Source organism: Haliotis asinina, chromosome 11, assembly GCF_037392515.1.
Source record: "Haliotis asinina isolate JCU_RB_2024 chromosome 11, JCU_Hal_asi_v2, whole genome shotgun sequence".
Classification (NCBI taxonomy): Eukaryota; Metazoa; Mollusca; class Gastropoda; order Lepetellida; family Haliotidae; genus Haliotis; species Haliotis asinina.
In genome coordinates this window covers 24,740,084-24,884,262 of record NC_090290.1, presented here as the reverse complement: position 1 = coordinate 24,884,262, position 144,179 = coordinate 24,740,084, and the positions used below count along the sequence as shown (strand labels likewise).

The window sequence follows — 144,179 nt, the reverse complement described above, 5'->3', positions numbered from 1 at the left end:
ATCTGAAGATCTATGGTGATTTATAAGCCTTTTGGTGCCAACCAGGGCGATGTATCAATGTCCGCTGGCGGGTCCCCCACAGGTATAGGAGTCTCTAGACTTGTAATAAGTGCTGCATAAATGGGGATCGGATGGTCACAATATTTGTCACTTGGCTGTTGACACCTGCGTCACAGTTCTTATTTCTAACTCTCAAAACACTTTACAAACCGCCACGATATGAAGAAGATTAATGCTGAATGTGGCATAAACAACGTTATTCTTATATATAAGTCATAGCAGATGATTGTTCTCTCATCTTCATATACATCTGGAGCTGATGGTTAAATACTAGTATATATATCCATAACACTGTTAAAGCCTGCAGAAGTTCTGTGATTGAAGGTGAACCTACATTACAAATATAATGAAGGACATTTTGCATCCTATCCCAAATGCATATAACAATGCCCCTGAACTGTCTGGTCCAATTACAGACCGCCGCCATAGAGATGGAATATTCTGAGTGCGGCGCAAAACCAAACTCACTCGCTAGGTGCGGTGGGAGCAATTAATTGAACAGTATGTTAAGCCCACGGCGGAATGTTTGCAGAAAAAGCGGCTCTAAACCAGAAACCATTTCCTATACTTTCTTGGTATAACATTCATCGTTTTATCATCGGTATAGTGAAATGCTGTGTGATTATAACGCTGTTTCAACATCATATTCAATAAAAGGCGACTGTGCTAGTCGTAAGAGACGACTAACGGGATCGGGTGGTCAGACTAGCTGACTTGGCTGACACATGTCATTGGTTCCCAGTTGCACAGATGGATGTTCATGTTGTTGATCACTGGTCCAGATTCGGGTATCTACAGACCATCGCCATATAGCTGGAATATTGCTATATAAACTCACTCACTCACTCAACATCATCTTTACGTCTTACTGAACAGCGTCTTAGTTGCACTACTCCGCGTATCGCACCTATTTCGTGAAACAGACAAAATACAGGAGATATGATCATAAACATGGAAGCATGAGCTTCGGACCCACGATCATCTGATCCAGATATACGCGGAGGCACCACCCACTCTGCCTCGCTAATTGAACCGTCCCAATTTCATAAAGTCTGTCAACCCCTGGCGCCAGCAAAAGAAGACGAAGCAATTTATCCGTTTCTGAAAAGGTTTGCAGATGATTTATTGTGTACGTGGAAATGATGTATTTCACGACATTACTTTTAACTATACATTTCAAAACTTAACTCTCCCAATTCGTTGCCATGCCAACTGACAACTGACTATAAAAAACACTGACAAGCTTTGCTTGAGTTTGTTTACGAGTCTAAAGTCTTGAATCCACCAGCAGCAGAGTAAAAGCCTTCTGTACTGCACTCGATGAAAATACTTCATATGTCGAGAATAATGACATCTTTAAGTTCAGGACTAACTAAAAGCTAACCCACGACAACGGTGTCTAACTTGAGCGAACGTTTTGCCGAAGGAATACATGGTGACAAAAACGAGAAAGTGAGCATTGAGGTTCTTCTGCTCCTTGCTGAATTATTCATAGGAAATAGCTTGTGGTGCCATTCGATGTCGCGGACCAATCAATTTCAAATCGTATCATTAAAACAGTTTTTCGTTCCTCCAGAAAACATGTCCTTTTTCAGGCTTGAAGTGAGTGAGTTTGGTTTTACGCCGCTTTTAGCAATATTCTAGGAATATCACAACGGGGAACACCAGAAATGGGCTTCACACACTGTACCCATGAGGAAAATCGGGTGTTCGGCGAACCCTTCACCTACTTATTCATCTGTGAAGTAAATTGTACGTTTATTAGGAATTTATGCACGTGTTAAATGAACTTTTCCTGGAACTTCGATGACCACCCGAATGACAAAATTCATCGTAATTTAGCCAAGATGACAGGCTATGAAAGGTTTACTTATCTCTTTACTGACATTAAGAATATCATCCACGTGATGATATAGCATGATAAATAGAATCTCAGCCTCGTGTCCTTTGAGATCAAATGGTGTAGCCCGGTCTACAACAATCAAATATATCACCTCTCGTTGATGAACGTGAGATAACTCCTACGAGATGTATTTGGCACCAATGACTCCCGGTGATATTCTGTTTATCTTCCACTATCATACGTAATTTGTCGTTCAAAAGAAATCGAAAACGAAACGTCACCTCAGCAAGTTAACTTGAAGACTTGCACATGAATTTATCCAAGTCAACAAGAGTTGTGATGGAAGAGTGACACCTTTCCCTCATAAATATGCTGTGCCAACATTTGTTGCTTTAAATTATGTAAGGCAGAAGTTTCACCGTTTCCTTCGTACTGTTTTAAAGTAAACTTTTATATGATCAAAACAAATCATGAACAAATGTAACTCACTTGCAGTGCCCATCTTTGTTTACAGGAAAGACATTTGCTCTTCTACAATCGATATCTCCTCTGGAAACCAACATTAGCTGAAAACTTACAAACGTCTTGAATATATCAGGTGATCTTCTACAAGTAATACCTCCTCTGGAAACCGCACTGGATGGTAAAACTGAATTTGTTTAGTAACGACTGTATGTTGCATCATATATGTTTGACTATCGACGCACGTCTATGGCGAGCGTGAGACATGTTTGACTCCGAATTAGCATAACAGAAACATATAAATGAAGTAAATGAAGAGGACAGCCTGAAATGATGGCAGTCGGAAACGTAATGGACACACACACACGCACGCACGCACGCACCCGCACGCACGCACGCACGCACGCACGCACACACACTCACTTTTAACTACGTCTATCAATCAATAATTAAATGTATATGTACACAACAATCCCCTGCGATCTCGTTTGACCCGTGGCATCACTGACGGGATCTAAACACTGTATGCGTTTTTATTCAAGCAGTGTTGAGAACCTGTCAGCCACAATTATATACTTTGATGCCGGTTTATTTTTTGGGTTTTTTTGCCTTAAACGCCTTTGTGGATATTGTTTCAGCTCTATCTCTAATTGTTATCTGAAGTTTACCTAGACAATGTGAAGTACACGACTTTCTCATTAACATTATCTATGTGGAATTTAAGGATAAGGCATTTAAACAAGAGGTCTGCATCCCCGAAGGCAGAATTTCTGCTTGGATGACAAAGCGAGGGACTTGAACCAGGAAGCTGAACAGGCGCTTCAGGGACATCTGTAATGGGATATTGTTCAGTAAAGTTACAAAATCCCGTTTCCACCGGCCAATCCACCCTCCACCTGGAACTCGTCTATTTAAACCACCCTGTCTGTATATTTAATCTAGATTCTTGAAAAGAGACTGGTGACAAAAACACCCACGGCACTCTATGAGGGAAGAGACAACTTCAATCTTCCGTTTATGTCGAGCAATTTGTGAACAACTCAAGCCTTATGTGTGTGCGTTTTTATGTACAGTTAAAATGCCCTTTTCACGAAAATTTAAAAAGAGTCATATATTATTCAAGGACTTGATCCTAGAAGGCTTTTAACAGTATTTTTTTATAAACATGTAGACGATACTCCTAAACGTGACGCACTAGATTCACAGCTGATGTCATATGTGATTGGTACGATTGAAGGTGGCTAAAGCGTTCGCTCGTCACGTTGAAGACCCGAGTTCTGTTCCCCACATGGATAAAGTGTGTGAACCCCATTTCTGGTGTCTACAAGCTTGAATATTGCTACAAGCGGTCTAAGACCCAACCCTCTCACTCAAGTGAACAGCGGACCTGCCTTGGCATGGATTTGTGACGGATGCCATTGGTGGTCTTTGGGGGTTGTTGTAATAGATTGACATCAGCAGGTCATGTCATCACAGGAGGGGGTTGTAACGTAATCCATGGACATCAACAGGCCGTGTCACTTGAAGGAGTTGTTCTAACTACTTAATCAATGGACTTCAACAGACCGTGTGACAATGAAGGGTTGTTGTCACGTAATCTATGGACACCAGCAGGCCGTGTCACAGGAAGGGGTTGTTATATCGTAGTCCATGGACATCAAGAGGCCATGTCACAGGAATGGTTGTTGTTACGTAATCTTTGGATAACTACAGGTCGTTTCACATTAAGGGGTTATTAGGATACAGTCTATGGTTTGGATTGCCATTCCTCTCAATTCGCAACGTCACGCCTTCAGAGGATCCAGAATAAATGATTTAGATCTGACATTCGATGTGATAAAAATATTAAGATATTGTCGTTTTGTTTACACATTATCCCACGTCATATGTGTTTACTCTTCTTTGTTTTGATTATCACGGGACTATTCCTGAATTGGCCTCTCCAGAATCAATACTCCTTTTTGTACTCATCGCACCACAGAACGCACACAGAGCAATAAAAACACCTTTGACAAGCACGAGTGGGTGTATCACCTTGAATCGATGATCAATTCTTTACCCGTGCGCCGATTGCAAGGAGAGCGCCCATATTGTGATTACAATAACTGCATGTGTTCTCAGCTGCGGAATATAGAAGCGTTTGGAGCAGGAATAAAAATAAACATTCTCTGCAGGCGAACACGGCAATTTGATGTGGGAATCTGGCGCTTGGGAGCACACTTCATGATTTATTTGGCGTGATTGACATTCCATACAGGGAATGACTTGGGTATAGTTACGTGATGTTAAACTGGTTATCCGATTAGTACCCTGCCATGCGGATACTGATCCTTCACGAGTGAGTGACTTTGTAAAGGATTCTAAGCTGTCTAAATCCAACAGCTCATGTGCCTACATGTCACACAGTTCAGCCACATTCCACCCATTTAGTCTGGGATCTTCGGTAAAGGATCACACCTCCGAAAGCCTGCCTGCCAGACAATTAGGATGGAAGGACTGAATTAACTGTACTGACAGTTGCACCGGAAGCGTCAGCCGACGCCGTCAGCAACGTGTACAATATGGACAGATGAGCCTGAACTTCTCATTTATACATGTTAGGTGAAAGGTACAGGCTAACAATTACCCTTTTTCTGATTTGGAGATAAGTCTGCGCCACCGGTGACAAGGGTCTCGTCATGGATATGGCCTGCACTCAATTCATGTTTCATATTGTAATCAGTTCATGATTGGTTCTAAGGAGCTTCCACGCAAGTCAAGGACACTTTGTTGAACTGGCATTCGGTTCGTGACATTTTTTGGTTTGGGTTTGCCAATCTCTTAGAGATTTTCTGCCGTTAGTGTGTAGGTTTATGAACCTTACCTTACGTCTCCGATACGTTAGAATGTAATCCAATTAAAAGACCGACACTCCCGATAGGTGGAGCAACATATTCGTGGAATCCATAGGATACTTGAGCATCGGCAAAATGTGCTAGGATATATGTTGTTACCATTTTCCCCCTAGTCAGTCATCTCATGCCTTGTCAGTCTGCCTGGGTGTACATGGTACAGTTTCATGCCAAGGAGAGGCGTGGTGTAGTAGCCAAATGGTTGAAGCATTCGCTCGTCACGACATAGATTCGATAACCGAAGTATGTAAAGTGTTTGAAGTTTATGTACTGGTTTCTGGTGATATCGTTGGAATGTTGTCAAAAGCTTCGTAAGACTGGCTGAAGGAGCTCGGTGACGCGTATGAACGGGATACATTGAAGAATGAGATACTTGAAGCATGAAATACATTGAAGAATGAGACGCTTGAAGCGTGAAATACATTGAAGAATGAGACACTTGAAGCATGAAATACATCGAAGAATGAGATACTTGAAACATGAAATACATTGAAGAATGAGACACTTGAAGCATGAAATACATTGAAGAATGAGACACTTGAAGCATGAAATACATTGAAGAATGAGATACTTGAAGCATGAAATACATTGAAGAATGAGATACTTGAAGCATGAAATACATTGAAGAATGAGATACTTGAAGCATGAAATACATCGAAGAATGAGATACTTGAAGCATGAAATACATTGAAGAATGAGATACTTGCAATACATCGAAGAATGAGATACTTGAAGTATGAAATACATTGAAGAATGAGATACTTGAAGCATGAAATACATCGAAGAATGAGATACTTGAAGCATGAAATACATTGAAGAATGAGATACTTGAAGCATGAAATACATCGAAGAATGAGATACTTGAAGCATGAAATACATTGAAGAATGAGATACTTGCAATACATCGAAGAATGAGATACTTGAAGCATGAAATACATTGAAGAATGAGACACTTGAAGCATGAAATACATTGAAGAATGAGATACTTGAAGCATGAAATACATTGAAGAATGAGATACTTGAAGCATGAAATACATTGAAGAATGAGATACTTGAAATACATCGAAGAATGAGATACTTGAAGCATGAAATACATCGAAGAATGAGATACTTGAAGCATGAAATACATTGAAGAATGAGATACTTGCAATACATTGAAGAATGAGATACTTGAAGCATGAAATACATCGAAGAATGAGATACTTGAAGCATGAAATACATTGAAGAATGAGATACTTGCAATACATCGAAGAATGAGATACTTGAAGCATGAAATACATTGAAGAATGAGACACTTGAAGCATGAAATACATCGAAGAATGAGATACTTGAAGCATGAAATACATTGAAGAATGAGATACTTGAAATACATTGAAGAATGAGATACTTGAAGCATGAAATACATCGAAGAATGAGATACTTGAAGCATGAAATACATTGAAGAATGAGATACTTGCAATACATCGAAGAATGAGATACTTGAAGCATGAAATACATCGAAGAATGAGACACAGTGGAATGACATATATGGAAGAATGCTATACATCGTTTAATGGCATACATCGTGGTATGAGATAAATCGAAGAATGAGACACAGTGGAATGACATATATGGAAGAATGCTATACATCGTTTAATGGCATACATCGTGGTATGAGATAAATCGAAGAATGAGACACAGTGGAATGACATATATGGAAGAATGCTATACATCGTTTAATGGCATACATCGTGGTATGAGATAAATCGAAGAATAAGAAGCATCGTAGCATGGTATACATCGTTGTACGAGATATGTCGAAGAAAGAGATACTCGAAGTATCAGTTACATCGAAGTTTAAGAATAAAATGATGTCAGCACACACACACACACACACACACACTCTCTCTCTCTTTCTCTCTCTCTCCACACAGACACACACATACACATGCACGCACACACAACTCCCTTTACAACTTTACAACTCCCCATCTCCACCCCCCTCTGAGCCTCCAAGTTATTAAATAGATGTTCCTCAGACGAGACAATACAGTATCGTCTAAAACTCCAAATTACGCCTCTGAAAATGAAGGAAATAATGGTGACGTACAGTGGCATAAGCTTGAGCGAAACATGTCCATGACGGCAGAACCAGCTGTAATCACGATAAAGTCATTTCTGAGGATGTTTAGAGCTCAGACTTGTTATTTCCAAATGTATTAAAGAAGTGTTCGCACAGGTTTCATTAGCACCGGGGACAGTGGATATTTATTGATGAATGTGTTGAAAGCGTCAGGGGCGGATGTGTTAATCACAACTTTCAAGTCAGCGTCTCAACGAGACATACACCTACGTAGATACCAATCGATAGCACTATTTGTTTGCACGGAGTCGACAGATAATGCAAAGCCCCCTTCTCATTCAGCCCACTTAAGGGTGTATAATCATTGACACTAACGCCGAAATCGGGAATTGGTCACGGACGCGCGTTTACAAAACAAAGGGAGACAACTGAAAATGTCGTCAATAATTCGGGCATCTTCGTAGAGGTGAGTGTTCGAGTTTCCCCCAAATCCTCTGTTTTGTTTCAGCGCTTAAGAATGGTTATACCGTCTAAGCAAAGTGGTTTTGATTGGTCCCCATAGCCGACCGTTCACTGTATGGATTCCAGAGGAACTGCAGGGCCAGGACTGACGGCCAAAGCGAGGTAACTGGAGCGCACTCGCTGTCCATTACGTCGAGACACCATCATTTCAAATAGCTGCTCATCGTCCCATGCCTGCTGCTATAAGCAATAAAGCAATCGCATTTCAAACTGTTTAAGGTTAGTTAGTTGTCTGGTTGTTGTTTAACGCCATACTCAGCGATATTCCAGCTAAATGTAAATGATCTGTAAATAATCGAGTCTGGACCAGAAAATGCAGTGATCAACATCACGAACATCGATTTACACGTGTCAGCGAGCCTGACCACCTGCTGTCGTTAGTCGCCTTCTACGACAAGCAAGGGTGACAGTTCTAACCCGGATCTTCACGTGGCAAGTGTGCTGTGATTTTTTTCTTCTGTGGTCAGTGTTTCGATGTGATGTGTGTTTCATACACTGATGACAAATCGTGTAAAAAAAGTCCAACTTTTGTGTATAACAGCTGAACGGCACACGATCCTTGAGCATCCAATACTATACGGTTTCATGTTGTCTTCTTTACCACGGTATGAATGTGGTTAGGTGGAAATGCGAATCTGATATCTGCATAGAACGATATCTGGGAGCAAATCCAGATCAAATTCAAAACGTATATTTTGATTACAAAATGATCCACCATATTTCGAGTTAGGTTTGTGAACAGATGGGTTTGCCTGAAGCATCGTAGTGGCGCTTTACACACCGAAACATGTCTCATTAACCTATTCAGACAATGACCTACTTTTCAGTCGATCCGAATTTTCTCACACAAACAACTCTGGTTAAACTGAATTCCAATTCCTTGTTTTATATGAAAATGACATGTTCAAATGAATTTTAAGTTTAAACGTTAACAACACCGTCTTCCTATATTTTATATCGAGGGACAGGCAGCATACCTTAACTATGGAATCACGGACTGCCCCTGTTAGATGAGGTCGGAAAATGATTCACAATGCATCTGGCTCACTGGTTACACCTGTTATGTGGAGTGTTTGCGCCTATTCAGCGTAGTTCTGTAACGCACAACGAGGTCGATGTAATATCAGTTCCGTACCAGACCGCCAAACGTTTGTAGCGGGGAAACCTCGTTTAGAGATTTCAACGACTTACAGGTTTCCTTTTGTCAAAGCTGGCTGTAAACAGAGCACGCTGTACGACGTGTTTGCTAGGATTAGAAGAAGAGTAGTGTTGTAATATACAAATGCTTAGACATACTGTTTAATATTTATGCATCCAGGTGAATGACACTGTCTAAAAGTTTTGGAATGGTTATCGCACTAAGTTGCGCAAGAGACGGTACCCAGAAATGTTGAAACGAGACTGGTCAGTGATCAATTCTTTGACACGAAACCTGCGAACCTCCGTCATGTCAGGGAGCGATGACCGCATGCTTGAATCTCTCCTTGATCATGACCGTTGATTTGACTGCGCCATGTCAGGTTTCACGAAATGTTTACAACCCAAACCAGTCTTGGTTGAATGAAGAAGTCCTCTAGTGCACAAGAATAGTGTGAAGATGTGTCACGTAAAACCCGCACGCACGCACTCGCACGTACACACACGTACGTACACTCACGCAAGAGCACGTACACACACGTACGTACACTCACGCAAGAGCACGTACACACACGTACGTACACTCACGCAAGAGCACGCACGCAGGCACACAAGCTAATACACTTAGAGAGGATCTGATCTTATTCCCTTCTACACAACATACCGATGAAACGGTCAGTACCAATAATAATTTATGAGAGTTGCGAGTGTCTGAGCACCTAGATCCCACAGTGCCTGATCTGCAACCTACGTCCGAGACATTACAGACATTACCCAGTGCACATTTACATTAGAAGGAAGAAGACTGTGCGTCACTCCAATACCAATCAGTGTGTCTGGGAAGAACTTATCGCCCACTGCGCCTAAAAAAGCGTAAAAGTTTTCTTGATTGGGCTAAAGAGGAAATCGTTTCCCTCAGCTGACCGCAGTAATGTTTAGGAGACCACACTGTCCGCGAGTATTGCTCTCTGCGACACTTGTAAATAAAAACTCTTGCCGACTCATTTCATTCTTCAATAAACCATGTCTCCTTTAATATCACGATAAAGAGAAATTAACGATTCGGTTATTTTTCTCCCCCTTGAAATACCTCGAGTGGAAAAACCCTGCAATGTCATTATGCAGCATCACTCCCTTAAACCGCAGCATCTCAGGTCCGCCCCGTGCTAACCAGTAATATACATTGTGACCGGGAAATAATCGCCCCCAGGGCACCGCATGGCCTTCTATGATATGACGTGGTTAAGTAAGAGAGTGTAAAAAGCTCTTGGTTAATTTGCTGCCGATCTCGGGCTCCCGCGAGACGTGCCACGTGACCTTGTATGTCCGGGACTGTCCTGTAGATGACATGAGACGTGTTTGTTTCACGGCCTACTATCATACTACTGTTGAAGTAAGACACAAACACCGAGGAGATAATAAACAGTTTTATATGGCAAGCACGGGATAAGTAAGGCGGCGTGATGAATGTCTTGGTGACTCGGGGATGGCGTCAATTAACGGTTGAGAGACAGTGAGAATAGATAGTTCTGGTTAACCTGTCTGTATAGTGGGGCGACGACTCAACTCAGCAGTTCTCTGACAGCCCAAGAGTACGTTAAGTTTTCGGGATGTAATAGATTCAGAGATCCATTCGTTTTCTAAAACACCACTGGAAGATAACAATCGAATGACAACGATATCTGACCTGGCTCTACAAATGGTACCTCGATCCTGCGGGGTTTTGCTCATGCTATCAGCCATTGGTTTGTATGTACATTCTTGGTGATTTAAAAGCAGCATCACATGGACGTTCGCCGGGAACGTTTTGTGTCCTTATCTCCAATTTCAACCCGTGCGTTTAATACGTGTTTCGCCTACAACCATTACTCCGGGCTTTCCTCCCCTGTAACACTGGCATTCAATTAATCCCAACGTCTGGAAGAATATACAAAATCGAAACTACGCATCTGATGCCTACCGGTATATTTCATCGTCTTGATCTGCCCAAGAATTTATGAAGACGCCGTCAACTGGAACATCCCAAACAGTAGAATATGCAGGCTTCCATCAGCCCATGCTTGCGGCAAGAAGCGACTAAGATGACCAGATGGCCAGATGACCAGGCCAGCTGACGTGGTTGAATCCCAATATCGATGTTCATGATGTCAGTCACTTAAATGTTTGACCCACATTGCAACATGTCTGAAAAACATTTCTCGTTTTTTTGTTTTAGCTAGGATTGTAACGACTAATCGCACTATCGGTACATCGTAGTTTCCAACGACTTGATGTATTGGCTAACAGCGATGCCGATTATGAACTACCTCACACCTGTTTGAAGAGACATGATGGTTTCCTTTCGGAAAACACGCATATTTGCAGATCACTGGATATTCCGGTGCAGACTTGCTACAGACGTTAACTAACGCCGCATGTCGCTCGAATAATGCTGAGCAAAATAACAACAAACGAAACATAATTGCAATCTGAAATCTGTACTGACGAACGCTGTTGGTGCTGATCAAGCTTAACCTCTTCCAAACGTTTCGTAAGTAGTTTTTGTAACCTATCGCAATAGAACATCCACGGGACTACCACAGAATATCCCCAGCAACAGAACCAGAATGCGGGAAACCATAGAACCTCTTAGAACAACGGATTTGCCGATACTTAAATACCCAAGTCTAATGTTGTAGACGCTGGACTTACAAATCAGATCTTTACCATAAAAGGGCCTGGCAATGATCCTCAGTTTCTGACAGGCAGGTGACAATAAAATTGCCATGTGTAACTATTCGGCTTTTCAGAAGGAAACACGGCATGAACAGCTGTCATATTCGTTTGTACAGGACGGATGGACGCGTCAAACTCACGGATGCTCAGTCATAGCTGGTCATAGCAGGTCCTTCACTAAGCGATAAACAACTCTCTTACTCAATGTGTGCTGCCAACCAGCTCTTGTAATTAACCTCCTAATTACTGGAACCAGAATCCTGTCATCACATGTGTCCTTCTGCCACAAGCCACCACGTGGTACAGTCACACTGCTCTGGATGACCGCCATTCACGCGAGTGGCACGTGCACGTACACATGGCCATTACCGTCGGTATTTGAAGCCGTCGTCTTGCGCAGGTGACCACTACAGCTTCGTATAGATGGTACCTCGTTAAGCACACGGATCAAATGAACAAGAAGCCATTTTCTTGCTTATTGTTTGCCATTTTGTTACCCTATGTCATTAAGCATCCGGTCAGGCCACGATCGAAATGTTCCTCAAGAAGATGTTTTGAAAATAACTACATCTTCAAGCCGTTTAAAATCTGTTTTCATCACACTCCATTCCGAACTACTTCGTACATAAGTCCTGTGAACGTTGGCCCTGCCTGTCTTTGGAAATTCCATCAGTCTCGACATTCACAGACGTTATATCTAAAGAGATTTTACTGGAAAAAACAACATTATTGATCGCCTGAAAACGAAGATTGCCCACGTGGGATGATTAAGCCACGATGGAAAACATTCCTTAAACCTTGTTGGATTATACCTGAAGAACATGTGAGAGTACATGTGCATGTTTAAGTATGATGATTAACAGCTGGCGTAGCGATGCTGTGCCCTGTATTGGACAGGTCCTACAGACTAGATCGTCAGTTCGGGACAGGATCACGCACAACTTTTCACAAGGTCTTTCTTATCATTTGACTCGTACAACATACCCACTGCATCGTATAGAGTCATGGTTCCTAGAAAAAAAGTCTATCTGGTATTTCATGTTCTGATTCGTATATGCCTTGTGAACCCACCGATAAAAATATTCATGATATATATACACTGTATTTGTAACCTCTATTTATTTCTTGTACTACTAACAGTAAGTGTTTCGAAAACCAGGTTATCAGTTCTTCCAGGTACATAACTTGGATACTAGGTTTAGATTCCTTTCAATATTACATCAGTATTCGTTGTCAAGGAAAGAGGTGTTGGAGGGATGCTTTAACACCGACAAGATTGTGTCTCGTTGACGATCAATCCGCCTCACAAACCAGAAAGAGACCGGCAGTAGATGAAGTCTTTGATAACCATACCGCGGTCGACATCAGCGACAATGCCTTTACTCACAGAAACTACTTTGTCAAACATCGTCAATATCCCGTCTGTGATGTTAACCCAAGGAATATATTTATCAGCCTACACAAATGTGATTTTGACTACCTACTGCTGCCAACCGTCCATGCTCACTATTGTCACATCAACTGTCTACTATTCTTCCAGATCACCATTACCATTTCAACAGCCTACTATTCTTCCAGATCACTATTACCACTTCAACTGCCTACTATTCTTCCAGATCACTATTACCACTTCAACAGCCTACTATTCTTCCAAATCACTATTACCACTTCAACAGCCTACTATTCTTCCAGATCACTATTTCTATTTTAACAGGCTACTATTCTTCCAGATCACTATTTCCATTTCAACAGCCTACTATTCTTCCAGATCACTATTTCCACTTCAACAGCCTACTATTCTTCCAGATCACTATTTCCATTTCAACAGCCTACTATTCTTCCAGATCACTATTTCCACTTCAACTGCCTACTATTCTTCCAGATCACTATTACCACTTCAACTGCCTACTATTCTTCCAGATCACTATTTCCACTTCAACAGCCTACTATTCTTCCAGATCACTATTTCTATTTTAACAGGCTACTATTCTTCCAGATCACTATTTCCATTTCAACAGCCTACTATTCTTCCTGATCACTATTTCCACTTCAACTGCCTACTATTCTTCCAGATCACCATTACCATTTCAACAGCCTACTATTCTTCCAGATCACTATTACCACTTCAACTGCCTACTATTCTTCCAGATCACTATTTCCACTTCAACAGCCTACTATTCTTCCAGATCACTATTTCTATTTTAACAGGCTACTATTCTTCCAGATCACTATTTCCATTTCAACAGCCTACTATTCTTCCAGATCACTATTACCATTTCAACAGCCTACTATTCTTCCAGATCACTATTTCCATTTCAACAGCCTACTATTCTTCCAGATCATTATTTCCACTTCAACAGCCTACTATTCTTCCAGATCACTATTACCACTTCAACTGCCTACTATTCTTCCAGATCGCTATTTCCACTTCAACTGTCTACTATTCCTGGTACTCGCCGGCACAACTTCATCTGCCTTCTACATTATATGCATGCAGAGCAGAAAATAGATTACACAGTTATGCGGAATATCAGGAAATGTGATCATAATAATATTTGTGGCGTTCCGTGTGACTTGCATATCCTTGCACATACTTGACATTCGTCTTCCGCATTCGTCGTTAATACTGTTGTACATGTAGCATTCATTCCCCTACCCCCTCTAAACGAAACGTTTATAGTTAATATGAATACAAGTAAATGATAGTACGCGTTGAGGTAGCATCATTCAGGGTGTCTGCTTCACCATGACACCACTCCTTGTTACCTAATCCACGGTACATCATTGTCCACACAACCCCGACATCAGAAAACACCCGCCACCCACCCCTGTATCGTCACGTGCATGTGACCTCGACATAATGCGACCTCGAATTCACTTCAGTGTCACTGTTTGTGTGTTTCGTGCTGTCTTTCTTAACACAAGCAAGGTCAATCTACGCTCAATGTGGTGTCTGTCAATTTTGCATAGCAGGGTCGATATAGAATATTTGAAAATGAGATGAAGGAACACGAAAATATATTATCGAAATTAAAAGGACACGTGCGTCTTTTTCTGCAGTAATGAAGATAGAATGATGTTTTAGATACAGACTGAATATCCCTGATATTGGTGTATGACATTGAGTGTTTTAAAGATCGGAAAGTTATCTCCAACAAACAAATGCTGTCACTTCTATTAAAGCCTCCGGATATGCGACTGCTGCCATAATAGTTAATTATCCCAAAAGCCATTTCTATGGACACTCCTCTATCACAAATTCTGGTTAGAGCGCCGTCATGTTCACAGCTGTCTCACCACGAAGGTCTTCAACGGCGTTGCTTGAGACAGACAAATGTTTGCTTTCTCTCTTCTCGATGGAGCTCGTGTCATGGGCATATGACAAGTATTCCCGAATGTGGGCAGAAAATCTCCACACCTCTCGCACAAATATGTCTACGACAAAATGCCTAAGGGTCCAGTCTCTTACGTCAAAAACAACCCTTCGAGATCCATCTATTCCGATCTTTGCGACAGAACATCGACCCAAATACTTCTCACTGTATGTCGATCATATTGAAAGGAGCTAAGGGGGGTAAATGCTTCGAGACGAATCTGTTACCATTATTGTTAAAGTGCGCAAAGTAGCCTGTATAAGTATGTCAGTAGAGCCGGCGATGGTACTGCGTATATCAAAGGGGGACAATCAGTGTTACATTGTAAATGTTGTCGGAATCACCAGAGGGATCCTGTCTTTCTGTTACTAAGACTGGTCTTTTAGCAACCGATGCGACTAAATCTCGTCGCTTGTCAATAATTAGAGAAAGAGGTTTTAAGATGAATGCTGGCCCGACATTAAAGGCTGACTGGCAGCTGTTATGGTCCAGGGTACATGTTTCATAGTGGACACGCCACTGTACCCTGAACACATGTACGAGTATATACTTACCTTCACTTATCAATCATTACGGTCGAGATTACTACACCATTTTTATAGACCAACATACAGTATTAGTACAGTACAGTCGAAATTCACATATTGTCTAAGTCAGTCTCACTTCAGAGTAAATTTATAGTTTCTTTTTTCTTTTGTTGTTTTGTTTTGTTTTAAACTGAAATGTGCAGTTTTACTCCTAAGTTATCACTAGTCACACAAATCCGAGCGATATAGCTTGATTAATGTTTACCGCCGCTTGAAGCAATAGTCCATACACATATCGGGAGTGGACACCAAAACTGTAAACTTATAGAAACAGCCTCAGATCTTACTGTCCAACGTTCAAACCTTTAGGCTATCCCACAGACGCATGGAGCATGGAACGGCTGACCACCAACATTCAGCTTGAGATTTGTTGATAAGTATACACACAGAAACAAGTATCGCAACACTCCATATTTTCCATAGTATCAATTTGTTACCATAAACTGTAGTCAAGGAACTTAAACCTAAATTTAACCAACAATCAGTGTAATATGACCATAAATGACAAACTTTAAAAGAACAAAAAAATGTAGTTCCCTAGAAGCAAACATGGCATTTCATGGTGGTGAACCTAGTCGTCCGACGCTAACAAGCTATCGTCAAGATTCTGACTTACAACCTTCATGAAATCAAACAAGTATCAATAACGGAAGAAAATGTCGATACCGTGTGCAGACCTTGGCCAATAGTCTGTCTCACAGTCCCGTCGGCCCATCCATGTCTGAATGCAAAAGTTGAAGAAGTCTAGACGCGGCTCAGGGCCTGCTATCCACACCTTATGGGTGGGTGTTCCAAACATGCTCTGTAGGGCTGACATCTGCCACCGCTTCTTGACATAAGATGTCTACAAAAGCACGATATGTAATCCATAACAACTGGTCTTGTGTTCAGAGGATGGTCATCAAATGTGGTACAACAATCCGGTCAAAGATTTCCCCGATGTACCGTTATTCATTCACACTTTCGACTGATCGTCACAAGGACAAGTTCACAGGCGTGTGAGAGGCACCCCTACACCACCAATGAACTCCCACCAAACGGTTCTTGCTCCAAAACATTTCGTTATTCATATGCAGAGTTTCTGCAGCTCTTAACACGAACCCGGCCACAAATCAACAAAACACATCGACTTTCCGCTGACCAGTTGAACCATCTCTGTAACCGCAAATGCCAGTGACGCTGAACCTGACAATAATAATGTCTTCCTCCTCAGCGTTCTTGGGATGACACAACACGGGAGTCTGATACACTGTCTGGCTCCACACCCAGCTGATTTTAGGTGAATTCGGATCGTTCTGTTGGACAAAACGACGATGACGCTACTTGGATGAATAGTTGTGATTCTGAGAATGTCTCTGTCCTCCCTAGGAGTTGCCACTCGTGGTTGACATTAACCCGGGTGGACATTAGTAAGCTGGGAATTCGGCTGAAAGTCAATGGATGACAACCACAAAAATTTTGCAATAGCCTTCCATGTCCCACCAGCATTCCGCACGCCAATAACTTGCCATCTTTGAGCAATTATCTGTTGAGGAGGTCCCATATTTGCTTATCAATTGATTTATTAATTTTCCAAGTTAACGAGCGGTGAGAGCAGTTACCTAAAACGGCATTATTTGCTTAACGGGCACACGTACATCAAGTGATGCTCTCCTCACGCAAACCTAACCTCCATGTGTGATGCACCCGAGTGGTCATAATTATCAGGCAAACATAATTATCATATGTGATAATCATATGGATATAAACGGCTAGGTGGGTATTATTAATCATTACTACAATGATATAAAACAAAAATCATAGATGTTGCGATATTTTTTTCATGAGCATATGTTGGAAAAATAAGTGTTTTCGTCAATCTCAGTCCGGTTCATCAAATAGACTGAAATAAATAAACCGTTGAGCGTCATAGTCGTGACTTGAGCGGTGGCTTAGATTAGTTAAACCGTTCGTTCGTCAAGCTGAAGCCAGGGTTCGATTCCCTACAAGGTTCCAATGTTTGAAACCCATACCTGGCGTCCTTAGTCGTGATATGTCTTGAATGTTGCTACAAGCTGCGTAAAATTCACACACTCACCTAGTCGAGACTGAATGAGGTGATGGCCTGGGGTTTGAATCCCAGACTCGACCTGAGTATGGATGCTGTTTTTTCTGCACCACATCCGGTTTCACTGAAGTAATAAAATCTGTCCCCCGCATAAAAACAGTTCTTTATCAAACTCAAATATGTTTTATTACTGAAATACTATTCCAAAGCGGCCTTAACCTCAACCATCCTGCAATTTGAAAGTAACGAGAACGCCCTTATTGGTTCGCCCCTCGGGAAACAAGTTACGGATTATATTGCAAAACTACTTTAACTTGTGACGTGCAGATTAATTACCTAATCCCGGTTTACAGGAACGTCCTGGTGATTTAGAATTGATCTATTACATGCGATTGGGCTGCTCTGGACGAAGCTTCTTCAATCCTCTCTTCAAGCCCCGCCTAAAGATTACCGGGACTTCAGCAGTAATGGTGTAACCGTCTGGGCCCTTCACAGTGGGATGTGCATCTGATAATCTGTCAAACGACCTGCAGATACAAACATGGATCATGGATGTTTTAAGGGGTCTCAGATGTACATCTATTCGTAACTTGGGACGAACTCCAACATCCTGAGCAATGTCCGCAATCATTTTAGCTGCTCAATTCGCCCATAAAACTGCACTAACGTCATCTCGAAGGGCTCTGGTAAATGTGATGTGATGTTCAGACTGCGACCGGTCAATGAAAAGTTCAGTTTAGTTTATCACTCTGAAAACCCCTAGAGGTAGCACACAAGAGTTTAATGTACAACATGCAGTATGTATCAAAGATCACGGTGACAGCATAGTTCACAGATTTAGGCACCTTAACGTCATAATGTATTCGCGTGTGCAGTGAATGTGGACAGATGTCAATATCCGAGCTTGAGAGACACCCAAAGCAGCAGTTGGATGTATCAGGGATATAGAATATACCTCGGCCGTTCGCATTCGACAGATGCTGATTGACGGAAGTCAGAGGTCGTCGCATTGTACTGTTCCTCCTGGGGTGAAAGGGCTGTACAGACAAGCTATGCTCTTCATATCAAACAATAAAAACAAATTCACAACCGCAGTGACATGCCCAGTGGAGCTAGAACATTAGCCTCTTTTCTGTCTTTAATGTTGTCCACCAGTAAGGATTACTAGCCTCCCATCCGTCCGTCCTCTCTTCTCTCAGTACCTGTTTTGACGCTCTGCTATCATCACTCGTCCATACCTCCTTGACAAGGCCTGAATTCTGTCCGTTGCCACTTGATCCTATGACCACTCAAGCTTGCCCCTTATACTAAACATGACTTTCACGACTTGCACATACATACTGGCTTTACTACCTTCCTGGGGGAAGTGGGGTAGCCTAATGGTTAAGGTGTTCGCTCGTTACGCCGAAACACGGGTTCGATTTTCCACATGGGCACAATGTGTGAAGCCCATTTCTGGTGTCCCCCGCCGTGATATTGCTGGTAAATTGCTGATGGGGGCGTAAAACCACACTCACTCATTCACTTGCTTTCTGAGGCATTTACGTCCATTCTTATAAAAAATTATAAACTTGACATGATAATAACACCTTTTAAAAAAAAGCATCCCATTTGTTTGGCATGTTTAATGGCTGAACATAACAATCATTCTCATTATCTCTTTCTTATTTTCTAAAGAGTGTATGACCAAAGGAGGCGTACTTCCGTTTCATTCTCACTGGTAGCAGGAGAATATACATGTACAGGGTATAAAGTATAGCTACCTGTAACCTCACCAACCGCCCTGAACCAGTAGTTCCCCCATGAATATGCAATCACTTGTTAACATAGTTACACCCAGCAAGTGCTTAGTTTACTTTATCTCTATTCAGGTGAGCACCAAACAGCCATATTTTCCTTCCTTCGGGCAGTACTACTAATATTTTTTACCATACTGGGGGGCTCAATCTAGATGAACAGATTCATTTTACATTATGCTTGTAACCATTTTGACTCTGGTCAGCAATATTCAGCTGCTCGTTTCTCTCTGCATACGATACAGAATCGGATATACAGGGAGTCGCTTCCGGTTTCTATGGAGTATTACCCGCCATGGACCAAGACAGATGTTGTTACCGCTAGATCGTATTTCTCGTCGGCTTCTACAGTATTTGCGATATGGTAAAACACAGCTGTCAAAGATTTGTTACAAATACGGTATAATTTGTAAAAGTGGTAGACTTATGGTGCAACTGGTACAAATACAGGTCTTTTTGTATCAGATTTTTTTCAACTATTCAAGTTCAACAAACAAACTTTTATCAAATATGGGCAAACATGGAGAACTGTATTTTCATTCCACAAATGGACAAATCTTCAGAGTGGGCTTGCCGATAAAAGCGTGAAGTCGCTCCCTGATGTATCATTCAATAAAATACATTACGTCTATTTCCTTATTCCACGACAAAGCACCCTTAAAATGTATAAATTTAAAATAGACATTAAAACTATGGAATTATAAAAAAAGCACCTCAACACATTTATGTCCCGCTTGGATCTATAATGAATAACCCACGCTATCAACTGATTTAATTCTGACATCGTCGCTTTATGTGGATATATCTAATGTATACGCCTGAATGTGTGTACAACATGGTATTTAGCCGCGGGAATTCCCCTTCATCAGTGCGGTAAGAGTTAAGTCCCTGGAAACACGATATCTGACGTCGGGTAACGAGTTCGTTTCAAGTACTCCTTTGAAGAACATTTTGAGAAAGAAGCAATTTTCTCTACTCCTCTCCTGATGAAGACCACCTGTGCTAGCATTGTGTGTCTTGTTATTTTATTACACGCACCAAGAGGATCTTCGGCGAGCCTTCTCATCTACTGCAGATCACAAAGACCTGATCAACAATAAATCCATTTTCGCCGACATATTAGATTTTCTCGTAGTTGCCAGGCAACGATATAAACTGTCTATAGGGTTAGGAAAATAAGGACTGACAGGATGAATAAAGCCGTGTGACTTCCATTCGTTTTCTTTCACCGACGATGGCTGATTTCTGCGCAGATATCGACTCCTGAAAAGCTGGCGGCGATCTCTTCATGTTCTATTTGGGGCGCTAAAATTTGCTAATAGAGTGAAAATCAGTCGTTGAGTTCGATAACTGCGCCTAAGCTGGATAATATATATATATATAGCCCTACATAACTAGGAGGTGTTATAATCCTGATTCACAATAGCAACAGTAGATTTGTTTATCTTATGTCCGTCTTTTATTAATGCTCAGTTGTTGGTTTTTTTTATTGTTTAAATGCTAAAATTCAAAATGTTAAAAAGGACTTTTGTACTTACTGTGTGATATTTTGGCATACATCGGTAAGTTATATTGATGAAAAAATGAATAATACGTTCTGAAGTTCATTGTTCAAAGTGCAGCAGCAGAAGTACTAGTAGTGGTATTAGCAGTAGCAAAGGTAGTAGTAGTAGTAGTAGTAGTAGTAGCAGCAGCAGCAGCAGCAGCAGCAATAGTAGCAGTAGCCTGTGAGTAGTATCTGTAGCAGTAAACAGGTTTATCATAGCACCATGAACCACACGTCCAAGTGTCCATAGTAACATGTCACCACATGCAATACCCCATTGAAAACCGTAATTTTTCAGATCTTTCCCGAATGATATGTTCTAAATGGTAGATGTTTACATTCAATCTAATTATGTTACATGTTCTTATCATGTCAGTATTTTTAGGATTCGTATTTTAAAAATGTTCGCTACATAAAACATGCATCAGCTGAAATCAATATCTACTAATGGAATTTGATACATTTAGATTTGCCCGAGATGTCACGACGGGGCAGAGGAAGGTGTATTTAGCGAGTGTATATCCTCGTCATCCGGTGTATAAAATCTTCATCAACGAGGGTAAATACACTTGTATTCGCAAAGATCACGTATTCATTAATGACGTCAAAATGACACTTTCGTCTTTATCTCGCTCATGGATGTAATCTTATAGGGTCACTAGTTTTCGCATAGCTTTGTTAACATGGTGAAAACCACCAACGTCTCAGAAATATTTGTCATGCTATATGCGATCGGAAACAGGAAATATTACAGACTAAGCGACCAAATTCCACAATGCTCTGTTGTGTGATTACATATAAAACACTCTGTAGTGACTTATAAATTCATCTTGTCTTTACTCGGTGCTTGTGTTGTTGTGTAGGTTTGGTTAACGTTGTGCACATTGGTACCTGTGACTTGAGCTGGCTCGATATTGCAGCTATATTGATATCAGGACTGAGTGCAGCTATATTGATATAAGGAGGAGTGATTACTGCAGCTATTTTCAAGAAGAGTGAGTGAAAAACCGAAGCTATTTTGATATCATGAGTAAATGAAATATTGCAACTGTTATGATATCAGGAATAAATCAGCTATAAGATATCAGGAATGAATGCAGCTATAAGATATCAGGAGTGAATGCAGCTATAAGATATCAGGAGTGAATGCAGCTATATGATATCAGGAGTGAATGCAGCTATAAGAGTTCAGGAGTGAATGCAGCTATAAGATATCAGGAGTGAACGCAGCTATAGGATATCAGGAGTGAATCATCTATAAGATATCAGGAGTGAATGCAGCTATAAGATATCATGAGTGAAGGCAGCTATAGGATATCAGGAGTGAATCAGCTATAAGACATCAGGTGTGAATGCAGCTATATGATATCAGGAGTGAATGCAGCTATAAGATATCAGGAGCGAATCAGCTATAAGATATCAGGAGCGAATCAGCTATAAGATATCAGGAGCGAATCAGCTATATGATATCAAGAGTGAATGCAGCTATAAGACATCAAGAGTGATTGCAGCTATCAGATATCAGGAGCGAATCAGCTGTAAGATATCAGGAGCGAATCAGCTATAAGATGCCAGGAGTGAATGATGAATGAGGGCAACAGTTCAGGATACTTTCAGATTGTGCGTGGATTTAGAGACGACTTTATGTGCTTTATAACTAAGAAAGTGTCGTCCGAAATGCAACATGTGGTGATTTATAACACCGTGCTGTTTACTTGATGCACGTGCAACATGCACGTGCTTTGCGAATTAAAACTGTTCACTTTCACGTCAAAGCTATACGCAGCTGTTGGTCTAACTGACGATCGAAGGGTTGTTACCAATTAAATTTGTCAAGTAGGACGAACGTCATCATTACAGGAGTCACTATATTCTGTACAACATAACTTTGCTTATGCTGACAACACAGCCAGGAAGAGGTCTGAGTTAATGGACTGTTGTTGAATATTAATAATAATCAAGGTTGCAATACCATTTCGTGTATGTCCCTTATTAAAAGCTATAAATATAACAATATTGATGCTATTACTACAAATTAAAACTCTAATTTAGTGAATTCAGTGAAGTAAAGAATGATTGCCGCGTCTAACACTATCGCGTGAATTATATACTGACAGCAAAAGAAACGCAACTCTGTATTAAATTGAAGACTTAAACATGAGCGCTTACATTTATGATGGATCATTTTTTCTACAACTTGGGTTTCTTTTGCTGTTGAGTATATTTAAAACGCCCCAAACAGTTGTGCGGAATGCAGTGTGAGAATTCGACGGGGTTTTACTGCCTAACTTATAACGTGAAAACAATCTCATGACTCTGTGCCGAAATTATTCTGTTTTCAATTTGTCATGCCATGACTGTGCACGTCTGCAGGTCAGTTTTCAAAAGATGGTCAATGCAAGACCATCTCCGAGGCAAGCAGGCCTGTGGATGCGGCCCCACCAGGAGTATATTAACGCGCTGTTTATATGGATGTCTGAATGAGGGTTTATGGGAGATTTGTCATTGTATCCGGGCAGATTTAAGCTGTCTGGAAGCAAGGAAATGTCGTAATTACGGATTTACACCACGTAAGAATTCTCATGCATTTATTCTCCGTTCTCACACTCGTCAATAATGATTACAGAGAATGCAGATGATTTAAGCAGATAGAAAGCAAATTTGGGAGCTTTTTCCTCTCTTTTGTCAAGAGTTGGTCGATGTGGAGAGAAGAAAAACATATTAGGAAAGTATAGGTGATGTGTATTTTCGGCGGGGGAAGTCTGATATCGATGCGGTGACCACTGAACCACTACTTGATATCGACTTGGTGAATGTGTGGTAAGTCAAATAGCACGTACGATTCATCACATTGACCGAGCTAGTTATTATATTACATAAACATAGCTCTATAACTACTGGTTAACTCTAACTCGTTAAATCGAACGTCTGAGTTCGATTCCCACCTGGGCGCTAAGTACAAAGCCTACTTTTCAGGTACCTTAAAAACAAATACAATACCTCACAATACTGTAAGATTTTAATCGGTTTTAAGCAATGTTCGAACTTTTTGTAGTGTACATGTACTTCTACGAAACAGGTATTTTGCGGGTTTTGGATAGTCCTGGTGTTGGCTTCAATAGCATATTTTCCATTGACTTGAAACTTTAAAGCTGTGAATAACCTGTTTTTCGTCGGTAAACCTACACTAACCTCTCGATCCAGTCCCTTCATTTTGATTACATTGTAGCGACCAGTTAAACATTGAGATAATTCAGTACATATGGATGAAGGAGTAACTGTTATTGCCTAGAAACAAACAAATTTCGCCAGTTTTAATGGACATGAAGACATATGTTTCACTGAAAAGATGTGATATTTTTAGGAACCCTACCTACAGTAGAGCATTCATAACCCATAACACTCAACACTTGCTCAGTCGGAGATGGGTGATGTTACGGGTGACGTATTCGGTTGGCGCCTGTACCTAATCGGCACCAACTTCCATAGTAACAGCTAAGACGGTGATTTGTTTCAGTGGCATTCTAGAAGCTGGTGGTAAAGAGATGACAAAACTCCTTTACCTAAGACAATTCCTGCCCATTCAAAGCGGCAGAACCATATTCACTCTTTTGAGAGCAATACTAAACTGTCTTTAGCGATATCTCTTACATTGCTTGTTGGACATTGATACCACTTGCTTTGTGTACACTGCATCAGAGGTTCGCAAGACTGGCACAGTATACTATCCTCGTGCGTATCTGAAATCTATCTGGACAGCTCTGATGATCACGCCGGGTTCTTCAGAAATCTAGACAGCTCTGATGATCACGCCGGGTTCTTCAGAAATCTAGACAGCTCTGATGATCACGCCGGGTTCTAGAGAAATCTAGACAGCTCTGATGATCACGCCGGGTTCTAGAGAAATCTAGACAGCTCTAATGAACATGCCGGGTTGTAGAGAAATCTAGACAACTCTGATGATTACACCGGGTTCTACAGAAATCTAGACAGCTCTGATGATCAGATTAAATGCACTGTGTTCTACCACGATTCACAACTACTTGGCTCTGACCATATCAAATCAGAAGTTTCACCTTAATTAACAGCTCAAGTTGAAGTTAGTGTAAGATACATGCTTGTCTTGCCGCTGAAGTATGGAGTAGACGGATGGATAAATCTTTATCACTTGTGATTGGTGACCAGAGGCGGGTTTACCCTTCAAGTAGACGATCGCCAGTGTGGTGATAATATTGCTAGCATTCTAAATTCCATCCGCAATGAATGTGGAACTGACAAGAATGAACTACTAATAATGTCAGCAATATGTCACTAGCTTTAGATTCAGATTGGAATCATCACGCGGGTTACTTGGCTTCCACAACCTCCAGCTCCAATTCTAGTGTGTTGTGTAAGTTAAATGTAGTATAGCCGTGGCCGTGTAACCGTTGTTTCTCGATACAAAACTCGGTATGCACCATACCAAGTAGAATCCTTCAGGTACTGTCTACTATCTTTCTGCTAATGTCATAATATTCAGCATGGGACATATTCAAGAGGGTTTCACAACACAGATAGTCGGGGCCCCAAAATATGGACAAACACGCATGCACGCCAACACGCACAAGACGGATGTCAAAGCCGGCATCTCTCCAATCCGGCAAGTTGTCAACACTGACATATAATCTCAGTCAAATCCATGGCTTGTACATATATCATCAGCTCCATAATCCGGCACATTGACTAAACTGGATTACTTCTTCAGACCCAGTGAGTGCCGGTTTAGACAGCTTCCATTGTACTCTTAAGTTGATAAGAATTAGATATTGCCCGACATTCAAAGCCGATTTGTAGGTAGCATATGAAGACAGTATAGAGACGGGCGAACACTGTAACCACTAGGCTACACCACCGCTCCTCAGAATGACAGTATCAGTGCTCGTGGCCATGGGTTTGATCAAATGTCTGAAACCTGCACCAAAACTGACACGCCATGATCTTACGAGCACTGTTTTATTCGGGGTCTGGGCCTACCAATTACTCACAATCAAGTCATTCTGTATCATCATTTATTGGCGTTGGATGACATAAACGTTGGACTCAAACTGTGATATTTCTGAAAATATATACTTTCTTCATGTTACATTATGTTTAAGCTCATTTCGTACTCAGAAATAACGTGTCACGACGTGGGTGAACCGTGCATGTGGCAGCAAATAACAACCTCAAGATGACATTGTATGTATTGGGCAATTCTTTCTATCACTAGCTGGTTTCCACTTCTCAGACAGTTCATGGTTGAAACAATAAGTCCAAATTGTACCGCGTTTTATAATTATAATTTTCGTGTTCGGTTTCTAATTTCTGCTGTCAATTATTAAAGTGAAACCGGCAAGTTCAGTCTTATACGGCGTAAGTATTCGTCATCCCACCAACAATGTTTTGGTCACACAGCCATATTTTACCTCGATATCTCGAGTCTGAACCAGACAGTCGATTGATTCACACGAGTATCTACTAAATTGAGCTACAACAGCCAAGTCAACCTTAGTCGCCTCTTCCGACAAGCCTTATGTTGTTGAAGATCAGTTCTAATTCGGATCTTCGTGTGAGTCCAAATTATGACCTCGGTGAACTGTCGGTGTTTGTTTTCCTTGTTTCTTCTCACGGCAGTCAAGGTTCTTGCTATGTCACGACTAAGCGTAAAAACGGGAGTGCGCCGACCTGGGTGCCTTTGCACAAGGCGCTGAGACTAACTTCAGGCTGTCTCGAGGAATGGGAGGTACGGCCACCTTAGCGCTAAATCGCTTGGTACAACGGCACCCTGATCTCAAATTTCTGAAGTCGGCACTTAGGATATGAGCGACTGAATATGCTATAGTTATATTTCAGCACTGGTGAGGGGAGACACCACAAATGAGATCCATTAGACTATCGATATGCGGGGATTCGAACCCGGGTCTTTGGCGTGACAAGAGAATGCATTCACCATTAGGCTACCCTGCCGCCCCTCACACGTTAGGAGGGTTCGTCAAGACTTGCATGACAGTAACACGTCCATTTTATTTGATCAGGAAACCGTTTATGGCCTGTGTGTGTGTTCTTTGCTTTAGAACGATCATAGGGGTTCATTTTATCGCAGCGTTGACCAGTGAAGCTCGCTCTAGGGCTTGGCCGAGCCCAGACAGTGTAATGACAGTCTTGTGTGTATTCAGACATCGTTCCTCTAACGAAGGTAATCCTTAACTCATGGATTGATGAAGATAATAAAACCTGATTTAGCAGACGGTAAACTATTGTTCGATCGACCCGAATCAAACTTTCTAAATTAGTGTCGGAAATAGACGTGGCCATGATAAAGCTTGAACGCCCCCTGGCGGCGCCGTTAAACAACATTCGATCACTCACCAACTATATCAATATCCCATCCCCTGGGAACATGGCGGTGAGTCGAATACCACTTAACACAACTAGGAGTAAAACACAACTTGTAACATGTTTGATGTATATTTATAAGACATAATAGCCCTCAGGTGTCGGATTTGTCGACCCTCCAAAAACAGGAATGCGGTTTTCAAAAAATTCCGGCTCAAACATTTTCAATAACACCAGACCCGCAAACAGTCTAAGTAAACGCAATCACAGTACTCTTTGATCGACCTATGACCGTCCAATCAAACGCGAGACGGCCCGACAGATTTAACCAATCAGACAACGGCCTATTTCTCGGGGTTTGGCGGGACTTACAAAATCCCCCAGTCACTGACACTGATCCCTCAACAAATGAAAATCTGCATACAGCATGGATATTGGACCTGCAGTATACATGTTCCTGTTGACATGGTTACCATTAGCCAGTAATTCGGCAAGCTGACATCCTTGAAAATTGACAAAATCACTATTTTCAGCGACTGTTTATGCTCACTGTTGACAGTGTTGTAACGTGCTCCATGTACGTCACCCGAAAACGATCGTAGATAAAATAGCATTCGGCATTGTTCGGTTACAAAGCCTTTTCGAGGTAAAAGTTCAAACGGTACGTGTGAATGTCCGTTTTCGCGATTTGGTAAGCTGTGTTCTGATTGGTCAATCTTAAAGGTTACCTGACGTGACTTCCTACTAGGGTTTGTTAGACTCAGTAGAGGAGAGTAATGAATAACACTGAGACTAAGTTTACTTAGACTGGACCTGCTAATGGTCACGCTTATGACTCAACAATCACGATCTATCTCCACGTCTGACAAATGGTATCAATTCAGTTACCCCTAAAGTCTCTGCTCACTGTTCCTGGCAGCCTATTTGGCACAGATATCGTCGTGTCTCAGTCGATAGCTTGATGCTCATGCTGTTGTTCACTGACTAGTCCTGCGCTGATTCCATTGTTTACCACCTCAATATAGCTCGAATGCACGACTGTGACCCGGGAGATTGAAATCTGGATCAAACCTCCTCAATTTAGGTGTCGCTTTCACTGGAGCGTTTAAGCTGCAGTGAATGCTGAATTTGGCGTTCCCGGGACTCTAAATACACACACACAAAAAAAAAACCCCAAAGAAATCTGAATCCTCGTCTGATGCCGTTGTCATGGTAGAAATTTAATAAATAAAAAACAATTAATGTACGAGTCACACACTGCTCACCGATAAGTTACCACAATTCACCATGTGCTGTTGTCTTCATATAAGTTAATCTCTGTTAGGCTTCAAAACTAAAATATTTCATCTTTCATTACCTTAATTGTTTGATCTTTGTTAGACATGCAAAAGACCCCGACGCATTCATTTATTGTATTTAAAAACAGGAAGGCCTATATAGAGGGGGAGAAGAAACTCCTTGAAAAGCCGCTGAACGTATGTCTCAGGTCGTTACTTAACCAGTGTAGCCAATATGGTGGCAGCGTAGTATTTAAGTTTGAGCCCGGTTTATTTTCAACAGCTGATTAAGTTCGTTGAGTGTTGTAACAACTGAAATCCTACATGTAGAAGATAGGTTAACTAATTTGTCACTTCAGTTTAAGTCAAATAATTGGTATTAGTGCCCGTATTAGGACAGTAGATTTGTAGTAAATTTTCAGGTCGGTAAGTTATAGCAGGGAGCCTATAAAGAGGTTATGTATTATATATGTTGTAGATATCCCTGGTTATAGCTCACTGGCTTGTATTCTCGATTCAGCGCGACTAAATTGTGCCCATAAAACTTCTTTCACACATTCGTTTAATTTTTAGAAGGAAAACATACCTTTAGTTAAAAGGTATTTGCAAGTTTTGACTTAAAAAACTGTTAGGGTGTAACTGAGGTGTGTGAAAAATATGACATTTCGCCGATCTGTTCTGATCCCCCATTGTTTGAATATTCCTAGTTACTTCCTCAAAAACATCTTTCACATACACCTTTAATTCATATGAGGGGAATATACTATCAAGTGAAATGTGTTTGCAAGTAATAGTGATAGTTTCATAATCTAAAAAAAATGTTAGGGTGTATTTGAGATGTGTGAAAATGTGACATATCGCCGATCTGCTCTGATCCGCCATTGATATACTACACGCTTTGTTTGAGTGTTTCTCGTTCTTACTTCAAAAACATCTTTCACGTACACCTTTAATAATTCTTATATGGGGAATATACTATCAGGTGAAATGTGATTGCAAGTAATAGTGATATTTTCATAATCTAAAACAAAATGTGAGGGTGTATTTGAGGTGTGTGAAAAATATGACATATTGCCGATCTGATCTGATCCGCCATTGATGCTTGAGAGTTATAGTTCCAAAACTTCTTTCTTTCTCGTTGATCTTATTATTTTACAAAACTGGAAATGTGTTTTAGAACGCTTTGTGACAGTTTTACACTTTATTTTTAAGGGCAGTGTGACAGTGTCAGTTAACATTTTGTTAATGTCCATTCCGTTCCCCGCACGCAATAAAATAATGTTGTAGAGTATCCCTGTTATAACAAACAACGGCCATTCAGTTTGGCCTCAACTGAGCTTACTTAAGTAGCGGGAAACTTCATCTCATTTAGAGGCGTGGAGAACGAGTGTAGGGGTCGCGCGTTCAAATGAAGTTCGGCAATCCGATATTTCATAGCACTTCTCTACAACATTTCTTTTCGTTTTACCGGGAAAAAGGAATATTGAAAATTCGCTTTCCCGGGCCGACACCGAACACACCACCATGCAGAAGCTGAAGCGCACCTAAAATATCAAGTCATTCGCTACTGTTGTGTTCAATGACCATGTCAAGGGAAATAACTGTACTTCACTTCTTGGAAATGCAGTTGGCACCACCACACGCAAACACCCACGACACATGTACTTTCTCTATTTGTCCTTTTTTCAACCATTGAAATAATTAGCTTTCGTTGTTTTAAACAATGAGAGAAGGTCGAAAAAATAGAATGGTACAGCATTTTTGTGAAATGTGACAGAAATACTTGTTTACATACAAAGCTATTTATCATGGCTATTTCTTGTATTTTTTTCAAACAAAATTATAGGAATGCATTTTATTTGCTTCAAGTCCCTATCACAAAGTAACAAAATGCTAAATTGTTTACCAGTCGTTGAGGTGTAATATCCATTACAAAATACATTTGTTGACTTTATAACTATTTCTCCTTAATGCATTGATTGACTTTTCATGATCTGAATATAACATTATTTTCAAGTTCAAAATGGTATTCAAACCAACAACTGGTGATGATCAAGTCATAATGAAACACTGTCAAATATATTTGCAAATTTTTATTCTTTTCTGTTTTTCTTTCATTTTACAGCAATATAAAGATGAAGCTGGTAACCTATCAACAAATGTTTTTATTATGCCATGATCCCTGATAAACAAATACATGTATTTCATGACACAAATACGGGCAAATATATAAATAAATACATCATTAATACAACTATTTTGTAAAAAGTCATATTTCAGAATAATATATATTATAGTTATTTACATCAAGCTGTAAAGGCAGAAGAAGTTACTTGTTTATTAATCCTAACTCTTTACCCTAAAATAGTTCAGTTGTCATAACAGACAAGTAGACTTTAATCCTAATCCCTAAATAATGAAACAAAATAACTTATACACAGTGAAGTGCAAACTCTTGCCAACAGTAACAATTTTCTGTTCTCTGAATGGCATTTAGATGTGATCCATAATATATGGGAGAGAATTTACGAATGTCAGCTTCTTTAGTATGACCAGCACGACTGTTAAATTCTGAGTATGTGCTTCATGAGGTTGTAATTGACATTGTGTATGTCAAAATAGAGAACTCGACAACCTTAAGTTCTCTCCCTTACAATTTTATTGTTGCCATAAATAAACAAAATGAAATATAATTTTTGCATTTATCCTGATCAGAGAGTACCAGTAATCTATGATTCAGCTTAAATAGTGTGTTTCCTTGACAAGCAAACCACATGGTATCTGATACCAAGTCCAGTAATATACATGGTAAATACAATAACATCACACACATTGAATGCATGGCATTGGAAATGATTGTCTTATGTAGGGATTGCTTTCATTATTTCTGACACAAACTTTTTGGGATGTATTCTCTTAGAATTTGCAGTGATGCGACAATCATGGAAGGCTGCCAGCACTTTGTTTACCAGTTTCAGACCTGCGATCCTGATATTCTTTGGACCCATTATTAGAACTAATCAGTTGTATGTATGTAGGGACAAGCTTAAGCAATTTCACACAAAACGTACGGCAAATTTTTGAGCATTTTCATGACATTCTCAAGACAATGGTCATAGTGATGAAGACTGAGTTTAACTGGACCCATCTGTGACTTCAATGTGTAAATGATGACAGTTTTACAACACATCAAAACATGGATTAATCTTTTGTTACATGATGTCATCGGAAACAAAATCATTGTTATTATTTCCAAGTCAATTTCACAATTCAAAGCCTTCTAGTATTGACCAAAACTTATCTCATGTGACAGAATTATGTACGTTGAAAGACTTTTCCATGTTTTCCATGTTTGGATTAGGCTATTTCATGCAATCAGAATTTTAAGAAAGAAAATGCTAAAGACTTTACTGATGTCCACCCAGTGTCCAGCTGGTTCAGTGTTGTCAGTGTGATGACGTCAATGGATGACGTCACTGAGTTAACTTGCTATTCCTGACAATGAAGCATCTCCTGCAGTGGGCTTGTGAATATTGCTTTGTTCATCAGCAGCAATTTTCCAGTTTTCACACACACACTCTGACCAAAATACTTCCACATTCTCAAAATATTTACAATATTTCTTAATCAACAAATATGTATACATGCCAGAAACAAAAATATGTTCTATAGGGTACTTATGTAAGATGGTCATTGTATTCTTGACAAGCTTCATGATTTCTGAATACTAAAGGAGCACTGTATCATGTTCCACATCATCTGGTCATTGACAAACCAGTATCAGCTGTGTGATGTCATACACAGTGTAGGTCAAACCTTTTCAGTGTTGTTAATTTAAAGTATAGCCTTTCCTGTAAGCTTGGTATAGGAGATGTTATTGATTGTCTGTGACTGTCACTGAAAGAAGTATAACCAATTATGATTTGATTTACCTCCCTTGTGTGTATGATAAAACATTTGGCCCATATGTAAACACAGGAAACAAAAGACTCTTTTTCATACATACAAATGCAGATATGATTTGGCATCCCAAATGATTTAAGTATGTCCATGAACTGTATTAGTTTTGCCTGAATATACTCCACCCTTGGCAAAATATACCTTATCTTGGTTATATATACCGCATATTGGTTAAATATATACCATACTGGCTCAGTATACCCTACACTGACTGAATATACTCCACCCTTGGCAAAATATACCTTATCTTGGTTATATATACCGCATATTGGTTAAATATATACCATACTGGCTCAGTATACCCTACACTGACTGAATATACTCCATCTTGGTTGAATATATTCTACCCTGGTTGAATATGCCCTACCCTGGGTTAAATATACCCAACTCTGGTTTGCCAGGGTTATAACAAGATATTGCCCAAGGCTGACCACATCACAGCACTGTACTCTATATCTACACTGGCCATTTCCCTCTTATTGCACAAAGATATATATTCAACTTTCACATATGTACATTATGTGGAAATGTCAGGTTTCAACGTCCATCTTCAATCACACTCATAAATGAAACTATGGCAAAATAAACAAAGCCATGGAGTTGTTTACAAAACATTCATGACTTTAACAAAGGATCAACACTTATCCAATGAGTTTGTGCTTATTCATCATTTTGTCAGCACCTATTCTGATACATACTGACTGCCAATGATGAAATGGGTTATCATCATAAATAACACATTGATGAAAGTAATGATTAAAAAATGGCAACGTTATATGGAGTTCATTCAGACTTTATAAACTGAAGTGATTGTCATGTTTATTTATCATGTATATAAACTAAGCAATTAAAATAGAAATGCTCTGAGACCTAAATCCTCAATCTGCTCCTCCAAAACTATTCAAAAATAACAAAATACTTTTAGAAAAACTAATACTGAGATCTTGTACTGTTAGTTTCATGAGAATCATGACACTATATAGTCACTTCTATGTTGGACATCAGCTATTTCTGATTGCTTTCATTCTATGTTGGACAAACAGTTGCAGATTCAGCAATATTCCCTGTCCTGTGATGGGATTTGAACACACAGCTTGATATCATGTACCCCCTTGTCCACATGGTGCAAAGAGGTTAAGTAATGTGAGGACAAGATGTTATCTGTAGGACTACTCCACACAGCTGTCCACAGTTGTTTAGGAATTATAACTGTTCACTTTGTCCAAAAGATCCACGTCATCCATCCATTCTTTGCTTCCATTCACTCGATATGCACAGTATATGTACAGCAGGCTTTATAGACCAAGTATGTCATCCAGCTTTGCTCCTCCATTTCAACTTATATGAGACATCCCACATTTGTGCGTCACTATTCCGATGACACTCAGATAAAACTAAATACTCATTATCCTCGGCTGTCAGACAGAGGTCGGTGCCTCGCAGACTCAGGTGGTGACTCTGAAACAGATGCACACAGTAACGTTCAGACACATATTCTGTAACATTCACTCGAAGTGTCCCTGACTCACAAATGAAACATAAATAACTATGAAATAATTATTGTTCAGAGTTGTTCTATTGCTTAAGACAAGAATGATGGATGTTTTCATGTGTTTGACCAGACCATCTTATTGCAAAAAATGTTATACCACAAGTGTTATACTGTAATCTAGTCTCTCAAGGCACTGAGAATTCGAATATTACAACATTAAAATATCGATGAATTTTTTTCATCGCACATCAAATATGTATGAAATTGAAACAAAAAACTTATACTTTCAGATAAAATATTACTTCATTCATGCCAAAATGAAAGCCTTTGTTTTGAAACCCAAGATAAAACATTATATATATTGACAAGTAAGGTGTACATGTACATACATTGGCCTCCCAGGTGTGGTGAGAACATGGTCCTAGACCAACAATCTTCTTGTCCCCGGCAACCACACACCTGTTGCCATGGTGCAAGTATCCATCTCCCGTCAAATAAAATAGCTGAAATTGATAAAATTAATATAATTATATTATTGTTGATTTTTTTTTTATGTTGTGGCTTAACATACTTGCTTGTACTTCATGTCACTTTATGATTAGTGCTCACTATGTGTGTGAAAAATATGTGTTACCTGAGCATCTGATTGTCCAAGACAACCAGTAAGATGCAGTTTCGTCTGGTTCATTCTGGTCTGGTCTGGTGATGCAGTGAGACAGGTGAGAGAAGCATGATTCCGGAACTGAAACAACATCAGGTCAGAATCACATTCCGTACAATGAATAGACAAAACTTGTTAGTGCATGGGTGAGTTGGGTTTTACACATTCAAGCAATATGCCAGCAACATCATGGCAAGGTGACAGCAGAAACGGGTGTCACACATTGTACCCATGTGGGGACTTGAACCATTTCTTGTGTGTGACGAGTGACACTTTAACTGTTGGACTACCCCACAGCCGTTCAAACCTGGTGACAACACACAAGTATACCCAGTATTTCTATAAACATAAACCTATTCTGTAGAGACCTGCATAAAGAGCAACAAGTCACTTGAAGTGTCTGACAAACACCCTGAAGTTGTCCACAGAACCTCCTTGTCCTCCTGTACATCTAACTTCTAAATGCCAATCAAAGACATTGTATACTGTGCAGACACAGCTATAGTTTCTCATAGACTATATAATTTGAATCCTGTAATGCGTAACATTAATTCAATAAATTAGCCTACAAATGCTGTGATAGTACAGGTATTGTTTAGAGACATGAGTGAGGTACTTGGAGCCCAAGTCAGCTATGCATTTGAAACTTCACCTGCTACAAGGCTCACAAGAATACATTGAGTGGATGATTACCAAGCATATTTACGCTGTATCATGGCGGGGTGTAATGGAACTGGTATTCACATATCAGGCAGTCAAACTGAGGTCTTCAACATGATGAGCAAACACTTAAGCCACAACACAAATCACACCCCCAGCAAAGATACAGATCTGTAGCTTAATACACTAATCAAATTTCCATACAGATCTTGATGCAGTTTTCAAGATATCATACATACAAAAAAACAGAACATGCAACTGACTCCAAAGATGTCATGCAGCTGAAATCTATGGCAGTTCGCTGGCATTTTGGTGCATCATTTCAATCTGACTCCAAGCTCAACTTTCAGAAGGCAGTCAATCAATACTAACACCCCTTTGAACATGAAGGCATTAACTGAAAAGTTGAAAGCTTGTGATCAATTTGTCCTCTTTCTCATTTCTTGAAGTCTGGTTTGTTTACCTCTCCATACTGTTGAGCTTCTTGGGGAGGTACCAGCATCTCCGGTATGACGTTATCCAGGTACCACTGGAAAGACTGACATTTCAACTTCTGTCGAAGACCATGCCTCTCAGAAACATCACCAAGGTCAAGGTCACGGGGAAAATCCTATAAAGAATCATATCGTGTGAAAATTTATATCAGATCTTGTTTTATACACATGGAGTCCTATTTAAACATTTTGGATGATATGTTTTTGTATGGATCACACGAGTCACCTCAATGACAAAGACCTGAAATGACAAATCAAAGTGAAAAATATCAAGAAATAGAGCCTTTATGTTTTCTCTGAGAAGAGGATGCATCTTGCAAAAACACATGAGTTTTAAGTACTGAATGCTTTAAATTTTACAGCATGACAAATTTCATTGATTTGGAACTGGATGCAATGCAAAGTCATTCATCTTCAGAGAAAGAAATTTTAGTTTAAAATACTGAATGTAAAATCAGAGAGTTGAATATGTGGTAAGTGATCTGGCACTATTCAAATTTGGCACAACAAAGGTTTTTTTATATTTCAAAAGTTTGGTTGTTCACTGAAGGGCTGAGAGGAAATTTACAAGGGAGACAAATCTCCCAGCCCTTTAGCAATTCACCACTGTTACTCGTGATGAAAGTAGTCGTGATTTTATTGGTGATTCTTTGCTGGAACAAATTATGATAAGTTTAAATACATACAAACAATCTTGGATGAATCAGCAACTTTCACAAATGGAAATCAGACAACTGGAAGTCTTGACTGCGGACTTTAATGTACTCCTCAGTGATAAAAGTTAATTGGCACAACTCCCAAGACTGTGGAAGTCAATGTGGCAGAGCAGGGTAGGTGGCTGACTTTGTGTGCTAGTGATTAGATGCCTGACTCTGAGTGTGAAGATTCAAATGCCGAATGTGACTCAACCCAACAAAGAAAGAGTAATCCCATCCATAAATGTATGGTACAATTGACCACTTTCTAATTAGAATTGTGTCATGACAGGGTAAATATTTGTGTGAAACTTACTGCAGCAGCATAAAAATACTCTTTGAAGTCATCCATCCAGACATCAGCAACCCGCCCCAGGTTACGGAGGATGGTGCGACGACTGTCTGCAGGGAACTTGTATGGTAGGATGTTCCTGAACACATGCCCCACTCGGGAACACGGAATGATCTCCATAGACCCGCCACACATCCACACCTACAACAGGAAAACATGGGTACAAAATACTGCGCAGCCTTTTACAGAAATTGGTTGAGTATCATCGAGTGGCTCTGTCATCCAGCAGTCTGTGGATTCAGTTGAATTACTGTAGAGACAGGGTCTATAATGAATCATCAAGGGAGCTGATGAATTGAAAACATAACACTCATGTTATATAATGTTACTTGGTAAGTGAAAACATATCACCTGGAACTAGCAATCTTCAGTAGCTGCATCAATTTCAGATCAAGAAATAATCTTTCTTACAGACTTATGTGAGAGGATCCTACTTGAGATAACTCAGATATGCTCAAGATCAAATTCCAGGGTCTTATTTCAGAAAGCTCCTGTGCCTTTACTACAGTGTTGACTGTCGTAAGTCTGTGTTACAGTATGCAAGATGCGACACTTGTAGTGCTACAATAACTTTGTGAAACGGGCCCAAGTCTATGATTGGCTACTCCAAAGCAATGATGTAATAGTTAAAATACTTCTGCCTCATCACATTCACCTACATATTGAGTTGACACTATACCATTTTAGAAAGATTTGTAATTGTCTTTTATGTTGTCCATTTATATCATCCAGTGACGTATTGTGTGTGTCACATTGTGTTTGAGAAGTCAGCAGTAAGACAGTTAAACTGGACCCTCTGTTATGTATTAACACTACCACAATCATAAGTATCAACAAAACAGGCTAAAGGTATAAGAAAGAGATTACTGTTCTCATGCCAGTCTCACAACTCATTTTGAAAATATTTCATTTTACCTTTGCCGATAATACAAATTTGAAAAGAACTCATCAGATAGTAGCAGTAATAAATAATAATAGTCCGCTTGTATGGCGCTCATATCCAGATACACTGCCTGCTCATGGCGCTATGTACATTACTATCCCAGTCATAAGACGCCATCATACTATCTGATACTTTTTCCACTCCCTGGGGTTCATACAGCCTTGTTGTCTCTTTAACGCAATGAACTTGACAGTCATATTACCAGAACACATGTCACGGGTCACAGGTACCCATTTGTGTAAACAGCAGATCAGGGCATCTTGTACTGTGTAAACTAAAACATGTTTTCCATTCACAAATGTTTGAACTGCCTGATGTAGTACCATATCTTTACTGTCAGTAAAGACTGATCAGTAAAGACTGGGCTGATTTAGAGACAAACTTTGTTACTGTTTCAAATCAGTACAACATTTTAGTAGTGAAGGTAGCACTTCTATGAAACAAGTAGTTGTGTTGCAATGCTCACTTCACAAAGGCTGAAGATGCAAGTCAACTGTTTTTCCATTAAGTGGGTGAAACATTATAGTTGAAACTGTCACGTTGCTGTTTGGGTGAAAACATCACTCATTTAGACTCCTTGAACAGGGAATGCCGTTCAAATACACTAATGATGGCAGCTGCGATGAGTTTGTATTTTTCCACGAATTTATTTAATCTATTCTAAAAAAGATTTTCCAGTGGACAAGTTGAAGCAATTAGAAACAATCTAAAAACCTTAAGTTTAATGTAAGTATTACTTGCACAGTTGAACTTCTCTTGATTTTCTTCACAAAGTGATCAACCCAATGAACCAAACAGTTCCACTTTGAAAAGCACCACATTTTTGTAACTACCATACAATGACAAAAACCTAGATTCACAGTTTACTACACATTAAAGGGAGTTTATGAAATTGAGAAATTTATCAAAATAGAAACATGATAACATGAAGCTTTTTGAAAGGAAATGGACTGTTCCACACCATCACAGTAGTCCTGTAATTTAGTCTTTCACATTCTTTAATCCGTGTTCCTAATACTACAAACATTATACTGTCTGCTTTTTTATATGTAATTTCTACTATAATACTCCATGTATCATGTTCAACTGTAATCTAGTAAAGTGAATATTTATTTTTTAATACTCCCATTTCTCATGACCTTTTACATAACTAACTTGCATGGGTAAGAGGTTCATATATTTTTAACAGTTTTCTTTGATAGGTTTTAAATTTGAAAAGCAGACTTCATATTTTTCTAGTCAGTGTTATCTATTTTGCTCACACCAGAGAGGCTTGAGGTTGTCAGACACTGCCTCTCATGTCAACTCTATTTATCTTACCTTCTTTGAATGGATTGGTGTGTGTAAAAGAATATGAAAAGGTCTTTTCGTGGGAGATCTTCAATATATTAAAACTGAAGCTGGAGCAGTTTTAGTGCCAGGCAGGTCATGAGATGAAATAAATATTAAAAATTCTAAAGTAAAGAAATCCTATGGGAGCAACTAAATGGAGGTTTAATATGCAGCAAGGTTGATGTATTGTTAAACATTGTTGCTTTACTTTCTGGGTCTCTAACCAACAAGTTGAAAACAAGACCAAACATATTTGAATGAAAGTTTTCATTTATTTGTTGAAGAAAAACTGTCAAATTTTAGTTTAACAAACTTAAAGCATATCATAGTGACATACAGTCATGAATTATATTTAACATGTTTGGTTCAGTAGTCTAAAAAAACATGTTTTATTTGTGTAGGATGTGATGGATGTTTGTACTGATTATCACGCTTGAACAAACTTGAAACTACTTATACACAGTTTACTCCATAAAATCTTCATGCTCTCCTGCTTTCTGAGAAAAAGATGTTGTAATATTTCTTCTATTAAAAATATCTGAAACGGTTTCAAATTTAAAATTTTCACTAAAGCATGATGTTCATTTTAAAGTGCAGCCTCCACATGGTGAACAAATTATTTGAGAAGTGTAACACATGAGTGAAGGGCTGGGGGAACAGGGCTAGAGATTTAAGTGATGGACCTGCAAGGACACTTGATAAAAAAACAACTGATCTAACAGTAGCACTTTCTGTAATTGACTGATCCAACACTAGCACTATCTATAGCAGAGTGATGCAATGCCAGCACTATCTATGTGACTGATCTCACAGTAGCATTATCTATGTGACTGATCCACCACTAGCATTTCCTGTGTGACTGAACTAACACTAGCACTATCTGTGTGACTGATCCAACACTAGCACTATCTATGTGACTGATCCAACACTAGCACTATCTATGTGACTGATCCAACACTAGCACCATCTGTGTGACTGATCCAACACTAGCACTATCTATATGATTTATCAAACACTAGCACTATCTATGTGACTTATCAAACACTAGCACTATCCATGTTACTGATCCAACACTAGCACTCTCTATGTGATGGATCCAACACTAGCACTATCTATGTGGCTAATCAAACATTAGAGCTATCTGGCAACTATGAATGAAGGAGTTTGATTTGACCTATAGAAAGTCACCAGAATAACATTCTGTGGTTCCACTTATCCAATCAATATATAGTGCTTGACATAATGAAATATTTTTCTGGTGAAAATGTCATGGACAAGGGTCACCTTTATCATTATTAGATTTCTGTAATAACAGGGGATGCCAAATATGGTCCCCACTGTGTAGCAAGGAACTAACCAAGGACTTCTGGTATACTAGCCCACATAGCACTGGACTGACTGGTGAAACACTCTGTAAGATAAGACATGATACTCAAGAATATAATTCATAGCAAAACCATAAATCTTTCCTATCAATGTCTAAACTCAACTGCTCAAAAACTGCTTTATTGGTCCATTTTCTGGCTCAGTGCATTCTGTGGAATAAGTTAGAATTACAAATGAGGTTATTCCACTGTAAAGATCTGATACATGAAAAGACTGTGACATGCTGGTTGATGTTTGAATATTGCTTCTAAGTTTAATCATGTGAAAACAACTAGATTGAGTTGGCTTAAACTTTATGACATCAAGTCAAACTGAAGATCATACTCAGAATATATTCAACTAAAGCCTGGATGTAGGTCAGTATTGTGATTAAATTTAGGTTTCTATCAGGCATTGGCATGCAGTCTAAATCCATCAGACTGGTTACTGATATCACAAATAAAACAATTTTTACATTTATCCATCTTATATGCAGCAAAATATTTCTAATGTATGTTTGACCAGTTGTAATTTCTAAATGGGAAATATAATGAGGTACACTGTCATTACTTAAAATTTCAGTGTACAACTATCATGTTCTGCATTTCAGAGAAAACTGTGCTTGAGAAACATTTATGTTGTAAACTCTTACAGAATGAGATACATTTATTTTACACAACCATACAGAATGAAATATATTTATTTTGTGCACTCTTACAGAATGAAAAACATATATTTAATACACCTTTGCAGAATGAGAAACATCTACTTTATGCACCCTTACAGGAATGTGAAAACTAATAAAAGGACAGCTCTTCTCAAATCTAACGTGAATAATCAACAGTAGTTCTGAGGATAACAGCTTTTCTGCACAGCAGTAAGATGTTTATCTGCCATGTTTGTTTGCTGCTACTTGACAGCATGACAAAAAACAGACCAAAACGACATAATAAGTGAAAAAGGCAACTTTCCTTTCGTAGTTAATGTTGATATGATTAAACTTCAGATCTGAGTATCCTAGAAATTTCTTATAAAAAATACAACACATCAACATTGAAAATGCCCAGAAAGTGGAAGATTCACAATGCCCCAGTGGCTTCATTACAAACATCAGTGGCAGATACATTTAAAATGTGAAACACGAACTTTGGTAACTAAAACTGACATTTACTTTGCAAAACATTTATTACAAGCCATTACCCTTCAGCTCCCTGTTATTATACTGATCTGGCTTTTAAACTTAAAAAAACTTTTCGTACTCTGGAGCTTGTGTACATCTCGTACAAAAAGGTTGGAAGGTGACAGGCAAGCATATTCTAATGAGTTACATCCTCAGTGTGAAGAACGCCTGATAAAAATAATGTAAGGAAAATGTTGCAGACAGCAAAGGCATGTACACACATACTCATAGATGATTTCCAGACTTGACCAGTGTATGTTTCAGTGTGTTCAAACAAGTTTGGTGTCATGTTAGTTTCCCTGATCATGTGTTTGTAGCAGGGCATGGAGTCATCACATAGATGATTTCCAGACTTGACCAGTGTATGTTTCAGTGTGTTCAAACAAGTTTGGTGTCATGTTAGTTTCCCTGATCATGTGTTTGTAGCAGGGCATGGAGTCATCACATAGATGATTTCCAGACTTGACCAGTGTATGTTTCAGTGTGTTCAAACAAGTTTGGTGTCATGTTAGTTTCCCTGATCATGTGTTTGTAGCAGGGCATGGAGTCATCACATAGATGACAGCTTTATCTTCTCTGCTTGCTGACAGGATTAGTCACTTTGGTCATGTGGGTAAGGCATCTGATCAGAAGCTCTGTGGTTCAAATCCAAGCATGGAACACAGACATTATATGGCCGTTACATGTTGCTATAAATAAACATAGAATTTCTCCAAATGCAAACTTCAGTATTATATAATATTCTAATAATATTCTAATTCTTATTTTCGGTAAAGACATCAACTGTTTAGTATGACAAGTGAATGCTACCGTGATATCATTTTTCAGTAATGTACTATCTTCAGCAAGAGGAATTTTTAGTCTATGGTACCTTGGAAACTGATTAATTATGAGTATAATGTTTCTCTTACTGACGTAAAGCATGTGATTCTGTTGATCTGACTATATAAGTTGTTCTGACTTCAAATGCGATGGAAGTTGATGCAAAGTTGGGTGTAGGTAATGTACAATGGAGCCTTATGTTGCTTGATATCCAAATCAAAGCTGTTCAACGGCGCATCGCAGAGTCTTACCCCAGATAACCCAAGTATCCAGTTAGGAACTACTACGTTCTGTCACATGAGTTTATCCTACCTGTTCCCAATTTCTACTGAGTGAACAGAGTCAATTTTGAACAAACTCACTTGTCTAAGGTGAGACCACATGTATCACATGTGCTTCGCTGTGGGCCAGGACTGACATCCTAGAAACTCTCTGGAGTCTCAGGAGCCAAGGGACTCTCCATGCCAAATGTTGCTCAACTTAACTGATTTGTGACCAGAACTATTCCACTGCTTGCATGACAATAGTTGCAATGATCTGCAGTCTGAAGGTCAAGGACAGATGAGAAAGGGATTAGAAGTGGGGAACAGGACACTGAAGCAGTGAAGAAACATCATGGTAAACATGGTTTGGGAATGTCCCGATTTAGTTACAAAATGCTAAACCCATCAATGTCATTCATTTCTTGTCCACTTTCCCAGAACCAAGTCACTAATGCATAGAACATGTTTTGTGACATTTCTACAAGAAAGACAGGAGTATGAATGTAGAAGAATGTCTTTTGTGTTCTTTCTGATTTTCACATGAAAACCGAGGAAGCCAATTATACGGCACACGTAAGTCAATCAGTATCAGTAAAAGGCAAGATGCATTCCACTCCAGTGAAACAAACCACGGCTAGGCAGGAACAAGAAGATGCGATCACTGACATGGTTTTTGCTCTGTTTTTAATCTTCGTGATCGATGAGGAAGTTTGTGGTTCAATCAAAAGATCTCTAGAGATTGGGAAAAACTGTACAGTTTGAAAAACATTTCACAATTGACTGACCCTAATCCCTAACAAAAAGGCTTACTAACATGGAAATGCAATCAATTATAGGCAGGATGGAGAAGAAAATTCTGGTGGAGTGCAAGGTTACCTTGATTCTAATAACACAAACATCTATCAATTAGGTTTTTTACATAAAACACACTGACTCTGTTGTTCCAGCAAGTCTCTGAATGGGAATTTGGAGGGCTGAATCGTTTTGAGCTATGACAAGATTTGTATGTCTTCATAAGTGTTTATGATTCATTTCCTTGGATTGATTTGGTAGAAGACGTTGCTGGGCCTTGGTTGTTTTTAGACACGAGGCTGGTCATCTGGGATGGACCTAAAGCTGGACCACATTGCCAGATGAAGACGGTCGATGAAAACATCAGAGTCAGATGAATATAAAGCCACTTGTGCTGGGTGCAGGGGTAAGCAGTGGCTCTCACAGAGGGTGTCCTTGTATCAGAGACTGTCACAGAATGTGCCCTTGTACCACATACTATGTCCCTGTACCAGAGACTATGTCCTTGTACTACAGACTCTGTCCTTGTATCAGAGACTGTCGCAGACGGTTTCCTTGTATCACATACTATGTCCCTGTACCAGAGACTATGTCCTTGTACTACAGACTCTGTCCTTGTATCAGAGACTCTATCCTTGTACCAGGGACTGTCACAGATTGTGTTGTCGTACCAGAGACTATCCTGATATTACAGACTATGTCCTTATACCAGAGACTGTCACAGACTGTGTCCTTGTACCATAGACTATGTCCTCATACTAGAGACTATGTCACTGTATTAGTGACTGTCAAGCAGGATGTCCTTGTACAGGTGTATTTAAAGCTGTTGACTTAATCTAATGGATAGATTTGCATCATTAAGTGGCATTTAAAGGTTTGTCCACCTTTTTCATCAAGATTACAGTCTAGACATAAAAGTACTTCATCTCTGAAACAGTATATGTTCATGTGTGTCAAATTACATATGTCTCTGGTCTTATATCGTCGTGAAGACCAAGGATTAAGGCAGGTGCCCTAATGACATGCCCTCTCCATGTCAGTATCAACAGAACACGGCAATGTCTGGTGTACAGCTCAAGGGATTTCCCTACTGTCGATCACCAGTGTAGGTACAACTTATAATTGGAAACAGTATTTGTGAGGATCACCTAGTTCAAATTTAACTCTTCCTCTACGACTGACCTAAATGTATGTGGAGAGGTGTGCAGGTGTTGCTGAGTCTGTTGGTGGTATTAGACAGAGGGCTTGTATGTCAAGACACATCAGAGACCCACGTTCATCAGACAGTGAACGAGTGTGTGTTTTTTAAAGATATGGAATCAGTTGCAATATAAGGTTTCTCTGAGCCATTTCTGGAGCATCCACATTATATATACAAACTCAAACATTTTCAAGTTTATATTTACATTTGTTTAATTTTAAACCTAATCTGTCCTGCCTTCTACTGGCTGTAAAACTGAGTCATGAATGGCATCAACACTGACATACCCTGAAAGCTAGTTCCAAGTTCTCTCCACCCCAGATGTCCAGCCCCTCATCGTAGGAACCAATGTTGAAGAAGTATTCTCGGCTGATGGCAAACAGTCCTCCACTGATAGTCGGGGTTCTGAAACGAGTCATGTTTAAAACTGCATTGATTCAAAGTAGAACCTTCTTATTGCACACATTATTATCATTCCCTCTCCGTACAGGATTAATAGAGAGAAGTGAAAGACTTACACTTACCATAAACCATTAACAGGCCATTTTCGATGGGGAGGTACCAACTGTTTCACTTATAACATCATTCGCTGGGGTTTTTTATGACTAATTAACAATGTAGCGACACACTTGATGTTTTGGTGGGGTTTTGTTAATGTATTTCTGCACTCGATTAATGCACTGATGGTTAATGTAATGAGCAACATCCAGCACTAATGAGTATGACGACACACAGTGATGTCACAACTCTTACCAGCACATAACAAACAGCTAGGTCCTTTTCTGTTAAATCTTGGTCCACATAGTGTGAGGGGTTTTTTAGTAAGTGAAAGACAATTCCAAGGAATTGGGAGCTTGCATAAACAAGAAGTGTCCTGCGTGTTGTGTGGTGGTGATCAACACCCATGATAGGGAGGAAGTACACTTCAGTCAACTTTGTGGATGAAAGCACTGAAGCACTGCAGCAACCAAAGGTAAATGATCTGACTCATTACCAGAAAGACCAAGGTTCAGAAGTCCACATGGGCACAGAGTGTGAAGCAGATGCCCAGATTCATGCACACACCAGTAACCTAACTCTTGGCATGCATGCACACACATGCTTCAGCACATCTTCTATGTAGACATATGGTTGACAAATAGGTCTGAAATCACTTCCATAATACCTCACTGGTCCATAATGCCTCACTGGTCCATAATGCCTCACTGGTCCATAATGCCTCACTGGTCCATAATGCCTCACTGGTCCATAATGCCTCACTGGTCCATAATGCCTCACTGGTCCATAATGCCTCACTGGTCCATAATGCCTCACTGGTCCATAATGCCTCACTGGTCCATAATGCCTCACTGGTCCATAATACCTCACTGGTCCATAATACCTCACTGGTCCATAATGCCTCACTGGCCCATAATGCCTCACTGGTCCATAATACCTCACTGGTCCATAATGCCTCACTGGTCCATAATACCTCACTGGTCCATAATGCCTCAACTTGTCAAGTTATCACACAGAAGACATGAACATGAATGCTTTTATGAGATTTAATTTTGTCAAAACTTGCATTTCTTTTGTTATTCAATATAATTTTATTATCAATACTGGATAAAACATACATCCACAAAGAAAGATATATTATCCAAGAGTTGACTTAAGGTAAACCAAACCTGATTGGTTCAGCTGGCGATGACCTTGAGTCCATGACCTTGGGAGGAATTCCCTTCCAGATAAACTCCATCCTCCAAGTGAATCCTCCATGGAGATTGTCCGGAGCTGGGACATAGTCGAAGCTGTCAGCTCGGATAGCATCAACATAGGGGCTCACCACCTGAAGTCAAACAATCCCTCTGTAAGCTTCACAAATAGCTGCCTAATGTGTGCTGACATTAGAACTACATCCACCATAGATCTGTTGTTCCTGCTGCTGGTGATAGGATTACTCACTGCATTAACACCTTGCTAATCTGGAACCTGTCTTATGTACACTAGCTGAACTAGTGACTGTAAGGTGAGGTGACTGTATGCCAGTGCATAAGTCTTGGAAGTACGCCAACTGCAGTCACAAAATTGTTTTGTAAAATTTGGCCTGGGGCAGAGATATTTGGATCTCCAATACATTTAAGGCATTGTTGCAGTCGTAGTGCTTTTAATAACATTTTTTCATAATTAGGACAACAGATTTTGATTTAGAAGATTTTAAACCAATCAAAATACCATAACAAAAAATTAAACTGACATCTATTTGGCCATTTTGTATGTATAAGACCAAAATTAGCATATAACTACATCAAATTACACAATACTGAACCTGTGTGGCTGGAGGGTGGAGGTGCTGGGACATGAACACACACCCGACCTCCCATTCAGCCACTAAGTCATTCTAATCTCTCAGACATACTGAATAACAAGACAGCCTGGTATTACCATTATCCTGGTATATCACAATACAATTTCAAGATGATATGTATAGCAATATTTCTTTACAATGGACAAAAAACACAGTTAAAATTAAATTAAAATCAACACTTTCATTTACAACAAACATTTTCCTTCGTTATTCAGTGACAAAACATGATACTGTAACACTAGTAATTGTGTAGAAAAGAGAATAGAATCCCTGCAACCTAATAATGAGATTGCTGTTCTCAGAACCATAACATATATGGAGTCAGAAAAGAAACTTGGTAAGATGGTTAATTGTTATTATTTCATTGCTGAGATCTATGTGACGTACTCGATACACTGACAGTGCCACAATCAGTTCCATTAGGCTACACCACCATTCCAAAACATGACATGCACAGAATGCCAAGTCACAAGAATAAAAATTCGAATTTCTCAGTTCAATATTGGGTATGGTCGCCCTACACATTCACCACTGCCAAACACCATCTCCTCATTGACTGCCTGATGCTTGTGAACACCTGGTTGGGGATTCTGCGCCATTGGTCTTGTGAGGCAGTGCCAAGTTTCTGCAAATTTTGAGGTTGGTTCCTAAGACCATGAAGCCTTCTCCCCAGTGCACCCCAAACGTGTTCTATTGGATTAAGGTCAGGTCAGGCGTTTTGAAGGATATTTAGTGTCAACATCGCAGAATGTGGCCAAGCATTATCATGCTGGAACTGCAGACCTGGACCATGAGCCGCCATGAAAGGAACGAGTTCAGGAATGAGCACCTGATCGCGGTAAGCAGCGGCTGTGAGGTTTCCACTGATGACCTAAAATCAGGAACAGTTGTTCCCACAGAAAGCACCCCACACCATGCAATGTCCACCCCTGAATCTGTTGACCGCATTGGGCATACCATTCACGACGTTGTCTCCATACTCTATGCCCGCCATCCGCAAATCTGAGGGTAAATCTGGATTCATCGCTAAAGATAACTTGATTCCAGTCTCTCTGGGTCCATCGGGGGGTGATGTTGGGCCCACAGCAGATGTTGACTTTGATGAAATGGCAGGATGCAGCCGTTGTACTGTGTATGACTTGCGAGGTCATCTACAACAAACTGGCACCACTTCTGATGGCCCAAGGTCAGTCAGCCATGTGTGACATCACGAACACAAGACCATCAAATTGTCCTACATCACCAATGTGACAGATTTCTGTCCAATACACAAACCAGGGCTGAGATGCTTAGAGGTCGCCTATCCTCACAGTCCATTCAAAATCAGTTGTGAGCTGCCCATGTTTCTATTTCAGATACATAGATCAGAGAAAAAGTATTCACTATTTTTAAAAATTACATTTTGTGAAGTTTCTTTTTTTACTCAGTATATATGTTCATGGACATAGATGTAGAAAACAGGATTGACACACACAGCTGGTGTCACTTAATCAATCCTGTGGCTCTAAATCCCCATGGACAGGGGATGTCAATGGTGTTATGAATAATGTCACTTTTCATAGCAGTTCTGGTCTTTTAATGTTCATTAAAATATAATTCTGTAAAGTTTCATGAAATTGTTCAAGCCAGATTGATTCAATCGCACACATATGCATCCCCCAATATTATTCATGTATCAATTAACTTAATTACTAATCTTAATGAATAAATGAATTTTTAAGGACATGAGAACAATGAGAACCAGCAAATACAATTTTTCCTGGGAGGTTTTGACACATCATCATGGCTGATGACAGATAGGAAATTGGCATGCAATAAACGTTAAGGGATTTCTTCATAATGGTCTCTCATCTGTGATATAATGTACATGTCACCGAAATTGACGATTAAGGTATTTCATTACATAAATAATTCATCACTGATTGTCTTAGGGCTGCTGCCAGTGACATAACAACAATGAATTCTGTGGGTGCAGTATCTAACAGGCCATGTTTGACAGGGGCATTGTTTGGGCTGCTGATAATTCCAGTTATGGAAAGATTTGCGATAGTGGTGCCGTGAAATACATTCATAGCTGTTAGGAAATATGTGTCTTCCTAAGTATAGGAAACTATATCTTACCATAGTTGTGTTCCTTGAACGCAACTTAATGTGAAATAACTACTCATGAGCTAATAATCGACTGTACAAACACATTACCAGTGAATTGTCATGTCCTTCAGTTTAAATAATGATTTACACCTCATCACAACTTGATTCACTAATAAGCTTATAAACACAGCTGGTTCCATGTGTGTCCACACATACCCTATCATTTACCTGAAGGGAGCAGTAGCCCTCAAACAATGTGTATATAAACTGAGGGAAAAAAATAAGGGATCACATTAAAGCACAAGTGTTCCTTTAATTTTGTGATCACTTACTCTTTTCCCTTGGTATATAACACAGAAACTGCTTCCCTCACACTCCTTCCCTATACTCATTGGGGCAGTACGTAGTACAGAGGTTAAAGTGTTCACTTGTCATGCTGAAGACCTGGGCTTGATTGCTCACCATTTCTGATGTCCAGTGCCTAGATATTGCTGGAATATTGCTAAACACGGCAAAAACCATACTCACTCACTCACTCCTTGTTCTAAACTCACCCTACCTCGGAATACCTATAGTGACAACTCACTATCACGACATAAACGAAGGCTGTGGAGAAGTAGCCACCACAAACAGTCTCAGTTGGAAACAGGGAAAAATGTCCACTTTATTCTTCAGCAACAAAAGAAACAATATAAACTCAGTGAACGATATATATTAATAGATGACCATCTCTTCATGTCTAAACAACAGGTCAGTGAGTCAGACCTGTCATTCCAGGAACGGAAGCTTGTCTTGCCTTGCACACTTTGTAGTGACCATCATCCAATATCTGTAGAAGCTACACAACAGTTCTTGTACAGAGAGTGTTGATTATCCAGCAGTCCCACAGCATCACACTCACCAACTCTAAGGTCACATGTTTTGTCAGACTCATATTTTTGCAACACTGGTTGTTTACAGTGATTTACAATGGATACAACAGAGGACCAGGAACATAGTGTATTTTGTAGAACACTGACTACTCCTCATTATTAGACCACCTCCAATACCTCTTTACCTTAACACAAGTGTTAGGCAAGTGGGTGCAGTGTTAGCTTGTATGGGTGTTGACTCCCAGCCGCCTATACCCTAGCATGGTATTGCATTAAAATTCATAAGTTAAACCCAGCTTAATCATTCCAGCACGCATGCACATTATCAAAAGTTACCAATACCAGAGGACCCAAAAGATGTGAAGGATCCTTCTTTCATATATCTATTGTTAATCTGTAATGCCATGACTGTACTGATGTGAAAGAATCTTTCCTTAACTTATTGTCAAAAATATAATTAGTATTGTTGGTATCAAGAAGTTATCCTCCCTGTCAATGCCAAATCAGCCGTTTGACAATGGGAACATTTATCATACTAGACATTGCAATGCACAGACAATTTCTCAACTCCTGAAGGTTCCACAGATTGACCTGAAATTTGATAGCACTACTTTCTCAAAAATAAAATGATTTAAAAACACCAAAAGTAATAATATTTCTACAAATATTCTGATATCAACATCATCCGTCCAATTTGTATATATTTTTCATGCTTCTCAATAATCTGCTGTTAAAAGACCCAAAAATATTTTTATAAAGATTTCAATATTTTACCCTCCTCTCTCTGTCACCAGATCAGAAGGACAAACAATGGCAGTTGAATGACTAGAATAAATGAGAAATTTAAGATTTTCGATGAAAGTAATGGAAAATGCCTTGCGATGAAAAACTTAATATGTCACAAGGAACCAAGAAGAAATTTGTCAAATCTGCCTCAAAACATACCATGCAAAGTGCCCCCTCATCACTTAAGCTGTTGTCAAACAAGTCAATCATGGAAATTTTCAATTTAAAGCTATTTCGTTAGACAAGTCAATTTTTCACAGGTTTAAGGTTGAGGACTCAGCAATGAAGAATTTTGTCCCATTTGGACAGGTCACACTGCCTTATCTGGTGGGTTTGTTGCTGTGAAACAATCCACAATAGCTGGCAATTGCTATGGCAACTATCATTTAACTATCATTCAACTATCAAAAAAAGAAATCTAGAAAATAGAGCTGGAACTCTTTCAAACATTTTAATGATCAGTAATAACCCAGTCTGCAATAATCTTTTATTTCAAGACTTAAACATGCAACAAGTCAATACTGTACTGCTGTAATATTAGCAATGCCTAAAAGTGTAATTTTGAAACAAAATACCCTCACCATAGTTTTTGATGTGATCAAAATTGTAACAAAATAGAAAGTTGGATGTTGAAAGTAGTTAGAATCTGCATGCAAGACTTGCATTAATTCCAGAACTCCATTCATGTTTAGCTCAGTAATGTCCAGTTCTTTGTCAAACCTCACATTTAAACCCTGAATCTGAAAATTTTTGGCAACAGAGACAAGTAATTTGTAATGATTTTTAAAGTAGTTTGAATTTTTATGAGATATCAGTTTCACATTAAAATTTTAAATCAGAGATACTTAAAATGCAATTGGTCATACATTAGGATGTGCTGTATTACATGGGAGCATCATGACGTTTTCGGGTTATATGTGTTAGATAGCTGTTCATGATATCAGTCATTGGATTGTCTGGTCCAGAGAGTTGATAATGTATAGGCTATTATCTCAAAGTTTTCATATAGCTCAGCATGGCACTATACAACAAACCAACCAACAAATCCTAAATGATGATGTGACTAAATTAAACAGAATGGGTTGTGTGTACCTACTGGTCACTGATTAGGACAACCATTTAATCATCCCAAGTCATAAGGGTACATCATATATTCAGAAGACAGAAAAATAGGGAATAATAAGTGAAAGGACTTAAATGTCATGTAAAAGATGTAATGAGTATGAAATCCCCTTTGTCTTAGAAACACGAGAAATCTGAATTCACCTAAAAAGTATTTAAGTAAGCTCTCACGAACTCCTGATGTATAGAAATGATACCAATATTTTACATCTGTCATTATATTAAAAGCATGTAACAATTTTTTGAAGAAATAGTGAAAACTATTATAGATCCAGATTGATGTAGTACTGCATGTTGCATCAAACTGTGTATCTGCTGACTCTGTAATGTTGGCCTGAGGCATAAAATACATTTGTACAATAAACTTCTTCTTCTACATGTGTAGAGCAGTCTCAGGTGTTCTTACTTCACCAGTGATTCATAATGAAACAACACTGAGCCTGCCTTGAGAGGAGGGGACATGGCCAAATGTCAGCTCTACAATGACATATCAAAGTATCAGCAGCAATGATGTCTTTAAATAATTATTCTTTATCGTGTCAAATAATGCCCCATACTTGATGTCAAGTAATGGAACCACAGGTGAAGATGTGGGTTAGAACTAATCTTCAGCAACCGATGCTTGTAATACATGGCTTCTAACAGAATCAGATGGCCAGACTTGCTGACTTGGTTGACACATGTCAATGCATCCTAATTGTGTAGATAAGTGCTCATGCTGTTGATCACTGGATTGTTTGGTCCAGACATGATTATTCCCAGACAGCCATCATATAGCCTGAATATTGCTGAGTGCAGCGATAAACAACCAACTGTGCAGCGTTAAACAACCAACCAACTGACCAATCAGGTATAAGAACAGCTAACACAAACAAAATAACATTCATTCACACATATATCCTACTGCATAATAATGTCCCTTATCCCATAAACCACATTAATCTTACACATGAAATTTAAGAGCACATGAAATGGGCAAATGACAGCATGAATACCATTAAATCCCAGGCAAGTAACTCAGTTTTGCAAGTAATACTTAGTGCCTAATATCTAATCTTAATAACTTGATCCACTTCCTGCATAAATTCCACTCCATAATGTTGTATCACATGTTCTGGAGATTTGTTTGTCAGAACATCACTGAACTAATGAGACAATATTTACACCAATGATATTGAGAAGAAAATATCAGAGAAAAACCTGTAAACCAGTCAGCATGTCTCTCACTTGATGGGTGCTTGTAGACATCTACTGTATTGATCAATATGGCTTCAACAAGTACATTTGCTTGTTTCGTATCATATCACTTACCCAAAGTCCAACTGTTTAAACAATTTATAATGTGAATCATTTGTTCCAATTAAGAGTTCTGGAACATGAGAACTTGTCATGTCAATCTGTTGTGTTATATGGGAGACGTGCAATCAGACAGTTGAATGATCTATCAAAATTAGAAGGGTATTAAGTGTTATGTGACATTCATCATCAAGCCAATGTAAACTTAAAACCAAATAAATGTGTTCTGATCGTTTGATAAAATCAATCATATTTCTCATACATAACATTCAATAATTAATTGTTGAAGAGCATAATGAATGAGGAAAAGTCAATCTTTATCATTCTTGTACAGATTCAGTAGACTTTATCAATGCTGGTACTTCAAGTCAAAGTGATAATAATGCTCAAATGCTACAAAAGAATATCCTCCCAGATAATTTCCGAAATAATTCACATGTTTACAAGTAAGTCAGTCTTAACACTTGGTATCTATCAGTTAGTTGGATAACATTTTCAAAAATATACTGTACGCATTAGTATCTTTCTTTTGTTTTCATAATAAAATCTTTCTCCTCTGATGTTTTGTTCTGATGCTGGGTTTCATCTTTAGCGGTTTGCAACTCGGAGGCCACACTGCAATCAGGTTAATTACAAGCTGCATCCTTAGTAAAGGATAAAACCACTTCCTCATATGGCTTCTCAGAATTGGACTTTTGACATTAACAGGACAGGGTCAAATAGACATCCCTGCCAACTCCCAATTTTCTGAAACCACTTGTGTCACCAGCTTGGACAATACACTGTCTAACCAATCAGGCCAGTGTGAGGTCATGTCAATGTCTAGCCAACTGCAAGCAATTTAAAGGCCCACCAATGTCTTGACCACTCAACCAACAGACTGCCCAATCATGCTGAATAGCCCTTTCGGCCAACAAGTTAATAATACAAATCATGATCGTGCCATACAACAGCAGGAAAATGCTCCACCTTTGACCTTCAACAGGACCTAATTAGCCCGAAGTTAATTAGATGTTCGTTTATCTCAGGAAGGGACTCTGTGCCCAGTCTCCTTCCCAATAATCTGACATCCACCATCTTAGATTGCTAACAAGCTGGGAATGTCTTGTACGAGTGATATGTATGAATATTTCATCCACCAGTGTCAAATTTGGCTAATTCTCTCTCAGCTTTCCAGCTGCAAATAATTTGGAACATGTTTTGGTTCAACAGTCTGTTGTGCATATTTCATACATTGCCAGTACATCTCTCCAACAAATGAGCTTAAGAACATAGGTCAAGATATTTCATGATAAGGTCAGAATAAATAAATATTCAGTAACAAAAAAAACCCCATTTGTTTCAAACTGATAACCAACACATGCAACTAGCATATCAATACCTAGCCCGTAACAGTGGGTTTTATCAAATATTCATAAATCCCACTCAAGAGACATGTAAATCACATGTAAGTTGGTGAGAAGTAAACATTTACTGCTGGTTGAACTTTAGGGTTTTCCATCCCTATGCTTCCAAGCTTCTAGTATGAAATGGCAACATGTTTGGAGTCTTGAGTGCCAAATTCAGAAACTTAATCATGATTTTGATAGCTTTAAGAGCAGAAATAACACCATTAAAGCTTCAATATTTGTTTAATATGCCTGTCAAGATCATTATTTAGCCAATATTTTATAAATCAATGTTTGAAGTGAATTATGAGAAAAACTTCTCGCCATGACCTTGGCAAGTCCTTACAATGGAGGAAATAAGATGGTTTCTGTCTATCAGTATTACCAGGTTTAGCGAGCCTACCCTTGTTAAACAAGAAGTATTGCCTTTATAATTAACAGACAGATGCTCTCACATGTTAACTGCATATGTCACATAAAGATGTTAAAAAGTTACTTCCTAGTGCAAACTATTTAATGCTTACTGGAGCATGTATTTTGTGATCAAAGTGACAGAATTTTTTCAGAGACAGCGTGAAATAATCTTCACATGATTTACAGGTCAAGAAGTTATATACTTCAAGAGCTCTAGGACAGTAAATCACAAATTCAATATAAATCAAATGATTTGCAGTGAAAAGAAGCTCTCATGCATGTGTTATTTGATTATATATGTAATGCAATATTAAGCTAAAAGAGTCTTCAGATTTTATCTCCAACAAACTAATGCTGTTTTACATGCCACTGAACGCAGGATTTCTTTCAAGTTTTGCTAATTTTAAAATCAACTACAAACACTTGCTGGGATGTGTCTAAATAGTTAAATGGTTTTATTCTGTCCTTTTGGCATTAAATAATTATGTTTACTCTTGCAGCATGGCAAAAAATGCAACCCATTTGCCAAAGGAGAAGAAAATGATATCCCTATGAATCTAGTGTATAGGTGCAGTGACCGATTTAACAAACAATATAAGGTCTATAAATGAAGAGGGTGTTTAAATATGTTTTGTTTGTTTTATCATTATATATTTAAATAAATAATAATTGGATTACTGTTGTTTGAACAAGCTCAGGCATCATTATTGATGGGAACATGCACTTGTACTAAATTTCACATCTTTACCATGTTCAGCTGTTTTAGATGAGACAAAGTATGGTATGACTGAAAATATTTTTCAGACTCAATAATGCTTTAATTTACTTTGCTTCTATTTTGAGTTCACATATAAATACTTGTTATATTTAGTGCATAGTGATTTTCTTAAAGTGTTCGGGAACATAGTACAGTCTACAATATTAGTACAAAACAGCTTCATCATATGCTAAAAAATCTGATCTTGTTTATCACTACACAGGCTCTATGAGATTTAAAATAGATTTTGATTGATACTGTTCACTTTCTGAATAACTGAGACAGATGGCCTGTTGTTGGAGATAAATATATTATGTGTCCTATATTCAAGAGTATTCAGGGGTTGTATTTTTCAAATATTTATACAATGCACAAAGGTATAAAATACTAGCTTTTAATAATGATATGACAATTGTTGAGCAATCAACATTACGCTACCTCACTGTACACATTAACTATAAATCATTACTACCAATTTATGTTTCTATTACTGAAATTATGTTTTTTGTGATTTAAATGTTCTATGTGTACCTTTGGCCAATTAAAGAGTCTATTTAAGTGAAGAATTCTACTCAACACATTAAGCCATTGTAATACCAATACTGCTTTTATGACGGCAATTGTCCAGGACAATTATCCCCCCCCCCCCAACAAGACATCAGACAGCCATTCTTTATTATACAACCCTCCTAGCAGATAAAGAAGGTCTCTGGAGACATAATTCCCGCTTTAAATGATGATGATGATGATGATGATGATGATGATGATGATGATGATGATGCACAGAAAACCAGATATCCTGAAGGGTTTTCATAGCTTTGATTTCCACTAGATCTGTACCAGTGGTAACAGAGAGGAACAAAAGAGATTGTGACAGCTACATCTGATTCCAGATTCCTAGTGTCTGATTCTGAGTGCCCTGAGTATTGAGCAGACATCAGGACAGACATGCAAATCAAATATTTCCTCTCATTCTCAGCAAATTATAAAACAGCATGGAGAGGAAGCCATGTTCAATCAGAAACTTGACACTAATAAGAGAATGCAAAAGGCATCTGCAGGAATTCCAAATCACTCTCATAGCTGTCTGTTGCAGCAGGAAATTACTAATTCTGTAAGATGAGTTCATTTGAGAATTAAGGTCAGACAAGCATGCCATCCATTTAAAATCAAATAATTTCTCAAATTTATAAAATAATATGGTGCTGGGATAACAGTCTTGGCCTTTCATTGTCAAAAAATAAAATGTTATCAGAATTTCTTGAGAAATTTTTTGATAAGTTTTGAAAAAGTCCTTGTTTTCACCCATTAAAGAATGGTTCCAACCAATTTGAGTGAGAAAACACCTTTTCTGTCCTTCTTAGAAATGCTTGCAATGCCTGTGGATGTAATACAATGAAACATGACTCACATGGACATTACTCACAACGATCTAATGATGATTTTTATTTGCCCAAAAAATCAACATGTTGAATTTTTTAATACTTTTTTTTTAGTCTGACTTGTATAGAAATCATTAGCATGTTATTGATTTTGACACTGATGAGGAGTAAATACCTCTTCATTTACACATTCATTTTGGAAAGTTTCACATTTTGAAGGGCTTTTGAATAAAACTTTGTAATTTGGCACAACTGAATATCACCTCTTCAAAAATAAACATCACAAATATGACACATTTGGGCTACATATATTGATCAGAGTAATGTCAGGCAACTGAAAGTTCCTTTAATAAAAACTCAGATGACATTATGACTGAATGATACTGATACATTGTCGGTTGGGAGGGATTGTGTGTTCTGTATTATGATTCATTGAGAGTCCTTAAGAATGTCTTTCTAGCCAAAGTCAATACTTGGCTAGCTGGCTCATTACAACAGAGAACTAGCAGATAATGTATTTCGCACAAGATTAGTGTTGATCTAATGCGTGAGACAGTTTATCTTAAGCCTTGATCATCATTGATGCAGTTTCTTTGATAAAAGAGACAACCAAAGAATGAGTATATTTGTACAAGAATCTGACTGAGACCAGGGGCCCGTTTCACAAAACTCTCGTAAGCCTAAGGTCTCGTAACTTTTCTCGTAGCATTGGTACCTCCTATACTGAAACATAGGAAGCAGGAATGCTACGAGGAAAGTTACGAGATCTTAGGCTTACGAGAGTTTTGTGAAACGGGCCCCAGAGTTCTAGTGTTAAAACGGGGTATAAATCTTGTATAAATCATGGAGTCTCATTAAACATGTTTTGTCTCCGGGGCAAAAATGTTTTCAAAAACTACCAGTTAATGATCACAAAACATCTCAGTTTCACACTGGGAAGATGTTGCAATGCTTTGAACCTGGAAACTGGATCTATAAAGTGAGGGAGTTGGTCAGTGGGTTGAGTGAGTGAGAGAGTGGGTCAGTGGGTAGATGGGTGGGTGAGTGAGTGAGTGAGTGAGTGAATGGGTGGATTGGTGAGTATAGTGAGTGAGTGAATGGGTGGACTGGTGGGTAACATGAGTGAATGGGTGCATTGTGAATATAGTGAGTGAATGGGTGGACTGGTGGGTATAGTGAGTGAATGGGTGGACTGGTGAGTATAGTGAGTGAATGGGTGGATTGGTCGGTAAAATGAGTGAATGGGTGGACTGGTGAGTATAGGGAGTGATTGAATGGGTGGACTGGTGGTAACGTGAGTGAATGGGAGGATTGGTGAGCATAGTGAGTGAATGGGTGGATTGGGGGTATAGTGAGTGAGTAAACATGTGGATTGGAGGGTATAGTGAGTGAGTGAATGGGTCGGATGATGGGTATAGTGAGTGAATGGGTAGGATGATGGGTACAGTGAGTGAGTGAATGGGTGGACTGGTGGGTAGAGTGAGTGAGTGAGTGAGTGAATGGGCATCGGATTGGTGGGTATAGGGAGTGAGTAAAAAATGTCGATTGGTGGGTAAAGTGAGTTAGTGAATGGGTGGATTGGTGGGTAGAGTGAATGGGTGGGATGGTGGGTAGTGTGAGTGAGTGTTTGGGTGGATTGAGTGTGTCAGTGAGTGAGTGAGCCAGCCAGCCATTGGCTCAACATTAATCACATGAAATACTACATTACTCCATGGCACCCATATTGCATAGTATTGACATTACATCCCATCTATCAGATCAATATTTGATTTACGTATGCTCCAACAGTATATACAGGTTTAATTTATTAGTGAACATGTATGTTATACTTATGTTTTGAAACAAGTCTTGAATGTGACTATTTCAGTGCTCCATTCAGATTGGCTGAATTAGTTGCTTTCAGTTTATGCCCCTTCGAATAAAAATTATGTTTCAGCAGACATATGAGTATGATATATTCTGCAGTATTTATCTTTTGTTAGATGTGGATAGGAAGCACTAACATGGTTAATCTGACTCTGTAACCATCACAACATATGTTAGACATGGTGGAATATTCAGACAGTGTTATGAAGATTCAGGAAAAGCACCGTGTGCCTGATGCTACTATACATAGTTCTGATAAACATTAACCTGAATTGGCCTGCATTATTATTAGAGAACATTCAAATATTATAAGAATGCTTCAAGGCTGTGACCCTGTAGTATGTCATACTTACCTACAGACAAATATATCCACAAAAACCCATGTAATTCTGGAATACGTGGCAAGTCTACATTTCCACAGGTTTTTAAAATGAAGAAAGCGTTAGGGTTCCTTTTATCAGATTTCAATTTTTTATTATGACCTGTTTGTTTTTTTCTGTAAAATTATATTCATTTCAGAGACTAGCTGTTAATCTAGTCACCCTGGTGCTTACCTTGGTTGCGTCCTGATGGACGGCGTGCAGCAGGGGAGGTAACCAGTTGACATTGCACTCGCAGTGAGAGTCGAGAAACACCAACACCTGACCCGCAGCCTGGGATGCTCCTGAAACAGAGGCAGTGAACGTCTTAAACAATCCAAACTACATTACGCCATATAATTAAATGGTAGCAAGGGGGATAAGATACAGAGAACAGTGCTGGTTTACTGACATGTCTCGACTTTGATGTTGTGCTGACAAGCGATATGTTGAAATATATGGAAGATTTAATAAAACATGTCAGGCTTTTTTATTAACAGCTTTTCATATTTTATGGCATTTCTTTCCTGTCCTAAAATGTGAACAGTATGATCACCTCAAGACAAGGCTTATATGACCACCTGTACTCAACAACTACTAAATATGTGATTTTGTTACCATGGTAACACATATGACTCATTAAATTTGGTGAGATTTCATACTGAGATAAGTATCGACTAATACAATGCACTCTGTCTAATTTAAACCAGTTTGGGAATGACTAGAAAGTCCGAATTAGACAGCTGTCTGAGTTACACAGAAATTTCCTATATCGAAGGCTTGGATTATTCTCTGGTCAAAAGGTTGTAAACCTGATGTTGTGCTGGCCGGAATATATTTTACTGTAACATTGCTGATGAATTAAATACGAAATTTATATCAGTATTTTTACATTTAAAGGATATGTACGTCAATCATTGTGTTATAAATTAGTCGTAATTGCATCAAAATTTAATAAGCGTTCACCTCTAGACAAAATACACAAACCAATCAATGGGTTGTTTATTATAGCACATGCAAACTGTAGCACAAATGGGCTTGTGCTGCATAGAGAAAATGACTGGTCTTGGAGACGAAGAACGGTCTGATACACAAGTTGTGCTTCAAATAAAAATATATTTTTTGTAGTTATTAAACATGGGCTCTGAGATGCAAAAAACTATTTCATTTTGACAACAAAGAAGGATTAATTTGGGACCCAAAGTTCAGTTGGGTTTATACAGCAATCCAAGAAAGACAGAGTCCGAGTTGGACAGAGTGCACTGTATCAACATTATTCAAAAACAATTTGTGCAAATTTAATAAACTAGATTGCTTAGTCCAGATATGCAAAGAACATTTTTATTATTAGATAGTCTTAGAATAGGATTTACTTTCATAATTCAAGGTAATTCAATGCAATATGGTTTTAACTAAGCACAATTCACAAGGTAGCAGCTCTACTATATCCATGGAAAATACAATTTTGTTTTGCCTGTATTTTGTGATATATAAACATGGGTGTCTTATAATGTTGGGGGTCATTCGTTGCCCTGAAAACCCATGACATGGCGAAGGATGACAAGACTTGGGACATTCTATGCCATTTAATCCCAAATGGATGGATGGTTATGATGTGTACACTAAGAAAGTGGATGACAACATGCAAACACCTAAAGTCAGTGTGATGATTGAGTCAGTCAAAAACGAATTTTGATTAAGAAAAGGTTGATTAGAAACATGCTAATGGTCATTATGTTGGAAGTAGCGTTTAATGATAAAGAGTTAAATACGAGATGTGATATTATTATTTGTTTCCTTTCCCTGATGGTGCTAATTTAATCATTGGTTCAAAAACTAAATTAATCAGTGACCATAAAATAGATCCAATAAAAATGAAACAATCATAAATAAATAATTCACAATTTGATGAAATCACTGCGATTCATTCCAGGAATCAAAGAGATGCCTTGCTTGAACCTGACGTACATCACCAGTAATGGCAGCAAAGGGCAGAAACCGGACACAAAATTCTGATGGTTCTTAAGAATTAGACCAAGAAATTGTGCTGACATTAAATTGCAACAAAAGAAATTTTTAAAATTGAAATTTACAGGAAATCTATTATTATAAAAAAAAATCAGAGACAAATCCGGTGTCAAGAGCAGCTGGTAACTACGACAAAGAAAGTTGCAATTTACGCTGCTAATTTGCATATAAAAAAAAAAAAGCGACGGGCACAGGCATAAATCTCGATTCATTTCAGCTTTCACTAAAGCCCCTAATTTCTTCATCCTGAAAATCGAAATAAACCACTATGCATCACGCTAAAGTTATGCAATTATAAAACACTTCTTGCCAACCTATCCAGTATTAGGGTCTAGCTTGTCGTTATAAATTCTATTTAGATCCACTTAAAATATTATTTATTTCATAAACTCTGATTAGTGCAAAATGAATGGCAATAAACTAGTCCAAAATCCAAATTTACATTTTTTTACAATTAGAAGGATCTTTCAAACCTGACAGTTTATCTGAAAAACTGTTCGTGCATATTAAATTCCATTTTAAGTGAGATGAAGAAGAAGTATATTTTAAAGATTGTTTGGAAAATAACTGCTTATGATTTGATCCAAGATTGTATTGTCTGGCCCTACTTGACTGGGAATTAAAAACTAAAGCAATAAATTTTCAAATCTGACGTTGACAAGACGCTTCACATTTTTCACAAGGAAACCAGGAATAAATCAATGTGGTAAGGACTGTTTAATGATTGTGTTATTTTTTAAAGTGATAACATTGGTTTCAGAATGAAATGTTAGATCCAAGACAGTTTTGTTCTTGCATTTGAAAAAAACTACTTGAATTCTAAATGTCATGTAAGTGCTTTGAAACATTACAGCTGTTAAACAAAAAATAGATACATGTATAAAAAAATGAAGAACAAGTAGGGAACATTCTGAAGTTCACCTTCAGTTATTTGAGAAAACTGATCTCAATACAATACATGGAATCTTGACCTAGTATGTGTACAGTCACATTTGCAATGACAACTTGCAGGTCACATTGATGTTTTAAGATTTGTGGATTTGACAATTTGAAGTCAAGTGGTGTCACTAATAATCCTGAAAATGGACATTTGTTGTCAGTTGTGACTCTTCTATCTGTGGTTGTGTGTGGTCCTGTGCATTTCCTAGGACTTCAGTCTCACATAAGGCAAGTGACTTTGTTGTGTTCACATTCCAGAAAATGTGTGTCTGGAGGGATGCCATGTGACTATTAACCTTCTACCTGGTCACAGGCTCACAGCTTGGGTTATCCAGGGTAATAATAATCAGACTGTCTGTTAGCACTTTGAGCATGTGCCTTGTACATAGACAATGCGCATTATAAATTCATTATCATTACATGAACACTTGAATGCTATGACGCCGCATTGCAATCTTTGACCTCACATAGGAATGGTCTGACAACAATGCTCTGACATCCACACTGGACAGCTTTGACATCACAGTGGGATAAGTGTTATCATGATACAATGGAAAGAGCTTCTTCAGACTAGTTTCAGATTCAACTAGTGTTACTTGTATCTGGAGCTGTTGTGGATTCCTTGCCCAATGGAATAAATTCAGCAGGAATTATACTAAATAATTCAGATCCTTCATACATCTTTGGAATCAATGCTGATTATTATATTGCATGTCAGTATTGTAGATTTACACATCAAATTGAATCAGAAATTTAATGGCATGATAGATAAAACTGACAATATGGTAAGAAATATGTAAGAAGTTAAAAATTAATATTAGTTGATTTTCTTGAATCTAACATTGATATCTGTCTGTCAGTCATTTGAGCATGGAAAACGACAAGATAACAGTTAAGGTCTTTGTTGTCAAGTGGTTTAGAACTGATCTTCAGAAACCCATGCCAATGTCACTAGAGGAGCAACAAGATGAGGTGGTCAAGCTCACTGACTTGGTCGACACATGTCATTATATCCCGATTGTGTAGGTCAGTGCTCATGCTGCTGGTAACTATATTATCTGGTACCGACTCCATTATTTACAAACTGTCACTATATACCTGGAATGTGCTAAGTGGGGTGTAAAAGAAAACTCACCCCCTCACTATACAAGCAACATGTATGCATTTTGTTACAAAAATGTAACATCTTCAACACTATATAAAACTTCAATTTGACAATTCAGCTCAAATTCTATTACCCACCCCCAACTACTTTCCCAATTGCCACACTCTCACTCTAGTCTCTCAGCGAGTCTCTCCTGCATCCATGCCATATACAGTGGAAGCTGTCTAAACCTAACACTAAAGAAACAATCCGGCTTAAACAATGAGCTGGATTGTAGAGCTGATGATAAATGTAGAAGCCACAGACAGGACTGAGACTTCATGCCAGTGTTGACAACTTGCCGGATTGGACAGATGCTGGTTTTGACAGCTTCCAGTGTAGTTACTCCCACCAGCAGCCTATCCATCATCCGCACCACTAATCTTCACCAAAACATTCCTCCATACTTCTTAAGGGAATGGAAAATGTCACACTTGCACAATGGCATAAAAACAAACATTATGTAAATTAAGTTGCCTAACCAAAATAAAGTTGATGAGAAATATTGGCCAGGATTATCCACAGAACACAACTTTTCCAATCTAATTTGAATAACAGAAAGTTGCTTGTCAGGGGAGGACCATAAAGTGACGGCTTCGACTGAAATGTACAACTGAAATTGACGTTCCTTCACTGATATGGAAATACACGGCAAATACATAAAACTCATGTCAGGTTTTACAACACAGGTTTAATGTCAGATCAGAATTAAACAGTTTAACTGACACTCAGCTTTCTATCTGGGAGCCATGAAACAGGTTTACAACTTGAAGTCTGACCTTGCTGTCTCGTATTTCACAATCAACGAGTGGAATATAAAATAGTCATACATACGCTTTGTACTCAATGTTGAAAATACATGAGATTTGTTGGAGTTTTCTTTGTGGGAATTTGTACACTCATGAAATGGTGGCCTTGCTTGGGTCAAGATACAGAAACAACAGTCTGACACATTCAGATCTGTGTTTGTCTGAGGACAAAATACAAGTAATCAGATCTGAACACAGACCAATGTTATGATGCTCTATGGCTCCAGTCAGTCTCACACTGAGCATTCAAATTTGCTGCACTGAATTGATGAGGGGATTAGGGTACTATGTTTTGCATCACTTTTCAATATTTTTATCATCATCCAACATACCAACATCTGTAGTGAGTGAGTGAGTGAGTGTAGCATGTTGTCGCTTATAGCAATATTCCAGCAATATCATGGTATGGGACATCAGAACTGGGATTCAAATATCCATTGAACACTGGTCTTTGGCATAATGAGAGAACCAACATTTGATGATGATACTACAGGTCATACATCAAGTATCTGAGTTAGTTAGTCTGATTTTCAAATGTCTTTTTTTCAGTCAGCATCAACATCAAAACAGCCACTCTTTCTTTCCATATTACATAAAACCATCTAATTTAAGTAGCTGTCCAATTCACTCTCATGGTGCGTTGTATAAAACCAACAGTGAAAGATGTCACGTCAAGTTGGCCATGACAAGGGTGTTATGAGAGTGAGATAATCAGCTGAACATGTCATGTCATGCTGAAAGGAAAATTGGCAGAAATAAACCCTTCGTCAATTTCTCTGTCAGTTCCATCAGAATATTTTTAGTAAGAGAATCTCGTCAATAAAGTCGTACCGAACAGCAGTGTTTAACAGAGCTTATTTGATAACCATAACAAGTGAAATCAATAACACCCAAATCCCCACATGCTAATAACTTTTACTCCTCTTGGCGCTCCCTTCAAACTACGTAATTTTAACCCATTCCTATGACATGAAGTTATCTCGAAATCCCCCTCAGCTGAATGCTCCGTCATTATCTCTTTGACTGGTGGTCACAATATTACAATGGCAGGTTTGACTTCACTGTCGGGTAGCTTCCTTTTGTGTCAGGTGAAATCGACAAGCTTGTCAATTGCAGTGCTGATTGGCTGCCATTCATCTATCTCCAGCTGATCAATGTATAATTAGATATGGCATCGCTAACGACGTATTAGTCAAGATATAAATTGCCCACTAGCTACATGCTCATTATTGAAATTCAGAGCTTTCCGGCATGACTCATGGGTTGTCCACTTACCGAGGAGGCGAGCACGCACTAGTCCCTGACGTCCAACTGTCCGAATCAGGGAAACCTTCGGCCACCGCTGCAGTGTCATCAGTGATTCATTAATGTTGCCTGGAAGTACAGAAACAAAATAAGGCTTTACTAAAGTCTGTAAAGAACCAAAACATTGCCTTAGCAAACTCTGTGGAGAAACAAAACAAGGCCTTAGCAAACCCTATGCACAAACAAAACAAGGCCTTAGCAAACTCTGTGCACAAACAAAACAAGGCTCTAGCAAACTCTGTTCTGAAACAAAACAGGACCTTAGCAGTCTCTGTGCAGAAACAAAACAAAGCCTTAGCAAACTCTGTGCAGAAACAAAACAAGGCCTTAGCAAACTCTGTGCAGAAACAAAACACGGCCTTCACAAAGCCTGAACAGACACAACAGTATGTCCTCACACATCCATTGTTTTCTTGATACTTTCATTGGAAACAAAACCTATCATCACAAAGCGTGTTGTTTTAAAAATATCAAATATACATATGTTTCTTGTATCAAATAATTGATTTCCTTTCACAGCAATAGTATAGAAACTCATAGAGATTAGTTAAATTGTTTTATTTCAACAGCTATAGTCAACAGTCATTGTGGATTGTGGTTGCAATGTGTGACCACTAAGACCAAAGAGTATGAAGCCCATATCTGGAGTCTCCATTGTGATTTACACGAATTTTGCTAAAAGTTGTATAAAACCCAACACACTCACTCACTCACTAATGCAGCAACAAATGTCTGGTCTGCCTGGTTTCAGGTGCAATCATTTACATGTCACCATGACATAGATAGACTATGTCCAACTGTGGCATAAAATAACATTCACCCTCTCCCTCAACAGCTTTCTATAGCCAAATATTTTTAAGATTATTAACAGGATTTAAAAAAATGATTTGTCCATTATGCTGAGTGTTATGATATCTTATGCCCAACGCTTCCATAAGAAATGGCGCTAGGATACAATGGAAACATCTGCTTGTCCGAATAATATTCAGGATGAGAAACATTTATTTTTCAGAAAAATCTCACAGAAGATGAAAGGGGAGATCAATATTTCAGTGAGAACAGAAGAGAAAGGAGATATGGGCAAATGCATTTCTACTAGATCCACAGGAAGGGCATGGATGTGAGGAGTTGTAACTGACATGCACACCAACAATCAAAGAACTGAGGTGTCTCTACATCCATTTCAACAACACACATAAGACAAACGGGACATTCTTTCTAAGAGGAAAGGTCATAGAGTGAGTGAGTGAGTTTAGTTTTACATCGCTTTTAGCAATAATCCAGCAATATCATGGCAGGTGTCACCAGAAATGGGCTTTATACATGTAGCCATGAGGGGGATGAAAACCAGGATTTCAGTGTGACAAGCAAACGCTTTAACCACTAGGCTACCCCTCTTGCCAAAGGTGACAGAAAAACATACTTTCTTCAAACATAGTTTCATCAAATGCTGTTTGCTCATCACATAGAGAAAAGCATACGTTGCTAAGGACAGTTATCACTGAATAGTCAGATTCATGCTTTGAGTGTGTCATAAACATGGAAAGATGGCTGAGTTTTACCCCGCTTTTAGTAATATTCCAGCAATATCGCAGCAGGGACACCAGAAATGGAATTCACATATTACCCATGTGAGGAATCAAACCTGGTTCTTGGGCATAACACCATGAAGATCAGGGTTAGAAATGATCTTCAGCAGCCCCTGCTTGTGACTAATGGAAGCGGGTGGTCAGGCTTGCTGACTCACTTTTGGCATGACAAGCAAACACAATGGGCATACATTTTCAAAGCTCTCTCAGCACTAAGATAGTCATAAGTTTATGTTAATGAATGCCACTTGCAAATATCTTGGCACTAAGAGAGCTTTGAAAATCTAAGAGCAGATCACTAGGCTATTACTCTGCCCCTAAAGACGACGAAAGGTGTGGGGATGTATAGTACACCATTAACAATTTGCAATTGCTACATACAATATTGTTTTTATTTACAGGCTGCATAAGAACCAGCTTCTAAAATGACAGCAAAATGACTAAATGTCCTTTGTTTATGAAAATGCTGAAACAGGGAATTAACAGCATTTTGCTGTAATTTCTAAGCAATTTGTTACCATGGAGTACCGCTATAATCCCCCAGAAACTAAAGAACACTCCATGGAGTAGGGATATCTAACATCCCCTCCACCAGGAGCAGCTAAATCTGTTCCATTAGCTGGGAAGGCTATGGCTTCAGTCATACTGGTTCACAATCTTCTGGAAGCTCAGGTCATTAACAACCAGTTTTATTCTCATCAGCTAAGGCAACTGCATCTGAAATACCCAGCTACACATTGTCAAAGGCATACCGAGGATGTGTCAGCCACCAGGACAATGCAGCAAGTTAGTTCCTGATGTGGCTCTGTAGTCTATGAAAATCCATCAGATTAATCGCCATCAGATTTAAATCACTTCCCAAACTTGAAGAATAAACTGTCTGTCAAGCGTTAGGCAAATGATTAGGAAATCATGTCTTCCAAGGATTACATTTTACGCCATCTTGCAGAACACAATTCATGAGGAACAGGAATATCTTTGAAAGTGAGTGACTTTAGTTTTACGCTGCACTCAGCAATATTCCACCTATCTGGTGGTGGTGTGTAAATAATCGAGTCTGGACCAGACAATCCAGTGATCAAAAGAATGAGCATTGATCTGCACAACTTTAAATTGATGCCATGTGTCAACCAAGTCACCAAGTGACCATCTGATTCCATTAGTCAACTCTTACAACAAGCATGGGTGCCTGTAGGCCAATGTTCAAACCCAAATCATCACAGATAACATCTTTAAAAGACGTGTAAGGACCTGGTGCAGACTATGAAGGAAAATAATCTGCTCTATCAGTGCAGTCAGTCATAGGTTCAAAACTTTTCAGTTCCCCTTGTAATTCTATTTAAAAACAGAAAATTGATACTGCTTTCCAAGCAAAAATGAACTTTCATGACCGTGATGAGGACTCTACAGAAAAAATTGCAGTCATGTTGGTCTCTTTTAGTTAACTGCAATGCCCTCACTAAACCAAACTTATTCATTTAGAAGACAGCTGCCTTGCTACCATGGTTATTTTTACCAAGAGAAGCACTTTATTTCATCCTGTTGTTCTTGTAATTGAATCATCTTTTGACAAAGTAATTGCGAGTTGTTCATTACTGCTGTTTATTTTCATTTAATACATTATTTGTGGGACGCACCTCATTTTTCCCATCTTCATGTTATAGACCGAGGCTGTTACAACCCATTTTCTATATAAAACAAATTAAGTCGTGGTTGATGTAATTATTAGGAAATGAAAATATAGCAGCGCACGTTAATTTCATCAGTATGGTGCTGGTCCCATGATGTAGAAGGCCTGGTTGTGTACTTAGACCATGTCAGTTTCAGCTATTGGATTAGCATTGCCATTTCAGGGAAACATGGCACATAAATACCATAATGGTTCTGGGTGGCGGAAGATTATGCTTGTGTAAATACGAGCAGACATCGCAGATAGATTCTTAGATAAATATCATCAAGCGTGATTGACGACTTGTCAAAATAACATGTAGGTTTCATACCCAGCACATGCTATATGAAATGTCTGTATACAAGAGGTCTGGTTCTGTTTAGTGGGATGAATATGGTGTTGTTATAGGTTACTTTCCACATGTTCGGTTTAATCGTGTTGTTTTTTTTCAGTTTTCCTTTTCCACAGAATGAAATGCATATGGATGGCCTACGAAACTAGAAACTTGTTTGCTTCTTTAGACTTAAACACATGAATGTTACTTGGCTTGAACTGCTTAAGATCCAACAACTTTTATCTTAATACCATTTATGTAAACAAGTGTAATGTGAGGATGCTAAAGAACAAGACAATGATTTCAACCAGTTTAAAGATTAAATTTACATTTTGTTCATACTGCCAATGCATACTGTTTTTGTTTGCAACAGATGAAATTGAACATAATGTTTTACCATCCCTTTGTCATGATATTGCTGTCACATTGCTAAAAGTGGCATATAACTAAACTCGCTCATTCATACATAATGCACACCACCAAGTTAGACAAACATAGAGTCTCTGAAATTAACATACTTCACAGAAGGGAGTGAGTTTAGGATACTTCACAGAAAACAGTTCCTAAATTATAATAAAAAATGTAAAAATTAGGAGTCCAAAAACTTTCTTTGTTTTCTAAACTCTGGTCAGTAAGAGTTCCACCCATACCCCACAATCCCATCCAAAAAATAAAATTACAAACTGACTTGCACACTCACTCTAAATATATATATTCAGTAATTCATCTTATTTCAATGTTAGAATATTACATTGGGAGAGGACTCCCTGCAGCAGAAATACTATGTAAAAGTGGGTTGGTAACAGGCAGAACTCTTTACCTATGGTGATCTAGACTTTCCTCACATTCTAGACTTGGGCTCTCTTGGATGTATTCGTTTCAGGGTCTGTATGACAGATAACCACCAAGTTTGACATGACAGATTTGTGGGAATGCATATTCTCCTCACAGCATTGTCTGGTTTTCTACATAGAAAAACTTCAGTTGCTGGTATGGAGCCCTTGCTGGGTTCTTGTTGGTACAGGTGTGTATAAGTAGATATTGATTATCATGAAATATATTGACAAATCTATTTGAGCTGAGAGCTATGATGGAAGTTTTCTTTCACTAATTCTTTATATATTCCCAGATGGAAGAATAATGATGACATATTTTTAGCATTTTTCTATTTAAGAAGTCATTGCCATACATTGGACCCTCTAACCATTGAAAGGCTTAGAACTCATAGTTCATTTTGAATATTCCAGATAACTTGATCATCTTGGATCAGACATGGATGGTAAAATATGCGTTACCAGTCTGTTGATCCTGTTATAATCTATTTACAAAATATCTCTGCAGGTGAGGAAATTACTCACAAAACAATGGCTTGACAATAATGAGCCCCATTCTTGAATTAACCAGTATAATACACTTCCACTCTAATGAAGATAGGAGGAGGAGTAGTGGTTCAAATGTTCACTCACTCACTCAATCACTCAGATCATCATTTCAAGGCACCACTGGCACCCTGTTGGCGCCAATATCCAATAAGGAGCTGATATTTCACAACTGAAGGAAGGTATATTGTTTTTCCTGATGAATACACACTGCCATGTTGAATTCCCCCCTGGTTTGACAAGCAGGAATAACAGTATGCATTCAAGAAACCAGTTTAGCACTCATAACGATGCAGAATGGAATCATCCTAGGGTATGATTCTATACACTTACTTTGGCTAGGGTACATTTATGTATTCACAAAAGCACCTGTTGTACATTTCTGTAGTACCCGTGCCAACAACGCCCCTTCAGCCATATTGCATTTTGTTTATTCTTATCATTAAATGAACATGGAATATATACCTCACGCAACAGGAATTTGATAGATCTGCCATATTCAGCCTTCTGAGGTTGAAACTGGGCTCGAAACAAAGCTTCGGTAACAAATGGGCCCAGGGTATTTGTTGTCATGGAACCAAGACACATTATACTAGATAACCAAAGATGAATGTTCCGAGATCCGCAAGCTCAAACCTTCAAGATGGAAAACAAACACATGATCAACTGTGTCAACCAGCCTCCCATGATCTGAAGGCTATTGAAGGCACGTTTTGATGGTCATCAAAAGTACCACAAATTAGCTTCCAAGCACCATTTGGATGAGATAGCACATTTATGAGGGAGAGGACCACCAAACCTAGCCACAAGACCCTCCCCGGAACATGCTGCTCTTTGTTTGGCCAGCTGCTCATTGCCACCCCAGGACTACCATTGTTTGTTTGCAGGCAGGGATTATTTTAGTAACTAAATAATGATCATCTGGGGAGGAATTATTTGTAGATACTTGGGTGTTGAAATACTGGAAGAAGACCACAACAAAAACTAATATTTTTACAAGTGTTTCCTGTCTGGGGATCACTTGGGTTCAAAATAGACGGAAGAATTTTTTTATGAGGTGATATAGATTTTTATCTGGCAGATTTACACATGATAAGATTTATAGGAGTAAAGAGAGACATCTAATGGCTGCGGCACGCTTACACACAGGAGGATGTGTTTGAGGGACATTTGATGCTGATGTGCTGTTAGGATATCCGTATGGGATTGTCTCATCTGCTGGTGTTATTTCAAGATGATTGATATGTTCCTGAAGAAGTAAACAGACAGAATACTGTTTCCCTCACAACATGCCCCAGGTAAGAGGACATGAGTACACATCATGGACTTTGATAAAATGCCAGCTGGACCCTATGGGAAATGCAGAAATATTCTCTGTTTCTGTTAATTAGGACAGCCTTTATAATTCAGGTTTTTGCAATAGCATTATCACAAATATGAGTTTTTCCATGTGAGAAGCTTTAGCGAGGGATGACAATGATGATACCATATGAGCATCTCCCAGATGGGTCGGCTATCATCATCATTCTACCCTGTATCAGATGGTTCAGTGCAGATTAGGAGAGAGCTTTGGAAAAATAATTTTACATCAAAGCATCATGTTGCAGTACAAGTCCGTAGGGTCAGCTAGTGTTAGCTGGAACAATGGAGATATTGTCTCTGAGACCACTGTTCCCCAGATAACCAGGAGGCCCAGAACGAGCTGTGGAAGGGACTCACGGGACCCTAGGAGAGGCCAGGAATCATGCACTATGCACTAAAGAATATCAACAAAAATTCTAAAAAGTCACATCAGTGTGTTATGATGTTTACACAGTCAGTCTAATGCATGAGTAAGCAAATGCATTTGTTGATACAGTGAGTGAGGTTAGTTTTATGCCACTTTTAGCAATATTTCAGGAACCTCATGGTGGGGGACACAGGGCTTAACACATTGTACCCAAGTAGGGGAAGAAACCTGGGTCTTCAGTGTGACAAGCAATCTCTTAAACCACTACCCCACCACCCCCTCATTTGTAAAATAACACACATTTTTCAGCAATCAAATCATTGCACTCAGTACATGAAAGGCCAGGCAATTTGTAAAATAACACACATTTTTCAGAAATCAAATCATTGCACTCAGTACATGAAAGGCCAGGCAATTACAGAATTGTGAAAAACACTTGCAACCTAAATATGCCAACTAAGAAAATCTAGGTACCTTTCCTACAGGAGGCACAGGCAGTAGTGCTACTACAGGAAAACGTGAAGCACCCTAAATGTTTTGAATGTAGTATGTTTTTTTAATACCATTCTCAAGAAATGATCACAATTATGACAATTAGGAACAGTTAGTTGGTTTACTATTATCAACTACCCTTGATGTTTTGAGGTCAAATGAAGGAAACAACATCACATTCATTATTGATCACAAAAAAAATATCTGGAGGAAATATTTGGGCATCCATACAGAAAACATTCATAATTATATCTGACAATAATGAGATCCAGTTCCTTGAGTCACCAGCTACTTCTACAGCAGCTGAATCAAGGATATGTTGTCTTGTCAGGATATCGACACTGGAAGACAGGAGGTGCTATACTTCTACAGGAGATGAATGAAAGGATATGTTAAGTCTTGTCAGGAAATAGACACTGGAAGACAGGAGGTGCTATACTTCTACAGGAGATGAATGAAAGGATATGCTAAGTCTTGTCAGGATATTGGCACTGGAAGACAGGAGGTGCTATACCTCTACAGCAGCTGAATCAAGGATATGTTAAGCCTAGTCAGGATATCAACACTGGAAGACAGGAGGTGCTATACTTCTACAGCAGCTGAATCAAGGATATGTTAAGCCTAGTCAGGATATCAACACTGGAAGACAGGAGGTGCTGTACTTCTACAGCAAAATATATTTTGACATTTTTTACTGTTCAACATATTGGTTTGGCAGATCCATTCTCTTAACAATATCACTGATGAATACACCAATGGTAATGGACTGGAACCCAATATGACATGTTGTCACTCACCTTTTGTGCTGTTGTCATCGACTAGTATGACCTCCTTCAACAGTGATGGCGGTGACCTCATGATGACACTGGTGACTGTCCTCAGCAACACTGATGCAGCCTCATTGTGAAAGCAGATGATGACACTGGCAGTGGGCAGCTGGGATAGAGGCACATGGGGGCAACTGAAACACAAGGGGTACACCATGAGTGAGTGAGTGAGTGAGTGAGTGAGTGAGTTATGCAGCTATTTGGGCAAACCCTCAAACTCAGGTATTGTGCTGACCAAGCTAGAAGTGTAATCATGTCAGCTCAATAATTTCAAGGAAGGAACAATATCTGACCATCAGCTACACAACTGGACTAGTGGCCTGTAAGACAAGAGGTCAAGTGTAAGACATATTTAACTGGTACCATGGTAGTCATGGTACAAGTACACTGCAAGAATGAGTGGGTTTTATCACTTTGAAAAATATTTCAGTTGAATGACACACTGATTTACTGATAGACTCAATCGCAGTGTGACATAGGTCATGAATATTTTATTACCACTTTGTCTTACCAGAAAGTTCTCGTGCTGACAACAAGGGTCATTGTCAGAGTTAATCCATGATTCAAATTGTTAACAAGCAGATCCTAACAAGACTAAGGGATACAACTCTGTTCACTGAATTGCATCACCATAGACTACTGAGCTACTCATGACTGTCGATTATCTGAAAACAGATCTACACAGACTCAGGGCAAAATGTCACAACCAAGCTTCTTATGTCATGTCAAGCTATACATAGAAGAAAACAAAAACTAGTTTTGTAAGTTTACTTAATTTTCAACACAAATAAAATATTTTATCTTAAGACTGTACGCAATGGTAACAAGTAATGCTTAACCTCTCTTTTCCTGGACAAATCAGTATTAATAAATGTATACCATTAAACTGTAGAATATGCGCATGAAGATTATACTATTTGATGGAAAACTTACTACATAAAAACACTGCGCTGTACATGTGTGTATCACCTGAAAATGCAAAAGTAATTCCCCAGCAAATCTAGGGATGAAATCTTTCCAGTACTATAGACACATAGTTATCTGAAAGTACACATGGGCTGGAGTTTATACACTGCACTCACATGATTGCAAAAGTTTGCTATCTGAACTTCTGTGTATCCATAATTCTGATACACTGCATCCAGAAGATCAAAGCTGAACATTTCAGCACACACCACAGGATAACACTACACAGAATTCCTCTCACGATTTACACGATAATCAGCCATTTTAGGTGCAATTTATAAAGGGCAAAATTCCCTGTTTATATTTTATTGATCTATAATTTTGTATATCAGTCTTTGAAGTTTCAAAAGATAAATTAGATTATCTGAACCATAAGGAACTGGTTAATTATTTGAGGGGTAATAGGACAGAATCATTTGTTGCAACAGTGACATATTCTGCAGCCCTCCAATATTGTGTCCGACTTTTTCATCAGCCCTCCCTATAATAAATAACTCCTTACACAACAAGGATAAATTCTGGCAACTTTTCTTGTTTAAATTTTGTTATGTTTTGCATCTATTCTCCCCACTTCCCACCCTCCCCTGTAGTAAATGACCAATTCCTAGCTTGACTGCTGCAACCTGGCCATCACTTGGTGCATGGCGTGTGAAGTCAGTTTTAAACCCTTCACATTTAATTAAACAAATATGATAGCCAGTCATGTAATCAAGTTTATTTACGTCTGGGGAGGAGGAAATGGGTGTTTTATGTGCTGTGAATTCCTTGTAGCTGCAATATTGAATATACGCAGATAAATTGTAATAAACGACCAGACACATGAAATCAACAAGCTCCTTCCATTGTGAGCAATGGCTAGAAGCCTTCATGTGTCAGTTAACATCCGAAACTTACATGGCAGCGATCATGGTGGCCACAAGCACAGCAATTACCATAAACTGGCGAGTGTATGATTGTTAACTCCCAATGGGGCCATTATGTTGTATTTCTGGTGAAATGTATTTCAACACAAGGCAACAGCGGCAGGATTTGAGGTTACCATTGTACATTCAGTTTATTTTAACTCTCTGGGGTAACAATAACCAAATTAGAATTTGGATATATTTTTCCAGTTCCCTATATTTCAGAGATAGGAAACACTGAACACGAATAAAACTAATTAAAGCCAAATGAAAGCAGTAGTGTTCCAATGTCAGAATCAGCTGAAGTCTATATCAAGATACAAATGTGTCTGAACAATTTTGTCAAGATGAAAAGAAAATGGTTGACATAAAGTCTGGCTGAATGAAAAATGAAATATAAAAAAAATATCAATGTTACTTGACATTGTGTAAAAAGATCTTGAATTGAATTGTTCCTATTAAAACTAGATGTTTAATATCCAAAATGAGCCAAATTTTTCTATGATGTTAGCTAGTTTTTTTGTTTTTTTTCACATTTGCATCATGAAGGGCTATACCTATGATATTATAGATGTACTTTTTGAATCTGATACTTGTTATCTTCATCATCTTAATTTTGTTTATCCTCTGAGATAACAGGAGTAAGTGAGTATGGTTTTACACTGATTTTAGCAATATTCCAAATATATTATGGCAGGGAGGCCAGAAATGAGCTTCACACATTGTGCCCATATGGGGGATTGAAACTGGGTCTTCTGCGTGAAGAGTGTGCGGTATAACCACTAGGCTACCCCATCATCCGGAAATAACAAAACCTATGTTCGGATATAAATTTGTTTATTTTCTAGGTGAAGATTTGGACTTCTGAATATCAATCAATCAGTACAGTTAGAACTTATGTACCACACCTCTACTTTGAACACATGGAGGTTTCATCTCCATTCTTCCACCATGATACTATGACAGAATAAACTTAGTCTTGAGCCACAGAATTCAGGGATTCATTTAAATAATACTAGTCCAGATATGGTTATCATCCAAATGATCACAATAGTATTTGAATCACTTCAGTGATACACAGTACATGGTGTTGTCAGATGTCCTTTCAGTATTATTCAAACTGACATTCCAAGCGAAAATGAGGCAATTTTTGTGATGTGTTGTTCCTAAGTTCACTATTATCAGTATTTTGATGATTTAAAGTTGTACAGATATGAAGTCTCAGAATTGTCCTGTGGTAGAAATGAGTGAGTGACTATGGTTGTATGTTGCTTGTAGCAATATATCAGCAAAATCATGGCATGAGACACCTGAAATGGTCTTCACATAATGTACCCCTTTGGTGAATTAAACCCAGGACTACAGCTTGATGGGCAAACTCTTTAACCACGAGGCTACTCCACCACCCCAGGTAGACATGAAGCATAGTATGTGATGGGGCAGGTTCAACTGCCAGCATATTGTGTTGTTGCGCACAAAAATTACAAAACACCTCTGAAGTGATTGATTGTGACAGAATGTTGCCACCACAATGTAAGGACCAAGGCACAATATTTAGCAGGCTGATGAAGTGGCACCAGTTCTGGAAAATGCCAGACAGGCTGGTGCGCTCTTGAATATATCGTTTCTTTCATGTAACACAATTTATAACATGATATAACTCGATCAGGTCTGATAACACTGGACCAGTTAAAATGCAGAATTTTAAAAGGACATGGTTTAACACTGGTATAATTCCTCAAAACAAGCATAAATCAAATGCCATCTTGAACAGACAAACAGAAACATAGAATAGAACAGCAGATTTGTCACAGCCTTGGCAATGAGAATGTCAAACCAAAACACAATAAAATCAGACGTTTCTGCAGAAAAAAAACACAGCCTCCTAGCAATTAGACCAGTTAATGATGATAGCACATTCCATGTGTCACATGTCAAATGTTCATCAATCTATTTCACATTCTCATGCTTATAAAAAGTACAAGAAGACTGAAGGCTGGAATGCCCCTACCCTTGGATCACCACTAAAGCACATGATGACTGATGTGCATCCAGGCTGAGTTTTTCAATGTAACCACAACAAGTAGAGACATTTGTGAAGGCTTCCCAGCGTGACAAGAATTAGCGCTGGGGAAAGATGTACAAGATAAGACTTATATCAGTAAGATTAAGGAGAAAATCTTGTAAAGGCCAATATAGTTTCAATGACAGGAAAAAGCAAGTGATATCATCATAAATGGCATATGAAATGGTTTAGTTTCTTTGCCAGCCCCCACTTGATGAAAGTTCACCCATACTTCAGATATTTGGTCCTTGATGAAAGGTGCTTGATGTTATCAGGGACTATATATCTGAATATAGCTTCTAGTTTTTCTGACACAGGATTATGGAGCAAGAGGCAACATGACAGTATCATATAAGTCTGTACATTATTATATTACTATAACGTGTGGTTAGATGTTTTAAGAATAAATCAGACATGAAAGAGTGTGGTAAGACATAAAATAAATGTAGGACTATGTGACTTCAGAAACATAGCAGAGAAGGGCTGCAAAATTTCTGATGTGGCACTAAACAAAACTCACTTACTTACTCACTCACTCCTAAAACAGATCTCTCCTCTGTCAAATGTAACAAAAACAGATCTCTCCTCTGTCAAATGTAACAAACGACAGATATTCAGGAAAACAGTAACAGATGGCTAAACTGACTACTGATGCTGACAGTGACATTGGCACAGCGTGTGGTTACAAAGGGAAGTAAGTAGAGCGTAACCCCCCATCTGTGGAGCCCCTGAAGCCGTGATCATCTGACTCTTGCACAGCAGGCTGAACACTGTTCCTGTCTGCCTCCTGATTCTCTCATCTGAAACCTATGACCACAGTATCTCACTTTAAAAACATACCAGCCATTTTTTAAGCCTTTTTTTCCTCAGACACTACTTTTTTCCTGGCATTGATTTCTGTGAAGTGTTACAGTCTGGTAATTTTTTCTTGACTTTTTTTGTGTCAAAACCTGATTTTGTTATGGCAAGAGTACAACCCTTGTGTGATCACGTCATTTCTCGGCATCATTATCGCTCAAGTTTCCGAACAACGGAAGTATGATTTTTAAACAAAATGCTCCATGTAGACACAAAAAATCATGAAACAAGAAAATCAATACATCAAATTTCTTTACAATTTAAAAAAAAATAATAAAAATTCTTTTAAGACATCCTTTTTCTTTTATTACGAACTAAAGAGCAGCAAATGAGCATTCACTTTTCAGTTGCTTCAGTCTTCTGCTTGATGATTCCTCCCAAAAGAATTCCTTCATCAGACAAGACCAAATATACAGGTTCTCAAATCACATATCAAACACACTTAAACCCTGATGCAGACAAAATCAATTTTTGCCAATACTTAACAAGAGAACGCTGAGAAAATGCCAAGCTCCAAACAGGTAACCCGGCCACTCTGAGAATATCTTGCTACTATCAAATTTATATGCAATTTCCTGTATTGAATAATTCACGAAGAAGGCAATCCTTGCAAAGTAAAATCTCAAGGTTATTCTGGAATGAAGAAATGCCTGAGTTTTAGACAGTTACCAACAGGTCAACCTTCGTGACAGTTCATTCCCCTAATCTGAAATGTAATTTGGTTGAAGACATGAAAAACTGAGGTGTGGCAGGCAATGAACGGAGTACGTTAGTTGGATGCTACAGTGCGTATGTAACGGAATGCCGGCTGTGGTCAAAATCATTTTGCTGTTCTGGTGAAAAAAGAAAAATTATCAGAATAGAAATGCAAAATAACCATCAATAACTCAAATGTGATCTTTCCATGTTCTCCTGTTCCTATATTAAATTTTCATTCCATCAAGATGAATCTATTACTGACGTGATCACTGTGATAGTTCTACCTTTACCTCTAATGGAAAGTCAGTTTTGGAAAAACAATACACAAAAACAAACATTAAACTGCATGTTTATAATCAACGCTAAGGAACAACTATTTTACTTCACTATAATCATTTACATAAAGCACAGTTCCTTATATTCATAAACTCTTCATAAGCTTGTTTGTTGTTAATGAAGTTTACTGTACATGTTTAGTTAGTAGTAAATTCTCCCAATATCCTCCTTTAAACAATAATTCATCTATGAAACGTCTGTCAGCTCAATGAGGAGACAAGCTGGTTTAGGTCTGAAACCTTTACCAATTTGGAGATATACTTTAAATGGTACAACACTGTGATTAGTGATATATTTTCTTTAATTTGTTTTCTTTCCTTTTTCTTTTTTTTAGTTAATTCAGGTTTATTGAAACCCTTGAATCTCATGAAGCATAAGCATGTAACGGTATGCCTGTGCATACTACAGGATAAAAACATCAATATTACACGTGGGTTCACACACAGTATGCTCAAGAACATACTACAGGATAAAAACATCGATATTACACGTGGGTTCACACACAGGATAAAAACATCGATATTACACGTGGGTTCACACACAGTATGCTCAAGAACATACTACAGGATAAAAACATCGATATTACACGTGGGTTCACACACAGTATGCTCAAGAACAAACTACAGGATAAAAACATCGATATTACACGTGGGTTCACACACAGTATGCTCAAGAACATACTACAGGATGAAAACATCGATATTACACGTGGGTTCACACACAGTATGCTCAAGAACATACTACAGGATAAAAACATCGATATTACACGTGGGTTCACACACAGTATGCTCAAGAACATACTACAGGATAAAAACATCGATATTACACGTGGGTTCACACACAGTATGCTCAAGAACATACTACAGGATAAAAACATCGATATTACACGTGGGTTCACAGTATACTCAAGAACATACTACAGGATAAAAACACTGATATTACACGTGGGTTCACACACAGTATACTCAAGAACATACTACAGGATAAAAACATTGATATTACACGTGGGTTCACACACAGTATGCTCAAGAACATACTACAGGATAAAAACATTGATATTACACGTGGGTTCACAGTATACTCAAGAACATACTACAGGATACAAACATCGATATTACACGTGGGTTCACACACAGTATGCTCAAGAACATACTACAGGATAAAAACATCGATATTACATGTGGGTTCACACACAGTATGCTCAAGAACATACTACAGGATAAAAACATCGATATTACACGTGGGTTCACACACAGTATACTCAAGAACATACTACAGGATAAAAACACTGATATTACACGTGGGTTCACACACAGTATACTCAAGAACATACTACAGGATAAAAACATTGATATTACACGTGGGTTCACACACAGTATGCTCAAGAACATACTACAGGATAAAAACACTGATATTACACGTGGGTTCACACACAGTATGCTCAAGAACATACTACAGGATAAAAACATCGATATTACACGTGGGTTCACACACAGTATACTCAAGAACATACTACAGGATAAAAACACTGATATTACACGTGGGTTCACACACAGTATGCTCAAGAACATACTACAGGATAAAAACATCGATATTACACGTGGGTTCACACACAGTATACTCAAGAACATACTACAGGATAAAAACATCGATATTACACATGGGTTCAAACACAGTATACTCAAGAACATACAGTAAGTCACATCCACAAGTGTGGTTAAAGTGCTGACAAAGAACTGAGAATCATGATCAGATTAAATCCAGGAATTGAATGTGGGATCTTGAGGTCCTATCATTACTGTGCTGCTGACTGTGCTACCCCTGCATCATTAGCCTGTAACATATTTGCAGTGAACAGTTACCACACAGACCCAACACACACAAACACAGATTTATGTTAGGCCACGAGAAATGGGTGTGACTACATGAAGGAGAAAGACTATTTTGCCAGTACTAGTCTGGACCTTGTCCAGCCCACACAAACATCATGGCAGAGTTGCACATCCCTCTCTCTCAGACATATTGTACTGACTAAATGCAGACCAGTACATGATTAATGCCTCAAGTACTGACTGCAACAGTGTATAGTGTAACATATTTTCTGAATACAGGGCAGTGGGGCAGCCTGGTAGTTACAGTATTCATTTGTCATTCTGAAGACCCAGGTTTGATTCCTAACATGGGTACAAAGTGTGAAGCCATGTGTGCCTCCCACTGTGATATTACTGAAATTTCGCTAAAAGTGGCACAAACAAAACTCATGGAATATGTGATGCATTTCATGGATAACAAGTTATTTTTATTCTTTATCATGATGTTTCAGAGTTCATTCTTGCTCCTTCATCAGGCGAATATCTTCTAGGTCTCTATCCATAAGGTATTCATAATATTACAACCTGGCATAACTCCACAGTTAACCCTCGGCTTAAATATATTGTAGGGCTACAAAACACTTTGTGGATCAGGACTCTGGTGCCAAGAGATAATCAAGAAACACTGATCTATTGCAGTCTGACAGTCTATCCAGAATGTAAATCTAACACTGAGGCAAGATATACATCTATAATGTGTTAACAAAAATACCTAGAAGTAACTTGAAAAGATAAAATGTACTGGTGTTCACTGAAAAAGTAATATACTGAAAACTGCATAACCATATTAGAGTTATGTCATAATGTGTAGAGTTAACATCAGAGACAGCCCAAAGTGAACCTCCTGTACCAGTTTAGAGTTAACATCAGAGACAGCCCAAAGTGAACCTCCTGTACCAGTTTAGAGTTAACATCAGAGACAGCCCAAAGTGAACCTCCTGTACCAGTTTAGAGTTAACATCAGAGACAGCCCAAAGTGAACCTCCTGTACCAGTTTAGAGTCAACATCAGAGACAGCCCAAAGTGAACCTCCTGTACCAGTTTAGAGTTAACATCAGAGACAGCCCAAAGTGAACCTCCTGTACCAGTTTAGAGTTAACATCAGAGACAGCCCAAAGTGAACCTCCTGTACCAGTTTAGAGTTAACATCAGAGACAGCCCAAAGTGAACCTCCTGTACCAGTTTAGAGTTAACATCAGAGACAGCCCAAAGTGAACCTCCTGTACCAGTTTAGAGTTAACATCAGAGACAGCCCAAAGTGAACCTCCTGTACCAGTTTAGAGTTAACATCAGAGACAGCCCAAAGTGAACCCCCTGTACCAGTTTAGAGTTAACATCAGAGACAGCCCAAAGTGAACCTCCTGTACCAGTTTAGAGTTAACATCAGAGACAATCCAAAGTGAACCCCCTGTACCAGTTTAGAGTTAACATCAGAGACAGCCCAAAGTGAACCCCCTGTACCAGTTTAGAGTTAACATCAGAGACAGCCCAAAGTGAACCTCCTGTACCAGTTTAGTGAAAGCCAAATGCTTTAGTACAGAAGTTATCATTCAAAAATCATGACAAGTGTAAACCTAGAATGCATTCAGTCTCCTTAATAGTTTAATGACTTAGAAAGATTGTTTTAACAGTTTCACATGTACAAACAGATGCCATAATGAGAATGAACAGTTTCACATTTCACATTAAGCACTCAACAAATCCTGACAGGTCATAAACCTTTAGCTATATTCCAAAACAAACTACTGAGCGCCCAAACAAGGTCCATACCCTACAAAAATATTTAAAAACAAAGATAGGCATGTCACAATAACTCAACTGCTAAAACCAGAAACAGTCATCTAACTTAAGAAAACTCAGGTATGAGATAGCATTTAATTTGATCTATTACTTTCAACACAAACATAAAATGTCGGTTTGTCATAACAATGATCAGATTTCCCCACAGTGTTTTCAGAAACCATACCGGCTGTTTTGAGAATACTTCTTGAAGACCACTGGTACTTAAGGGCTGCCTATCAGCTTCCCACATCAACACACCAAGACAAATATAGCTATGTAAACTTCCAGCGTCATCTCTATACAGTGTTTTTAACTGTCATTGGAAAGACAGTTGCAAACCAAAGAACTTTCTACATATAGTAAACAATTTAGAAAGCCCAATGTTTCACTCTTTTCCTTTTCTAATGTATGGAAACAATATCATTACTGTATGATTAAGATCACACAAACTGGCAAACCGATGCTGGAAAAATCCTGAAAGGTGTCTGAAACCCATGATTCCTGCTCTCATCCCTCTTGAATATGATGGCGTAGAATTCCAAGGACAGCTAATTTGTAAGTTTCGATCTTGAACAGAAGTTTAAAGCCTTAAGTCTCTTACCAAGTAGTATATGGGTCACAGACTAAGACCCTTTGCAAACCCATAAAAAGTTTTCAAGGGCGACTAATCATTACAGTTCTCAAGGAGGAAGTGATCTTTTAATGTACCAAGGCTGTAGAAACAGCTGTTGCCAAATCTCAAGGGAGCTGTTGAAGCTGAAGATGAATTAAAAAAATCTATCTGCTGAATATATAATTCAGCTGTCAGCGTTTCATGATGCATTAAAGGATATTTTTTAAAAAATAATTCAATAACTAAGTTATCTTAATTCCTTAAATGTCAGCGTCTCTTCACTGTTTGTCCAGACATAATCCTGGCATCATCATCATCATCATCATCATCATCATCATCATCGTCATCGTCATTACCTTTCTTCCACAATCTCATCCAATATTGACATTCTTATGTCATCATATCCTAGTAGTTTCCTTCACACCTGTGAGTGAGAAACCCATTTGTGATAACTCATATCAAACATATGTGTGAGATCAGATTCCAGAATTCCACCAGAATGTGTTGTAGCATCAAATCATCCTATCTCCTGGTTTGGTACACAGAAAAACATATGAAAATGAAGGTTCACTTTGGCCCTACTACTCTTAGGGCTTGCTTGGATGAGGCTGTGATTTGAATGTAGATTCAGATTGGTTGTTGGTTACAGTGTTGAGTGCAGAGAAAGTTTAATGCAAGATAAGACGGATCTGGTTACATCCCAACTCAAGCAAGTATTGTGCCAAAAGGAGTATCGGCACAAAATACCATGAGGATTTAAAATTTTGAAATATATGAGAAATCTTTGCCAACAACCTTCAATAACCTTCATCCTCAACCCTACTTTTCCCCTCCCCCATTACTAAATCAAACTGGACATTCCAATTTTGGGATAATCAAGGTGTTTTCCTCTCAGCCTCTTTTCATCTTCCTACCCTTTCATTCTACCCCTCCCATTCTCTATTTCCCCTACTATTTTACCTCCACCTCCATGGCTCTAAGTCTCTCCCCCAAACAAGCAAATCATCCCATGTTCAATATCCCCTTGTACTTAAGAAGTATGTCTGCCAGACTGTAAACATCAATTATATCTGTCGTACTTGTAGAATGTTTTTGAAACATGACTGCTAAGTAGAACTGCAGAAAGATACACAGTCAGTCCAGAGAAAACAACAACACATAGTTGCAGTTAGAGGCAACATTTCTTGGATAATCAACATCCTTTCATCTTAATGCCTCCATTCATTGGATGTCCTTTCACCAATACTGGCATAAGCACCGATACTGGCATAAGGTGTGCTAGACAGAAACATATTGTCAACATATTTTTGCAGAATGTTTAGAATTATGATCCTGTTGAGGTCACCTTGGCATGTGTCAGTAGAGACAGATGCCAAGTCATGACTGACCTCTTCAAATTAGGTTTCATGTTTGTACTGTTATTGTAATTATAATGATGTTTCCAAAATTCACAACGGGTATGTTCTGAGTGCTAATATAGCACAGCACATGTAACCCTGGATAACCAAACCCGACCTGTTATATAGTCACATGACTTATCCCACTGGGTGCTCATAATCTGCTGGGTGAACAGAGGCAATTTGAACAAACTCACATGCCTAAGGTGAGACCACATGTATCACATGTACTTTGCTGTGGATCAGGACTCATCTAGAAACTCTTTGGAGACAAGCTGCCAAACATGGTCACCCGTGCTCATCCAAGGACTACCTGCACCATACGTTGCTTACCATCAACTGATTGTGACCTAACTTCTATGAAGAGGGCCACCACCACCACCAGACTGTAATGTGACAACATAAACAGTCTTCGGTGTGTTGCAGAAAACATGGTTTTAATATTAATTTTATAGGTGCCAATAAGACCGTAAGATTCCACAGAAGATAGATCAGTTCTTACTAGAGGGATGTTACCATGTTTGCTAGTTTTATAAAAGTAGTTCACTGCCTCCTGAGGAAAAACCTGGTCAGTCTTTAAAAATGTGTCTGATGATAAATATTTCTTCTTTCCAAGTCCTTAGGGGTTGTAAGGAAGGATAAATGATAAATTTCTCTTTTAACTTTTGATGTTCAAAAGTCATATCTTTTCAAAGTCTCACATATATCAAGAAGTTTGGAATTCACATCCACAAAAAGTACGTGTAAGTTCAAACATCAAACAAGTAGTTTATCTATGTACACAAGATCTTACCAATAGGACCATAAATACTATCATGCTTAAATATTTAAAAACTTCCCAAACCCTCATTTTATATTTCAACACTATCAATAAAAAGTACTTTTGGAAATATATAAAATATTCTACTTACAGACAAAATGAATTCACTGATGAAGATAATTCAAAATTCACATAACATCCAAACACAGACCTATCTCAAAGCCTTGCTCTAGGTCTATGCTGAATGAGTGAGTGTGTTTAGTTTTATGCCACCCTTAGTAATATTCCAGCTTTCTGGTGGCAGTCTGTAAATAAGTGAATATGGACCAGACAATCCAGTGATCAACAGCATGAACAGTGACCTGAACAATTGGAATACAATGATATGTGTCAATCAAGTCAGAGAGTCTGACCACCTGATCCGATTAGTCGTATCTCTTACAACAAGCCTGGTTGCTGATGATCAATTCTAACCAAGATCTCCATGGGTTGTACTGAACGATACACACATGGGCTTATTCTGTCCTCATAATGGGCAAGTCCAGGTACACAGACAGGACACTAGTCTTTAATAGGGACATCTTACTCCCATTTCTTAAAATATCAAGTAATTATGATTAAAACAGATAATGGTTGCACCAGAGATCTGAGCAGGTCTAATCTGGTAACACTTACATGCTGTGTGAATGAGTGTATTAACACATCTGTGGTACAATGTGTTATGTTGAATCTGTGCCAACTTCTAAACTATTGAAACAGTAATGGAGAATAGTAAATGCTAAATGCAAATGCTAAATGGTTTTAACAAATCCTAATGTGAATTTCATGCAAATTGTGTATTCATGTAGCTCCAACTTCGACCTTTTGTTTCCAACTCTGGCACATTGAAATTGTTAACAAAATACAGATGCCTTATCATTTGGCATCAAATCCTACTTTGCAGGAACAACTGAGTCACAATTGTCCCTTACCAGTAACAAACTCTCGTTCTTCAAACTTGATCATCCAAATCAGCAAAAACTGACAGAGTTTTGTTTTTTTAGTGACTCCAGCCCATGTATTATCTCAAGGACTGCAGCTCTGGCCTTGAGGTAGCCAATACATCATCAGCTAACTGTGCCTAACCCTGTACAGACTTCAGATCAGAACATGCAACCAGCTTTTATGAATCACAATATGTTGTATGACACTGCTAGAGATGATCAGCTTCAGACTTGACATGGATGGATTCTGACAAGTCAACTTTGGAATATCTATTTTAGAATAATGTGGTGTTTGACTATAACCAGTTGCCCACCATGGCTACCAGTTATGATTTAATGTCACATGATTAATATCTTGTTTCCTGCAAGCATTACCAGTTTTCATCATGGATCTGTTGGTGTACTGGTGAATGACTGCATTCACTAGACCTGTTACAGAACACACAAGTGAACTGGTGAATGACTGCATTCACTAGACCTGTTACAGGACACACAAGTGAACTGGTGAATGACTGCATTCACTAGACCTGTTACAGGACACACAAGTGTACTGGTTAATGACTGCATTCACTAGACCTGTTACAGGACACATAAGTGTACTGGTGAATGACTGCATTCACTAGACCTGTTACAGGACACACAAGTGTACTGGTTAATGACTGCATTCACTAGACCTGTTACAGGACACATACGTGTACTGGTGAATGACTGCATTCACTAGACCTGTTACAGGACACACAAGTGAACTGGTGAATGACTGCATTCACTAGACCTGTTACAGGACACACAAGTGTACTGGTTAATGACTGCATTCACTAGAGCTGTTACAGGACACACAAGTGTACTGGTTAATGACTGCATTCACTAGACCTGTTACAGGACACACAAGTGTACTGGTTAATGACTGCATTCACTAGACCTGTTACAGGACACACAAGTGTACTGGTGAATGACTGCATTCACTAGACCTGTTACAGGACACACAAGTGTACTGGTGAATGACTGCATTCACTAGACCTGTTACAGGACACACAAGTGTACTGGTTAATGACTGCATTCATTAGACCTGTTACAGGACACACAAGTGTACTGGTTAATGACTGCATTCATTAGACCTGTTAGTGTTAAAGGACATGGAGGTGTACAGGAGAATCACAGCATTCAGTAGACCTGTTACAGGAAACACAGGTGTGCTTGTTAATCACTGCTTTCAATAGACCTGTAACATGAAACACAAGTATACTGGTGAATCACTGCATTCACTAAACCTGTTACAGGGCACACAAGGGTACTGGTGATTCACTGCATTCAATAGATATGTAACATGAAACACAGTACTGGTGAATCACTGCATTCAATAGACCTGCTACAGGACACGCTGGTGTACTGGTGAATCACTGCACTCAGTAGACCTGCTACAGGACACACAGGTGTACTGGTGAATCACTGCATTCACTAGACCTGTTATAGGGCACACAAAGGAGTTTTGCTGAATCACTCGACCCATAATCTGAGTTTTCTTGTATTCGACCAATCAAACTTAAATCTACAAACCAGGCTGACATCATCAAGTTCTTGTGTCTGTGGCCAAACTTAAATCCATAAATCTGATGTCATCTAAGTTCTTGTGTCCAAGATTGATCAGACTTAAGCCCTTTGTCATTTCAGAAATACAGAGCGTCTAGAAGGAATTTCAATAAAAAATATTTGGGTAAACTAGTACATGATATTAGACTTTGTGATATGTTTGTGGTTCAACATGTGCATACCATACTCTACAGGAAACATATGTTGCTTGCTGTGCTCATCATTAAGGAAGCTTAAACGTGTTACGTGTTACGGCTACAAATTTTCCTGATAAACATGATCATGAGGTGCAGCTGGACTAAATATGTTCAGCAAAAAGCCACCAATCTGCACCTGTATAAAGCATGGGAAGGAAAAGCATCACAAATGCACTTCAAGTTTATTTTTATTCATTCCAAACTTTGCCCAGTCAAGTAACTGTAGATGTGTTTTGTTGTGTGTATTTCTATCAACACTCCGTATTGTGCCCTGTTTTCATTATCCATTACAACTGTTTACTGAAAAACACCTGAGTAAACCTTAGTTTTACTTTAAGAAATAACATGCAATGATTTTGATGTCAGCAAAATAATATTTACAAACACCTTCCGGACAAGATATGCTGCAAAAGGCTTGCTGGGGTGATGCCTTGTCATAGAGCAGTAGTCTCACTCACTCACTCACTCACTCACTCACTCACTCACTCACTCACTCACTCACTCACTCACTCACTCACTCACTCACTCACTCACTCACTCACTCACTCACTCACTCATGCCTTGACAGTTACAGGACAGCTGATTACATTTTAGAAATCAGCAGATATATTTACCGAACAGTTTTCATAATAAAGTATTCTTTGAAGTCATACTATGCATCATTTATGTAAAATCAAAATAACAATGAGACCTTCGATTACATGATGCCATTTAGAAAGTGGTCAAATGCAACATATGAGACCTTCATAACATGAAAACATTTTTGTCATAAAAGATAGTTCTAGTCTAAAATCTGTAATTAGTTCCTATGCATACTCAAAAAGAACATAACAACTGCGTACAGTAGTTACTTGGCATTAGCTCAAACAACACACAATCTACAGTTGTCTGCAGAAAACCGATAATAATCAACATCTTCTCACAAATTAACCACCTGCTTCACTATCTTTACTCTCTTTGTCTGGAAACCACTTTGTAAACAAATGCACCATGATGTAGAGAAAACAAACAAGTGTTCCACACATTTTATAGTTAGCATCACTGAAGCTGTGATTAGGAGTATATTTTTAGAGCTTGAGTCAATTAACACCAACCGTTGACTTCATCACAAAGATCATAAATAGGAATAAAAAAATAATTGTTTCTTAAAATAACTTTCAGATCTGAGAGAAACCTGAAAGCATAGCTATACTAACAAGTTTCTTAGTGAAAATGACAGGCTTGTGATATGACTGCACTATCCCTGGCTGTTTCTGGTAAATCAGAGTGAGTGAGTGAGTATGGTTTTGAGGCCACTTTTAGCAATAATTCCACCAATATCTTGGTGGGTGACACCAGAAATGTGCTTCACACTTTGTTCCCATGTGGGGAATCCAACCTGGTCTTAAGCATGACAAGTGGACGCCTTAATCACGAGGCTACTCCACCATCTCTAATAAATCAGAGGCTTATTGACAAATTCATGTTTATATTTAATATTACTGATAAGAAATACTTCATCTTTATTTATTCGCATAAATTCAACAAAAATAAAAAACTTTTCACTTGTTTCAAAGTCAATAAATTGAACATTTTGCAAAATGGGTTTCAAATAATGATTGTATTCAATTCTCTTGTCATTAAAGATGCTATAGCATACAGATCATGTTTGTCATGGAATTGGTTCCACCGGAAATGTGACTACAATGTCCATGGTCAAAAACTGTGAGTCACAACTTAATGAAATCATGTCAATATCGGGTGTGTCCCCATGGGCGTTCACAACTGCGATACGTCTCTTCATGGATTGGATGATGTGTCTGAAAACAGCTTGGTGAATGCGCTGCCATATTTGTACCAACATGGCACCAAGCTCCTGCAAGTTCTATGGAGGGTTCCTTACTTGCTGCCTAACACATCCCATGCATGCTCTATGGGGTTGAGGTCGGGAGATCTTGAGGGCCACTCCATGATACTGATGATAGCATTCCTGAGGAAATTCATTCATAAATTGGCCGCATGAGGTCTGGTGTTATCCTGTTGGAAAGTCAGACCTGGGCAATGAGCTGCCATGAATGGCAAAAGCTCTGGAACGAGCACCTTATCCCTGTATGCTGCCACATTCAGGTTTCCCTGGATGACAACGAGTTGGGATCGAGCATGACCATTGATATCACCCCAAACCATAACGCTACCGAACCCAAATCGATCCACTTCCTGTACACAACACTGGACATAGCATTCTCCTCTTCTTCTCCAGACTTCAACCCTTCCATCAGCAAAGGCTAATGAGAACCTTGATTCATCACTGAACACAATCCTATCCCAATTTCGCTGGGTCCATCTCAGGTGCCATCGTGCCCCAAAAAGATGTTGGTGACGATGGAAACGGGTTAGAATTGGTCCATGATATGGCCACCGTGCATGAAGACGAGCAGAGCACTGGCGATTTCGAATGGTTTGGGCAGTCACTCGACCCCCAAACAATACATTCCCAGTGGATGTGGCACCGACAAACCAATTACGCAAATGACGTAAGACAATCTGTCGGTCTTCTGCGTGTGATGTCACACATGGTCGACCATGACAGGGGCGGTCAGCTGTGGTGGCAGTTTGATGGACACGTGTCTGGAGATTATGGATGGTCTGTCAACTGCATCCCATAACCCTCGCAACATCAGTGACGGACGTTCCCGTATTCAGCATGCCAATGGCACGTTCATGCTGAATGTTTGACAGTCGTCGCATTGCAAATTAATGCATAATTAACCATGAAAGTGTTTTTCTGAGATGACACTCTGCTCTGCTACCATGAGATCAACTGCACATGTATTGATAGGTCACATGACTTGTGGCACGTGGAAACGTGATTTTAGCGTGGAGTGCTCTCCCCCTTGATACATAGGCCCAACCAGTGGAATGAATGTGTGACATAATGCCCTTCACAATGCATTTAACCATAATCACAACAAGAACTCTTTCAAGAAAATTTTCAAAACACTGAAAAATAATGAGTGTCAAGTTTTTATTTTTGCTGAGTTTACATCATACGATATATCTGACACCTGTGAACCAATTCTGAATATTGAATAAAAAAGTTTCAGAGTCTGTGATGATGTCTCAACCACAACCATCCTTCATATCAACAAAAATTTAATTAAACATCCTACTTTCTCTCACAAGAACTCCAGAACTACCACCATATCATTCCATAGTACCTTTTACAAGCTGTTTCACAGGCCATAAACAAGTATTACAGCTTCCATCAGTTTCTCAATAACTCTAACAGACACTCCATCACATGTACACTTCATTGTTCAAAAACTGCGTCACAGCATAAAATGCTTCATCAAATTATCAATAGCCTTTTTAATGTCAGTCTGTTTCATGGGTCATAAAGAACCGTCACAGCTTCAAATGCCTTCTCCATAACTCTCCCATGTCTCTTCTCCCAAGCATATGTGTATTGGTGAAGGATTGTACGGCTTAGGTCCAATTTCCTCTCATTAACTCTAGGAGGGAAATGTTTGCTGCCTTTGAAGTCCCCCTTCAGAAGGTGTTAGCATCGCGCCCTGCAGTGCTGATGGCTCAAAACTTGTATTTTAACTCTATGTTTGTTTTTTGTCTCCCATGCCCTCACTACCTGCTAGACTTAGGAGATACCTTTTAACTTTCTGATATCAAAGATGGTGGGATACTGCGACCAATTAACACATTTCTCCCACCTTAGATCTACAAATGTCAGTGAGAACATGACAAAATATAGCCACAAGATTCTTCTAGATAGAGCTGGATCATGAATATGAAAAAATAGGCAGGTGTTTTTTTTTACATCTATCATAAAAGCAGAAGAGATGGATCCAATTTGGATTTTTTTAAAATGTGCAGTGGTACATAAACCATGAATTAAAGTTTCTATGTACCTCAGTATTCACAACCAAACATTATATCAATGAAAGAAGAGTTTGACACGTCTTGCAATTCATTTGTGGCAAGCAATAGTTTCAGCATTGATATTCTTTTATATTATTATGACAACATATTATGTCCGTAACACATAGGGTTAGTTTTTACGAGAACATATATGAGAATGGTAACTATTTTGTGACACATGATTTAGGTGCACATATGTGAAATGTGAATCAGTGAAATATTCAGGTTCAGGTCATTTCATATGCTGAGTGCAACATTAAACAATAAACAAACAAATCATCAGTCTATCATCAGAAATGTACAGTCATCACTACTTTGATTCACTGCCGCGTGCCATCTTTGTTTCCAAGGTGCACCCGCAGCTATTCTTCAACAAAATTAATATGTGCACAGTCCTCCACAATTCACCGTAATGCCATTTAAGGAGTTCCATTTCTGAACAATATGAAGAAATCCCATTTCTGAACAATCTGAAGAAATGCCCTTGTTATCAGGAACTATAGGGGGTGCTGAAAGATCAGTGCTATTAATTATTTCATTTATCAAATATTCAGCAGCATGATGGGTAACAACTGACCAGTGTCCACTGCCCACAGGACATCAATCGTGTGTAATGGGGCACAATTGACTGCCAGCATGCCATCAACACAATCACTGTGTCCATAATAAATGAGAGGTAGTAAGGCAGTGTGGGAAGACATGCAATGTACATCCAGTCAGCTGTCTTGAACGCTCAGTCTCGTCAAGAGCCTGATGCCTGTACCAGAGACCATAATCTTTGGGTCTGGGACAAAGTCAGCCGAAACATATTCTACTTGGTTGTAAATGGACTGATATAGTACGGACTATTTTGTATGGTGTACCCTAATTGATGTTGTGTACCATAAAATTGGAGTCTATTTAATTTCAAAAGGATTAAAGAGCTTTACACATACAAATTCAAGGTCAAACTATTTCTTAAATCAAATTTTACATCCGTTTACAATAATATTTTTCTAAAGTCCACTTTACCATGAAATCTGAATTTGAAATCAAAATCAACATTTTTATCAAAGTGTATTTTATTTAGAAAGTCTACATTATTCTACATGAAAATCAACATTAAAGTCAATAAGGGTGGTATAGGACCTCTGCAACTGCAAAATAACTGGGTGGCTTGTGGCCTCGTATTTGTCCCAGGTGACTTCTGTCCAAGTGGCATTTGTTCAGGTAACTTTTGTCTGGGTGGCATTTGTCCAAATGGCTTTTACCCAAGGTGGTATTTGCCCTTCTTGGCATTTGTGCTTGGTGGCTTTTGTCATGGTGGAATTTGTCCGGGTGGCTTTTGCCCTAGGTGGCATGTGTCCTAGGTGGCATTTGTCCAAGTGGCATTTGTCCTCGCTGGCATTTGCCCTAGGTGGCATGTGTCCAAGTGGCTTTTGTCCAGGTGACATTTGTCCAGGTGACTTTTGCCCTAAGTGGCATTTGTCCAAGTGGCTTGTGCATTAGGTGGCATTTGTCCAAGTGGCATTTGTATTAGGTGGCATTTGTTCAAGTGGCTTTTGTCTGGGTGGCATTTGTCCAAGTGGCTTTTGTCTGGCTGGCATTTGTCCAGGTGACTTTTGCCCTAGGTGGCATTTGTCTTAGGGTGGCATTTGTCTGGGTGACTTTTGCCCTTGGTGCAATTTGTCCGGGTGACTTTTACCCTAGGTGGCATTTGTCCTAGGGTGGCATTTGTCCAAGTGGCTTTTGCCCTAGGTGGCATTTGTCCTAGGGTGGCATTTGTCCAAGTGGCTTTTGCCTTAGGTGGCATTTGTCCAGGTGGCTTTTGCCCTTGGTGGCACTTGTCCGGGTGACTTTTACCCTAGGTGGCATTTGTCCTAGGGTGGCATTTGTCCAGGTGGCATTTGTCCAAGGGTGGCATTTGTCCGGGTGACTTTTGCCCTAGGTGGCATTTGTCCGGGTGACTTTTGCCCTTGGTGGCATTTGTCCGGGTGACTTTTGCCCAAGGTGGCATTTATCCTAGGGTGGCATTTGTCCAAGTGGCTTTTGCCTTAGGTGGCGTTTGTCCGGGTGACTTCTACCCTAGGTGGCATTTGTCTGTGTGACTTTTGCCCTAGGTGGCATTTGTCCTTGGGTGGCATTTGTCCAAGTGGCTTTTGCCTTAGGTGGCATTTGTCCAGGTGACTTTTGCCCTAGGTGGCATTTGTCCGGGTGACTTTTACCCTATGTGGCATTTGTCCTAGGGTGGCATTTGTCCAGGTGGCATTTGTCCAAGGGTGGCATTTGTCCGGGTGACTTTTGCCCTAGATGGCATTTGTCTGGGTGACTTTTGCCCTAGGTGGCATTTGTCCGGGTGACTTTTGCCTTAGGTGGCATTTGTCCGGGTGACTTTTGCCCTAGATGGCATTTGTCCGGGTGACTTTTGCCCTAGGTGGCATTTACCCTAGGGTGGCATTTGTCCAAGTGGCTTTTGCCTTAGGTGGCATTTGTCCGGGTGACTTTTGCCCTAGGTGGCATTTATCCTAGGGTGGCATTTGTCCAAGTGGCTTTTGCCTTAGGTGGCATTTGTCCAGGTGACTTTTACCCTAGGTGGCATTTGTCTGGGTGACTTTTACCCTAGGTGGCATTTGTCCTAGGGTGGCATTTGTCCGGGTGACTTTTGCCCTAGGTGGCATTTGTCCGGGTGACTTTTGCCCTAGGTGGCATTTGTCCTAGGGTGGCATTTGTCCAGGTGACATTTGTCCGTGTGACTTTGGCCTAGGTGGCATTTGTCCAGGTGACTTCTACCCTAGGTGGCATTTGTCCTAGGGTGGCATTTGTCCAGGTGACTTTTGCCCTAGGTGGCATTTGTCCGAGTGACTTTTGCCCTAGGTGGCATTTGTCCTAGGGTTTCATTTGTCCAGGTGACTTTTGCCCTAGGTGGCATTTGTCCGGGTGACTTTTGCCCTAGGTGGCATTTGTCCGGGTGACTTTTACCCTAGGTGGCATTTGTCCAGGTGGCATTTGTCCAGGTGACATTTGTCCGTGTGACTTTTGCCCAAGGTGGCATTTGTCCTAGGTGGCATTTCTCCAAGTGACATTTGTCCTAGGTGGCCTTTGTCCGGGTGGCTTTTGTCCCACTCCAATAATCTTTATATGTTCTCTGGTAGACATCTCACATTGATGTCAAGTCAATTTCACTTTCAATTGGCATCACACAATCCTGTAAATTGTGGAATCTATTTCAGTTATACATGACATGTTTTGTTCACTTTCATCAGGAGATTTCACATTCTTGGCTACAGCACTGTCGATTTCACCTTCATCAGCAGACATTGTGTTGTTGGTGATAGCATAGTTTACGTAACTACTTATCAGATTTTCCTATTAATAGTGCAGCCTAATGTCATCAGTAGATATCATTATCTACCTACATTAAACTCTATTTTGGCTTTGTTGAGTTGAAAGTAAAACAAGTCATGATACTGTTCTGTTGGTGAAATGAACACTGAAACTTTCCATGTACATGACAACTTTGAAATTGATTAGTTTGATATAGATTTAATCACCATTATTATGTTGGGTTACATGACAAATGATTAAGAAGATTAACATAAAACATATATTCAGATTTCAAAGTTATTTATGGCATCTATCCCAGTCCAATCACAACTAGAATAAAATCAAATAATGTTGAACTGCCTGAAGTATTTAGTTAAATTAATTCACTCAATTTCAATCCTGAAATAGTCTGGATGTGATACAATAACATATTATGTTGTTTTGACTGTTTAATACAAATTCTAACTTAAGTATACACAACCTGATATTTCAAACAACCTATAAATCAAATAGCTCTTTTATATATATATGGACTTCTATATATATATATATATATATATATATATATACAGAAAAGAGCTATCACGCAACATTATTTTCTGCAAAAGATATTATATGAACAATCCCATATATCATCAAGAAGTCAGCTAAACAAATTAAAGTCAAAATGAAACCCTCATCATGTTTAAAGCATTACCGGGGTTGAGAAATATGTCCAAAATGAATAGTGATTCAGCATTGGTGAACAAAACTAATAGAGTTGTTTGTGGAAAATAACCAGAAGAAAAACGTGTATCAATAGTGAAAATGAATAATGGTATGCCTCAGGAAAAAAATATTGTTCTAAACAAAACTGAAACCCTCCAAAATTCAAAATGATGCCTAAGTCATATGCTAGATAGTTTGTGATGCAAGAAAATATTATTTGCAGTGTGATCCATACATTCCATACACGACTGATGAGTTTGGGCTGAACTCGGCATTACTATTTCTAGTTTTAGTACCATACGAAATAATTCATCTGGAAAACACAGAAAACAGTGCTTGTAAAATGACATTAACTGTACATCAACTAGCCAATTTAACAGCTGGGCAATGTATATATGAAATATACACTGGTATACATCAGCTGTGATGTAAATATCTGACATAACCAATATTACTTGGGATATCGAAAATCAGGACTACATTCTTTGCCCTCTTTCCGCCTATCTATAACACAATCTGTGCCACATGTGATATACATCAACTTTTGTTAAAGGATTTTATTGTTTGGAATAACCCTTATGAACCCTAATTGAAAAATGTTTATTTCATTTCACTGCCATTCCTCGTTTTATATTTGTCTGCAACAGCACAAGGAAACAAGGACTAAAACATGTGGCCAGGAAATGGAGAAACTCACAATAGCCTACAACAAATGACTTGACTGTGGAATAGATGAATAAAATTCCCACGTAAATTCCCTTCCTCATGATGAGAGCAGAATAGATGAATGAAATTTAAATATAAATTCTTCCTGATTAGAAGGTGATTCTAATACTTTGAGATTTGTCTATGTGTGCATTACTTCAAACGACATTACCCTATAAATCAGAAGACAAGGAGTTGTGGCCATAATGAATAATGTCGCCATTACTTCCTTCAAGACCACCAGTAATGTCATGAGATACTATTTTAGAACTGCTTCAAAGACACTGAACATGTAGATGTTATCCTACATTAGGGGTCACAGGTTTCACGGAACTGGAAACCGTCAAATACAGCATGTTACAGCGAAAATGACTTTAAAAGTTATTTTTCCACACATGAATGTTTTTTTGTGTCTAAAAACATGAAAAAATACTGTGGTAGACAATGAACAGAACTACCATTACAACTAAATAAAAACTATTAAAAATCTATGTAAGCATTTCCAGTTTAAAAATTGATAATAGTCAATAACAGTCATTAAAAGCCTTTCTAACATACATTGCCTTAAAGTAATAAAAAAACATCAAAACAACAAAAAAAGGTGATATCATTTGATTGTGCTCTTTAAAATGTTTAGCTGTCATGCCCAAGGATATGACACTGTATACATAATAGAAGGCATAGATAAATGGATAAACAATTACTCACAGAGTCATTTTTTGCTAACAAACATTTTTTGCTTTTAAATATTATAAACTATTATTGCACACATTGTTTTGGAGAACTTTTAGCAATATTGCATTCAGTGGAATGAATCACACATTTTCTAGCTTAAATTCTCATCCCAAAGACCATTTTAAAAAAGTTGGGTAAAAAGGCAAGTCTGTCAATTATTTCTTTCAAAAATGCATTATCTCAGTTTCAAATACAGCTCAGATGAGTGGAACAGAATGTTAAAGTAAAATGAATATTTTTCGCATCATCTAAATATTTGATCAACTACTACACAAATTTCACCAGACATGAAAGCCATTTTCCTTTTTTACAAATATTCATAAAATTTCAATATACAATGTTAAAAGAAGAAAAAACTGATTTTGCTATGGTTCCAGCTGAGCATTTCATCCTTACACACACTTTCTACAATTTCAAGTAGATTTAATTAAAATTAGCATTACGAATATCAGTTGTTCAATATCTGTTAAAATATGTTCGCATTCATTTTCTGTATGAATATTAATGGTTCCAAGTGAAAATACAAAAAAAACATGGCCAGACACTGGCCATGCATTTAGACAGATTTGCTTTACTTTCCACATTATTACTGGGCCAAACCGATCAGTGCCCAATCCGCTCCCCACATTAGCTCCATGCCAGCAAACAGATGGTTTTTCAATTGTCTCAAGTCTCTTTCCACATCTATTCATCTTTGTGACACAAGCCCCTAAATCTTCTCACTACAGTGCTGGTCAAAACAATGTGCCATAGACAACTGTGCAACACAAGTAGAATGTCCCCCTGGCAACACATTTTAAATTTTACAAGAAGATTAATTATAAATTACCTTTTAGACCTTATCTTGAAGCTATATTACTTAAAAGTTGGGATATATTATTATATATATTTATCCCTTCAAGTGTTGAAAGTAGTTAGAGAGAATTAACTTTAGAATCTGAATGTAGGTCAGTGTTATGGTCATTGAAAATGACAGCATATAACATACCCAGTATGATCCTCAATATTTTATACCTGCCTTTTATATCAGTTTCTGGAAGCAGAGATCATACATACTATTGTATACACAATGTGCACAAGAATCTAGAAGTCATGGTGTAATATTATAATATTATATGGTCTCTGGTTTGCTGTACAAGGGGGTAAGCACAGTAGTTAGATCACTGCAAACAGACTATAGACCCTAACTCTGTAACACTGAATGATGTAAGGTTAATTCTGCTCTGTACTGTACAGGGACTGCCAGCAATGAAATCAGCATAGATGCCAGGGAAGATGGGAAGATCAAGAACACACCAGTACAGAGGCCTTGCACAGCACAGAGGGGGGGCATGGCATTGTTCTGATACCTCCTGTCTCCTAACTCTTGTATAATACCATATCTGGGACAAACGCTTTGTGAGTAGTGACAGGCTCATCAGCACTTTGCTCTGTGTGACACAATGTTAATGTTGGACCATACATCAAGCAAAACATGTCTTGAGCATTTTGTATCGTGGGTCTGGTTGGGTAGCCTAGTGGTTAGAGTGTTTGCTTAACATGCCTAAGGCACAGGTTTGATTCCCCACTTGAGTACAATGTGTGAACCCCAATTTTGGTCTTTCCTGACATGATATTTGTGGGACATTTCTGCAATTGGCATAAAATCCAACTCAGTCAATCTATATCTTAGTAGATACATGTATATTTTGCCATAGATACAATTTTATCATACACATTCCTTAAAACATATATTGAAAGAAACAATGCCAAAATCTTAAAATGTCTGTTATGTGATTTATCTCTTGTAACAAATATATGCTCATGGCATAGTCAGAATTGTGCAACTGACTATTTGGTAGCAAAGATTTCCGATGGATGGGGAAAGGATCTGGCTGTTTCCATTCTTTTGACATCTGTTCTACCTATGCAACAGACATTTTGAACAGGATATCTCATTTGAGTTTTTTCAGGAGACAGCTTAAAATGAATGTCAAACATGCTAATTAGATTTTAATGGTTACAAACTGATAAAAATAGTGAAAATGTTTTCCTCAAAATCTAAACGTCTAAATACATTCCAGGGACTAAATTTGGCATGCTTCAGCTGAGTTTGGACTCAACTCTTCAAGAAAATCATTTGATGAAAAAATACACAAACTGTTATGAGGACATTGACAACCAAACTTCACAAGCAATTTATTTCCTCCTTAAAAATGCTCAAAGTACATGAAAAACATCAGTTACAAAATGTGGTTCTAAATTTGACCTCTCACATTTTTCTCACCATTTACGATCAATGGGAATCTTCAATAGTATACCCTTTAAAAAGTACCAAGTGCTTTCCTTTCCATGTTTTTATCCCCCAATCATAACACACGCCATTAAAAAAATCATCTCAAAAAAACACAAAGATGTATATCTCCTTTATATTCTCGCAACATCCTTTCATGTTAATTCTGTCAATTTTTATCCTCTACAAAAGTGGAGAAATTTACGCTGTTATCTATTTTACTGCATCTACTTCCTCGATCTATTTGTCATCTCAGAGCAGCGCTGATTGCAAAAACACTGCCGTCCATCTAGAGGGGAAAATCTTAGACTTTACGTCTCATTTTACGATCATTCATGTAACATCTTATTGTCATGGAGCTCTCTCGACCCCATGCAAACCTTTTATCTTGTGGTAAAAACAGTTGACTACAGAAAACTAATATTTGCTGTCAATAAATGTAACAGTGATATTTGTCGGTGATGATGTAAAGAGACTTGAAAAATGCATCATGGGAGAAGTGGAATGTCAAACGAGACATAACTTGAGAGTAACTTCCTTACATTTCATTGGCTGCCATGATTTGGATTGGCTGGATGTCAAGTTTATCCACATGGAGCTCACCTTTCTGGTCATGCTAATGTCATATAGCTGAGTAAAAGTCAAACATGTCATTTCTGTATGGATTTAAGACTGGAGAAATATATTGATCCTTTTAATGAGTATATCATGGTTAAAAGTTGTTTATGATAATACAACATAAATTAAATACAAATTTGGTCAACATATTTTTTCTCATTGTTTTGGGGCCTGTTTCTACAGTTTAATTAACACTGAACACTGCTACCTGTATTTATTTTTCTGGGTGTTTGGGTATCTTCGTTGGATCCAGACTTGCTCTTAAAATATTCAATGACATAATCGTGATATTGCTGACAGAGGCAATAAAATAGCATTCACTCATTCACAGTCTCATATCTGCCACATGTTAACAAGATCCCATAAAATTAAAACAACCAAAAAGTCTTGGTAGAAATATTGACTTACTTTCTTTCTAAAACCTAAATATTTACAAGTAAAATAAATAACCTTACACAAGAAAAGCTGCATTTGAAAAAAGAAGACACTCAATCAACTTTTTCAAATGTGAGCTAAACAATCTATTTGTATTCTGAAATATACAGTGTGAAAGTACCTTCGTCCTGAAGTAGGTTAAAATCAAAGAATCCTTCCAATTTGGGCCCCCAACTGTGATATGGTTGGTGGTAAAAACAGACAATCTGGTTTATCTATCATTAGCTGGTCTACAAAGAGCGCTTTTTACAACCTCCATGCTATATTCATCCACAAATCCTTTGAACCCCCAATTCTGATGTCCAGCAATGTCACTGAGACACTGTTCCTGAAAGCTGACACCAGTGTTGCTATTTCAATAACCCAAAGCATATATTTAACAAAATTAGCTGTTTCAGGGGGATCATATGTCTCACAAAAACACCTCCATTGACAAACATTGGATTTGTTTTATTGGCAAGGCAGTTTGATAAGGCATATACAATAACAAAGGTTTGTAGCGACAAGTTCAAACTGACGTTGCATTTATCTTGTGAATTGCAGCCAGATATATCTTATTCCCTACCATTTCAACACTCTGACATCCCTGTCTGTCAGCTGATGTGTTTAACTGGTCCCAGCGAGACATCAATCACATAGTTATGGCCTTGTAAGATTATATAAAGATATCTTTATTGTATCATTACCAGTCGCTGGATGTAATCGTATTTATCTTTCAAATCTGTATTTGCAATGCAAAATGAAACAGATTTCTTAAATGTGATTTAACTGGAGGAATACTTAAGCTGACATATTGAGAGAAATCAGAGATGCTTTAAGTTGAATGTCCTCATGTCTTACTGTTAATGTGTTGGAATGTTTATGAAGTTTCTTCAGTGTATGAATTGTAGGATGGATATACTGTCTATTTGAAAGATATAATTATCTGAGTAAATTGAAGGTAAAAATAATATATATTTAAGGTAAATATAACTAGCTAGATACACAATTGTTAAAATGATAGTATCTGTAGGATTTACACAATAATCAAACATTTACTCATGTACACAAAAAAACGCTATTCAATTACCAGTATGACATCATCATCATCATCATCATCATCACCACCATCATCATCACCACCATCATCATCACCATTATCATCATCATCATCATCATTATCATCATGCCAGTTTCATATCAGCACACTTTAAATGTTTGAAGAAAAGAGTGTTGTGTAACCAAGAACTACCACACAAGAGATATAACATTGCAATACAAAACTATATCAACTGGCAACTGGCTCCACAGCTGACTCGGGTTCCTTTTTGCCAGTAACCAGCAGATACCTCTCCCTCTTGCTCTCGTACAGTCACGTTTCAAAAATAATCTATCTGAAGCCAAATATACAATCTGATGAAAGAATAACTCCTGCTTCCACCTGGATAAGCACAGCTGAAGCCTCCACCAGTGGCAATCAGCCGCTCATTCACCGAGGCAAATTACTGACGCCGACCAAACCTCATCAGAGGCAACACAGTATTAATTGGCCCTTGGTATCAAAGCATGACCCACTGACAGTGGACGAAAAAGAGATTCGGAAGAGATGTGTAAGGTCTTCAGGGGATTTAAAAAACCTCCGCTTTCATGGCACCACGATATCAGGCATCTTTCAATGGAAGGAACCCTTATGTGAACAATATTTCATGAACATTTGACTCCTCTTTTCTCAAAGTCAAAAGGACCCAATGAAAGTTGATTGTTAACTACAAGTTTAAATTCATGCAATCAGCAGAAGAAGCCATTACTGTAGAGAATATTTCATCAGTTTATTATTATGGCTACATGTAGTTATCGCTTTATAAAATGTTACATTTTCATATCCACTCATACAGGCAAGAAACATGAAGATTCCAGATTACATTGGACTTGATCAACCCATGCTTGCTGTAAAAGGCAAGTAACAAGATTGGATGGCTGGACTTAATGACTTGGTTGACATGCATCATATTCCAATAAATAGAAGCTTGTGATGTTGATCACTGGACTGTCTGGTCGAAACTTGATAATTTACAGACTAGGAATGGGTTAATAGGGCTATATGACAAAAGGGCCCAAAATGGAAACATCAAAAGGGCCAAAATAAAGGAAAAAAGGCCACAAAATTCAAGTCAAAAGGGCCACATAAAAATGTAAAAAGGGCCCATCAAAAAGTCAAAAGGGCCCCTCATAAAAATAATAATAATAATAATATCTTTTTAATAAAAGTGTATTGCAGCAAAGGCTTGTACATCTTTAAAATAGTTCTGTTTTATTTGCTCCTCAGTGAATACTGTCAGAATATTTTTGAGTACATGCAAGAATTGCTGGTGGCGCCAATATCTGGCTTCAAACTGATCCAGATTAAGATTCCATGAGAATATTTTCATGACAGCATAACTTGAGACACTGAAGTCAGCTTCAACCTCATGCTCAGTGAATTTTAAAGGGTGTTATTAAAAGTGTAAACATTTTATGCCAAATGATTTGAAGTTATAGTACTATCTACAGACTCACAGTCTGGAAGAGTTATAAAAACAATATCCCCTTAAAAACTACTGTCATATATAAAATATGACACTGCATCGACAAAGTGCCCCCTAAAACAGAAGGATGCCAACTTCATACAAGTTTCAGTGCGCTTCATACGCTATGATTAACACAAAATATCATCTTTGAGGGAATACACAACAGATTTTCACATCAGTTCAAAATATTCAAGCCAATAATCTACATTTTCTGATTCAATGAACAACTAAGACATGAATGATCTAAACAGTGCACCAAGTGGCACTTCTGTAACATAAACAATAAATCATTTTTCTCATCATCATTAGTTAAGTGCCGTAAAAAAAGAATTCACCTTCAACAATCAAAATTGAACAGGAATTCCCCATTGGAACATCTTGATATGAAATCACCAGTTTTTCATAGTCAGCCATCTTCATACCGAATAAAAACTGGAGCAATTTAGTTGAGCATAATATCTCGGTTTCCCCTTCACTGAACAAACTGTTTTGGATGGCAGACAGAATTGGAGGCAAAAGTCGGATACTTTCACCAGGAGCTTCATGCATGAGGGGGCTGTCAGATAGGCTTTATGAGCAAGTTAGACAACAGTAGAAGATGAATAGCTACCGGTCTTCCATATTTAAGAAATAACATTCACCAATTATGGCTAGTTCACATCAATTACCCTTGTAATCATCAGAATTACCCAAGAAGCAAGCTTAATGAGAACATTAATAAAATGAGGTGCACTGGTCCGAGAATTTTCAGACCTTCCAAGTTTGGTGATATTGTCAAGGGTTGTGTCTTAATATGACAAATGGGTTCTCATTCTGAAGATTGCATTCACTATCACGGCCACACTGTTCGATTATTGTAAATTTGCTTTTTTATGATGTTTTAATTGAGAGTGTTCTAATTTTATATGCAAAAGAGATCAGGTCAGTTGTTAATATTTCTGGCATCAAGTATGGCTGATTGACAAGAGATAATAGCAACATTTGAAAACAGGCCAAATGTAAAATATCAGTGGAAAGAATAATGAAATGCTGGACAAATTTTAAGGAGATTGATAAAAAGTGTAATTTCCTGTAAGCAAGATGAGGTTGGTTATAGATCGTTTCTCTTGCAACAAGATGGTAATGAAACCAAGCTATTGATCCCCAGTCATGAAGACTCTGAGATACATTTCTCAGGGGAGTACTAAATTTAGTGATAATCATATACAGACCGACTTTAATGTTGACTTCAACACCAGATGGCATGGAGCATCATCACCAATATGAATAGACAAAAGATGCACACTATACAAAGAGGAACAGGTTGGTAAGAAAATATCCAGCTCCGGCTGATGAATACTTGAACAATATGATCAAACCTGCAAATTAATGGGATGAAATGATCACAGGATTCAGGGAAAACGGTGATTAAACTTCAAAGAAGAAATAAGTCTTTTCAAATTTGGGAATTGACTTGAATGATTTGGTTTTTATTTCAAAGTAAGTGGTTGTCTGGGGTGAACACAAAGCCCACTTGGCTCACAGCTGTGTTTATGAATGGTTTGTCTCCTTCATTACTTCCAAGTTGAGCTGTTTGTGCTGGTGCATACAAATGGTGATCTGTCTTTACCAGGAGTGTACAGGCAAATCCCCAAGTCTTGACAAACAGGGAATACATCCTGATCATACAACAAATTGAATGTAACAGAATGCAGGCACCATTGTAGGTTAATGCAAGGTATGAGAAAGAAGGTGGATCCACTCCCCTGTTGAACCTTGTTTAACTTCTCCGATCCTCTTGTATAATCCTCTAAACCCCTTGATTACAACTCCCACATCCCTTATTTACCCGTCAAAACCCACTGCTTACCCCTATGAACCCACTGTTTACCCTTTCCACACCCCTTGTTCACCCTTTCCACTCTCTTGTTTACCCTTCCACACCCACTGATTACCCTTATGAACCCATTGTTTACCCTTTCCACACCCCTTGTTCACCCTTTCCACACGCTGGTTTACCCTTTCCACACCCCTTGTTCAACCTTTCCACACCCCTTGTCTACCCTTTCCACCCCGAGAACCATGAAGGTCCCGGGGTAGAATAGACCTTCAGCAAACAATGCTTGCCGTGAAAGGCGGCAGTGCTTATTGTAAGAGGCGACTAACTGAAATGGGTGGTCAGCTCATCGGTTCCCAATTGCACAGATCGATAGACTCATTTATTTACAGACTGACACCATATTGCTGGAATATTGATGAGTATGGCATAAAACTAAACTCACTCACTCACTATCCACATCTCTTGTTTACCCATCCAAACCAATGTTTACCCCTCTGAACAACTTGTTTACCCTTTCCACACCCCTCATTTTTTACCTTTCCAAATGCACTGCTTACCACTCTGAATTCCTTGTTTATCTTTTCTGTACCCATTGTTTACCCTCTCAATACCCTTGTTTATCCTGTAGAAACCCCTTGTTTACCCCCTATACAACTGCTGCCCACCCCTACACACCCAATGAGTGAGTTTTTCAGTCATATTTTGTTGATTAGTCAACTCTAGTGAGACAAAAGAAGGCGCTGCAACGATGATGAAAAGTAATAAGCAGAAACTAGAGTCTGTGCATGCATGTGTGAGACTGCTAGTCTGCATAGTGAGAAGAATATAGACAGTCCATGTCAACACGCCATCCGTTCCACAGGTAATAAGCAAATACTATAAGCATGTGCCCTTGTCCTGGAATGTACCTTCTCCCACACCACTTATCATGTTTCAACAGCAAAACTTAATGTCATGTTTAGTTTTACATTAAGAGATACACACTGTGAAATAAAACAAGACAATTATATGTTCCCAGATCTAAGTGAAGTATATGTCGGGAAAATATTCTTGGTGTCAGTGAAAGTGTTTCTTTTAGGATCTTATTACGGGAGAAAAACCAATTGTTCAAATGTATTTTTGATTCAGAAAAACTGTGATCCCAAGGTCAATATTTTAAGCTGGGAATTATATCAGGGATATAGGTCACTGCAAGCATTTGGTTAATATTTTGAAGCATTTTATCTGTTTCATTTAAAACACTTTTAAGGAAACAATTTCACCAAAATGTTTTTTCTCCCAGCTTAATAAGGCTGTCAGCTCTAGTGATCCCCTCTGGTATTTCATGCTCTGTTATATTTTGTCAAGTCTTATTAGCTTTATGTAGGCGATGTGATATTATGAACTTGCACACGTTTTTTTCGTTTTGGGTTTTGTTTTTCTTTTTTTGGGGGGTTGTTTTTTAAATAAATCTGTAAAAATACCTTCATTATTATACTTACAAACTGACAAACTGCCTCATCCAGTGTCATACACAGCCATATTACTAGCCTAAAACAAAAATATTCTGTATACAAATTAAATCTACTTCTCATTTGATTCATTTCCTGAAGAGCAAAAAAGAAACGGCTTCATCAGGAATGCAGAAAACAAATCATGTGTTCCTTGGGGGCAACAAGAAGGCTAAAGGTTGAATTTCTTTTTGATTGACAAGATAGTAATTGGATAAAGACACATTTAATTTGTCATCTCACAAACTAGACAAAGCAAGGGACGTCACATATCAAATCAGTCTTTTTGTTTGGAGGCGTGTGTTTCCGATTGTTTCGGAGGCAGAAAGCAATTTGTAATTTCACAGTTTTCATGTGTTTCTGTGATAAATCAGAGAGGAAGTATTTGCCTTGGCTCAGCACACAATTTCTGAATGTATGTCACAATACCAGCAATGGCCCACATTTCTTACATCTTGATGTGATGATTGTTGACAAGACTCCCTACCTGTCATGGGAACAGTCCATAGTGTATTGTATACTACTCAAAATTTGACAAGGATCACTAGGTTATATGTGTGTAATTTACCACTAACATAACAAAATTTGAAACTCAGAAAATCAGAAACGTGTTTACTCAGGTTATGAATGAAAATTCATGAACGGCATGAACTTTCATCAATACGGAACGCTTGAATTCTGATAACACCACCAAACAGCAAACCAGAGAAAGAATTACACAGCTTTTGGGGATAGTCCATCATTACACTTAGTTGATGAAGTGTCAATACCGGGTATGGCCTCCCCTTGCAATCAATGACGGCTTGACAACATCAAGCCATGCTGTCAATGAGCACCCGGATGTTTCCAATGGTTGTTCCACTCTTCCATGAGGGCATTTCCGAGCTCTGCCAAAGTCGTGGGTTGTGCTCTACGGCGACCTGAGAGGGCAACCTGCGGCATGTTCCAGACATGCTCAATCGGGTTCAAGTCCGACGAGCTCACTGGCCAGTTCATGCAGACAATTGTCTCCTGCTGAAGGTACTGCTCCACCACCCTGGCGCAATGAGGACGGGCATTCTCATCCATCAGGATGAACTCAGAGCCAACAGCACCAGCGTAAGGTCTGACATAAACATCGAGGATCTCATCCCGGTACCGCACCCCTTCATTGTTCCTCTCTCCAGGACATGAAGATCTGTTTTTCCATCCCTGCTGATTCCACCCCAGACCATGATGGAACCACCACCATAACGGTCATGTTCACTGATGTTGGCATCATGGAAACGTTGTCATAGCAACACTCGGTGCCTCTTGTCTGTAAAGTCCAAACAATACCTGTACTTATCAGTGAACAGAACTGGAACCCAATCGTTCTGAGTCCAAGTGACATGATCTTCAGCCCAGTCCAATTGCTCCCACCGGTATCGAACAGTCAGAGGGATTCGAACACATGCCCTTCTCGAGTTGAGACCTGCATTGTGAAGATGATTCCGTATCGGCTGAGTGGACACATTCACCCCGAGGCGTTCAGGAGGTCGTCATGTAGGGGGTGGTTGCTGTCCAGAAGGGATGGCATTGTGCCTGAAGAGCCACAAAATGGTCTTGGCGTTGGGTTGTCGACCTCCGACGACCAACCCCATGTCGGTGTGCTGCTGTACCAAAAGTTTGCTGTCGGATCCAGGCCCTGTTTACAATGCTCTGGCTGACGTTTTGTGCTTTTGCAACGTCACGTTGTGAATAGCCAGCATCAGGCATTCCAATACATCTGCCCAGTTGTTCTGTCATCAAGCAACGCCTTACACGTTGAGGGGGCATTGTGTTGATAAACACTCAAGTGAGTTTGAAATTTTAGAAAGAATCAGACACCGATGCCTGTGTGAAAATCATGCAATGGTAGCAAAAGCATGAACTGTGATGAAAAACGCATTTCCCATGGCATGAAATGCACATGCAAGTTTGTTGAAGACGGTTTTGATTCCACTTGAACACAATATTGCCAGTTATGCAGTTATTAATTTTTTAAAACGAAAAATATCTATGATCCTTATCAAATTTTGAGTAGTATAGTACTATTGCTGTTTGTGCATGCAAGTTCCGTGATGGTATCATAGCGCTATGAATACATAAGCAAATTCCATGAAGGTACCTTCAGCTATGACTACAAGTATTCAGGTAACTTCCGTGACAGTATCATTTCAATGCAATGATATTGATGGATCTATGGCTACATTCAGTACAGGTCTTGCAGTGCTATGACTACAAATAAAGGAACATGAAGGTACAGAAGTTCTTCAGTGACAAGAACATGAGCAAGTTCCATGGAGATACCACAGCAGTATGTCTGTGAGTACATGGGTAGTTTAAAAGGGTATCATAGAACTAAAACTACAATGGGATAGATCGATGACAACAGTATAAGACTGCATCGAAATGTCACACTTTCCCTTCACCATGATAATGATGAAATATTGCTAAAAGCGACATAAACCCAAATCACACACTAACTTGCACTGTCCATTACTATTACAGTATCAGAGAATCCAAACAGAATTCAAATGAGTTTGCAGTTTTAAAAAGTTACATTGTTTGGACTTATAAACCCCATGACCCACCATTCCCACAACCACCCCCTTGAAAATTCCTGGATCCACCTATGGCAACCTTGGCTGACCCCTGCATTTCAAAACCTTTTAACATTTCATATGAAAAAAACAAAACAAAACAAAAACAGTTGCCTTAATTTTGTTCAAATGACAAGATGTCAGTCATGCATTTCTTATACTTCAATATTCCTTTCAAAACTGACAGTCAAAATTGATGACATCACATAACATATGTTTTATAATAACTAGACTCCCCTTCATTCAGTATATCCACTCTTTAAGGTTGACATACAGCTTACTGGGATTGTATCTCCAGAGTCTTTGAGTGATGTTTCTGGTTACACATGTACCACCAGTCGCCATCGATCTTCTTAAACAAATTATGATTCATTTGTCAGTGATGTCTGCAGGACCGAAAATGTATTGTTTATAGATCATAGGAATCCACTGACAACAATGGTGTTTGTATCCGATCAACAAGTCTGGAGAGGCTGGATGTGTGATTTGACTGTATGATGTAGTTGATGTCAGCCTGCAGGAGTTAATGACTATGGTAACATTTCTCTTGTTTTCCATATGTCACAAATATGATTTAGTACCAAAGGGTGCAAATGTTGGTACACATATATCTGATATCCAATTATCACCGATCAGTTATTTGAAGAATTGATTCGGTGATCTTAAAGGCTACTTTAACCTTTTCTGTTTATCTTTGAAATGCAACCAAACAAAGGATTTACTGACTCAAGTATTTCTCATGTGTAATTCCAATGCAATTCTAATGTAGTTAATCAGAAAAAAAACATGTTATTCTAAATATTGATTTGCAGCTTATATTTACTAAATATTTTACCGCATAAGTTTGGTGACATAGTCTAGCAGTTAAAGTGTTCACTTGTCAAGCTTGAAACATGGGTTCAATTCTCCACATGGGTAAAATGTGTGAAGCCTATTTCTGGTGTCCCTTACTGTGATATTACTGGAATATTGCTAAAAGTGGCAAAACTCACTCATGTTACAGCATAAACATCTTCCCATGGTCTATGGTGTTGATCCACAAAACATTCTCTGCGCTACGACTGTCGTGAGTCTGTGCTAAGATATGGGAGTTACGATCACCGAGGCACTAATATTGTTGTGTACTGGGCACTGAATATCAGTCCGCACATTACTTTTACAATAAATTACACAGTCTTTCCACCTACCATCTTCACTGGTCAGGCAATGAGAATACTGGAACAGGTTGACAACATAACACAATCTGATGAAAATTTCAGCTGACCTACATTTGACAATAAATGTGCCATGACAATCCACTGGAACATCTCATAAAATGTCTGAGGAACATTTCCCTGGAATGTTTCATGTCTGGAATGATCTTTTTCAGAATTGACTGTGTTGACATTTTCAGCAGACGCACTCAATGACCTCTATACAAAATGTTGGCAGCCAGCTTGCCATTATTGTCTGTTGTGTATGCTGACTTATCTAGTGACCTCAATATAACATTGGAAGCCAACTTGCTGTTATTGTCTGTGGTGTATGCCGACTTATCTAGTCTGACACACACTTGAGCAAGATTAAGAGGAAATTACCATCAATTATGAATTAATGTCCTAACCTTGACCTTTCTTGCAGTTGGTGTACTGAGAGTACTGGAACTGACAGTTCCTATTGATTCTTCTTCAAATTACATCTGAGGCAATAAATATAATACTAAACTCATTTTATTTTGATATTAAATGTATCTCCCTCATGAAATAACTTTCTGTTTGCCTTAGGCTATTCAGGACAAGCAATGTGCAAATACTGAAGCATGAGCATAATCCTGAATATTCTGTGGGCAAGTAAGTGCTCAAGTTTTAGCTTGTTTTGATCACTAATCCTATGGAGGATACTATATTGCATTTGATGGGGGAGACAACCAACGTACATGACACAATGACACATTGTACCAAAGGTTGCAACAGAATCTAATTAATTTTTTAAAACGAAAAATATCTATGATCCTTATCAAATTTTGAGTAGTATAGTACTATTGCTGTTTGTGCATGCAAGTTCCGTGATGGTATCATAGCGCTATGAATACATAAGCAAATTCCATGAAGGTACCTTCAGCTATGACTACAAGTATTCAGGTAACTTCTGTGACAGTATCATTTCAATGCAATGATATTGATGGATCTATGGCTACATTCAGTACAGGTCTTGCAGTGCTATGACTACAAATAAAGGAACATGAAGGTACAGAAGTTCTTCAGTGACAAGAACATGAGCAAGTTCCATGGAGATACCACAGCAGTATGTCTGTGAGTACATGGGTAGTTTAAAAGGGTATCATAGAACTAAAACTACAATGGGATAGATCGGTGACAACAGTATAACCAACGTACATGACACAATGACACATTGTACCAAAGGTTGCAACAGAATCTAGCAACTTGCCTACCTCACCTCCCTTTAACTTAAAGGAGTGAATGAGGAAATCTGTGTGTGCTTTAGCATTAAACCTATCAAAGATCATATTACTTTTTGTAGATAGTGACATCAACAATGCTTTGAACATTAGAAAACTTATTGCTGTGTGAACAAGTTGTCACCTTCATGGTGACAACCAGGATCCAGTCTCGACTTACAGTGCCTCACAAACATTATCCAGTGCACAATGTATAAAATATCTTTAATGTTCTTTCATTCCAAAACCAATTATTTTGGTGTCATGCCATCCCATCCACCTGCAACAATATTTTAACTGATGGTTATTGAATAGTTTACTCATTGTCAGTGGAGCTGTTCTCTATGATTATAAGCAACTGTAAGACATATTATTCAAACATCAGATGAATAACAAATGAGTTTTATGAATAGTTCAGCAATCTTCACACACTGTACCAGTGTAGAGACTCTACTGCCCTACATGATCATACAACTTATGTATTGCAACTTCCATATTCCACAGTCAGCAAATTCAACAGATGGGGTCGATATAACCACTAGCCCTATTCCTGTATCCACAAAAAATATCCAAGGGCGAATCATATATAAATATCTGTCATTTGGGGAAGTCTATAGTCTACACTCATACATACTGAAATGATTCAGTGATTTCTACAGTTCCAGTTTCTTTCAACACATTCTCTATATAGTATTTTCCTGACAACACTTTTGGAAGGTCTATTCATTTCAACACGCCTCAGTTGCCCATAGATAAATTCCATCGATCCTGTGCCATATTTGTAAGTAAAGATGATACAATCAATAATCTTCTCTTGTACATCCCTCAGCGCCTCAAAGGGACATGGAACCCAATTTGCTGCAGAAAGTGTTTGGGTCAAATCTTGTCAAGGAAAGCCAACCAATGTCTAATCCTTTGTAGCGTTCATCAACACCACTGTCGTGACAGGATCGCATTAACCACAAATGTTTACATGTCAGTTCGGAGTGAAAGCAACACCACAAGCCCGAACACTTTCCGACACTCTCAGCATTCCGACACTGTCAATCCATGTCATGATCTCTCTCCATCACGGCATACTAAAGCGAATCTTTTTGGTATTTTTCCTCGTATTGATTTATCAGTGAACTTTTGTCACATCACAAAGTTTCAGGCTAACGAAGCCTGATGGAGTACACAGCAATCTAATTAGCAGAATGATGGGAAACAATTAACATTACCATTGGGTCAACTCGAATCACTGGTGGTGGCAAATGGGTATTTGAAATCAATAAAACGTGCAAAACAGGGGAACTGTATAATAGGTTCACAACACTGCCTCCCTAGGAAAGACATTTGTGGTGCTACTTAAATGGGTTTATTGCATTTATAGTTTTATCACCATGTTCGTGTTTTAAGACAATCTCTTGGGGGATATATGTTGCAGGAATGTATTTTAAGGAGGAACTGGCACATATAGCTACCAAAACAGATTTTGTGATTGATAGCTTAAAGTCCCCCAGGAGAGTTTTGGTTGGAACACTACATCTAGGGTATAAGGAAGTGAAGTCATCAGGCACCAGCAGAATCTCTGCAGGAAACTGGAGGCAGTGAAAACAACTTCAGTTCAAGAAAGAGGCATGACAATGATCAGTCTTGACCAATCATGAACAACAACACCATACAGAAATGGTCAAGCGGGACTCGACCCAACCAAAGTACAAGAAACTGTATTTTACTTAAAAGATGTAATCCCAAATATAACATGTGCTACATCTGACTAAGTCATAATTCTGAACTCAAGCAAACTTTTAGAAATCTTTATGGAGGAATGAGGATTCTTTTGAATGGGCTGATGATTCAAGAATGAGTGAGTGACATTTGTCAACACCACATCAGCAATTTTGCAGCTACATCAAGAATGTTCATCAATGAGAATGATGAATGAGCTAAACTTATATTTTAAACACATCGCTTGATCTTAACAACAATAAATCTTGGTACATAGCTGAAATGTCGAAAGACGACTCATAAAGATGAAGGAAAGGCTTAACTTTACTATCGAGCCACTATATAACATTGCCTGGAATAAAGTAAAAAACACAAACCAAAGTTGATGCTGAAAATGTGCATCCTCAAACAGCCCATCCACCACGTCAGATGTAAAGTCTTGTCCGAAGCCAAATCGTTCCTGTGATGAAAGTTCCACTGAACAAAATTCACACTTTATACAAATGTTACAAAAAACAAAATGTACAAAGAAGCTCTATGATAGTTGTTTTTCAGATATTGACAAAACCAAATTCCAAGGAGTTTTCAATAAAGAAGGTGACATGATGGTTTCAACTGATCATGAAGGATATACAGTTCCAGCAAGGTGTCAGTTTCTCCAGAACCTTGACACAGGCTGACATAGCAAGCTGATTTATTGACACATTATGCAGGACACAGCAAAATTTGCTGCTTTCCGGCCCAAGCTAATTAGAGAAGCGTGGCAGGCAGACAAAACAGCTGGCAAAAAAACAATGGACCCAATTTACTGACGCTGGCAAGAAATTCATGAATTTTGTGAAAATGACAAAATTTGTATGCGTGACAGGCCCTTGGTAGGCAAAGCATTGCCCTATGTGGGGATTTATGCTTTCACATCACGTCTCAAACTCAACAAATTCCACCACCTTATGCCATTAATCTGAAGCATGCATCTAATGAAGGAATTTCAATGTGGAGGCGCTTGGCTTAAAGGTCAGATGCAGGAACACGTAAGCTCAATCTAAATTCAAGGAGGTCAGAAATCAGTATCTGTATTTGCAGATGGCCTACACTAGATTTCTTTTTTATTTTGCATCTTCAGACCAAGAATTGATCTCAGATCTAAAGGAAATACAGAATTTTATAAAATATAATAATTTTAACATATCCATTCAAACCACTCATTTTTCAAAGAAACAGAAATTTGAAACACCTACATTTACTGCATCGTCAGTAACGTTTTGGGGCTCCATAGCTGAAACACTCTGTAATCTGATCCATGAATATTCAAGCAATGTTCCTTAAAAGCTTTGTCTGACTTGGGCACATAATTATGATATGTAATCAATAGTTGATAAACGCATGATATTTTAACTATCTGATTATCTGGTTCATGAATGTAAATATTTTGACAAGAGAAGGCACTACATTAGAAATATCTCCTTCTTCAAAGTCAAACAATGAATCTGTAATGACGGCACTGATTTGATTAATTAAGTTTTCATTAATTTGAAATAAAAAATTATGGGAAGTAATAAAATGGTCAAGATTGGCCCCTAAACAATTACAAAGTGACATCAACTCGATAAGCTGCTAAATTTTGATTGCAGAAATAAGAGTCAGTTTCATTTCGTAATTAACATGCATAGTCACTTGCCCTGGTTATTGGCCACTGAACCTGCACAATAATCGTCTAATCTTCAGAACATTTGCAAATTTGGGCTCAGAATTTGTTGACAGAGTATCGGGTGTATGAACTCAGAGACACTGAGCATCTGTCAAAGATGGACTTAGCCGCAAGCAGCAACTCATTGCTTTGTGGTCACCATTATCCTATTATAATCCAAGAGAATCGAAACTGACAATATCGTACTTGTAAATGGACTGCCCTGCTCTCACAACAATGGCTGCTAATCAGTAATCTGAGGTCGTCCACGTTACGTCGATCGATCAATTGTAGCGACTAAGTGGTGATCGAAGGATGGGGCTCGACAAAGACACGATTGCGCGATGTAGATTACACGTCGGTCCCGAAGGGTTCTTGTCAAAATTCCAATCAGCACCGTCAACCCATGTTGAAAAGCTGGAGGAATTGATAATTTGTGTGGAGCTCACACTGATGAAAGCTTAACATGCGCAGATAACGGCTTTATGCAAAGTGAAGATTGGACCTTGAGAATGTATGGGAAAAAAAGTTCTGCTGATAAAGGACAGTTTGGAATTTAAATGTCAAATGTCAGTGCCCATTTTCAAAGAATCATTGAAGTGTAAGGACATATCGCAGATCTGAGAAATGTCCCAGATATTGGAGTCTGGTAACTAAATGATTTATGTATCTTTAATTCTCCCATTTTTGTATCTGACCCACAGACACATGACAAGCCAGTGTTCATGGAATTTTCCAATAATGCAATATAGTACGTAGATGACGTCACTCTGACATACTCTAAAATCGGTGCAACTTGATTATTCCTTAAAAATCTCAATGATGGTCACTTAGTGAGTCCTGAAGTTGTTATACTCTGGTATGAGTGCAGTTAGTATCTCTCACTCTCACTCATTCACTCACTAGTTGCATTTTGCCCTCTCTTCCTCACTCACTCTGTCCATCTTCTGTCCCACTCTTGACCATTCACGCACTCTCTCACCCTTTCACCCTGTCTTTTCTTCCCCACCCATTTTTTGCCTTCACTCCTCACTCACTACTTGCCTTCTACTATACCTGGGAATGGTAGGGTCATGCTGAAGACCTGGGTTTGATTCCCTATGTGAGTACAATGTGTGAAGCCCATTGCTAGTGTCCTCTGTTGTGGTATTGCTGGAATATGGCTAAAAGTGGCATAAAACAACAACTGACACTCACTTCCACTATAACTACCATTTGTTTGTGAGAAAGGATGGATCAGGCACAGCACAGGTTAACTGAACAATAACTTTGTCGGCACTTGTGCATGTTCATCTCGAACACCTGGCTGTCACTTTCTTTATACATTCCTCCCTCATAACAAATCGTGAACTGAAATATTTTTTATTTTTAGGACATAAATTCTGCAAAACCTCACAGAGTTTATCTGATGTTTTGATTATGATCAGCGTTTCATTGAGTATCTTATGTCTCTTAGTTTTTGAGTTATACTGCAAATTATTGGTCCATTTTTGAGCAGAACAAACTGTACTTGTCTCCATTTTTCTCATTGTCAGTCACCAATTCCTCTTAACCTTACCCATCTCTTCCTGTCACTACAACACATTAACTACATCTCTGTACAAATATACTTGTAAAATCCAAATACAGAATCTAAACCAAAGCCAACAACTGGAATGAATGTATTGTATTTTCTTTCACTTCTCACATGTGAATCCAAGCTTCTGCAAAGATACCAACTCTTTGTCTCAAAGATATGTTGGTCAAAGAGAGTTTCTTTCAACTGCTTCATTAAATGTGAAGCTGATTAGATTTGACTAATTAACTAAATTAAGGCATCACATTCCTTTCATCTTCCCCCAAGGGAGCACTTCATAAATCAAATCACTAACACATGATAAAACACTTTGATTTGGCAAAAAATCAAAATTGCTTTAGAAATAGGACGTCACAAACTGCAACACCATTTGAATAAAATGGATACTAACTCAGACTAACTGAAAACACCTCTAAATCAAACAAGAATACTTTTGCTTTTTCTGACATTCTTTGTTTATTATTAGCTAGTTAATATTAATTTTATAACGATCATTAATATTCCCTGTAAATAGTACAAACTATTCAAATGTCAAGAGTGTAGTGACTTTTTTTCAAGTTAATATGGTGTATTAAAGAAAACAGCATCATCCATATCAAGATATGTTCAGATTAATTTGACCTATTTGTCTTTTTAAAAAGCTAAATTTTAATGCTTCCAAAAACTAGAGACCCTAAAATAAATATTCTGACTGTACATTTCACCTAAACAATCAATCAAACATATGATGGAAACATTGATGAAGAAATCATTTCTCACAGTACATGTAGTCAAAATCTGAAAAACATTTAGTCAATCTTTTAAGTCTGAACCATGGCGTAAGAGGTAACAAATGTGATCGGGTCGTCTGGCTCGCTGACATGGCAGACACATCTCATAGTATCAACTTGCGTAGATCAATGCTCATGATGTTGATCACTGGATTGTCAGGTCCAGACTCAATTATTTACAGACTGCCTCCTAAGTGCAGCGTAAAACAAACTCACTCACAGACTGAACCATGCGGATTAATGAAACAACCAAAATAACCTGAAAACAATCCTTTTTCATAAATGACAACGGAACACAGATACCTTTTGAAAGTAACAAAAGGTTTCTACAGTATGACCAACAGAGAACATGATCAAAATGTAATTAAGTCAAGACGAGACATATACATCTTGGTCAAATCCAGGAAACAAGCCCAGATTTTATTGTGGCCATTCAACAGTGCAGTCAGAATCTGATTTGGTGGTACTCAGGTGTAATGTTCTGGAGTTTTGGACATATTTTCCCCAAATACAATCTTTCAACATATCCTTTATGTGTATGAAGGCCTTCAGATTCTACCTGCAAAAACATTAAGTCCTTGAATTTGATTAAACATCCTTTCAGAGAAAATTGAACTCAGAACTAATGAAATTATAGTAAAAATGAGGAATGTCAAAATTAAATAAGACAATTTTTGAATAAACTTTTATATTCACATGCAGAGATACTGCCCAAGGCAATGATGAGTTTAGAAAATTGTTTCTGTGCTTCATATGGGTTATTTAGAATGAACCCTGTTCAGGAAGACTGATCAATAGATGCTGGCATTGTCTTGGATTAAACCAAGTTTAATATTAGTTCAGTGAATATCAAGTATTATCTAATCAAATTTTCCAGCACAGTCACCTTTCCTTGCCTCTGACCTCTAACCTCTGACAACAATGAGGGAACAAATGAATCCTAGTGAATTGATCCTATTATAAATATACTTGTCTTCCATGTATGCATTTAAATGACTTGCTTATGATATGTATAGGTACACAGGCATGTGGTGTCTGATACAGGTATGAAAACACATCAACATACATGATAAAACACTTTGATTGGGCAAAAAGTCAAAATTGCTTCATCACAAACTGCAAGAATAAAAAGGACACAAATTCAAATTAAAAAAACAACAACCTTTGTCATCAGTAATTTTGGGCTTTTTTTCAACATTTGTTGTCTTTTCTTTCCTATAATACAGAAGAAGTGTGTACTGACATTACTATGTGTCTTGTCTGATGTTTCCCCAACAGGAAGACAACATCCTTGAGGCTGAGCTGCATCTGATGCCTAGTGTTAGACTCTATTAATCCCTGGACCCATCAGTGTTTTAGTCCAGCAAGTTGAAGACCTCTTGTTCCCAACTTGTCCCTTTAATGTGATAGCCTTTGAGCCTGGTCAGTTGGAATCGATTGCTTGTTAATGGAAAATGTCAACGTCAGACAACTCTGAGATGAGGTGACTGTACCACCCATTTGACACACACTGCTCCTCTAGGAAACACCAGACAGCGGTTGACAATAATCAAACCGATACGTCCATCTGCATCACCAGCAGCTTGCATGGCCTACAGCGACAGATCCTTCGTTTACTTGCTGGTACCAATCAGGGAAGTAATCAGACCCTAGGGACTCACCTTCATCCACACTTCCATTGACAAGGTGGTCATTTTGTAGTCAGGTTCAGACATTGTGGACAGTAAGGTGACAATGTTCAGACTGGGTGGATGGAAAGGTGATGATGTTCAAACCATATGGATGGTGAGGTGATGTTTAGACAGCGTGGATGATGAGGTGACAATGTTCAAACAGTAAGGATGGTAAAGTGAGGATGTTCAAACCGTATGGATGGTGAGGTGAGGATGTTTAGACACTTGTGGATGGTGAGGTGAGGATGTTCAGACAGTGTGGATGGTGAAGTGATGATATTCAGACAGTGCGAATGGTGAGGTGATGATGTTCAAACAGTGTGGACGGTGAGGTGATGATGTTCAGACAATGTGAATGGTGAGCTTTTGATATTCAGACAGTGGGACAGTGTACATGATGTCTCACTTGCCACCAATCTACACACACACTCCTGGAACCTTCACCAAAATCAACATCTGGATATTGATACTTTGCCTACCCAGATCATTAGCCTCAAATCACCCACCATTGGCACCTAATCATTCACCAGTGTGCCATCCACTATTGGCGCCTGAACTTACTCTCAAGCACTGACAAACAATCCAACATACGCATGGTGTAGTCAGCATCACCCTGATCCCAGGGGCAACTTAACCAAACTCTATTAGTCCCTGCCTCTCTCCCTTTCTATTTTGAATTGAGTTTCAGATCAACGACATGTCCCCCTGGACAGAGTATTGATACTTTTAACTACTAAATCAGATATCCTTGTAACAATAGTTACATTAGTCACTTGAATCTAAACTACCATCCTGACAACTTGTAACAAAAACAACAGCTGACATTACATCACCTCTCAACATCATTCAACACCACACCACTCAACATCGTTCAACACAACACCACTAAACATCATGCTACACCATGAAATGCAAATTGCCACACAAACAAACCATTCCTCTACCTGACCTTACCCTCCAAATCCCTCAATATAATTCACACCCTACAATGCCAGGCTGTAACCTGCATTCATCCTAAAGAAGACCAAATGCTACTGTGTATATTCTCCAATCTACCTCCAAGTTAACCTATAGACGACAAGGTCTCTGTGAGAAATACTCAGCCGATTCCACAGTAACATCATTAATTGGCTGTGTCTGCACTGTCGACGCTGTCTTCACAGGTCAACCACACGCCTGGCATATAAAAGGTTTGATCATGTGTACGTTGAGGATAAAGTAGTTATCACTATGCTTCTACTGGAAATTCAATTCAGGTTTTGTGAGGCTGTTTCAGCAATTCTCTACCAATGTCACAGTGACATGTAAGAAGTAAATATTCCTGTCACAAGTTCATTATCTGATTGCTGAAAGAAGGTAGGCCAATGGCAATTGTGCTGACTTGTTACTGACATGCTTTCTGTTCTTGTTGCTGAAGAGAATGATGGTTAACACTATTCACGTTCAAATTCTATGATACCATAAGTGCAGTTGTAAATTGTGTCAATTACTAAAGAGTGCAAATTTGTAACTTGTGTAAACTTGTAAATAGTTTAAATTTGTAAATTGTGCTTCCCGGTGTCCAAACGACCATTCTCATACCGCTGATATTTATAGTCAAGTACACTTGGAATCCACTGTTCAACAGAATCGAACAGCAAAAAAAAAAAGTGGTTTGAAACGTATCAGCATATAAGTGCTTTCAGGTAGCTGTGAGCATGAAGTGTTTGCTAATGAAAAGGACATGGGTACAATGTGTGAAGTATATTTAAGAAGCAACCTAATCTACATGATATGCCTGTAATATTGCTCAGCAAGGTACGAATTCCACCCTTATCACTGTAAGTCACTGTGGAAGTAATGATGTATTTTATCCCACTGACTAGAAACATATATCAAAACATCCCGTCCTAGTCTAATCTGAGACCATTACTGATGAAACAATCATCCAATTAACTGAATTACGCAGACCAATATAAAACGTCAGTTCTTTTGAGATATCACAATGACCAGTTCCTATCATAAAATTTTCACAAAAGGCGATTCCATGGAATTTGCCTTCAAAATTCATGAATCACTGCTTTTTGAAATTTAAAATCTGGACCAATTTCCTCTTTGCCATTACATAATTCCTCCATTATTGTGATGGACCATCGGATGTGAGCCAGGCCATAAGGCTACAAAATCCTTCACATCATCATTCAATTATTCATATACAAGGAAACATTGCATGCCTTTACCCTAAAAGTATTTAAAATGAAAAATTACTATAGCAGGATGGAAAAATATGGCCAATATATTTTATCAACAAATTTGGAATAGATAAATGTTGGTTTAGTTTGAATGGCATCACAATTGTTGGGGTTAGTTGTCAGTTCTGAAGGGATAAATCAATGTTAAGTGGTGTTACATGCACAGTGTTTACTATTTATGTAGAAACATATACTGGAAATTTATTTGGTAGCAATGAGTTTGTGCAACTTTGCGCAGTGGCCAAGTGAAAGGCTCTCTGTTGTCATGTGATATGACCTTCACCGTTAACGACTGGGACTGATGGATATTCAGGGTTGGAACATGCTCCTCGGAACATCAACTGGCCACTTGAGAATGAGTGTGTGAGTATGCTCTTACACTGCATTTAGCAATGTTCCAGCAGTGTCAAGTTGGAAGACACCAGATACAGGCTTTAGATATCGTACCCATGTAGGCAACTGAACACCGGTCTTTAACGCAGCAAGCAAACTCTTTATCCACTTGGATACCCCGTACAAATGGTGTCAGTGGTCAAGTTCTGTGACTTGGTCAGTCACATATCATGATTGCATGATGGTGTGCTCACAGCATCGATCACTGGGTTCACCTTCATATACAATAGGAATATTGCTGAGTGGGGCTTTGAACAACAAAGTTATATCACCTGAATGTAGGTTCATGTTTTATTCTTTGTAAGCAAAAACATGATCAGTGGAAATACAATACTTTTTCTAAAATTCCCGTGTTAAATATTTAGTGTAATCTGTTAATCTGTAAACAAAAGAATTTTTCTAAAAGGTTTTCTAAAATTATGTTGTGTTCATTTTTAACTATTCTAAGTTCTAATTGAGAGTCATGCATATTCATCCCTGATTTATAACAGCTGCTGAGCCAGTGGTTAATATCATGAACACCAGCCACCTGGAGTCTGTGGCCATCGACAGAGATCTTATCAGGCGGTTATCATCCATGTGCTATCTATAAACAACAGCCATTTGTGCTGCTCAACAGCTCAGTTGTTTCATTTTGTCATGCACTGGATTGACCGCTGGTAGACTGAGTCTGATCAAACTGTCATCATCCTGGTGCTTAGATTTTATTGATGAAATCACAAAAACCCTCAATCAATCACCTGCAGAGGTTGTAAATCTATGTTAAAACAACATGTACATGTTCTTTACAATCATATTTATGAAAAATATCCCTTTGTTGCATCTAGACATGTTTTAGAAAAACTTACAAAGATCCACAAAGCCACATCAGCACCAAAACTGTCAGAAGTCCATGTCCAGGTGTAAGAGTCTGCAATCATTTTTGTGCTAAGATCATTTTACGGATATGGGCCCTGTCCCAGCAAACTGTCAGACAAAGCACTACATGGTCACAGTCAACCAATAATTATCTTCACATTTATCACCTAGTAATCCAACATCTCCAATCAGAAGGTCGTGACCTTCTGCCACAAACACCTACCTGACCCAGAGTAGTTCGATCTCATCACCCTATTAAGTTGTAGAACAGCAATAATCGTGCACCGAGATCACCAGTATCACTGCCCACTGTTGTTCTACGACTAATCAAACAGCCATTACCATCACATCCAACCTGTCCAGGAAGCCATATTTCCTTTACATGCAATTATTGTTCCCTAACGAACCAACTCACGATAATGATTTATTTCATGTTTTATCGTTTCCCAGCTAGCCGGAGAGTACCCTTATCATTTCATAATTGTTTAGTGTTCCCAGCTGAATTCAGTGACAGGATGTTTATTATATTTCTCAGCATGTTGGGGAAATATTTCCCTCGTTCAAGTGACACCCTGTAAGCTATGTATGCTCGTAGGTGTGTGTGAGGGGAATCTGATGATACTGACTGGTGTTTAATAGCCGGAACACCATGGGTGTCCTGAACATAATGACCTGTGAAATCTTGTATTGTGTATCATTATCATTACACTCGTAACAAGACCCTCCATGATGGCATCTGGGAGATTCATTCATTTTCAATTTAATCAGTTTGTGATTGAAAGGAGACTGGGTGGAATTACACAATTGATTGAAATGCTCATTTGAATGTAGAGTGTTTCGGTTCAGAGACTGTCATGTTATTAAAACCATAAAAATACTATTCACGACATCCTTCATTACACTTTTCTGGATCTGTCACATAAGTTATCTCCCCTTACCATCCCTGAACTAATGGTAATTTTTAAACTTTCACCATAACAATAAAATTAAGTTACAATGTAACTGGTAACTTTCATTTATTTTCATGAAGGAATGAGCTAGACAAACCATGGTCATGCCGGCAGATTTGTGATCTCACAAGATAAACACAACTGCTGTTCTTTATTTTCAAATCCATAAAACTATAGGGAAATATAAATGTAAAAAAATCAGGGGAAATAAATATTTATGCATTTGTTTTACAAAAACATGATCCAATTACTAGAAAGTGTTGTAAAATATTCACATTTTTTACATGAATGTTTCTAAACACAGCTAAAACACAACAACCAGGAGTATGGAGATCATATTTTGAGCTTTATTGGAAACTGTTCACAAATGACAAACTTCCAATCTCTCCTTAATTACATCATTTTTCTCACATTTTACAGTTTCAATGAAATTGGCTTAGTTTTAGTGTCGACAAGAATATTTATGAGATTCTCCTGCCTGATTAATAAGTTTATATCTCACGGGGGATTTCTATATCTGACAATGTAATTAAAAAATTCTCTGCAACAGATTACTTGAGTAAATTATATTAGAGATGAATTGAAACTATCAAAAACAGAGGGTGGTACACATTGTTTCTTTGCGATTTCACTGTACAGATTAAAACATTAATTTCATCAATCAGTTGTGATTTATGATGACAAAAGCAGCTGCAGCAGTCGATCTTTAATGGTAATAAACTAACTCCAACATCATTGTACATTATCACAGTATTATTAGTTCCAGTGTTCTTCAACTGTCTTTCAGCACAAGCACATTCACTTGACATCATCAGTGATTTGATATGATGGTGTTCAATGTTTTAATAACTTCATTTGCCATTGTAGAGCAGAGATGTCAGTTTCCTTCAGCGGACCAACTGATAATTAGTTTTTCGATGTGATTTACAACACCACCAACTTCATGTTGCAAAATGGAAACAAAACAAATTATTTCGTTTAAGTATCACAAGCACTGAAAAATAATTCCAGTTCAAAAGAGATACACATCCTCTGTGAAAAGTTTATTGAAAGAGAATAATGTGATTATCACAATCTAAGTGCTTTTCCCTTTGAAAAAGATTACTTTTTTATTTTAATTAATGTTTGTGATCTTGTTATAGCGATCGTTTCAAAAGGCTGATGATTCTAAGATAACTTTCCCCTTCAACCAACAACTTCACACCAAACTGTAAACATGAGCTGCTGAAACTCCATCTTGAGACATGCTCATGCATGGAAAAACTTGAATGTTGTTAGCTGATACACTGGAAACTTCACACGAATCTAAACTCCCTTAAAACATCTGTCGATAGCATGGTGAAAAACTTCCTTCTGGATTCAGGAACGTGTGGCCAAACTTCCAAAACAGCCAAGTCTGTCTGTAATCTGGTTAATTGGATAAGCTGGTCTGAAATCTTTGAGGGGAAAGGGTTACTGAATTTCTGCTTGAAAAGTTGTGCACTCGTGTGTACGTTTCACATGATTCTGAAAGGATTTTCGATTCGATAGATGTGCACTCTCAGGTTCAAAGTTTAACCCTTGAGGGTCAGTTAGGTCATTCCGGGGTTGTAATAACCCTTTCAGCTTTGATGAGAAATAGAGTGGTTTCAACTTTGAAAGCCACCATGCATTTTATCTCAGATTTCCATTAAAGAACAGTATTAAATCTAAACATGATGATGAAAGTGTTTGAAAGGTTATAGTGTTTCTCTGACAACAAATTCATAACAACATGATACTGAAAGGTTCCAGCAGTGTCATATTTGCTAGACAGATGAGGAGAAATATTCAGTATTATAAACACACTTGACAAGTCATTTTCACTGGTGCTGTAATGGTTTACTGTTACATTGTCAGGCATGTATGAAGCTTATTCCATACAGTTATGGAAAGGATATGGTATGGGGCAGTTAAATATCTGCCGCTTAACAAGACAAGTCATCTAGGATAAATTAAGTCTATGCTACAGTCTTTGTGCCAAACATTCAACTTCAGATCAATAGCAATACCTACTTTCATTGTACCAAACATTCAACTTCAGATCAAAAGCATCATTATGACAGCCATTCAACTTTGGATTAACACCGATACGAATATCTACTGTCATTGTGCCAAACATTCAACTTCAGATCAAAAGCAATATCTACTTTCATTCTACAAAACATTTTACTAAAGAGTTTTATATTTTGTATCATATGGAACACGTCAACTGTTGGCCGTCATGTTTAACAGCAAGGAATTAGAAAAGAAATTCAAACATGAAACACTTCTTGGCACCTCTCCCTTCCGTGTCCGACAGAGTACATTTCATCACTGATTCAAAAAATGGTAAAACCTTTCCTGGCAGAACGGTATTCCAAGCCAACAAATCATGGTAATATATTGCATTATGGGTTTGCCCAGCCCTTGAATATTAAGCCGTAATTAGTTTTGTTTGGCTCTCATGAGAATGGATAGAACAATGCAGACTTTCTACAATTGGATGAGATAGGTATTAACATCCTTCAGGGAATTTTTTGACACATACAATTTTGGAGTGGCCCAAAGTATTGTATTGAAAAATCCCGTGAGAAATTTGCCAATCTCAGAAAACTCTAATGGACTTTCTTAGGTGTGAGATAAAACCCACCTGAGTACAGAAACTGTCACAAAAATTACTGTTTCATTAGTCAATGTTGCCTTTTTCATCATATTCTCATTAATTACCTGTTGTTAATGAATGATCAGTGCAGCCATACCTACCGGAGGAGCCAATAGCAAACATTTACATAACAGGCATTAGACTTGTCACGGGTGTCACAGATAAATTGATTAAGCTGACATTTGGTATGAGCAATAGCATGGCCCAGCAGTGGACCCAAATGTTGTTTGGTCTTTTTTAAATAACCTAATAATACTTTCATTTCAACTGAGCGTCTATCTCTGGGACTAGATGTGAAACTATTCTAAGTGGACCAAGGGTAAATGTAAATTTACATTTTAACAAAACAAATGTTTGCTTTGCCTCAGTTGCATAATGATAAGATTAGTTTTAAAATTACACTGCCTTGTTTCTGACAACATATATTAGTGACAAACAACTGGACTGAAATGTATTTATTACTGGTCACAGGCATCAGGCAACAGTAGTTTAAAGGCATGGTTACATGTTAATTGTGAAACATTATAAATTCTGTGATTAGAGACTGTGACCTTTATAACCACATGATATCCCATATCAGGTTTTCAATACAAAGACTGTTGAACATGAACATTAAATATTCCTTTCTATGAGAACATTCCATATCTTTTCCATTCTTCAACACCATTCAACATTCCATATTCCTTCAAGTCTTAAGCAATACCATCTGAACTTTCCATTATCCTTACTGTCTTCAGCAATACCATCTGAACATTCCATATTCCTTCGTATCAAGGGGTTTTCCATATTCCTCTAATTCAGGGGTATACAATATAAACATTCAGGTGGATTTTTTACCAGTCATTTTATACATGAACATTCCAGATCCAAGGTGTTTGGTTTGTAATCATATAGGAAAACAACTTATGATAATGTCTGTTTAACGAGAAAACTTTTTAACAAGTGAACACTCATCTCGAATTTCAATGGAGGTTTTGTATACGTTGAAAACACTACACAACTCTCTTTGAAAAGAATGTGCTATACTTACACCATACTTAAAAAGACAGTAATTACATTCTGATGACTCAAATTAGCCTACATATGGAAAAAAGTATGTACATATGATACAGCATTAGGTTTCCTTCTAATGTGTTTAGCAGCTGAAACAATTCATGCATTCTCTCTCTAACTGTTAATTACTTTAAAATGATAAGTTGTGCTGTCTAAAATATCAAGGTAGCAATTTTCCAGAACTAATTTGAGATGCCCCATTGCTAACGGCTTCTAAATGTTCCCATCCAGTAATGTACGCAGGCTTGATCCCAGAAACATCAACCATGGTATAAAAATTAATTTTTTCAAATGCCTGTTTTTAAAGTACAAAAAGTAAAGGCTGGGCACTTGGATATGGATAATCGATAAACATTTTAAAATAAAACAACAACTAAAGTTATCATTGCTTTGACAAAACACAGATAATGTGCATGGTTTCTTTATTTTCAGGATGAAAAATCATTAAAAGGAAATATTGAGGGAAATGAATCGTTCTTTGTTTGAATGATGTAGAATCTGAGCACTTAATATTGATGTGTTTTATTGACATAATTGTGGAAGAAGTTTTATTACTGCTGTTTCAAAAATATCATTTTCAAAGAAACTGCAAAATATGCCTGTTTGGACAGATCAATATCAAAACAGTATGTTTAAAAATGGAAATAGGCCAGTTAGAATTACTTACTTATATTATATACTTACATACACACATAATATTAAAATCAATATTGTTGATATCAGAACATGTATATTTCGGTTAATGAAATAACATTACTTTTACACATAAATGAACAAAATGCTTGTATATGGTATTATATTACAAGAAAACATTAACCATATTTTGCAATGCGAATATTTAGTTTGAATGAATCACTTAAGCAACAGGGAGGACCTTTAATTCAGATACATGCAGCAAAAAACTAGCAACTGTATATGAGAGCTGTGTTATCTCAGAGTCATCAGAGCAACCCACACTGAGGTTTTGTGTATCACATGTAGTGAGTCCCTATCGGGATTAAAACACAAGCTAGAGTGATTATGCAGATAACAGGGCAATAATTATCTCCTCCGATAAACCATCTACAATAATGAAGATCTAACACACCTCACACCTGCCAGCTTCTGCGCTATCTCTAACTGTGCACTTGAAATCTGTCATGTGAATGGTATGACAGACATACCTTATATCGCTTTCAGACGGGCAAAACCGCTGCCGGAACTGTTAGGCAGGCAGTGCATGTTCAAGTAGGTAACAAAATATCCGAGATTGTGTGCATAAGTATGCACGTATTTGTGAAATTTGCATTTTGCATTATATAACATTTAATTTTTAAGTTGTGTATGCCAACGTGCATGTAACTGACAATATGAATTCTTGGAGTGAGTGAGTTTTGTCTTATGCTGATTTTAGTAATATTCCATCAATATCACAGTGGGTGACACCAGAAATTCATACATGAGGGGAATAAAACCCGTGTCTTTGCCATGATGATCCAACACTTTAACCACTAGACTACCTCACTACAACATAAATGTAAGAAAATGGATTTAAACAGTGATAAAGAGAGTGACTGAGTTTAGTTTAATGTTGCTTTCAGCAATATTCCTTCAATATGTTACTGGATGACATAAAACATGGGCTTCACACATTGTACCTGGGTCTTTGGCCAGGTAAATATCCATGTGTGACATGTTGGTTTCCTAATTCTGAAATTTGCAAAAGTATGTGAAAGTGCATGTGAAGAATGTTGGAATGAAGTTGAAAAAACAGCTCTTCTCTTGTACATTCATGTCAGTAAGACAAGATATAAGGATTTTCATGTATCCACCCTTATTTGTAAATTTCCATTTTCACACAACTTTTAAAAAGCTAAATAGCTAGTTTTATGATTTGTTATAAAAATGACATATCTTCACTCATAAATTGTATTCCCTAAGGAAATTACAATGTACAAATTTAAATTTTAATCAAAAACAGTTTCTTTCATCAAATCGATGAATAAACATTTTCCACTAGTTCTTGCCATTAGTGGAACAAGTGAACCAATATTACACCCCCTTCATAAGCCATTCAATATTCTAAAGCTCACCCAAAATTTAATAAAACTTAATTCGCTTAAGTGCAACTTTAAAACAGCATTTCCTTTTTCAGTTAATTTGAAAATTGTGGCAAATGACAGGCTTGCCCGAGTGAAAGGACATGGCAGGATTTCACACCACTATGAAACTATCTCTTCCCTTCTCTCACACTGGATAAGATATGACACATATTTTTAACTGTGTACTCTAATTTTCCAATATCGACTCTAAGCTTTTAACGCAAATGCATTTCTCATGACATATAATTGAAAAAAATGGACTGAATTATTTTTTCAGGCAATTTTTCCCAACCTCTTCCATTTGTGGTAATCGTTAATAGTTATTGCGTAGAAAACTGGAAAGTTCATCTCGCCTCGGCTTTTTGAGGTCTACTGAAGCGGGTTTAAGTCGACGGGTCCCATGAGGTCATTTGTAAGTCTTCACACTCTTTAACAGAAAGGCCACAAGATGGAGTCCTGCATCTAGACTTGGAAGAAATCTTACATAAGTTGTCTATTATTTCCAGGCAAACACTCCCTTCCATGAGGTCCCTTGTGGGCTTCTGACATTATTACTACCCAGCAGCGTCGCTAAACTCTGTCTTGAGACATACCACTTGCACACAGCAATCGATTTGCCCTTGTTTAGATTCATAAGACTATGAAATGGGAATATTCTGTACACCAGCGTGAATGATACAAGTTTCTTATCAATGCTGGCTTCCAATATATGGTCATTAGCATTTTGCCTGCCAGACAAATGGGTCTTTTACATACAAATAGGTAAGAATTATTCCACAGAGAAATCGGTTATGAGAGCTGTGGTGGGCAAATCCCTGACTTCCCACAGAACTGTAGTGATATTAGAAAAGAGTGTACTTTATACAGGATGTATATCTTAATGGGATCTTTTGGAGTCTCGAAATGTTTCTGTTCTTTGACCCTTGTCAACAGTGAAGAAGGAAAGGATCATTTCTTTGACAAATTAATGTTAGATACATAAAATGTTTGACATTTTAATCTGCTATTTCTCTCTGTTTTATGAATATAGAGCTATCAATCACCTATCCTTCAACGACAGATGGATAGTCCATTACAAGCCTCACTCAGTTATGTAATAAAAACGTGAAAATTTTTATAACACTGTATGCACATCTAATGCTATGATAAAGTGCTTGTAATAAAAAAAAATGGGTACAACCTCTGAATGCTATTCAAAAACGAGATCAGATGAAAGGTTTCATTGTTGAACTCACATCATCTGAAGACTTAAAGTACTTTCAAGGACAGTATACAAAGTTCACCTTCTGAGTCTGTGGCTTCTACAACAAGTCAGATTCCACCTCCACATAGCGATCTTAGTCTTTGATTGTTTGCTTGTTTCTTGTGCAATGTCACACTTAATAATATCCCAGCTGGCAGTCTGTGAATAATAGTCTGGACCACATAATCAAGTGATCAACAGCAGGAGCATCATTCTACACAACTCTGATACACTGACGTGTCAATCAAGTCAGCAAGCTTGACCACCCGATCCTGTTAGTCGCCTCTTACGACAAGCATGTGTTACTGAAGATCAATTCTTCACGGGTTGTGATCTTAATGCATTAAGACCGTAGTTAATGTTTGTTAACATCTTTTCAGCATTATATGATAGTCTTTGTACTGATTTGTAGAATGGGGCCCAGAACAATCACAGTTCTATGTATATCCTAAGCATTGATATGATATGACATATTATCATAAACATTCATTACTGATATGACATATTATCATAAACATTCATTGCTGATATGACATTATCATAAGCATTAATTGCTGATATCACATATTACCATAAACACTCACTGCTGGTATGACATATTACCATAAACATTAATCACTGTTATGACATATTATGATAAACATTAATCACTGTTATGACATATTATGATAAACATTAATCACTGTTATGACATATTATGATAAACATTTATTACTGATATGACATTATCATAAGCATTCATTACATAGAATATAATATCCATGGCCAAACATGTTGCTGAACATTGATGAATGGAAACATAGAGGACAATCGCCATTAAAATGCTTAAACAGCATGGACACAGTTTGAAAGAATAACATCGAATCATTTAGAAAAGTACTCTTCAGTGGGAGCAATTCAGTTACTCTGTTGGTCAAGCTATATAGTTTCTGAGTAATGAGGAGGTTTGACCACCTACATTGTCTTGGTAACATAAAACAAGTTTTATTTCAAAATGATCTACCAGAACATATGAGTACACTCCTTACTTCCTGATGATCTGAACTTCCGAGAGGGATAATCTGGGAAGTACTCACTGTCACTATATGACAGAAAATACAGACAAAACTGCACGAGATGTAAAGCCTGTTGGGAAGCTCCACTGACGTCAGAGTGCTGTTCTTGTTATGTGGTTATCAGTGAGTGACATTATGGTTGTTGTCATGTCATGTTCCCAGTAGCAATGTGACGTCATTTCACTTCAACTGACGAGGACAGCTAGTATGCACATATCATAAAGTGTGTCTACCCTTATGGGCAATGTAGCTAACTATTACTGTATCCCTCTTTACATTATCTGAAGAAAACACAGGATCCAGGACTAATATACACCAACAATAATGATAAGCATCCATATACACAAACCAAACTACACATCAAGTAAGCTCACAATGATAACAATTAATAGCAGAGCATATTATTACTCCAAATAACCTAAATTGCCTGTTAAGTTCTCAGAGGTTATAGTCACAAGACTATGCATCAAATCATGTCTGCATTATCTTGGCCGAGTGTTTTAATATCAAAAACTCAACACTACTCAGTTAAAGTGGCACATTCCTAGGAAAGCTGTAGTGCTTCAGCTTATCATCATTTTTACACAGTGGTTGTGTTATCACATAACGACTTTAACAACACATGTAGCAGCTGACTTAGTCTGTTGTACACACCCTGAAGTATATATATCCAAGAAAGTCCACGCAAGTCTGTAAATGAAGAAAGTCTAGGGCTCCATTTCATTATATTATTTTTTTTCACTATGAACGTTTTTTCAGTAAAATATGTTCATTTCAGAGACTAGCTGTTAGCCTACATCTGACTATATGCATCAATTTCAGAGCTTCCTCATTCTGTTTACACAGGGGTCCATTGTTTGCTAGCCCCATCCCTACATGAGAGTAACATTCAACATCCTAACTTGGGTTACACTGACAGAAGCATCATACATGTGTAAATGCCACTCTGCAACAAGTTGAATTATAAATAATGAATCACATTTCCATATAGTTGAAATACATCTATTTGAAGTTTTGATTTCCTTTTGTGTTAAAACTATTTTAGTTTTAGTTTAATTCATTCTGTGAAACTACATTATTAATATATGTATAAAACAGCTCCATTAGACATCATAAGTGAAAATACAAAGTAATTTTGTGCTTACAATCAATCTTCAAATACTGTATATTCATCATTTCAACTTGATACCGAAACATTTACAAATATCTATCTCACATGATAATAGTCATTATGTAAAACCAAATGACAAAAATATATTAGTCTATGATATACAGTTGTCAGGCATTTATGCCGTCCAGAAGTTATCTTGTATGTTGAAGATGTATGACTTTAAAGCGTAACTGGGCTGGTTACATTTGTTCAAGTGTTCAACAGACAGCACTTCAGTTAGACTTAAGTAAAATGCAGAGCATAGAAGAAGACTATTTGGTCTCATAACTGTGTTTGTTTCTTGCTATAAATATTGTTGTGAACAATCTAGTACACTTGGAGGATATCATATCTTAAGCTTAGTTCTACATTATTTAGGAAAATATTTACATTCTTATCAGTAAAATGTGTACAAGTTTTACAGACTCATCTCATTGAGAACAATATTTTGTTTACCTCCAACCAGACACCACACTATATGGTCTCTGCTCCAACTTACACCAACTGATACACATATTTTCTCATATGTCAGAAATATTAGTACACAATAAATGAAAAGGATATGGACATGTTTTAAACAATATTCCTGTCACTTCGTAAATTGGGCAAAAATTTCTGGATATATTTTATTTTTAAAAACTTCTTCATAATAAATTGCTGCTGCATACATTCTGTATTAGCTCCTAAAAGCTATCATGTTGTCAAAGTGAAGAGATATATATGATTACTGGCACGCTGAAAAATAAACTAAAACAATTATATTGATAACAGTGGAAGCTTTTGGCAGTATATCTTGATAATAATCATATTTAATGTGAGAACTTGTCTGAAATGGCCTGTTTATGATCTTCCTCACGGGTTTGAAAAATAAAACAACACTTACCTTCTAGGGCTTGTGTCGGGAAGGGTTCGATTCAAATCTAGCCCATCACTGGCAGAAACATTATAAGAAAACCCAAGAAAGCCTTCATTTTCCAGTTTCTTTATCCGTTCTTTATCCTGTGTTTTCTCGTAAAATTCTATATTTACTTCCGTGTCAGATTCCACAGTTTCTTCAAGTGATTTCCCTTGAGTTTGGGAAGAAATTGGAGAATTTTTTTTCACAGTAACTCGACCGCTGCGTGTGTGTGTTGGGGACTGATGTGCTGATGTTTTAGGTAAAGTTTGATATTCAGAACTTTCTTCACATCTTTGGGAATCTGCTGCGTGGATACATTTATTACTTCCAGGGGTTTTACTGGGCGATTGATGATTCCCTGAAGATTTAGATAACACAAATTTCTTTTTATTTACAACTTCATTTGGTATTAATATCCTGGTCTTAGACCTAGCCACACCTCTGCTATTTACAAACCGCTCTTTGTTGCTATTTTCATGGTAACCTCGAATTTTATCCCCATCAAACCCAATGGATTCAATTTTTCGAAGGGCACCTCGATACAACTGCTGGATTTCCATGGCTTTTTCCGAGGCAATTTTCCGATCAGGAGAATTGGTGGATCCAATAAAAGAGGAATTTGATTTGGGGAGAAATTTTTCAATTTGAGAACTCCTTATAGAACTTTTCGAGGAATAGAATTCTCCATTTTCACCATCTTCCATCTTGGATGTGTCGGAGATTGTATCGAACATAAAAATGGTGGTAATCCATAGAGACAAAATTATGCCCAGAGATGTGCATCGCTTTCCGAGCCGAATCCAGCGTCCAGCTTTTCGGTAATATTTGATGATTTTCATTTGAATCTTGCTTGATGGATCCTGAGACCATTCCTCTATCTACACAAGTCAACAACAAGTCTTGCAAAAGTATTCATCAGTGTGCTGAAAAGGAATTCATGAAAAGGTTAAAAATATGAAAATAAAACCATGGCATATTTATTACCAATGAAATAGAAGTTTTCATTTGTAAGTATGTCTTGTTAGTCTAGTTCTAGTGATTAATCACTGAAATGATGATACCTTGATTTCACATATTCAGGATTTGTTACCTGTGCTAGAATTGTATGGAAATATCTCAGATGTTTTCAACAGCTGTGCTTAATGTATTATATGATTATAATATTGAAGTTAACTTTATGATACTGCTGATATAGTGCTAAAAAGGATGATGCAGTATTTATGGACACTTGTCACAACCTTGTGATAAAATAGCAATGACAACAATAGTCAGTCTAGTTTGATGTCGCTTTTTGCAATATTCCAGCAAATATCACAGGAGGGGTTAAAACAAAATCAGAGTGATATAGACTGTATTCATGAGTATAAGATGTGTGTGATTAAGAAAAACAAGTTTAACCAGGAGATGATGATCATTGCTATATCAAAAGTAAAGAGCATGAGGAAATGGTATTGATCAAGTGATTTAGTGTATTTAGGCTGCAAAAATACCATGTTTTAACGCAGAGACAGGCTACTAGATACCACAATACAGCGAAAGTTGCACACTCAGCATGTCTCAGGTTTTAAACCCGATATACCTACATGTAACCTTAAGCTGTACATTGAAATTCACAAATTTTACCTCTATTGTAGCATGACAAAGTGACCATTATTTTATGATACTGATTACAACTGCACCGTTTGTTTCAGTGTTTTGATCATGTTTTCTACCTGAGTAAAGGTAACACCTGTACAGAGGCATGGTGTTGTATACACTAAAACATTGACTTAGTTACATCATAGTGCTATCCTTCCAGTCATTGGTATAAGCTCATTTACAACTAATAAGCCTGCATGAAGGAGGCACCTGTTAACAAAATGGAGAAACCCTGAAAAGGTTTACTTCTACATTGTTGATTCATAATGATGTCATGTTGCAAATTGGAGCAAAATATGTTATGTGTTAGTCCACTTTGGACAGCTGCCACAATTTGATGGTGGTGATGTCTGTAACCCATTCTCCATGGACGTCTGCTGGGCTCTCTATCCACAATGTACTGCCACAATTTGATGGTGGTGATGTCTGTAACCCATTCTCCATGGACGTCTGCTGGGCTCTCTATCCACAATGTACTGCCACAATTTGATGGTGGTGATGTCTGTAACCCATTCTCCATGGACGTCTGCTGGGCTCTCTATCCACAATGTACTGCCACAATTTGATGGTGGTGATGTCTGTAACCCATTCTCCATGGACGTCTGCTGGGCTCTCTATCCACAATGTACTGCCACAATTTGATGGTGGTGATGTCTGTAACCCATTCTCCATGGACGTCTGCTGGGCTCTCTATCCACAATGTACTGCCACATGTACATTGATTATTGTTGTGAACACAAATCTGCTTTTGATGACACGTCTTCATACATATAGTTACTCAAAAGAGTTTATCCTCCATGACTGGCAAAGAAGTACTTTCCTATGAATATTTAGGTTCCACAGCAATACAGCCCTCAAACTGGCTGTTGTGTCAGAGTCAGAGGTGATTTGACATTTTGGATTGAAAAGCTAGAAATGAGTTAATTTCCCAATTGATGGTAAAATGATGTTTGAAACAGTAATAATACAATGGAGATTTGGCATAATCTGGTTCAGTTAAGGATGATGTTGACAGCGATAATAATAATAAGATGATGATGACGACGATGATGACAATGATCATGTGGTTGTATTTCTTGATACACTTTCCTGGAGGTATTAACTTAAACACTTTCACATTACCTCTGCCTCACCAATATCAAACTCCCTCTTATACTGACAGACGGTCACTGAATGTCACATGATTACAATTCACATCCAATTACTCAGACTAACATAACACAATCATTAAAGTTTTGCTATTTTAATCAATATGATCACAATTCTCTAAGCTAGCAACAGCAAGGCTCTAGCGTGCCATACATGAAATTCAGATCAATACCAAAATCACCTGTTCAATTTACACCAATCACGCCTCATATTAGAGATCAACGGTGGACTGCATTTCACATCAATAATGTCACCTTTGGTGAGAACTATCACTTTAATCTTAACGACTTCACGCTAGGTAGTAACCTCGTCAAGCTTTTAACACCTGAGATTAGCCTCCATATTGACATGAACAAATTATAGGCAGTTTTTGTCAACCAACACAACTGAATGAGATTGCACAGTTTCATTTGTGTACCTTGTTGTGTTGTTTTGCCTTGTCAGATTGTAAATTGAGATTTTGAATCACAATGACAAACGTGTGGCCTGTGATGTAGACAATATTGAACACATTTTAACCTCATTTAATTGTTAAAGAACAATAATCTGAGTGCACATGTATGAGTTTTATATATGTGAGACATACTTCAACTACACCTGAGGATTAATATTGAATACAACTAACAAATGACCAAATTCACAGAAGCTCCACACACAGCAAAAAATCATAACATTTCCTAAAAGATATTATCCTTATTATTCCTTCTACAGCCTAAGATGTTTTAGGGGAATCATTAGGTAAACTGAGAAATTAATACAAGCCTTGCCTTAGAAATTATACATAAATTGGTTATATTTTGACATAATATCAAAAAAACATACCTACCGTTACATTACACACGCCATTTTTAAAAGAAGAAATAAAATATCTATACCGCAGATACAGTAAATATATGATTTGGATGAGGATCACTGCCCCAATCATACACATTACTTTTGAAACTTATATGAGTAAAGTGAAGCAGCTATATGTAAAAACTGTCTGGCACATAGACCTGAGGACCCCAGTAACAGGGTCTGATATGGCTTCCTAACAACTAATCTTAGATTGTCTGCACTGAAAATGTTACTTAAGGCTAAATTTTCATGTAAGTGATGAATTCATAATCCATCAGTCTCATGCTAGGGATATAGTCATTAAAATTCACTCTTGTAAAACCTTGATAACAACTTGCAAGATAACACTTTTTCCTTGCTGTGATGTCTGATTCTGCTAACTAACTGACAGGGAAATTGAATTAAATTTCTGGATTGCATTTCATTTTGGCTAAATATCTCCACCTTTGCACATCTGATGTACTGAATGTGTTAAATGTTAGGGGTAAATGATGTTAATAATTACTAAAAACCAATTAAAATGAATTTTCTAAGAATTCATTTTAAATATGTTTTTAAATTTTATACTTCCATGTTACTGCTGTTTTACTTACAAGAAATAAGTAAAACTGAATCTTTGGAATGGGTGGATGTAGCAAATATCAACTATTTATTGACCTTTTTTAAAATCTAATCAATTGTCACTGACCTTTGATGTACTGTGTGATCTGGTACTGTGGCACTTTGTCACCAGCTGTCAATCAAGCCAAGCAACATAGTTCATGAGGTTGTAGACAGGTGGGGGGTAGCGCTGTAATTCACAACTTCACTGCCTACATGCTGATAGCCATCTCAATGGGGGCCACAAATGTTCTCTGTAATAGTTGATGGTGAATCTCTGTGATGATAGGCTGATATGAGTCCCGGTGATCTTAGCAGGCAAATCTGCTTTCCTGGTTCAAGGAAGATTATAGTGCATCTTCTCCTTGTCACAGAGGAACTCACAGAGATTCAGTCCAACCTCGGGGCTTGATCCAAGACACTGCTCTGCAAAACCTTTGGAGGCAAACAACATAGGTTTGCACAAGTTAAGATGTATATGAGTGGAGGATTTCTAAGGGTTAAAAGTGTGACATCTTTAAATTATTATTTTTGTCAGATTTTTATGCATTTTTGAGGCAGAGGTTAGCTTTCCAGATGATGTTTTGGAGGTTTTGGAACTTACGACAAATTGTTAACCCTAAAAAATAATTTTAGGAAGGATAAACAAATGTCTCCATCAATAAACAGATATATGTTTTCTAAATCAGACAGTTTATGCAGGCAAAATATTTGGGATGTTTCATGAATATGAAACTTAACACAAGGATATTATATGAAACAGAACATTTGGTAAAGAGTGTTTTTATGTTTTCAGTTAAAAACACATTGCAACTGACAAATTACAAATACTAATAGTGATTTCATGAGAACAAGAAGCAATTTCTTCCAATTCTGCCTAGAAGCAACAACTAGCAGACGACAGGGGGTGGTAGCAGACGACAGTTGAACCCAAGTCACTCATGTCTGCTTCAATTACAGCGTTTGACAAGCAGAATTCACAACTACAGTGAGCATCTGAAGGGGGACACATGAGTATTGATGCCTCTCTCTCCTTAGGAGATTGATAGTGAATGTCTTTCAGAGAGATTTTGTAGGATGACTTCGCAAATAAGGTTTGATGAGAAAATTTCACTGATTTTCTTCAACGAGATTCCAAATTTCAATGAAGATTTTCAAGGAAGGAATTCAAGCACACATTTACTGACTGATAGTTGTTGCTGACTGAAGATGGTCGATTTTTCACCAAGGAGATTTCAAATTTCAATGACAGGTTTTCACATCCAAAAATGGAGAGTGGTCAAATTCTCTGACAATAATCCAGATAGAGGCAAATAATCACATTCAGTGATTTATCTTGTAAATGAGATTCAAAATATTCAGCAAGATCTTCCACAGCTTGGATTTCAAACACACTGCTATCAGTTGTTTTCATGATTAGAACTGAATCCTGAGTGTACAGCAAATGCAAAAAAATGATTCCTTATAAATGTAAATTGAATATCAAAAGATAACATGCAAATTTCTTTTATCAGTACTTAAAAAAACAGATTAAATTTCTCCAAATCAAAAGTTTGTCATTAAATTTTGTTTATGGCTCCTGATACTATATGCAGGCACTGAACTATTTTAGTGTGTGTGTATGTGTTAGTTAATACATGCAGCTTTTGATTTCTATTGGTCATCTAACTAAAACAACTGAATCACAATGATCTTTACATTATGATTGTAACAGTTTATTCTTGTGAAGCAGGTAATATAAATATAATATTTTTTAACATATGGATCATTATTAATAGAAACACTGAACACTAAAGTCTTTTTTCACAAAATAATATCCTACAGCCTAAACTGGGGTGACCACAGTCCACCATGACATTCAAGTATAGTTTACAACCTGCAGTAAAACTGAGCTGACGTCTCACTATCATCCTCCATTTAAAAATGCTGATCAAGGTACTTTTTTCTACAAAAGTGAAATGTTAATTAACAAATTTCTAAAAATAAAATGTTTTTGTTTGAATATTCCAATGGATCTTTGGCGACGAAATGTGAGAGTATGGGTGCCACAAGGCTGGATGGAAACGTGAATCAGTGATTGAGTTGTGAAAGCGTGTTACATCCGACTGTCCAAAGATTTGATTTCTGAAGACGCCAGAGGTTTGACTGACATGCGGCTTACAGCAGACACTTGGACGGCAGTTAGCACACACACGAACAGACCACCATGTCATCGGCTTCTTTCAAATGATCATCACAAAATTTTAGGCCTTTGAAGTTTGGGTAAAAAGATTCCAATTAGATACGATGTATCCCTCTGAATTGCCAACTAATTCAGACTCCTAGTAGCAAAGACTTAATAATTATGCCTTGATAATCATGAAATATTTTGTGATGACAAAAACATTGGTGGAATTGATTCATCAGCTGTCAATCATGAAAAATATTCAGTTTGTAATTTGACTTAATCCAATAAATGGAGGACTATACGCTGCTGTTGTCTGTTCAGCATTTACATTAGAAAATATCCTTTGTGTCATTAAGTATACCTATCAGTTCTCTAAATTGATCAGTATTTAATTTTTCAAAACAAATCATCCATACCTGATACTATTTCTCTGACTTGTACTCTACACAAATAATTAGTAGATAATCACCCGTGTTTGTTGAAGATCTTGTGGTAAAAATCCCATAAAGATGACAAAAAACTTGTTTGGCTGATGGCTGATTGCTGTGGAGAGGGCTTTTCAGGCGACTTTTTCATAGATCCACACATCAATAAATGAATGTGAGAGGAATATTCTGCTAGGATCACACTTGGACACAAGATGCCTTGCAGCGGATGACTTCTCTAAGATATATAAGGAAGTAATCCAAAGTCAATCATACGAGTGTGATCAGAATATGGCTTTTATCATAAATCCATCAATACCAAATTTCACACTCTTCAACATGTTATCACTTTATGCCAACACTTCAATGATATCTTTTGCATTTGTCTTCCAAGTCGACTTCATTCACAAAAACAGAAATTTATCCACATAAAAAATATTGCCATGAGATCCACATTTCTGATTAAAGTTTGTATGTCAGCACCAAGATATCACATAATCATCCCATGACACCAGGGAAACACACACACAACATAAGTTATACAGCTCTCGCATTGTGAAGCAGACGACAAAACAGTTCTGAGCAGACGACAAGTTCTCACTTCTGCTTCTGCACTGGTGTGATCTTCTGCTAGTGTTGTTAGACTTAGCGCTTGTTCTCTGAGAGATGTACAGTCTCTATCTATCCATTCCAACACTGCCACCAAAGGAGCGATCACAGCGTTGCCACCAATGTAACAGTGGCCGTCTGCTACCAGTGTTATTCAGTCCAGCTCCGATGTGCTGTTGTACACTGCTGCAGAATCGCCTGGCTGTAATTCCTTTTGCCAATCTCTGCTGAGTAGATCGGCTGTAGCAGTACAAGCTAATTGAGCGATCGGCACTGAGCACAATTAGTTACGCAGCTGAGGGAACTGTCAATAGCTGGCTTCGTTAACGCACATGATCCATGCAGCCATACACCTTCACTTCGAAAAAGAACTTTCACAGGATTTGGTAGCGAGGTACATATTTCTGAAGATCCATCCAAGGCCAGTCAGCATCATAAAAAAAGTTACAGATTTAAGTTTCATTTTCGGAAACTGGAAATTACTCACAAAGAAGAAAGGAACATAGGTTCTTTAAATGCTTTATACTTCATACACACTTGTATTGAGGGGAATATTTACCAGAGAATTTGCACTACATAAATGTCAGTCTATCCCCCAAATATTTATTTATCATTAGCCTTCCCAACACTGAATCAATGCATTCAAGTAGAAGTGCCATATGATTTTCTTAAAATTCAAGGTTCTTGCTATGCAACAAGCAATACCAAATGTCGTATTCAATAATCCAGGTTTAAATCCAATCAATAATATATCACCTGTAGTTGTTTAGTTTAATGAAGGGTCCTGGTTGCCATCATCCTATAAAAGTCTCCATCTGGTCCAGAGACTGCATCTTGCTTCCTCTCCTCCCAGCTTTATTAGGCCTCATTGAAAGCAGGTGACGATACGGACACAAGATGGGAGTTTTTAGTATTCCTGTTACAGCTATATACTCACAAATGTCAACCTTCTCCTCCTCATCCTCCAAACAACACAGCAGTTTTTCAGTTTACATTCTATTGATTCCTAAAGCTAATGTCTTCCTCCACAGTCTCTGTGTTAAACAGGAATACGTCCTGTCTTCCATGGTAGCAATTATTCATGCTTTACTGAAAAGAGCCCTACGATAGAAATGAAAACAGAAAGGTATCTTTTCTATGAAGACGCTGTGTGTTATTACCGGACAATTCCATTGACAACTATCCAAGTTACAGACTGTGACTGATAAAGCCTCAAGGCAGAACCGTTGTCCGTAAAATACAAACATACATCCAACATGTCAGCCTCTCGATGTAACACAGAAGACTCTGTGGAGCGTGGCAGAATCGAAATAAGTTTGCAGGGCCAATGATTTGCAATCAGGGTACAGCTAATCGGCTCGACTCTCCTACACAAACTTAGCACCCTTCTCAGCATTAAACCCACCCATGCTAATCTAAGCCTGAGGCATACTGGCCCACACAATGGACAGGTTACTGAATAGTAGCCTTTATTAAAATCCTGACTGATTTTAAATGCGCATTGAGTTGATCAGGCAAGAGGCGAGTGATTAGTTCGCACCTTAGGCCTAAGGACTCTCTGATAGTGTGAACAGGAACACAAAGACTAACCCAAATCCTTTCACTTTACATCTGCTGCGGAAAATTAATCTGCGATTGTTCGCATCCACTTGCGACCCACAGACTATAAAGTCTTGATATTTTCTTTCCCTATTCTCTTCAAGAACAAAGCTGTTTCTGGATCCCCCATCGCTCCAGTACTCAGAGTCCCTAAATAGTGTGTTTGTTGAAAAAACACAACTTGTTTCCAAGGGAATATTATCCAGCATGAAACTTGGTGTATGTATGTAGGAGACAAGTTATTACATGGAGATGCTGGAGGGATATGCGGGTGGAGAGATCTGTTCTAGCACACCAACCAAAGATTGAAGAGTTTGGGTCTAAGACTAATCAAACCGCACTTGATTGTGTTACTAATAATATCTCTGATGTGTTGGCATACCATCGATATTCCTGTCTTACATAGCAGAGACGTTCCCATCTTCACACTGTGTAGGGGTTCCCATCTATTTAATGTGTAGATGTTCCCATATTACTCAATAGGATGAAGTCACCAAATGTAGGTATAATGTTGAGTGTGTATGGTTTTACGCCGCTTTTAGCAATATTCCAGCAATATCACAGTATGGGACACCAGATATTGGCTCACACATTGTACCCATGTGGGGGTCTTTGGCATGACAAATGACTATTTTAACTACTAGCTACCCCATTAGCCCCTAATGAATATGAAAGGGCAATCAGTATTTATTCTGATACAATGAAAATATCATACCCTGGATAAACGAAGATGATATACATACACACAGCAGTATCA

General features: G+C 38.2%; 1 protein-coding gene across 1 annotated transcript; it reads right to left on the bottom strand.

Annotated features, from left to right (window-relative positions):
* Window positions 1-30,755: 30,755 nt before the first annotated feature.
* Window positions 30,756-135,321, bottom strand: LOC137255868 (polypeptide N-acetylgalactosaminyltransferase 13-like). The gene is made up of 11 exons (XM_067793446.1): window positions 134,384-135,321; window positions 73,780-73,943; window positions 65,761-65,859; window positions 59,761-59,870; window positions 46,553-46,713; window positions 45,173-45,290; window positions 36,952-37,128; window positions 35,910-36,056; window positions 34,760-34,867; window positions 34,515-34,628; window positions 30,756-34,091 (listed from the first exon to the last, which is right to left on the bottom strand). Exons 1-11 carry the CDS (start codon window positions 135,235-135,237, stop codon window positions 33,945-33,947), a joined length of 2,199 nt encoding a protein of 732 aa, XP_067649547.1. The 5' UTR covers window positions 135,238-135,321; the 3' UTR covers window positions 30,756-33,944.
* Between the last annotated feature and the right edge of the window lie 8,858 nt (window positions 135,322-144,179).

Coding starts and splice junctions, on each gene's coding strand:
- LOC137255868 (XM_067793446.1), bottom strand. CDS start 135,237: ATGAAAATCATCAAATATTACCGAAAAGCTGGACGCTGGATTCGGCTC. Junction 65,860..73,779: donor CGATGACAACAGCACAAAAG/GTGAGTGACAAC, acceptor CTGTACTTCCAG/GCAACATTAATGAATCACTG. Junction 34,629..34,759: donor TTGGACAATCAGATGCTCAG/GTAACACATATT, acceptor TATCAATTTCAG/CTATTTTATTTGACGGGAGA.